The sequence below is a fragment of the Mustela putorius genome, unplaced genomic scaffold (assembly GCF_011764305.1).
Source record: "Mustela putorius furo isolate JIRA1106 unplaced genomic scaffold, ASM1176430v1.1 tig00000281_pilon_pilon_pilon, whole genome shotgun sequence".
In the NCBI taxonomy this organism is placed as follows: Eukaryota; Metazoa; Chordata; class Mammalia; order Carnivora; family Mustelidae; genus Mustela; species Mustela putorius.
The window spans coordinates 3,841,953-3,984,650 of NW_025421343.1; the positions used below are offsets into that span (position 1 = coordinate 3,841,953).

Here is a 142,698-nt window from a genome sequence, read left to right on the forward strand (position 1 = left end):
CTTGGAACGTACCCGCCCCCCAGAAAAGGGGAGACCACTGTACAAAGAGAACTGTGGTTACTCTCTAAAAGCACAGCTTCCAGTCAGGTCTTCTGCCAGCCCCTGCCCCTTCCCACTCCTGCCTCCCACCATGACTGCCCTTCAGTCCCCTCAGTCCTTTCTGTGGAGAAGTGTTAGAGCTGCCATGTTTATACAACCTCACCAGCCTCCACTCCTACCATAAACCCCACAAGACTACCTTGCTTCCAGAAGACAGCTTGTGTTTCCCACATAGTGAAATGCTTCTCTCTCATCGTCTCCCACTCTTTCTTTTTACTGAAAAGAACTACTGATTCTGCCAGTCCCCAGTCTACTCTCTCTGGGAGGCTCTAGCCTTGCCTCACACAGAAGGAGCCAGTGTTTGTGCTCTTGGATACAGTGCTTATTAAACTCGTCCGACTCTGTATCAGACCTGAATGAAAGTTGACTGGAGACCTCTCTCCCCTCTTGGGCTTTGCCATTTTTGACACAGACCATGTCTTGGTGGCTTAGCACAGTGCTTGGCTTTTATCTATTTACTGCTCTTTGGTGAGCGCCTAATATAGACTTGCTAAATAAATGAATGAGGTAACTGGAGACATGGTCTGCCCTTTCTGGGGTCATCGGGTTTGGGAGCTCCATGTTATAATCACCAAAGTATGAAGTGCCTTCTGTGTGCTAAGTACTACAAGAATATGCAAAAAAATTATGAGGCCAGACCCCACCCTCAAGTTAAAGGAGCTGATGATTATTGAATACCTACTGTGTGCCAGATACCCTGTGGAACACTTTTATTTATTTGTTTATTTATTTTAAAGATTTTATTTATTTATTTGACAGAGAGCAGGGAGAGCAGCAGACAGAGAGAAAGAAGCAAGCTCCCCGTCGAGCAGGGAGCCCAATGCGGGGCTTGATCCCAGGACCCTGGGATCATGACCTGAGCTGAAGGCAGTGGCTTAACCCACTGAGCCACCCAGGTGCCCCGCTGAACACTTTTAAAATGTGATTTCATCCTCTCAGTAATCTTATGAAGGAGGTTTAAGGTCCCTGTTTTTACCAGTGAGGAAAGAGAAGCTCAGGGAAGTTAGGGACTCCCCCAGGCTCCTCCTGCACTAAGTGGTGGAGCTAGGGCTCAAACCTGACTCCAGCGTCTGCTCTCTTCCCACAACACACTGCTTGTTAAGGGAGACAAGACAACGCTTTCAGAGAAGAAGGCCAGCATGCATTTCTTTGGCTCCCTCTTTAGATTTATCAGTCCACTGGAGTTGCCCAGGCAGGCAGAACTTCGGGCCTGCTGGTGCTACGACGTGGAGGCCCCCACATACGTCCTGAATATGTCTTTGGCTCGGCTGACCCTGAGCAGGCAGCCATGCTTCCAGTGGCCCAGAGCTCTTCTCTCTGGCAACCACAAGGTGTTGAGTCCCTCCAGGCACCAGGCATTAAGGTGCATTTGGAAATTCGGTGAAGATTCTGGAATGCGTTTACAAATACCTTTCTATCCAACTTCCTGGTCCAACGTGGATGTTGCTATCAGACAATTCTCCTAAAACAGCTTTAATCATATTCAGTCTTCTCCTTTAACAAGATTGGCATCTAAATGCAAAGTGGTATCCTGGATTGGAACCCAAAATAGAGAAAGGACATCGGTGGAAAAACTAGTGGAATCCAAATTGAAACTCCAAAGCCTGGAGTTGAGTAAATAGTAATATGCAAGTGTCGGCTTCTTAGTTTCGGCAAATGTAGCATACAATGCAAGACGTCAGCATCAAGGGAAACTGGGTGAGGGGTATATGGAAACTCTGTGCTACCTTTGCAACTTTTCAGTCAATCTAAAATTATTCTAAAACTGGGGCACTGGACTGGCTAAGTCAGTAGAGCATGTGACTCTTGATCTCAGGACTGTGGGGTCAAGCCCCACGTTGGGCATAGAGCTTACTTAAAAAAATTATTCCAAAATAAAAATTTATTAAAAAAAAAAAGTTAAGGGCGCCTGGGTGGCTCAGTGGATTAAGCCCCTACCTTCAGCTAAGGTCATGATCCCCGGGTTCTGGGATAGAGTCCCACATAGGGCTCTCTGCTCGGTGGAAAGCCTGCTTCTTCCTCTCTCTCTACCTGTCTCTCTGCCTACTTGTGATCTCTCACTGTCAAATAAATAAATAAAATCTTTTAAAAAAAAAAATAGAAAAGAATGTTTGTGCCTCTTACAAGGTAATGACCAAGCTCCTGAACTGGGCTTTTGGGATCCTCCCGCCTTAATCTTCCCCTACCCTGTGGAAGAATCCTCTGGTCTAGCTGAATGGTTTTACTCACTGTCCTCTGCACAAAGTTTGTGCTCCCCTCCCCACTGTGTTGTCCCTAGCCACACACCCTGCTGGACGGATAAACTGCCAAGGAGTCGTCATGGTCCTTAATTGCAAACGGAAGCCGGTTACGATGGACCTAGTGAAGCTCAACTTCAAGGCTGTCATTTGCAAGGTCCCAGAGTGTCTAGCGTGGCTGTTATGAGAACATGATCCCTAGTAACGGCTCCTGTCACACAAATTTCCTCCTGGACTCGAGCCTCTGGTAGGTGTATCTTAGTTGCAGTCTCAGCCACAGGCCCTTGGCATGTCAGGTAGCCGCAAGGAAATCTAAGAAAGGTGGTATTTGAGTTTTCCTCTTCACCGTGTGAGGCTGGCTCTCCCTCCAAGCACAGTGGGCAGGTCCCCGAACACAGGAAGAGGATTCATTCACTGCTTCTCCACAAAGTGACACATGTTCACTACAGGAGGGCTTTCTAGAACCAAAGCTCACACTCGGGAGAGCGGCCCAGGTGACACTTGCAAAACCAGCTTAGTTTGGCCCAGAGGCTGCCTGGTCCACACTATGCTCCTGCATTTGATTCATCAGGCCAGGGCCAAGGGCACTTCATCTCCCGAGAGCACTTGAATTAAAACGCGGTGCATGTCTTTAGGAGTGGCAATGGAAAAGAATAGTACTGGGGAGCGGCAGCCTCCTCCGAAGCTGGGGACGTTCCCCAAGGCAAGAGAATGCCTGTGTTCTCTGTATCTGCGGTGGTCTGTCCCCCCGCCGGCTGCCACAGTTAGAAACAGAAGGGGGGGGCATTGGACTCCTCCCTGTCACTCATCCCCAGAGCTGGCTGATCCTCTGGGGCTAGCAGTTGCCCCCTGCTGTTTCCCAGCTCTTGTCCCCAGCAAGCATTGTCTTCAGTGGCTGACCTCCCCAGCTGGGCCAGGTGCCTTTGTGCTCTTGCTGAGTGCCCTTTGCGTGTCTCTTCTGGTAGCCTTTGCCACCGGAGCATCAGAATGGTCTATTTCCTCATATCTTCAGTAGATCACTGACTATGTCTTATGAGTCTTTTTATCTCTGGTGCCTGGCACATGGGATATGCTGCTCAGTAACTATTAGACAAATGGAAAGAAGGACAAAGGGGAGAAGAGTAGGCTAAGCTTGAGAAGGGTCCCTGGACTGAGCAATGAAATGCGCCCCCCCTTACTCCTATCCTTTTTGCTGCTAGCAACGTGCCCCATGCTCGCCAGGCCCCAGACCAGCTCCCAGCCGGGGACTGAGCATCCTCTCTAGCGTAAACGGTACAAGCAGAAGACAGCCAGGGAGCCCTCTGAGTCCTCTTGTAGGACTGCTCTAGGTGATCCTAGGGCCCCTGGGGACCAGGCAGGGCCTCATGAGAAGGGAATTGCAGGAGACAGAAGAGGCCCCAGGCCCTAGCTGGGTAATATTGCAACATTAGCCCCAGATTGCCCTCTGCAGGCTTCTTCTACCCAAGAAAGATATAAACTTAAGTCACTGCTGTTTGTATCATTGTATACATTGTATACATATATCATTGTATACAGCTCAACTAGTAACCCAGTGGCTCTAAACTTGCCGAGACATTCTCTCTTGCCTCCTCTGGGGCCCTGCTTGCAGGACAGTTGTGTGTCAGAAACCTTGCAGCCAGAAACCCCAGAGACCGGCACTGGAGACCCCCCTGCAGTGGATAGATGGTTCCTGGGTCCCCGGGACCAGCACAGGGGAAGAACGAGGTAAGGTGGTGGAGAGAAGCCATGCCACCCCGGGCCAGTTGTTGGGCCTAGATACTCCTTAGGTTCCTTGCTCTGAAAACAAGAAATATGATCCTCTAAGTTCTTATAGCTTCAAGCTCAAAGTATTTGCCTTACGAATGAAAAAGTAGTATGGAAGAGATGGAGTGTTTGGGTTTAGGTATCACACCTGGGCTCCAATCCCAGTCGGGCCACGAACAAGCTATACAACTTTGACCAGTTCCAGAACCTCTCTGAGCCTCTGTGTTCCCCGTCTGAAAGTGAAACTGTCCTTGCTCCCATTTTGCAGGGCCATTCCAAGATTAGAAATGCCGTAGACAAAATTCTGGGCACAGAGTAGCTGCTTAGTAAGTGGAGCCGGTAGGTTTTTGGGTGGAAAATCTTTCAGAGAGCCTAGCTGAACTGAGCCTCGGAGATGAGGTGCAGAACAGGACGGGAGGCAGAAAGTAAGGACAGACCAGGCAGGTAAGGGGTGTGGGCCAAGGAAGGAAGACGCAGGACGTGATAGTGAAGTGGGGTTACCGTGTGGTCCCAAATGGGGAGAGAGGACGTGTGCCTAAGTGTGATGCAAGACAGACGAGAGCCATTGCTGCTTCCGGCGAAAGCAGCTGCACGGGTCCCGTGGCCTGTGAGCCGGACACCACACGGGAAGAGGGTCTGTAGAGCAGAAGCTGGGATAAGTGGTTGTAGAGTTAGCGCCATGGACAAAGGTGGGGAGCTAGGAATGTGTCCTGGTGCGCATTCTGGGGGCGGGGAGGGCAACGAGGCAGATGAGGAATGCTCAAAGGCTTTAAATAGAGCCCTTGGGGCCCTCTGCTGTGCAAGGCAATGACAGACCGGCCAGGCTCTGATGTTCACCCTGTGTACTACCAGCTTCCCCTTAGCACCTCGGCGTGGACTGAGTCTGTGAGGCCAGAGCCAGGATGCCTGGGTCTGGAAAGAGCCTCTGAGGTCCCCCAGGAGACCTGGCAAAGGGGCTGATACAGGACTTGTGTTCAGAAGGTGAAGGGCTTGGAAGCGCAAGCAAGCAGGCATTCACTGCAGCTTCCTTCCCGCCTGGCGGCTGGCTGCGCGCCCTGAACTTGACCTCAGATGACCTGCGTGTTCCCTTCCTGGAAACGGTTCCATGGCCAGAAGCTGTGGAGCTTTGGCTTTGGCTTTGTTTCTCCTTCAGAGCAGAGACTTTGCCGCTGCTGAGACCGGCTCTGCTGTAGAATTCTCCCTGCTACCTGAGCAGGACCTTGCTTTCCTCTCCGTCACCTGCCGGCACGTGTCTGCGGCTCCCAAGCGCCCTCCCTGCCTCTTGTCAGCCTGCATGGTTCTCAGTTTTGTATCCGTGACTTTAAGAGTGTGAGATCACCGCATAGATAAGGACAGAGAGACCAAGGGGGAAGTGTAAAATGTTTTCCCCAGGCTGCACAGCGAATGTCTAGTTACTACAGTTACTATGGGCGGAGCCGGGACAGCCCAGGAGCCTGGCTTGGCCAGTGCTCTCTGTCCCGGCTGGGAGCTGCATAACGCTACACTCCTCAAATTCATGAAGGTGGGTGGTGTGCAAATCCAGATTAATGTCAGTGTCTCAAAACCCTTGGGTGAAAGTGAGTCTTGTTTCAGGCATTGTTCTTGTTAACAACACCTAATTGGTTGTTTTGTGGACTGGGTCAGCCCAAAAAATAATTCCAAAAATGCTTGGATTTGTCCAGTGTTGCTGATTAGTGTTGCCTTAGGAAACTAAATCCAGTATTAGCCCCGGTAAGGGGAAGGAACTGCAACATTTTCTCTTTAGTCAAATGCATAAGGTATACAGGAGACAGAGAGAGAGCATACTTACCAAAGAAAGGGACTAATTTCTAATCAGCATACAAACTAGAATTTGTTAATTCCGAGTAGGCTGCTTTGGTCAAAAGCCTTTTCAGATTTACCTTTGGAGCCAGTTTATGGGTCCCAGTAGAGAGCCAAGCTGTGGTCACCATTCAACAGGAATATGTTGAACATCTGGGTCCCAGGTTGTGTGCAGGGTGCTGGGAATGAGCGGGGTAGGGAGACAGGCACATGCGTGTTCTTCACGAGTGACCTCTTTGCTTAAAAAAAGACAGTCTTATCCAGGCTTGAATACCATCTTAATCATCAGGTTTGGTTCTGAAAGATATTTTTGACTGTTTTCTAAAATTAAGCTCCTCTTCAAAGGATAGAGAATGAATTCACTGATTGAAACTACCCAGAAAAAAAAAATGTAGCTGAGACAAAGGCAATCTCAAAAGAGGAATTCCCAAGACATTTTAAGCAGTGGCCACGCAGCCTCCCAAGGAGATGGTTAAATAAGAACACGCATTTGGAAGCAGTAGGTATTTAAAATGCAAAGGCACATTTTCATGAGAACAAGGTTTGGGCTTCTGGAAGGCAGCCACCTCTCAAAGCAAGATGACCAAATGGTCTGAACCAACTCAGATCTATTGGCTGCTGTCCACTGGCCATGAGCCCTTAGGCTAAGACCGTCCTGGGCATCCACATCTGACAGCACCTGCCTACCGAATCTCCAAATCAAGTCAAATTACAATACTGACAGAGCTTAGAAACAAACCAGCTTATTTGCATGGGTTCCCATGTTGCCAAGGATATTTCACTGATCAAAGATAATTGTTATCATTGCAGCTTCCAGGTTCTAACAAGGAGCTCATTCTACAGGCTTTCCATTTCATGCAGACCTTTCTTATTTACTCTCTCCAGGAAGCCATACCCCCAACTCTTGCGGTAGGCAACAAATATCCCCATTTTATGGACAAACTGAGGTTTGGTTAGACAGCTTGCCTAAAGCACACAACTACAGAGGGCCAATGCTGGGGCTTGAAACCAGGTCTTGCAGTTCGTCTAGCACCAGGGGCCTAAACTTCTGCCAAAACGAGATGGCTTCGTCAAAGAGAGGTTCCCAGCCTGGTTGCATGTTAGACCACACCCAAGTGTGGTTAGATGTTGCCAAGCACATGAGGCTTGGGGCCCCCACCCCGATCCATTCAACCAGAATCTCTGGGTGTGGGGCCTGGGCACCAGGATTCCTGGAATTCTCCAGGTGGCTGCAATGTGCAAAGCCACAGTCATTCTGTTAGTAATCAGGATTGGCTTCCTTCTTTCTCAAGGAACTGCTTTCCATTTGTCTTTTTTCAAAAATAATTTTTTAGGGGCGCCTGGGTGACTCAGTTGGTTGAGTGACTGCCTTCGGCTCAGGTCATGATCCCGGACTTCTGGGATCGAGTCCCGTATCGGGCTCCCAGCTCTTTGGAGAGTCTGCTTCTCCCTCCAACCTTCTCCTCTCTCATGCTCTCTCTCACTCATTCTCTCGCAAATAAATAAAATAAAATCTTTAAAAATATAATTATTTCTCCATTATAGCAATAATAGTATTTGTTAAAGTTTTAGAAGAAAGGTATTTGTTTAAGAGATTTTATTTATTTGACAGAAAGAGACACAGGGAGAGAGGGAACACAAGCAGGGGGAGTGGGAGATGGAGAAGCAGGCTTCCCACTGAGCAGGGAACCCGATGTGGGGCTTGATCCCAGGATCCTGGGATCATGACCTCAGCTGAGGGCAGACGATAAATGACTGAGCCAGCCAGGACCCCCTAGAAGACAGGTATGAAGAGAAAAAAATCATCAAGAGATCCATTGTTATTATTGCAATGTATTCTCTTCCTATCTTTGTGCGTATCTACTTACAAATGTACATGATTTCATATATTTCATAAATGTTTTCCATTGTTGCCACATAGTTTTCAAAAACACTATTTTAATATTAAAACAGAAAAGATATTTTTAAGATTTATTTATTTTAGGGGAGGCAGGGACAAAGAGAGCGAGAGTCTTAAGCAGACTCTGAGATCAGGACCTGAGCTGAAACCAAAGGTGTCACTTAACCAACTGTGACACCCAGGCATCCTAAAACATAGATTTTTAAAGATAGGGTCTACAAAATTAATAGTGATTAACATTGAACTACATTTTTTTTTCAGATTTTTCTTTTTGCCCATTTGTATTCCCATATGTTGGGAAAGAGAATTGTTACAGTCTTTGCAAAATTGAGTATTTTTATTTTATAATCTACCAGTTTGCTATGATTATTAATGAGGTTGGACTTTTTATATTTTTATTGGTCATTTGTATTCCTTCTTTTGTGAATGTTCACATCGTTGGCCTCCCCCCTTCACTTTGGATATTCATGTTTTTTCTTACACATTAAGAATACTAAGTATAGGGGCGCCTGTGTGGCTCTGTCAGTTAAGCATCTGCCTTCAGCTCAGGTCATGATCCCAGGGTCCTGGGACTGAATCCCCCATCGGGCTCCCTGTGAGCAGGGAGCCTGCTTCTTCCTTTCCCTCTGCCTGCTGCTCCCCCTGCTTGTGCTCTCTGTCAAGTAAATAAATAATGTCTTAAAAAAAAAAGAATACTAAGTATATATCACACTTTTCCTGTTCATTTGTTTTGGAAATATTTTCTCTAAATTTAGCATTTAATTTGGGTTGTTGATGTACAGAAGAGTCTATTGATTTTGTGCTCAGAAATACCTTTAGACTACCTGATCAGTTAAACAGTTACCAACAGTCTCTTCTACAGGTCTCAGTGAATAACTGTGTGATTACATAGGAGCAATTTTTCTGATTAAGCAGGATTTTATTGGTCTGGACTAAGAAACAGTTCATCTCTTACAGGAACCTGACTTGAAATGATCAAAACTAGAATACTTTTTTGGACACATTCCTTGACCTGCCCTACCTGATACATGATAATGTGAAAAACACATTGGTAAGCCCCACCTTTGTAGGACAAAACATTTAAAAGCAAACAATATGGCATAGCCTCTCTCATAAAAGACTGCCCCACCCTAAAATTAACAAAGCCCATTTTCTCTCCGATTTTTTTTCAGAAATAGGGTAGGCCGTAGGAAGGTTCCACTGGGCCTTAGGTGGAGACTGACTTTCAGCCCCAAATTCCCGGGTCGTAGGCCTTGGGAACAGACTCTAACCCTGCCGCAGGGCTGCTTCAAAATGTAGCATTTGGTATATACATATGCTAAGAAATGATATGTTGTTTCTCTGACATTCAAATTTAACTGGATGTCCTGTGCACAGACCCTGCATCTCAGGTATATCACGTAAGGAATTTGCCTGCCTGCCTCCAAGGAGGCTTTTATGGCCAAGGGGCAGCTTCCTCCCTGGGCCCTGGGGATATTTTCCAAAAATCCCACAGCTTCGACTTTTCTACACCCATCGGGCCCTGTGGGTTGCTTCCAGCTTTCCGTGTGTTGTTGTTCTTCTCCCTCCTTTTTCTAGCAGCTGTGAGGTTCTCCTGGGGCTTCCATCACCGCCTCACTCACGTGCCCTTTGCCCACTGCCCCTTCCTGTTTGAGGCGCTAATCTGTATGTTCGCTGTGGCTCTTTCTGCCTTCACACCCCTTTTCTGTCTGAAAGGCTTCGGTTCAGCATAAATAATTATATTGTTTTCCAAAAGTTGGATGTTCAAATTTGTGCTTTATTGTGGTTTGGAATGGCCAATGACAGGCGGATGTGGGTCATGGCCTAGTCCTGTCTTCAGGAGGACAACCGAAAGAATGGCAAGGAGAGGGAGGCATTAGCTCATACCACCCCTTCCCTGGCTTAGCAGATAAATACTGCCATGTTGGCAATACAGACTCCCTCCCCAGGAACGCTGCCAGAGTGACCTCGAATGACTCCGTCCATCAGTGCAGGTGTTCCCAAGAGCGCCTCTCCTGCTCCACGGGGAAGCACTGCGGCTTTTTCATCTCTAGCCCGTTAATCCCTGAAGACTTTGCAAGCAGAACTTCTCCATTTGTAGGGTGCCCAGGAATCACCTAGAAGGCTCGTTGGAATGCAGAGCCTGACTCAGACGCTCCAGGGCCTCCTGAGAGCAGACTCTCAGGAGGAGTCTGCAGCTGCTGCGGGCCCACCTGTCATACCTGGAGAGCCTAGACTTTGAAACTTCTTCTCCTGATAGGCTGCAGGATGGTCCAGGCTCCCCGTCTTTTCAAGTCTAGGGCTCTGGTGAGACTGCTAGGCCCAGGAGGTCTGAATCAACGGTGGTGGGATCCATGTCTGTGAGAAAGGAGGCCTCGGGGTGAGGGCAAGGAGGGGAGTGGGAGTGAGAGCTGGGTAGCTGCCTGGAGGCCGAGAGAGGGGACAAGTTCAGGACAGGTTAGAGTGGAGGTGGCAGGCGCTAGGGCTGCTTGAATATGTAGGGAAGGACGCATTTGGAAGACTGTCGTCATCAGCTGGGGAGGCTGTTGGGGGGCTTCTTTATACTCAGGGGCAAGTCCCATCCTGGGCACCTGGACGTCATCACCTTCCTTCTCCTAGGTAATACATAATATCCTCCCTAACGATTATATACATTTTAACTCTGGTTGTCATGGCTACATGTGGTTAAAATATTGTAAGTCCCTTTCTCTGTGAATGGGGAAGAGGAACCAGGGGATGGCACGGGATGAAAGGAGGGAACCACCTGAGTGCCTACTATACACCAAGGTCCGAGACAGGACATTGTCATACCATGGTTCCTTTGATCCTCTGCAAAGGACTCTGCAAAGGAGGTAATATAAGTAGCATTTGGACAGATGGGAAGGAGGCTGGGGGGAGAGGAATTACCTCACCCACAGTCACAAGCCAGTGCACAGCAGAGCTGGAAATGGAGCCCAGGCACCCAGAGGGAGTATGTCAGTGTTTGGGGAAACGGGAGGTGTGGGGGGAGGGGCGCACCATGGCCAAGTGGATTGGTAGGGGCTCTGAGGATGGGTTTGCCAGCATTGCACAGTTCCTGCAAATGGGGCACGCATAAAGTATATGGGGCCAGGGAACCTTGAGAATGAAAGGGGTTGATATCAAGTTCAGGTCTCAGATGGGACAAGCTCCTGCTCTGCGGAGATGGAATGGGAGCAGCATATAGAAACAAGGCAATGGGACAAACTGGGTGAAGTTGAAGCCATCTTGTAGGGATGCTCAACTCTTCTAAGAAGGCTTTGCAGTGCTCTGGCTGGATTCTTAAGATGTGTAGCTCAGGAATTTCATGATTTCATAGTACACGTATTTTCTGTGCTTTCCTCTCCCCAATTCTCAATCCCCCCCCTTTTTTTTTTTAAACAAAATACTTTTAGAAAGGCTAACCTTGCTCTTCCAAAAACTTCCTTCATACGTCCTCACGTCATCAGTCCCTACCCTGTTGACGTGACTCTGTAAATCTCTCTCCAGTACTTTTCTCCACCCCCACCTCACAACCCAACAGGAGGCCACCATGATTTTGTTCTCACCTGGGTTCCTGCAGCAGCCTTCCTGCTGGGTGCTCTGCCTTCATGCTGAGATTCTACCACATCCCCCGTAGGGCAACCTGAGTGAGATGTGCTCTCTTTCCACAGCACAGTTCACAGGACGGACCCAGGCACTCTAACAATGTGCTGGGAAGGTTCAGTTTCGAGAGACCATCAAAGGCTTCCTGGAGTGTCACCCAAGTTTAGCCAGGAAGGATGAGTGGGAGTGAATGGTGAGAAGGCAGGAAATGCTTCTGCCATGGCTCTGCTGCTTTAGAACTTTCCTTTAGCAGGTGGGTCCCTGGTGATAGAGATACCCTGAGTCCTTTCCACTGCTGGATTCTTTCTCAATTTAACATCAATCTACTGAGTTTGCCCCACTGCCACTCATCTCTTCCACTATGCTTCCCTCTACTCAGATTTCCTTGTCCCTGGTCTAAGTCTCAGAATCCTCTCTAGTGGAAGGAATGACAACCCAATAGAATGGGAATCTCAGATTCTCATCCCCAGGAGGCAGAAGCACTCATGAAATGGGCAGAACTGATTGCACTTACACACCCCTCGAATATCCACATCCGCTATTCCCTGTGTGTTATTAGTGCTGTTAACCAAATGTTTGCTTCTCCTTGCAGGCACTTGGGAGCATTGCATGCACAGTTCTTCCTGGCCACCTTGCGACTTGCTTTGGCCACTAAAACGAGAGCAGAAATGATGTGAATTGCTTCCAGGTAAACACTTTGGAAATTAGTGCTTGATCTGCTCCATCCTCATTTCCTGCCTTCAGGGTCGAGGGGGCGACATGTCCAGTTGCAGCTGCCTGAGTCCCCGAGTGGCTATGGGAAACAGGGCTCCTATTGGCCCCCAGTGGACATATTTCATGATTGACACATGGGGCTTGTTATTATCATGAAACCTAATGGATCCTAACTGTTACATCGGGTCAAACCAAGACTTGGGTGTGGGGTTACCAAGGCCTTTATACCTGTTTGGTACTCAGCAGCCTGTGAATCGGAGTCCATCAAAGTTCCCACCCTCCTGCCCAGCCCCCTTAGGCTGGAAGATTTCCAGGTTATTTCATCTTTTTCCTACTACGGTGGGGATCTCGCATTCTCCTTGCTAGTTATACAGTCTATTTGATTCAGCCTAAATTCAAAAATAAAACAGGAAAGCATTTGCTGAGTTACTCAGAAAACATAGTCTAGATATGCTACACACATCACACTAACCAATGCATGACCAAAAGGAATCTACGGACACATCTGTCTCTTCCTAGGAGCAAAATGCCGGCTTTTGCCCCATATCAGCTCTGGCCCTGATAGGTGAATTACAGAGGTCCTGGATTGTAGGCCCAGTTGTGCCTCCTGGTAGTGAATGACCTTGGACAAATTACCTCTCTGAGTCCCTGTTCCTTTATCTGTGAGATGGTGATAATAAGAATAAAAGCTATGTCACAGAAACAAAAGGAAAGTAACACTTGCACTTGGTGTATTCGCCACTCTGCAGACAGAATGATAATATATGTGGAAGCGCTTTGAAACAGGAAAACTCTACGAAAACAGCCGAAAACAGCTGATAATATTTTTAACCAGTACAGGACCAAAGAAGAAACACATCCCCAACCAAATAAACCCCCCATGCCTTCAGGTGGGGACCTGGCTGTATGTTTACATTTCTGCAAAAGGTTCCATAGTGCAAAGCTCCTTCAGACAGGACAAATTGCATCTTAGCTAAAGAGAAGGAGCAAGGCCAAGCATCTCAGAGGTTAGTCACACGCGATCATTCACAGGTTCCGCAAGCAAGCGGCAGTGTTCATTCCATGAAGTGACTTCCAGAAGAACCACGCGGGCACATCAAACCCAACTCCCTGTGCTCTTCTCCGCATGCTGAATCCACTTCAGTGGAGCGGGAAGTCTTCACGATTTCCCAGCCCCACCTCCGTCCCCAGCCGGGGAAACGCCCCCTGCCAACCCTGCAGAGCTCGCAGTCCACTGGGCTTGTTTCCTTCGCGACGGGATTTCCCTTTCTAACCCTTGGGGCAGCTGCGGCAGCCAGGTCCTGACCTCACCGGAGCCCTGGCCTAAAAAGGGCTCAGTCTTCGGTCGCTGGGGGGTGGGGCTAACCACCCTGCTTAATTAAAAGGAGCCTCTCCCAGTCTACTTCCTCTAAGCGCCTGGGGCCTGATTCTGGCCGCCGCCTGGGTGCTGATCTGGTTTCTCAACCGCTGGCTTCGGGCGAGTCCAGTGCTCCTCCAACTCCAGCGTGCATCACCCAAAGGCTTGTTAAAACACAGCGCTGGGCCCGCACCTGCAGTTTCTGCTTCAGTAGGTTTAGGTGGGGCTGGAGAGCTTGCATTTCTAACAAGTTCCCAGGTGTGGTGATGCTGCGTCTGGGGACCACAGTTAGCAAACCACTGCCTCTAGCTTAATGCTGCCTCCGGGGCAGAGAGCTTCGCTGGGCACCTCAGGCTGCTCTGCCGCCCTGAGTGTGAGGAAGGAGTAACCCGACAGCACAGGAGGCTGCAGAGCCGAGAAGGCCCGCTAGAAAAAAGACAAAGCAAACTCTCGGAAGCCTGTGGGTCTTCGATGTCACTGGGATATGTCATTGATCAGGTTCTACTGACCTCATTTCTTCATTCAACACATATTGATCCAGTGCTAGGTGTACAGTTACAAAGGTGAAAAGACAAGGTCCCAGCCCTCTAGGAGCCCAGAGTAACTGGGAGGGAAATGTACCAACAATTACAATGCTGATAAGATAAGTGTTGCAAAGGGAGGGAGCCTCAAACTTCTTGGGGGGGGGTGGTAGGTGGGGCTCTGGAATCCCGGGAGCTGGAAAAAGTTTCATAGAAGAACTGGCATTTATGCTGAGACTTGCAGGACGAGTGGGAATTTGGCAGGTAGAAGGAGTAGCTGGGGCGGGGTGTGTGTGGGGGGGTGAAGTGGTAAGGGGTTTCCCTAGGCACAGGAAATGAGCAAATGAGAAGGGCAGGGTTCCGGAGGGAGAAGCAGTTGGGAAAACACAGGCAGGTGTCCGTCTGGGTCCGGTTCCCCTCCCACCTCCCTGGCTGCTCCTTGTTAGTCTCTGTGGCTGGCCCCTTGTCAGGCCCGTTTCTCTGGAGCCCTTTCCTTTTACTCTCCGTGTCCGCTACCGTGAGCCCCTCCACACCTGAGGTCTCACACTGTGCTCAGCAATGAGGCTCACGTGTGTGTTTCCAGCTCCACATGGATGGCTCCATGCACGTCTCCTGCCACACTCTGCTTGGTGAATGGCACCGGCATCCACCTAGCTAGCTAAGCCCCAGGGTTTTAACAACCCCTGCTCCCATAGATGGCTGGTGGAAAGTACTTTCGCACAGTAAATTGCTCAGAATATGGGAGGAAAGATGCCAGGCTCAAATTCTGAACCTACCATTTGCTAGCTGAGTGACCTTGGGCAAGTTACTTAATCTCTCTGTTCCTTTATCTGTAAAATGAGTTTCATGATAGTACCTGGTTCACAAGGTTGTTCTACAGGTGAGACAATAACTGTTCTCATTTATTATGCCCTATGAAGAAAAAAAGAAGTAACTGATTTCAAGTAATGCTGTCTAGAATGCCCTAGGCCAACTACTTGGATTCTCTCAGAGTTGGTGAGTACCTTGTCCAAGGTCACTCTGCTAGCAAATGACACAGCTGGGTCTGGAACCCAGAATTCGCTGTTCCTAAGCCACCTGCTTCGCCCCATTGTCACGCTATCTGGAGATTGTGAAACAAATAGGGAAATGCTTATGGTATAAAGTTAAGTGAAAAGAAGGCAGCAAATTGCGTAATCAGAGCGAGTACAACCACGTTATTAAAAAAAAAAGGAACTAATCTACAAATAGAAAAGGCTAGAAGGAAATGTAGCACATAGTTAAATGGGGTTGTATTTGGGTGATGTTTGTCTTCAAATTCTCTGTATATTCTACATTTTCTTTTACATAATTTTCATTAAAATGAATTATTGAAAACATTAAACATTTATTACAGTGACAACAATTTCAAGTCCACAGCCTGTTCTCATGTTTGATTGAAAATTATACTCTCAAAGTATCTCTTCTCAGCTCTAGACTTACTTCCCTGAACAGAAACTCTTTAGTCCTCTCAAGCACCCGGGTAGGAAGTAAGTACCGCAGCCATGTTCCTACCCACCCACAGCTGACAACCCTGGCCGCAGCAGCAGGCTGTCAAAAAAAGGCCTGCGAGGAGGGAAGTTCCAGGCAGAACCCCGGCTTCTCCTACCGCCTAGGGCTTTCTGGACAGCGCTACTTGAGATCAGTTACTTTTTTTGTTTCTTCTAAATAGCCGGCCGAATGCTCTTTTTCCAGTTCTGGCTGAGTTGTTAGCTTCAGCCGGGCGGGGATGCCTGCCAGGTACCTGGCTCCCTGAGCACCGCCCAAACTGGTCAGGCCAGTCCGCCCCGTGGTTGTTTCTGCCAGGACTTGCCCGCGCGCGAGCGTGTGTGTGTGTGTGTGTGTGTGTGTGTTAGAGACCCACCCTTCTCCCCAGCAACCCAGGTAGGTGGAAAGCAGCTACGGGCACTCGCCTAGCAGTCAGGCCAGATGGGTGGAGCAGAATTAATTTAACCTGGAATTTCAACTTGGCCTGCACAACAGGTGAGGGAAAAAAAGCAGCAGAGAGAACGGGCAGTTTGGCAACTTGGAAATATTCTTGTGCCGTGCTCCGTGTCCTCTGCCTGGAAAACAGCCCAGGGTGACTTTTCAAAGTGTGTGCACCGGCTAATGGGGCTTGGTTGTGCCACGGCCCCCGCGGAGGCTCTCCGAGCCCCTCCTGAACGCTGTCCTCCCCCGTTACCCTCCGCGACGCGCCCGTTCCCCCTCCTCTGGGAGGCAGGGCGGGGGTATCGGGTTAGTCTTTGTTTTCGACGCGAAAGAGCCGAGTGCGGCGCGGGGGAGGCTCGCGATGGCGGGGCCCTGGGGTCCGCCTGAGTACGGCGCTCGGCCGTGACCCCTGCGAGGGTGCCCCGCGGCCGGCCCGCAGCCTCTGCCCCCGGGTACCCCCTCTTTGCCGGCCAGGCTGACTCGGTACGCAAACGCGCGATGTCCCCCATTGTCCTGCCTCGGAATGAGCGAGCGGCAGCCGGGAGAGGGGGGTCAGTCAGGCCCGGAGCTCAGGGCTCCCGGGGCTCCGGGGCCGTCCCGGACCGCTCGGGCCCATAGGGAGCGGCAGGAAGTGGGGACACCGGGGCCGGCTCGGCCGAGGGCCTAGGCTGGGAGGTCCGCGTGCCCCACCCCGCGCGGCCCGCCTCGCCTGCCCGGGCTGCAGAAGCGCCGGAGGGCGGGGGCCGCCAGCCCCAAGGTGGCAGCCGGGTCCTGGGAGGGCCGACGCGGGGGTGGGGAGGTGCTGCAGGTGCAAAGGCGCGGCGGCGGAGCCGGGCCCTGCGGCCGCGGGCTCCCCGCTCGGTCCCCTCCCCCCTCCGAGGGAACTCCCCCCCCACTCCCGCCATCGCGCAGCCCCGGGCCCGGCGGAGGGGGCGGCGGGGCCGGCGGGGCCGGCGGAGCTCGGCCCGGCCGCACGTGCGCGCCCTCCCGGGCGGGGGAGTCCCCGGGCGAGCACGTGCCGCGGCGCGCGGGGGGCGGGGAGTCCCGCGGACGCCTTCATTGCTGCTGCTGCTGCCGCCGCGGCCGCCGCTGCCTCTTCCTTCCTCCTGCGCCGTCCCCTCCTCGGCCCGGGCGGGGGGCTCCGCGCGCCGAGCTCGGCCCGGCCAGGCGCTCCGTGAGGCGGGCGCCCCAGGCGGCGGCGGCGGCCGCGACGGTGGTGGCGGCGGCAGCGCGGGCCGGGAAACTTTGCCCCTTTGTGCGCTCCGCCCCGGAGGCGGCGGGCAGGTCGGTGCAGTCGGTGCCTTTCCGGCTCCGGGGTGGGGGAGGGGCGGCGGGGAGGCGTGGGGGGCCCGGCCCGGGGAGGGGGGAGGGGACGGCCCGGGGGCCTGCCTGGGGGGGGGGGCCCGCTACTTTGTTGCGGGGGACGGGGCGGCGGTGCTACGGGTCACAGTGTAGCGGAGCCGGGCGGGGGCGGCGGGGCGGGGCGGGGGCTGCGGAGCCGCCGGAGCCGAGCGGCCGAGGCCCCAGAACAAAGGAGCCCGAGCGGCGGCGCGCGCGCGGCCCGGCCCGAGCTGGAGCGCGCCCCCCTCCCCGCGCCCCCTCGGCGGAGCGGGCCTCCCTCCCGGGTCTGGCCGACCGGCGGGGGAGGGGGGCGCGGCGGGGCGGCCGGCGCGGGCTACCCCGGGCGCGCCCCCATCCAGGCCGCTTCCGTGCCGGGGGCGCTCGGGCAGCCCCGCCGAGTGAAGCTCTCAGCAAACTTTATTTTGAAAGCCCTGCTCCCTCGGGGAGGGCCCAGCGACCTCCAGTGAAGGGTGTGTGTGTGGGAATTTTGGTGAAACTCTCCGAAGCCCGGGGGTGGGGGGAGAGGACAACTTTCTTAGAAATCTCACCTTGATTACCCCCTTACATTCGTCGGGCAGGTTCCCTTAACACCCCCATCGGGCGCAAGGCCTCCTCCCGCATGCAGGGAGCGGGTGCCGGTGCGCCCTGCCAGAGGTTCTGGGCAGGACTTCATGTGAGCAAGCCCTTTCTCTTCCCCCATTTTCTCTTCTTCCAGAAGCAGGAAGAGGTAACATGTGAAAGTTGTCCCTGAGCCTCCAGTGATGCGCTTCCCCTTTCTGTCTCTTTTTTAGGCATCGCTGTCTTCTTCTCCATCATCCTGCCCCCCCCCCCCCCCGGAGGACAAATACCAGGAGAACCTCCTCAACCTGCCCAGCCCCCACAACACACCCACCTGCTCACCTCATGCCTGGGTCCAGGGTGGGTGAGGGTGAAGAGCCCACCCAGCCAAGATGATCCCTTCTCTGGGGACCGCTGCTGGTGTCCTGCCCCAGATCCCGGGCTCCAGCAGATGGGAGAGTGGCCCCCGGCTGAGCCCGGCCAGAGTGCTGCAGAGGAGGTGAAGAGGCGCCCATTCTGGATACTGGAGTTACTTGCCTTCACCCTTGTGCACTCTTGACTGTCTTAGGAGAGAAAGACCTGGTGGAGGGCCTTGGCGGGCAGGCAGGACGCTGGACCGCGGCCCTTCTCTGGCACCTATGCCCCTGCCCCTGGCAGCACTATGAGCCAATTTCAGGTGCCCCTGGCAGTCCAGCCGGAACTGCCAGGCCTTTATGACTTCCCTCAGGGCCAGGTGATGGTAGGGGGTTTCCAGGGGCCTGGGCTCCCCATGGCTGGGAGCGAGCCCCAGCTCCGAGGGGGTGGAGATGGGCGAAAGAAACGAAAACGGTGTGGTACCTGTGAGCCCTGCCGGCGGCTGGAGAACTGCGGGGCCTGCACCAGCTGCACCAACCGCCGCACGCACCAGATCTGCAAACTGCGCAAGTGTGAGGTGCTGAAGAAGAAGGTGGGGCTTCTCAAGGAGGTAAGTGGGCCCTTGCTCGGCCGCCCTGCCCTTACCACCGACCGCTGTTCTCCCAGGGGCTTGTCGGACACCGTTCAGCCCGTGCTTCCGTTCTCATCCTTTCCGTCTAACTCTGGATGGGGCTGTGGGCCCGAGCGGGCTTGTGCTTCTTTGCCGGGCTGATGGTTTGAAAGCTAGAGGAACCAGGGAGTGGGGGCTCCGGCCAGCACTCTCATCTCTGATGTTTGCATTTGATGCAGGACACATCCAGCCTTATTTCTAGAAGTTTTTTTGTCCTGCTTGAAGCCTCAGGTGTACTTCAGGGTCACACCAATGCTTGAGTGACATGGGGAGTGTTGGTGTCAGGTAAGGGGTAGAGACTGAGGGATTTGGAAAGAAAGATTTGGGGTGATAGGGTGGTTTTATGCTGCCCTGATGGAATGGGATGGCCCCATCATTCTTCTCAGAAAGACAGCAAGAGCGCCAGCTGGAACTGGAAATTTAATGACAACCCATGATTTGGGTTCCCCTGCTGGACTGAAGTACTTCTGGAGGTCAAAGACTTTTCTTTATCTCTTGTGTTCTCAGGACCCGGCCCTGTTCCTTGACATGTAGTCGGCACTCGGAGACTAATGGAATGAATGAGTGAATGAATAAATGATGTACTTTTGAGACCCTGTCAAGCCCAGGAAAGAGTACTCCCTTTATCTGGAATAGGGGGATGGAGGAAAGGAGGAGCGGGGACGAGATGAAAGGGGAAAGTGGAGAGGTAGTGACCCTGCACTAGCCATCTTTCCCTTCTAGTTGGGTGGCGGGCTGCCAGCACGAGGTTGGTGGCAGCCTCGATAGCGGAGAGTTGGCAGGAGTAGTGATGAGCAAAGTTGAGCAGCACGGGAGGAGCGGCGGAGCGGCTGAGGTCGCTCTAGGCAGCGGAACTGGCGCTGGACAGAGCCGGCGGCCTGCGCTGTCTGCGGGGCTCCTCCGCTCAGCCACTGATTTGTCTGAGGGCTCAGACAACTCGGGCCCCCTCTCGGGGCCTGTCTTCTCCCTGGGGAAATGGAGGGGTTGCGCTTGATGGCCTTTGAAGCCCTTTCCAGCTGGGCTGGGAGCAGCCGCGCTTCTGAGGGCTAGGGCACCTGTGGCTTCTACGGGCTGGCGGCTGGTGCTCGGGATTTCCCTGACCGCTGAGCGCCCAGCTGTGCCGTGAGCTTGATGGGGCTGTGGTCCCATGGCTGGATAGGAAGCTCCAAGTGTCGGGGGCAGGGAAGTGGGTGTCGCTGGGATGTTTTTTGCTCTTTTCACCTTCTGTCCACTCCCTGTGGAAGCTGCCTGTCACGACCCAGGACCACAGGCTCTGTGCTTGACTTCCCCGTTCTCTGGTTAAAGCAGGCAGCTCCCCACTCCAGCCTGGGAGACCACGTCCACCCCCTGTATGTTGCTGGTGCCTTGGGGAGTTGGCATCCTGCTGGTGTGGGGCCCTGTGGGGCCCTTTCTGAAAGCGGGGAGAAGAGCAGGGGTAGGCTTCACTGCTTGGCAAGAGATCTGCTGTTCTGGTGTAAGGAAGACCTGCTCAGTCTACTTTGAAAGCTTGGTTCCCTTGGTTGCTTCCTTCAAGCGTTCACCTTCCCTCCACTTATGTTTCACTCTACTTCTCCTGTGATCAAACCCGAGGAGCAGGGGGGCTGATCTTTCCAAGTTGGATGGTCCTGGAACCAGTGGCACTGTCGAACCATGTCTGAGCTTTTCTTAGGGCAGCACCAGTGCGGCATAGCCGAGTGAAGGGGGCGGGGAATGAGGCCAGGGTCTTTGTCATCCTTGTGCCTAAGCTGCTGGCCTGGGCAGCCCGGTGATCATGGTTCAAATACAGGGATCTGGCTTCGCTGAGGCTTAGAGACTGCTCTGCTGAGAGATCTGTATCTCTGTGGACCTCTCCATGGCCGGCTGCCCCTGTAGGCCCCCAGCGTCTGGGACTGGTGTCCCAGGTGTCCCAGGACAGAAGGTCCGCATACGGGCATGTAACCAGTGCTGGCCCACCACAAAGCTCTCCCAGTTTCTAGAGAAGTAATGGAAAGAGGACAATTGGAATAAGCTTTTTTAGACTTGTTTTAAGCATAGAACCTTTCAATTTGACGTTCAAAATGTGTTTTCTTTTATAAAATGAGAGTGCTGATGGAAAGTGGGTCTATTTTTTTTTAAAAAGTCTTTACTTGGTAAAATACAAGATGGTAACTAGTAGCTTTAGATCTACAACTTTTTTTTTAATGGGTCTGTGAAAGCTGAAAGCGTGAGACCACTGTCCAGACCATGCTGCATTTAATGAGTGTCTCTCTGGCATAGTCAAGGAACTGAGAAATACCCCGAGAGGCTGTGCTTGCATGACTGAGCCAAGGAACCAGCCCCGCATTTACCAGCCCCAGGGGGACTGCTGGGACCTTAAGCATTAGACCTGAGCAAGCTTGTAGCAGAGGGAATGCATCCTGGGATTGGGGAGGTTGGGAAAGGGGAAGACATATTACTGACATCTGGGGTTTTTTTTTGGTTTTGGCTCAGGAATGGACCTTTAGAGTTTGGCCCTGATTCTTCAGGTGGGGCAAGACACAGCATCCAGGAGTCTCTTGAGAACCAGTCCATCTCCTTGCCTCCCTGCTCCCTGGCATTTCTTCTTCTAGGCCCCTTTTTCTTCCATCCCGTCTCCACCTCCCCCTGCCTCCTTTGAGCTGTCTACTAACAGCTTCCTTGTATCATTCTGTAAAGGGGGGACGTTATCTTGGGCTTCCCGTCTTTCTTCTCTTCTCCTCACTCTTTTTTGTAGTGTGTGTGTGTGTAGGGGGAGGTCCTGTGGAGCCCCTTCTCTCAGAAAAGAAGTTCATTATTTTAAGACTAGAGATCGCTCCCAGGGATGGGCCCTCCCACCAGAGCCAGGTGACTGCTCTCTGGGACTGAACGTGAGGTCGTCTGCCTTGACGTGGTTCATTCCTGGACTGAGGTCTTTCTTCCTAATGGCAGGAAGGATTTAGGTCCTAGGCTGATGTCTGAGGCTGATAGTCTTCACATTCTTTTTACCTGAGTGGTGACTTGTAGCACAACGAAGATGCCTAATTAGAAAAGTAGGGTTTGGTGGGTGTGGAGACAAAGTAGGTCTCAGACCCCAAAGTAAGCACTATACTGCTTACTGTCTTGAGCACTGGTGTCTCTCTTTCTCTTTTTTTAAAAAGTAGGCTTCATGCTGGGCATGGAGCCCAACGTAGGGCTTGAACTCATGACTCGGAGTTCAAGACCTGAGTTGAGCTTAAGAGCTGACACTTAACTGACTGAGCCACCCAGGCGCCCCTTGAGCATCGGTTTTTTGGTTGTTGGATGGTGTGACCCTTCTCTGCGGGGTTGTTGTGAGGATTAATGGAGATTAATATATGCATAATGTCTGGCACTTAGTAGGTAATCAGTAGACGGGGACAAAACATTCCTAGAACATCTAGAGAAGATGGTTGGGAGGGAACTCGAACTCTGAGGGGTGGCCATGGGTGAAAGAAACGGAGACAGTGTGGTGTCTTTATGCATAAGCAATTCTGTATTAGTTAGTCTCTGAGTGGTAATTGTAGAGATATAATACAAATTAAGTGTTTATCTCTAGACATCTTGTAGCTTGCTCACAGAAGAACTCTGGAGCCGGGCTGAAGGAGGGAGGAGTTTGCCAGCCTCTGTGCTGGCGGAGGAGGCTGGACACCCGGGGGCCGGGACCTGCTATGGTCTTGGGCCTGACTGAGAAGTTGCTCATGGGTGAAGGCACTAAACACCTGATAGGAAGGGTCGGAGAATAACTTTAATGGAAAAAAAAAATCCAAACCCTCCTTAGAAAAACATGTGTATGAGGTGGGAAGCTCGACTGAGAACATTGTGGGTGAAAACGAAGAGAAATGGGAAGATTATATATATATAGTGTGAAAACACTGTGTGGCTCTCAGCCATGTGGCTTCAGTGGCTCTCTCTGCCAGTTTTGAGACAAGATACCTCAGCGTTGGGGACCCCTCCACAGTATCAGAATACCTGTGAATTCTTGCCTTGCCTGTCACTCTGTGTTTCTGAAGACAGAGGCTGGGAGGAGGGGTGTTCTCGGGCTGGCACCAGTTCCCACCAGCAAGGGGAGAATTGACTGGTAAAACAGAGGTGATCAGATCCATTATTGAGAAAGGAACCCCAGCTTAGCGTCTGTGAAGCCGGAGTGAAGGCTGGGCAAGGACAGGCATTGGCCACAGAGTTTAGAAATTTTTTTTACAAATGCAAACAGTTTTTAACCCCATGGCCACAGGCTCTAAAAGGGAACTTAGCAGGAGGGATAGGATTGCCCCCCTCAAAAGGAAATGCTGACAGTACAGCCCCTGAATGGTGCCCCAAGGAGGATGGTGGTGGGACTGAGGGAGAACTGAGCCATCTGGGTGGCTGTGCGGGCTGCTGTTGAGTGAGCGTGGATGGTGGAAGGCCACGCTCCATATGTGGAAAGGGGGTGCGTGTCGCTGAGGGCAGATTCAGGAGTGGTCTGACCCCTTAAGAGGAGTGTCAGGAAGTCCAGTGGCCAGAATGTGCTGAGGCTGGTGGAAAATACCCAAGACAATAAACGTCTTGTGTGTACTCCTCCCGCAAGAACGAGAAGGAAGAGTAGGCTTACAACTTCGGCTGCATAGCTGGGGACAGAGAACACCTACTGGGGCCCTGCTGTGTGGGGAGGAGTGAGCTTGGGGAAGACTGCACGGTGTGCTTGTGTGCTTGGGGAGGGAGAGCCTGTCCGCTGCCTCAGCCTGAGTGTGAGCCATTGGCTCCCTACGGAACAGTCACCTGCGCTTGCAGAGTGACAATCTTTATGCAGTCACGGTGGCTAAAAGAGGGCTGAAAGACTGGAGACAGGCAAAAGGTCCCAATTTTGCAGAGATTTGGGAAATTATGAACACATAAGCTTGACTTCTGTTTTGGCCCACTCCAGAGCAGATTGTTTAAAAGGTGGTTTGTGAGACTAGAAAGGCAGGTGGTGAGCTCTGGGGAGTGGGGTTGGTCCCTATGGCTCTTTATAAAGCTGCCCAGCCAAATTAATAGATCTGGTTTTCTGCAAATAAATGATGGCATCTCCTGCAGCTTCTTGGACAGATCAGAAGGCCAGCTTTTTATTTAAAGTCATCCTGAAGAGAGGCCACTTCATAGCCGCCTCGTTCAGTCTCTTTATCAACCGTGTGGCCCAGGGATTCCACTTTGCCATCCCCTGGGCTCCACTCTCAGGGATTCTGATTTAATTGGTCTGTGGTGAACCTAGTCAGGCTGGGGCTCCCCGGGTGCATCTAATGTGTCGTTAGGGTGGAAATTCGCTGATGCAGATGAGAGACCGAGGCAATGGGTGCCCGCTTGGGCTCTTCTAGCGCCGGTTGCTTGCTTGCCCTGCGTCTCGGAGAATCTGAATGCCTCGTGACCAGGTGTCCTCTGTGCCTGTCAGTGGACCAGCAGCACTGGCGTTACCTGGGAGCTTGTTAGAGCTGCAGAATCTTGGGCCCCACCTAGGACGTACTGAATCAGAATCTGTGCTTTAACCAGATTCCCAGGTGATTTGTATGTGCATGCGGTGTGAGGAGCCGATCTTCAGTACTTGTGTGATTGGGAAAAGGGGGTGGAGCTTGGAGAAGGGGCCCTAAGTAAGTCTGGATGAACAGGTAGACAACTCTAGTTGCCAAGAAGAGTAAGGAAGATGACCCACTTGTTTTTCTTTTCTTTCCTCTCTCTTTCTTTCTTTTTAAGATTTATTTATTTCAGAGAGTGTGCATGTGGGTGCACATACACAGGGTGTGGGAAGGGGCAGGAGAAGGAGAGAGAAACTTAAGCAGACTTGGAGCTGAGTGTGGGGCTCCACAGACATGGGGCTCGGTCTCACAACCTTGAGATCACGACCTGAATGGAAACCAAGAGTTGGATGCTTAACCAAGTGAGCCACCCAGGTAGCCCCAACCCAACCCATTTCTTTGCCCTGCAGATCAGGGAGATAAGGAACCTCTTGAGATTTACTTTAGGTTTATTCTTGTTCTTCTGGAACCTATTACCTTCTAGTCTAGTGAGTTATCAATAAAACCCCTTAAGAACTTGTGGAACTAGTGTGTGTGTGTTTTGAGAATAGTCAGGAGAGGGCTCTCGGAAGATGTCTGCTGGTAAGCAGCCTGACAGGATCTTGGAGCCCATGAGAGTAGTAGATGGTGGTGGTTGTGAAAGAGGGGTGTGTTTATAGAACCTTGGATCTTATGGAAGGGTTTGGAGACTTATGGAGGAGAAGACATGTGTACCATCTTCCTAAGATGCCTGTTGGTATTGGTGTGAGATGTTGGTGGGGAGTAGGAGTGTCAGCTCTGGGCGTGGGGTGGAGTGGTGAGGGCTGTGGTGCAGGTATTAAGTTGAATGATAGAACAAGGGGTTAAATGGGGGTAGTCTGGAGCAATGGGCCCCAGCCAGAGCTGATGGAATCTAATCAGTGAATCCAGAATCTTGTACTTGAAAAACTAAAAGAAACTAAAACTAAAAGAAACTAAAAGAAAAACTAATACACAGGTAAGGAACCCTGGTTTCCTAGCAAGTAGGAAGAGCTGAAACTCCAAAAGCATTGTTGACAGCCTCTCTTGAGATCTGTCAGAATGGTCACATGTAGGATAACTGAAGGAAATAGGGCTGTTCAGCTTGGCAGTGAAGAATGCCAAGGTGAGTCTTATGTGAAAGAGGGAATTTCTATGTGTAGAGGAGTGTGCAGAACTTTTAGTAGTGGATGGAAATTATAAGCAGGGAGATTGAACCTGTGTTAGAAAAAAGAATTGTCTAGGGGTGCCTGGCTGGCTTAGTCAGTGAACATGTGACTCTTGATCTCAGGGTCATGAGTTCAAGCCCCACTTTGGATATAAAGCTTACTTTAAAAAAAAGAAGAGAAAAATAAATGTCTAACATTTACAGCTGTTCCAAAAATGAAGAGCCAGCCCTGAGAGGGAGTGCCTCTCCTGTGCCTGCACATGTCTGGGGAGAGGCTGGGTGCTGAATGGGAGGGATGTCATGAGGACATCCTCTGTCAGGTGGGGGCTTCCATGCTTGGTGTCTCCTGTTGAGACTGTGAAGTATAATATCAGGTCTGTTTTCATATTACTTAGACAATTACTTTGCAGAAGAAACATTGCTCTTAGTAAAAGTTTTTGGTCAAGTTATAGACAGTCTTAAACCTAGACCTAATCTCAGACCTGTGTTGGAATAAAGTCTGCAAACTTTCTGAAAATGTCTGCCAAATAATGTGTGAAGGTACTGGGGAGCAGGCCCGTGGTTTTCAGCAGATTCTCAGTAATACTCATGGACTCCCCAGATTTAAGAAATGCACTCTTTCTGAGCTGTCTAGTATGGTAGCCATTAGCCCTGTGTGGCCATTTATATTTAAATTACTTAAAATGGAATAAAACCAAATTCAGTAACTCAGCTGTACTAGCGACCCCTCAGTTGCTCAGTATGCACATGTGGCCATGTGCCCAGGATAGCACAGATAGCGAATGTTTCCATTACTCTGAAAAGTTCTGTTGAATACAGAGTTTCCCTGTGTGATCTCTGGACCCTCACTGAAACCTGTAACTGGGTTGGGGACAAAGTTGTTTTTGCTGGCGGCTCTCAGAAGAATATACTGGATTGGGATCCCTGTCCCCACCCCACCTCCAAGGTAAGCGGGGAGGGGTTTGGAAGGGGCTGGTGCTTTCCTAGGCTAAAACAAACACACCCTGAAGCTCATCATCACTTCTTCTAGAAGGCATGGGCTGTGTTTTACGGGGGAAAGAACAATAGGAATGAGGCGTGGCTCCCCACCCAAAGGCTGTCTCTGAAGCTCCCAAGGGGGAAGTGGCCTTTCCCACCCCCAGTCTTGACCACCCGGAGCTGTGCCTGTGTTTACATCTAGCCCTGTTGTCTCCTTTTTGCCTTGGACCTCCGACTGGTTGAAAGACCACATCAGGGGTCTCAGGAGTTGTCACTAATTCCCCCTCCCCCTCCCCATCACTTCTTCACAGCTCCTTTGTGGATCGAAGGTAGGACGCTCAAGAAGAGAGGTGTTGGAAAGGAAGGGCACCCCATCATCTCCCTTGAGTGCTCTTTCGGCCTGGCCAGCAGCCCGGGGAGGGTGGTGGTGGTGTTGAGGGCTGCGGTGGGTCTCTACCTGAGTGTGGCCCGTGCAGGGCAGAGGCTGCTGCCGTGCTCGCCATGGACACACCCCATGGGGCCTCATCTCCCATCATTTGCCTAAGAAATCCCATTGCCCAAGTTTTTAATTAGTTTTTGAGGGAGAAGAGAAAGCTGGCACCTGACTTTTGGGGTGACTGGCTGGCCTGCAGGTGACCTTGGGCCTGGGGCTTGCTGGCTTGCATCAGGTTGTACAAGTTCTTCCTCCACTGCCGGCTCTGACCCGTGTAAGTGCCAAGTCCAGTGACCACCCCTCTCCCCCTAGCTGGGGAGGCTGCAAACAGAGACGCTGCTGGGAGTGCAGCAGTTCCGGACCTTCCAAACGGAAGGGGAGCTGCATTGAGTGAAGTCCTTTGGGGGCGTTTACCAGAGGGCATGTGCCCCCTCAGCCCCCCACCCCTCCTCCACAGAGCTGGAGGAAGCCTCAGGAAGGAGTGTGGGGATGTTGGGTCAATAACAAATACCCAGACACTGGGCTAGATCGAGTCTGTTCTGCTCCAGAGCCATTTAGGCTGGAAGAACACGGACTGGCTCATTCGGGTCTCCTCTTTTCCTCCCTTCAGGGATTGCTCTGCTCTTTAAGGGTATGCGTTCATGCCCCAGTATGGTGTGGGGCGTCAGAAGCCCTGGTGCTGGGACAAGGAGGAGCGGTACCTCCCCGGAATGTTCCTCGGGTCCCGGGATGGGCAGTGGGACTGGCTGCGGGACTGGCAGTGCCCCCTGTGCTGGGGGAGGGCCGTCACTCCCTCCGGCACTGGCTTCAGTTTCCCAAGCCGGAAGGCATCTGCTTTGACTCGCAGACCGCGAGTTGCCTTCCCAGCCTCATTCAGCGCAAGTCTCGCCTGGGACTGTCCAGGCGCTGGAGCCTCAGCTGCGGGAAGGAGGAGGCAGCGCTTGCTCTGTCCTTAATGAGCTCACAGTCTGGGGAGGGAGACAAGCGTGGAAACAAATAATTACAGGACAGGCTGCCAGGGCTGTGAGGGAGGAGGGACGCCTGGAGGGCAGAGACCAGCCTTACTCACCTTTGGGCCCATGGGGAAGGGAGGAGATATGTTCCGAGAGAGTCTCAGTGTAGCCATAGGTGTAGGGTGAGAGGGCTTCCAGGAGGAAGGGGGCATCTTGCCTGAGTCTGAGGTGTGTGGAGATGCTTCTTGAATGCTCACGACTGGTGTGGAAGGACTGGACTGATTGCAAGGGACCCCTGAGGGTATTCCCAGGTCCTCCAGGTGGTAGGTAAGATGCTTTGTGTGAATTCCTCTTGGAAGTCTTTCGTGGGTGGGCGCTGTCCCTGGGTTTCTAAACTACTCAGCATTCCTGTCCCACCTCTCTACCACCTCTTAAGGTCTCTTGTTGTTTGCTTGGATCCTGGAACATTTGGTGGCCCAAAGCTGTTGAATTTGGGGTGGGGAAATAGACTCTAAGACTTTCTCCCAAGCTTCGAGGAGGCGTGCGGGGTCTGGGCAGAGCTATAGCCTCTGTCTGTTAGCCTGGGGGGCCCAGGTGTGTTCTGTTTGTGAGTAGGGAAGTCTGCAGGCAGGTGGGCGGGTGGAGGTTTTGGCTGGCTCCGACTGTGTTCCCTCGGACGCTGCTGGGTACTTGGGTTCAGTCTGTCTCTGCTGCGTCTCTAGTCTCCAGGAGAAGCACCTTTTCTCCTCCTCCTCCTCCTCCTTGTGATTGCTGTTGACACAGACTTCCGCTGCCAAAGCTAATTGTGAGCCCTGATCAGTGAATGAAGGCAAAGGCAGTTCCCATGACAACCGCAAAGAGTTTCAAATATAGGGGATGATGTGTGTGATGGGCTGCAATTACTTGGGTGGAAATTGATGCATGGACACCGGGGACTTCAAACATAGGCTCTGAAGGTGGAGGGGGTATTGGGTTTCTTTGGCAGGATGCTTTGTGTGGTAGAGAGGGAAGGAAAGGAGGGTACAACTTCCCCCACAGTTGATTTCAGGTGCCTTCCGGGTGTGGTATGTTGGGCAAAACCCCTCAGGGGCTTTGGAAAGGCATGACTCCAGCCATTCCGGTGGGGGGGAAGCAGGACCCCCAGACTGACAAATAGTAGTACCAAGTGTCAAATGAGAAACATTACAAGTGCTGTCGGCTGGCAGAGGACTGGGGTAACCCTAGAAGGCTTCCTGGAGGAAGTAGGTCTTGAACTGAGCTTTAAAGTAAAGCCTGTGGGGAGTGACCTCATTCAGGACACAGCTATGCCAGAGAAGAGAACTTTGTCTATTCTCTGCCAGCACTAAAAGGGGTAGGTTGATAGGAAAATCCTAGAACTACCCAGAGCAGCCCCCACTGTATCAGTGCAAGTGAGGGGATGACAAGAGCCCTGCTCAGTCATTTTCTAGTTGTGTGACCTTAGGCAAGGTGCTTAGTCTCCCTGTCAGTGGATTTCTCTATCAGTAGAATGGGTGTGAATAATTCCTGTTTCACTGGTTGATTTTGAGGATTAAATAAAATTGCTATACCATGCTCCAAGTATGGGGCCCTGCGTGGGGTTGACGTTTGGTTGATGTTCCTGCATGTGCTCCTGAATCTGTGTCTGCATGTGTCCCCATCCCCTAGTCTTGGTGTAACTGTGTGGTTTCTGGCCTGGGGGTACCCATGTCACTGCGGTTCTCAGTGTTGGGGTCATTTGTGTGTTCTGAGAGTGAGCAAATCCATCTGCCTCTCCTCAGTGGGGATGGCTGTGGCCCTATTCCTCTTGTTGGGAGTATAGTGGGACTGCGGTCATGGCAGCCCCCAGGGGGCCCAAGGACATCTGGGTCAGTCACTGAGAAGTCCAAAATGCAGAAAGAGGGGCCAGTAGAGATAGGAGAGGGTTGGCCGTGGGGTGTGAAGAGTGTCTCTGCTAGGAGCGTGGGCCCCTGACTCCAGGTGCTTCAGGAAAGGGCAGAGGGCCCGTGTGGGACAGAGGTGGAGGCAGGTAGACTACCACAGGCTCTTCTTGGGTATCTTCAGGCTGCTGGGGGTGGGGAGCCCAGGACCGGTGGGTGGGGTAGGACTGAGCTGGCACTGGGAGCCAGGACCGGTGGGTGGGGTAGGACTGAGCTGGCACCAGAGTGGTGGGTCAGACAGTCAGGGTGGCTCCTGCAGGCTGGGGAGGAAGACTGGTGCGGGCTGAATGAGGCTGAGGCTCAGCTCTAGCTCAGTCCGAGCAGGTCTGCCCTCCCAGGAGAGCAGGTGTCCCTCTGATCCTTGGGGACCTCAAAGAGAAGGTCAACCAGGAGAGTGGACTCCACATTTCAGTGCCCAACCCCCTGCCTCTCCACCCTCCCTGCCTAGAAACTTAGCACATTCCAGCTCTGTGCAGAGCCTAGTAAAGTGGGGAAGACAGGGCCCCCGCCCACGTGGGGAAGACGCCGTGTAAATAAATAACTGTGCTTGGTTGTGAGTGGTGCTCTAGGAGAGGCTGTGAGCTGTGCTGTGAGGCCCCAGAGGAGTGGGGGATGCTCGCGGGGGCTAGAAGAGCTGGGAAGGCCGCCCAGGGAGGGAACAGGCAGAGGAAGCCCAGCACTAGGCAGGGGAGGGGAAAGGGGAGAGGAACCGAGTCAAGGAGCAGCTTCATGAAGTCTCTGAGGCATGAAAAACGTTACTATTCTCAGACCCATAGCTGGAAGGGAAGTGGTTAGGTTCAAATGACCCTGTCCCTTTTTGCATTTCCCTGGGGTTGGCAGAGAAGGGGGCAGTTAGAGAACTGGAACGAGAAAGGCCTAGATTGGAATTCTAGCTCCCTTCTCACCAGCTGTGTGTTGCCAGGCAATTGACTTACCATCTCTCAGTCCACTTCCCCATTAGAGGCTGTGTGTGGAGTAAGTCAGATGCCCAATCGGATGCTCCTATGGCGTCACTGGCTCGGGGCCTGGGACAGAGCAGGGGCTCGAGAACCTGTGGCAGCCACAACAGCTATTAATTGTCACTGTCCAGGCAGTGTTAGTCACTCTGATGGGGCAGCAGAAGGTGTGTGGGGCGGGGGTGGGGGGCCAGGGGTGGTGGGGACCAGGATAAAGAGGGCACTTCTCTTGGCCAGGTCAAAGTAAGAGCTTTGGGGGTGCAGAAGCCATTTCCTATCTTGAGCCATGGTTTGGGACATTGCTCCTTGCCTCGCCTTGTTACCTACACTGGAGAGGAGCCAGCTGGGCTGCCCTTTGTCCCCAGGGGTGAGGCAGGTGTGGGCCCTGGTGCTTCTTGGAATCTCCTCACCAGAGCCCGAGACGGCTTGTCCCATTCAGAGTATCAGCGCAGGACACCCCGGAGGGAGCAGCAATCGGGCAGGTAGCAGAGCTCCTCTGAAACAGAGTCCTAACCAGTTCTACCAGCTGCCTCTCCCCTGGGGCTTGGTGTCTTCATCTGTGAGATGAGAAGTGGCCCACGGTGAGCTCCCCCCGAAATTCAGAGTGCTGGTGGCTCGCTCTGCTCAGTCATGCGGTGGGCACCATGCTACCTTTCTCTGTAGAATCCTCCGGACTGCGCAGGGCTTCGCTGGTATTTGTAGTTCCATTCTACAGAGGAGCCAAGTGAGGCTGAGAGGTAAAGTCACACGCGGTGCTGTGGCTGGATAGTGATGGAGCTGGGAACTGGACCAGACACGTGAGTGCCAGATTCTGTGGCTGGCCCTTTCCCGCAGAGGTAGAGATTTTGGGGTGTTCAGCTCCAGGGAGGGTTAGGGTACAGCAGGATGTGCCCGGGATGCCCAGGAAATGAAATGAAATGAAATCCCCATCCTGTTCTTTCTCCTCCTGCTGTTCTTTTAGTCTCCTGGGTGTTACAGTGTTCAAAAACTCAGAGTCTAGGAAGTGAAGCCCAGACCTCTTGGGGTCCTGATCACCTCCTCTCCTCAGCCTTTTCCCAGGGCTGGGAACCCCTGAGGTCTAGGACCTGGAGGGCCACCCTCTGTGGCCTTTCTGAGAGAAGAGGAAAGAAACATCCTTGTCGTGGTGGCACTGGAGGCTGTCTGGCTGGGGTGGGGTATGTTCAGGCATGAGGGATGAGTGATCCAGGGTAAGGTGTGGGTGTTTGTGTGTATGGGGAGGGCAGGGCTGACTTGGTGAGGCTTTGAGCCACAGGCAGTGTGGGCTTCAAGCAGTCTCTTTTCTGAGGTGGGCGCTAGAGGGAGGGAGGAGCAGGACTGTGTAATGGTTCAGAGTCTCGCTTTAGAGCCAGATGGGTCTGGCTCGGAGTCCCAGCTCTGCCCTGTTCTAGCTGTTGTCACCTTGGGTAAGTTCCTTTGCTTGTCTTGCCTTGTTTCCTCATCTGCAAAAATGCGGTAAAGGTTCACACTGCCAAGACTTTTTTCTGTTTCTTTTTTTTTGGAAGATGAGGGGGGCTGTCACCCCTCCTGCTCTTATCCCAGCACCCGGCACCGGCACTGTCCTGGCTGCTGCTAGGATGAGGTATTATGCTGGTGTCCTCGGGTTAGAGTGCTGCTGCGAGGGGGTGGGGGGCGGGGAATCCCACCAGTCCACCCCAGCTCCGCTGGGCGCGGTCTGTCCTCTCTGACCCCGGAGATGCAGAGGACGTCCTGGGTATTACCTTCAGGGTCCCCTGCTTGGGAGGAAGCGAGATGCCCCGGGATCCCCCGCCTGCCGGGGAGCGGCGGCGGCCGACCTGGGCAGCAGCCAGCGCAGCTCCGCGGCACCCTTGGCTGCGCCCCCGCCTCCCGGCTGGGCAGGTCCAGCCCCCGGCGGCCCTGCCCCCGCCCGGCGGGCCACGGGGATTGGCTGGCGAGCGCGCCGCCCCCTCCACACCAGCCTCGCCGGCGGCGGGGAGGGGAGCCAAGCCGGCAGCTGGCCGCCGCCTCCTCTGCAGTGCCTCCCTCCGTGTGCTCCGGCGGGGATAATGGGAGGCCCGCCGGCCGATGCACCAGAGGAGGCCGGCCGAGGTAGAGCGGGCAGGGCAGCAGGGCGGGGAGAGACGAGGCCAGACAGGACGCGGGAGGAGGGGCAGTGCCCTCCTGGATCTCGGGAGGGTGGAAAAAGGAGAAATGAAAACAAAAACACAGGAAGGCGAAGGAGCCCATCCACCAAGAGTCTGGGCGGCAGCTGGAGGCAGGAAGATGGTCCCTGCTCTCCGTTCTTTCCGAGGCCCCCTCCCTCCCATTCTCGTCCTTGCTCTGCAGCGGTGCTGGGGGTGTGCAGCAGAAGGACTTCGCTGCTTTCCTGGTGTCTGCCGGGCTCATCAGTCTCTCTGGCTTCTTTTGCAGGTGGAAATAAAGGCTGGTGAAGGAGCCGGGCCGTGGGGACAAGGGGCTGCTGTCAAGGTACCTTGTGCGCGCGCGCGCATGTGTGTGTGTGTGTGCGCGTGTGTGGTGGGGGTGAAGTGTTTGACTGGATTGGATAAAAATAAAGGGTCTCCTCTGGTGATCCCTTAATCTCCCACTGTGTGTGTAGCAGCAGCCGAGGGGGAGGGGTGGCGGGGGTGTGGGCGACCAATGAATTCTCAGGCCTGTGTGGGTTTTGTTTGGATTCTTTTTGCTTTCTCAGCTGGATGGTTTGGGTTCAGTTGGGATTGGGTTTGTTGAACTGTGTGTGTGTTGTGTGTGTGTGTGTGTGTATGTGTGTGTGTGTGTGTTTAAGACATGCAACCCACTCCCCACTCTTGCCTCTGGAAATCTCTAGAGAATGTCCCTGGTGCTGTTGGTTTGCGTCCAACCTGCAGAAATCCCGGGGTGCCGGGGTGGGGGGGAAGTGTAAGGGGGGTGGGGGGGTTGTGCTCCTGAGTCTGAAGCTGATAGGGTGTCATTAGTCATGCTGCTGTCACCATGGAGATGGCTGGAGAGGAGAGGAGGTGGTGGGGGTGAGGATATTTTGGGTAGGGTGGGGGCTGATGCAACATCATGACTGGGAATCCGGCGGGCGGCTGTTGTTACTCTGTGCGGCTGGGTGTCTGGGGGACTGGGAAGGGAATGTTACCAGGTGCGTGGGCAGCAGAGAAGGGGGCACTGTGATCGTCTGAGAGCTGAGACTGGGGTATTTGGGGCAGGGCAGGGCAGAATCTGTCGGGGTATCGGCCATTGCTGGGGAATACAGATGTTCCTCTCGCGTCGGCAAGGACCGGGATCGGTAGGTTTCCTTGAGCTTTGCCCCTCTTTTCAGGGCTGGGGACCCACCGAGTGTTTGGGATTACTCAGCAGTATCCTCTGCTGGCCCCGGGTGGAGAAAACAGAGCGGGAGGCAGCTTCGTGTGCCTGCCTCTCAAGTTGCTGGACAGAGGGAATGGGGAAGGAGTGTGAGGACTGTCGGGCAGGGGCAGAATGCGGGGAGGGAGCCCGCCCCTGCGCCTGCCTCAGCCCTTCTTTCCTCTTTGGCCCACGGAGCCTGTGGGAATCAGGTTGCTTGGGTAGCAGGTGGGCAAGCTGCTTGAGTCCCCAGACGCTCTTAGACTTTGGTCCCTGGAAATCCTCCTCCCGCTTCCTGGGAAAGCTGTGGGAAGCTCTGTGGAGGTGCTGGAAGTGGCACCCTGCCGCCTCACTGCCTGGGTGGGGACGCCGCTAGGGAGGGGCTCTGCTTCCCCACGTGGGATGGGGGCTCCAGGGCGAGGCGGCTGCTGGGTGGATTGGGAGCCAGGGTGGTTCCCTGGCCTCCTCCCAAGGAACTTGAGGCAAGGAAGTGATTGGGGGGGAGGGCATGGATTTTGCTCCTGAAGCCGTATTCTGGGGGAAGAAGAAGAATGGGTGGGGGGGGGTGGGTTTAGCTCCTGTGGGGAGTTGGGCATGCCTCCGTGGGGCTGGGAGTGGTGGGTGGCCCCCAAGGCAAGCAGGAGGTGGTTGATACTGGCCGTGCTGTGGGTGCAGAGGAGAGATCTGTGAGCTCACTCGTTCACTTCTCCAGAGCAGAACCCCCGGTTCCACCTCCACTTCCTTCCCTGGCCTCCCACTGCTGACTGGGGGAGCTGTAATCACTGTGCGTGCTGTTGAGGGCTGTGGGCGCTGAGATCATGTGGTGCACCTGTTCTGCCCCCCACCCTGGGGAAAGCAGGACAAGGAGATGAGGACAGATGGGCTCAGGGAGGAGGCAGCTCCCTCCCTCCTCTGTGTCTCCGGCCTTGTCAGCCAGAGCTTCCCTCTGTGCTGGAGGAAGGACTGCTGGCAGGTTTGTTTACTCCCCAATGCACCCCCCTCCTGCCTAGCCATGGTTTCTCTTCTGTTCTTTCCAAGTATGTTCTCCATTTCTCCCTGTCTGCATTCTGCTGGCCCCGCAGTGCTTCTGGAAGCTCTCAGCTTCATACCTCAACCTTTGGTAGTGTGGGCATGTGGCAGAGGCTCCTTGAAAAAGCAGAGGAAGCCTTCCAAACACATCTTCCTCCTTCCCCCTTCTCCGCGTAGAGCCCGAGCTGGCTGTGTTTTTGAAGTTCTGAGACTGTGTCTGTGCTTGTTTTTATTGTTGAGTTGTCTGTCTGAGAATCTTAGCCTCCTCTTGGCCCGGCTTGGGCATTGCCAACAAGCACCAGGATACAACCCCCCCCACCCCCCACCCCCGTTCCTGGTGCTACCTTTCCCTCACATGGAGTTCCTTTAGGTGGCCAGTCAGGTGCTGTGTCCCACATACCCGATCAGGCAGTGTGACCAGATCCTCTTCCCTCAGCAGGTCTTGATGTAGGAAGATGTGTTTGGTGCGTGAGCTCATTCTGAGATCAGGCCAAGACTGGGACACGGGACAAGGGGGCATCACTTGTCATAGTGTGTGTTCCCACAGGATGGGTGCAAGATGGATAAAGCTCATGGGTGAGTGATGTGCAGCAAGCAGGAGGGATCGGCTCGCTGCCGTGTGCAGAGTCTAGCCAGAGTTTCAGGCATATCCATGAGGTAGGGTTTGCGTAATGCCTAGCAGGGGCGCAGAGCTGAGCTTGCCAAACGCAGTTAGTTTGTCGTTGTACTGGCTGGTGTGTTATGTGTCTACCCATGATATCCCGAGGAACATGCCATAGCACACACTGTTGCCACCGCCTCCTTCTTGGCAGCCTGGACAGGAGTGAGTGCCCAGTGCCGAGAGCTCCAGGCCACCCCTGCTTTCGGGCTCCCACGCTGCTCCCACGCTCAGCCCCATGGGAATCCTTGACTGGCTGAGGATGTCTGGAAACTATTTTGGGACCGTGCCCGGGATCTCTGCCTCCTGTCTCTCCTCTGGACCACTGCAGAAATGCCCCCTTTGTCAAGGATCTGTGGTCCACACACCGTGGGTGACTCCTAGTTCTTTCTTGCCTGCTCTTCCTACTCTCCAGCCCCTTTGTGGGGTCTGGCAGAAACTTTTTCTCTGAGGTGAGTTTTCAGGCAGCAGTGAACTTGGGGAGATAGGGGCTCAGGTGAGCGGGTCAGGCTAGAGCAGGAAGGGAACCAAACACAGAGTTGCCTTTGGGAATGCCCCCATGCCTGATAAGGATTGCATTTAGAGTCCCAGAGCTCAGCCCCACCTCCTTAGAGACCCCAGCCCCATTTGAACCATTGAGAGGACACTGCAGGATAGATGCGTTAGCGGCAGGGAGAGCCTTCCTGCCTGCCACAGTGAGGGGCCCCAGGAGCTGCCCACAGGGATCGTGGTGAGGGCTCCGGTGTCCCACTTGCTGGGTTTGCTGAGGGGGTTCTGGGCTCTGGGCTCCCTCCAGATGCTAGAAATGGGCTTTGTGGTCCTGCCAAGTCCCTTCCCATACCCTTGAGGCTGTAGCAAGGGGTTTGGCTCCTTGGGAGTGGGGGCAGGGAGCATGGGGAGAGGCTTTGGTTTGGCTCAGCTTCCAAGTCTCCCAGCTCTCTTTCCCACCCTGACCTCTTGGGCTTTTGGCCTCATTTCCTCTCACACTCGTGCATCTGGCAGTCAGCTGAGGACTCCCCCTTGTTCCCAGCATGTGTGCAGCTTCTGAGAAGGAGGTGGCTTCCTTAGGGGTTAGTTTAGGAAATAGGGGACAGGAATGTCTCAGACGGTGAAAATCTGTTGAGTATTGTGCTATCTGGGACTGGGATCCTACTCATTTTATCTCCCTTTCCGCCCCCTCCCCTTTATCTTTCAACATTTATGAGCATTTACCGTGTTCCAGGTACAGTAGCAGATCCTGAAAAATAAGTCCTTATTTGCTCTTCACAGTACCACTGGACCCAAGAGACATTGACAATATTACCAAAAATCCTAACTCAGAGTGAGAAAACCAGCACTGGCAAGTTTTGTTTTTTATGCAGTGAAGGCGTTTGATCTTTCGGTTTAGGGCTGTGAACTTGCACGTGCCCCCCTCCCCCGCCCCCAAACCCTTGGCCCCCAGCTGTGCCTAGCTCCTAGCTCTTTATGTTTGCTTTCATCACTGGCTCAGTGGACCTCCAGGGACTTTGCAGGAAGAATCCATATGCCAGCCTTGTTTTGAGTAAGTCAGTGTTTCTGGAAGCTGGTGCTTGCAGATTAGGGTAATGGGGTCAGGAATGAAATGAAAGAGGTGGGAAGACAGCTTAGTTTCGAAAGGAAAGCACTGGTCATAGATGTGCTGTGTCTGAGATTCAGGTAAAGCGGGACAGAAATACTGTGGGCGTTCCACCTTGAATCCCGAATTGCCTTCCACTCAGTGGGAGTGTGTGGGTCCTGCAGCCCTTCCTGCCAGGCGGGTTCCCATGGAGACCACCAGCTGAAAGGAGGAAGCTGGGAAGGGCAATTGTCTGTTCTCCTCTCTGTTCCCCGCTCTTCTCCTATGTGGTAGGCGTGGGGACGCTTCCTGTTACTGGACTTCAGTCATCTTTGTGAAATGAAGGGGTTACCCAAAGTTAGTTTTTCTCCAACTAAAGGTGGCAAAGTGACAGTTTTTTTCTTCATTACCAAGATGTTGCAGATGGAAACATAGCCCAGCTTTGTTTGTGCCAAGGAGTTTGCGCATTGTGGTGGACATGGCTCCCCTTGGGAGTTCAGCACCATCCAGACCGGTCCGGGAGCTCCTCTGGGTGAGGTGTGTCCGCGAGCACGCTCTGGCTTGTCACGGCAGGTGCACATAGCTGCGATGGTTTTACAAGTCGTGGGGGACTGGTGAGCCACAGCTTGCGGGCCAGGTCTTGGACTGCATTACTTTTGAACTTTGCTCCTGGGAGAGCAGAGGGTTCTCTGTTTTGACCCCCTCTCCCCCGCCCTTTTCTGGACAGGACCTCTTCTCTCTTCTGTACTGTCCTTCTGGAGGACACGTGGAAGAGTAGAGATCTTGCTATCACAGAGATTCTTTCCCAGGACCTCCAAAGATTTACCCGCCTCTCGGCTTCTGTCGATAAGGATGCCTCCTGTTTGCCCTTACTTTTCTGCGAGTCTCAGATTCTGACGGAGAGGAGGAGAACCTGAAGGGGCAGGAGTGTGTGTGTGTGTGTGTGTGTGTGTGTGTTTACTGTGTGCTTTAGAAGACGGGAACAGTTACGGAGAGGCCAGGTCTCGTATAGATGCCGGAGTGGACCTGGACCCTGTAGGACACTAAAGCCCCATGGCGTCATTCAGGGCACCTTGACTTTCAAGCTTTTCCGCTTTGGCGGCTCTCGTTCCTTTAGAGGTATAGCTCTTTTCGTCTTGGGGCTGATCACAAACTCTGCGCTGGTTTCTGTAAGGACAGACGTCCTAATATTTTTGATTGCTAAAGTTTGGACATTTTCTTCCTCCTTTATCCCACTTTCCCCTCTACACACTCTGTAAAGCTTGTTGTTTTTTTCTGCTGAGGATCTTTGGTGTTTTCATTTAGGATGCTAAAGACAAGGCAAAAAAAAGAAAAATAGCCATTTTCTACTACCCCAGCTCCCTTATCCTAGAGGAGAGTGGGGTAGGGACTAAGGCACAGATGACATTGTTCTGCCACAGAAATATTCCTTAAGAGGCAGACATCCCAAGGACAGTAAGATTAGGGTCTGAGCAAATCCTGGTTACTTCTGTGGCCTGGAACTCTTGTGCCCTTGGTGCTTAAGTAATTGGATTTCTCAACCCCGCCTCCAAGCATTTTTCACATGTAATCCTAACCTCTTGGGCTTTGCAAGGGAAACAAAGACATTGAAAGGGTTTGCAACTTGTCCCTGACAGTGAGCTCCTAAACTCCCTGCCCTATTGACTGAGTTTTCCTGCTCTGCCCCTTCTGCAGCACGCACCCACGTCCCCTCCCACTCACCCCCCCCCCGCCCCCCAGTCTGCTCTCTTAGCCTGTGGGCCTTGGTTCCCAGCCCTGCTACACAGATGGAGTTTACTGAAGGAGCGATTTCTGCCCGTCTGTCGTCCTATACCTTAGGAAGTTTCCATCCCTGATTCCGGCTGGCTCCTCTGCATAAGTGAAGGAACTAGGGAAACCAGTAACTCCAGCAGAGGCAGAAACAGACCCTGGAAGGGGTCTGGGCTGACAATCCTGTCTGCATCCCCAGACAGATTCTCTCTCCACCACCTTCTCCCTTGAGAGTGGGCCAAGGCCCAAGCCGCCTGGGCCAAGTCATTTCTCTACTGACTTGAACAAGTTCACGCTGGGTGCAGGGAGTACCGTCTGACCCCAGGCTCTGCTGGACCCAGGGTGGAGGGCTGCCTTCCCAAGTGGGACCATTGTTGCCCTCCACCCTGAGCTGTGCAGAGGGCACACAGAAATGGATTTGCTGTGGGTTGGGGCAGGCTGTGCCCCAGAGATGCCCATTCTGTTTTTCCTGGTGCAACACCTCCCTGTCTCTTCTCCTGCTGTGTTCTCCGTCCTAGAACACTGTTCATGGCTTCAGTCCATCCCCACTCTCACCCCTTGTGCTTTGAGCCCAGCCCTAAGTTCTGGGCTGAGCAGAGGGGGCCTTTGAGGGGACTGCTTTGTGGGCTATAAGCCAGGGACAACTCCTGTCAGTCATCTAGGTGCTTATAAGATGCTGTGGGGCTGCTGGGCCATGACAGCTACTGTTTGGGTCAGACCTGTGGCTTCCTCTCTCACACATTTAGTCAGAGTGGTTGCAAGATGAGGGTGGTATGGGGGTCCCAGAGATGAGTTTTGGAGACTCTGGGCAGGTGGTCTGTGTGACATCCCTTCTACACTGGCCCTGCCCCTTGTCCCTGAACCAGGTCCTGTGTGATGGTTGAGCTATACACTGACCTCTGCCCCGTGGCCTTTCTTCTCGCTGTTATTTTTCCTCGGTTTCCTGTTTTCCAGCTGTGGGTTCCCGGTGGTGTCATTTGGACCCTGGGTAGTAGTTAGGGCTTAGCTCTGGGGTTGTGTGGTTGGAGTGGTACATGTCTTGGGTCTGGACTGGCAAGTGGTCCAGAGCATTCTGAACACCTGGCTGGAAGCCAGAGCCCAGGGCTCTGTGTCCAGCCCTTGGGAAGCTCCCCCCAACCCAGCCTTCCAGAGGATGCCTCCTTTATGCGGGGGCATGGTATCCCCCTGTCTCTGCCTGAGGTCTGGGGGTCGTGAGACGTGGAGGAGGGCCTGGGAGGGTGCCAGGGCACTTGGGCCCTAAATGCTAGCTCCCACCCCCACAGCCTCTGCCTGGACGAGCAGGGAGCATGCTTAAGCTTGCTCAGGAGAGCGCCTGGGGGCTAGTCCCTCCGGTTCAGCTAGTTCAGTTCAGCTAGTTCAGTGGTTCTCCGTGCCACTGCATCCTGGAATCATCTGGGGAGCTTGTAAAAAAGAAAATATCAGTGCGGGGGCCCCAGGCCCTAAGAAGCTGATGTAATTAGTCTGGAGTAGAGCCTGGGTGCCAGCATTTCTCAGGACTCCTCAGGGGTTTCAGACGTGTGCTTAGGGGCGGAGAGCCACTGGCCTTCATCTGGTTTGGCTTTCCTGTGTCTCCCTGACTGCCCCAGAATTTTTTTCTTGTCCATTGATAATTTTAGTAGTAATCAATAAAGAGTCTGGAAAAATGAAGACAGCAAGACATATCAGGCAAAATACTGGATTGAATGTTCTTTTCCATGAAACTTGCCCATGAGTTCATATTTATCAAAACCAGAATTTAAGAGGGAAGCCCTGTGGCAGAGGACAGAAACTGAGTTCTTCTCTGATTAAAGAAAAAAAATACTTTATTGAGGTACAGCATACACACAAAAGGGTACATACTGTGTGCAGCTGGGTGAGTTTTCACAGAGCAAACACACCTGCATAACAAGCCCCTGGCTCAAGAAATGAGTGCTCTCACCCCATTCCCATCATCCAGGCTTTCTGTGTCATTTGCACAAAGTCAGGTCAGGCGCCGCGGTTGTACGGCACTGTGTGCTGGCTGCGGGCCCGGAGGGCTTCGTCTCGTCCTCTGCGCTCCGCGCCTGCGGCGTGGGTGTGCCTGAAACTGGTGGGTTTCACCACGATGGGAGCCCCAGCGGCCCGCAAGCCCCTCCCCTCAGTAACCAGCCCCCCCCCCCCCCACCTGTCGTTCCTCAGCCACCTTCTCTGGGAGCCTTGCCCAGGGCTGAATCCAGAAGTGTTACCTCTTTTTTTTTTTTTTTTTTTTTTTTTTTTTTCAGTCTCTTTTTATATTTTACAGATAATACACGTTTGTTGGAAAAAATGAGAAAATAAAAATAGAGGGAATTTGCCCGTAATTTCACAACCTGATTAACCACTGTTCACTAGTATTCCCCAGACTTGACTCTGTGCACTTGAATAACGTGGATTTGAACTGTGTGGGTCCACTGACACATGGACTTTTTGGGTTTTTTTTTCAGTAAATATACTATGGTACTGTCCATGTGTTTTCCTTATGATTTTTTTTTAAAGATTTTATTTATTTATTTGACAGAAATCACAAGTAGGCAGAGAAGCAGGCAGAGAGAGAGAGGAAGGGACACAGGCTCCCCACCGAGCAGAGAGCCCGATTCGGGCTCGATCCCAGGACCCTGGGATCATGACCTGAGCCGAAGGCAGAGGCTTTAACCCACTGAGCCACCCAGGTGCCCCTCCTTAGGATTTTCTTAACATTTCCTCAGCGTTCTTGTAAGAATACAATAGATCATACATAAAACGTCAAATATATGGTCATCAGCTGTTTATGTTATGGTAGGGCTTCCTGCCCTCAGTAGGCTCTCTGCAGTTCACTTTTTGGGGAGTCAGAAGCTATATGCAGATTTTCAGCTGCATGGGGGTCAATGCCCCTAACTTCAAGTTGTTCCAGAGTGAACTCCTCATTTTCTGTTGTTTATAAAAATGGAGTCATGCTTTGTTACAGCCTGCTTTATCCTGCATATTACTAGCTGTAGTGTTGCTTACTGATCACTCCCCATGTGTGTGGTGTGTGGAGCCAAGTTTTCATGGTTCTTGTGACAACTTGGGGGCAGGTGGTAGTAGCCCCACCTTTCGGATAAGAAAACAGATTCAGGGGCACCTGGGCGGCTCAGTGGGTTAAAGCCTCTGCCTTCGGCTCAGGTCATGATCCCGGGGTCCTGGGTTCATGATCCCGGGGTCCTGGGATAGAGCCCCGCGTCGGGCTCTCTTACCGGCGGGGAGCCTGCTTCCTCCTCTCTCTCTGCCTGCCTCTCTGCCTTCTTGTGATCCTCTCTGTCAAATAAATAAATAAAATTTTTAAAAACAAAAACAAAAACAGATTCAGGCCAGTAGTGTGAGCAAGGGCTGCTGTTTCTCCAGGAGGTGGAGCTGACTTCAGAGCCAATCCCCTTGTCTGTAGACTACCACCTCTCTCCTAGGACTATCCTTCCATGTTAAATTCATTTGACAAATATTTAGTGAGCAGAGGCCATTGTTCTTCTTAGTGATTCCCGCCCCCCCCCTCACTCTAATATGAATGTTGCTAGTGTTTTACCCAAAGCATGGTATTGCTGATTGTTTGAGGTCTTTATGTCATGTTAGGGAATTTGCCTCTTGCTCCATTTTATTAAGGAGTTTTTCCCTATTAACAGTGGATGCCTCATTTTGTCACATCTGTTTAACGTGGTTTGAAGGTGAAATATTTCTCCTCTGTTAATAGGATGAATTGTGTTTTAGCAGAAATCGTGCAGAGAGTAGTAAACATGAAACTACTGAAACCACTGTGATGTCTTGCGTTGTTAATTTTTAAAAATAAATATGCTTTTTAAAAAAATTTTATAATTTATTCTTTTACTTTTTTAGTTTTTATTAACATATAATGTATTATTAGCCCCAAGGGTATAGGTCTGTGAATCGTCAGGCTTACATACTTCCCAGCACTCACCATAGCACATAGCCTCCTCCGTTAATGCATCTCTTAGTGTTGCACTATCTTTATATTCCTTGATATTCCATATTTGGTATTGGGGTATTTTTTTTTTTTTAGCATGCTGTTTGATTTATCAGCATGGGAGTTTTGCATTTATTTTTGTGAAGGAGATTGACCTATAATTTCTGTGGCTGTTGTTACAAAACATTTACTTTGTGTTTTCTCTGAAAGTGATCTCTTTTCAAATTTAATAGAATCATGGGTATATAGTTATTGCCCTTCAGTTCCCTCAGTAGCTGTGATTTCTTTTCACTTTGTTAATTTCCAACATCGTACATTAATTTCTTTTTTTATGTAACTTAAAAGCACATGGATTTGTTAGTTGTGCTTTCTGTTTTGTTTCCTTCCTTTCTTTCTCTCCTTCTTTCTTTCAGTAGGCTCCATGCCCATCGTGGGGCTTGAACTCACAACCCTGAGATCAAAAGTCACATGCTCTATACTGACTGAGCCAGGCAGGCACCCCAGCTTTCTGTCTTCTAAACCATGAATTTCTGCTTCAGTCTTTATTAGCTTCTTTTCCTCAGGTTTATTTGGTATGTGCTTTTTCTAGATTCTCCATTGGATCTGTAATATGCTCTATTTTTTTTTTCTACTTTTTTTTTTTTTTTTTGGTCACAGACACATTTAAAAATATGACTTTTTCTTAAAGTTCTACTGTGGCCTCTTTTACAGGTTTTGCTATTTCATGTCTGCTAGTGCTCTTGGGGAGATGCTGATGGCATAGCCAATGTGAGAAGACCAAGTCCTGATGCATCCTGGCTCACTTTGCTCCCAAAAAGGGAGAATCACTGGCTGTGGATCAATGGCAAGGCCAGAGAATGAGCTTGATTACTTTTAGGGGCTTTGTCTCCAAACCGCCGGGCAGGGACCTAGTAACAGCTTAGAAGCTTAGCAGCTTAGCAGCCAGAACTGTGGGAGAAAAAAAAATTTTTTAACCTATACAAAATCAGTTTGAAACTGATTGAAACTGAAAATTGCACTTTCTCTCCATCTTGGTGTAATCTCTATTGTCAATTTATACATATCTTGCAGACTTTGTTTTTATTTATTTATTTAAAAGATTTTATTTATTTGACAGAGATCACAAGTAGGCAGAGAGGCAGGCAGAGAGAGAGGAGGAAGCAGGCACCCTGCTGAGCAGAGAGCCCGATGTGGGACTCGATCCCAGGACCCTGAGATCATGACCTGAGCCGAAGGCAGCAGCTTAACCCACTGAGCCACCCAGGCGCCCCTCTTGCAGACTTTAAAATGAGTAGGTGAACTCACTACTTTTCCTGCAGTAATGTGTTTGTACCATCCTTTATATTTTGGTGTTCTTTTATTTGCTCGTTAATACGTTGAGGGTATCTTTGCATGTCAGCGCATCTATCTTAGTCTTATAAAGGCTGTAGAGTCTTGCATTTTATTTTATTTTTTTTTGTCTTGCATCTTATAGAGTTATTGTAATTAAACTGATTCCCATTGATGGACTTGTACAGTTCCAGTTTTTTGTAATTACAAATATGGTAATTGACACATATATACATACATTTTTTGGCTATTTGTTCAAGATTTATTTTTGCATATGATTAGATAGGGATTGGATTTTTCCCGAATAGAAAGCCAGTCTGTTTATTGATTATTTATAGTTTCCCAAATGGTTTATAATTCTACCTTAAGCATTTTATAAATACATATTCGTGGGCATTCTAGAGCCTCTCTTCAGTTCCATTGAATTATTTGTCTGATTCTATGTCGGTATTTTATTTTATTTTTTAATATTTTATTTATTTGAGAGAGAGCATGTGCTCGAGCACGAGCTGTGGGGAGGGACAGAGAGAGAAGCAGGCTCCTGATGAGTAGGGAGCCTTACATGGGGCTTGATCCCAGGACTCTGGGATCATGACCTGAGCTGAAGGCAGACGCTTAACTGAGCGAGCCACCCAGGCGCCTCAGTATTTTATTGTTTTAATTACAGCAGTTTTTATATAACAGTTGAGTTAAAAAAACAAACAAACAAAAACAAAACAAAAAAAAAAAACAAACCCAGAACTCATTTTTTCCACTTTTTTTTTTTTTTTTGGCTTTTCTTCTGTATTTCCTTTTCTAAATAAGCTTATAAACAACTTGTCAGATTCTGTGAAAAATGTTGTGATTTCTCAATTGGAATTACATGGAACTTACAGATTATTTAGGGGAGAAAGGAATGCTTTACAATGAGTCTTCCTATCCAGGAAATGGAAAGTATATCGGTCTCTTCTAGTCTTCTTTGTATGTCCACCAGAGTTTTAAAGTTTTGGCTCTGACACATTTCTCTGAATAGATTCAGATCTAAGATGTTGTAGGTCATTACTGCAGTGAGTGGGATCTTTTTCTGTTACACTTCTTTAAAAGTTTCATTTATTTAAGTAATCTCGACACCCAGCATGGGGCTCGAACTCACAGCCCCCAAGATCAAGAGTCATGTGCTCCTCTGACTGAGCCAGCCAGGCACTCCTGTGTTATACTTTTTAACCTGTTTCTGCAGGTATATTGGAAAAGTTCTGGGCTTTGTCCCTGCAGCTGTGCTGCCTGTCTCCAGTGCTCCCACTGCCTGGGCCCCAGCACCCACCCTTCCCTCATTGCCTCACAGGAAGTCTGTACTTCCCTAGGAGTACTTTAGGGCCTGGGATGACTTCCTGTGGTGAGGTGCTCGCTCCTCTCCCTCAATTCCATTTCCCAGGAGTTGGCACAAGGCCTGGCATGCAGTAAGTCCTTTTAATAAATGCTGTAGAATCAAATTGATGGGAGAGACAATGAGCTTCACCTCCTCAAAGTGTGACAGCCTAGGCCAGTCTGAGGAGCAGAATCTAACGCAGGCTTGGCTGCGAGCCTGGAGGCTGTGAGCCGGATAATAGATGGGGCACCGGCCTGTTCCCCCAACGTAGAAAGAAGGTCCTAGGCTGTTTTCCCACAGACATGCATCAGGGAGGAGCCTGTGAACCCACACCTTGTAATTACCTGGGGACTAACAGCCCACTTATCATTAACTCTCATTAGTACTAACTACTAGGAGGGGGAGCTGCCTTCTCAGTTCCCAGACACCTGAAGGAAGCCTAAAACACAAACTTACCTGCAGCTGCTCTGTGGGGATGAGGGTTCATGGAAGCTGGAAGTAGAAATTGGCTCCACTTCTGTGTGTCCGGTCTCCTTTCTTGAGGCAGCATCTTTGTTGGTTGTCTGGCTCTTCAGAGTCCAAGACTCCCGCAAGTGTGTTCTAGATAGAGCCTGTCAACGCGCTAATCTTCCTCGTTGTGTTTGCCTTTTATTTTTATTTATTTATTTTCTAAGTAGGTTCCACGTCCAGTGTGGAGCCCAGCTGGGGGCTTGAGCTCATGACCCTGAGATCAAGGCCTGAGCTGAGATCGAGAGTTGGTCCCTTACCCAATTGAGCCACGCAGGCGCCCTGCACTTTAAACTTATAATTGGGGAATGGGAGGCACTAGTTCTCCGTGGAGCTGCCCAGTGCCAGCCCCTCTGTCCTGCCCCGCCCCCGGCCCCTCGCCCCATAACTGCACGTTCCCGGTCTCTGCTGCCCCAAGAACTACATTGGAAAGGGAGCTGTCTACCTGCCTAGGAAGGTTGCGTCTGCTGGGAGCCATGAACAAGGGACCCCCCTACTTCCCTGGGAACCATGGGAACCCCTGTTGCTGTTAAGTAGGGGCCAGATTCCTGTCTCTTGCCCTCCCTAAAAAGAAGGTGGGGAGAGGGGTCAACTTGGCTTGAAAAGAGAAAAGTGAAAAAGAAACACCAGTTAGATGTGGGCTGCCTCCCTGTTGCCAGAAGGGTCGTCACATGTCGGGTTCCTTGTGTCACCAGGTTGCATCTGCAGAAGCAGTGAGCAGTTCTCATCTAGCTGGTGGTCTCTGTTCCTCCTCCCCTTTCATGTTCAGGTGGCGTAGCAGACCGAGCCCTTTCTCTGGCTTCTCTGCTGGTTTTTTAAAGTTCTCCAGGAAACCTTGGAATCAAGGGGGTAACCACAAGGTCGAGGAGGGAGGGGAAGCTCTGTTCCAGGGCTGAAGGAGGTCCCCGTGGGGGCCGCCAGCACCAGGCCAAGTCCTCGGGCCCCTCGTGGCAGCTGCACTGCATCTCTGCCGGCCAGGGAGGAGCTGTCTTCTCAGGGCGCCACACAGAAACCATGGCAGATGGACCTCTGTGAACCCGAAGATCTGTTCCAAGTGTGTTCTCCAGGAGCAGAGTGCTTTCTGGCAGGGAGGCTAAGACACAGGGCTGTGCTGGACTTCAGTTCACCTGTTGGGAGAAAACCTTTTTCTACCCCTGCCTTCCACCCACCTGTTGCCCTCTTTCAGCAGCAGGAGCCCTGGTCAACCCTGCACAGAGTAGGGGGTGGGTGGAAAGAGACCGCTGTCCCCCTGCCAACCTGTAAGACCCTCAGTTCACCCAATTTCTAAACCAGGCAAGACTTCCCTTTTTCTATACTTACCCTCACTCCCATAGGGTTATCGGCCAGGCGGGGGGCTTCTCTAAAGATAGGGGACCATCTGGTTCCATATCACTTCCGTGGACACACAGGGTTGATCACTGAGGGTAGGACCTGGAGGTCCACATCTGCAGCTGGCTTCCTCTGGGTGATTCCTGTGCTCACTGGAGTGCTGCAGGCTGCAGAGTAGGTTAAAAGGGCTCTGTTTATCTGGGTTTGGTACTTGATGAGGACAGAAAGGACGTGTCTTTAAGACTGTGATTTGTGTGGAAAGGAAATGTGTGAGGATTTAAGAAAATCCAAGAGAGACTAAGTGTCAAAGCTGTTAAATTACAAATCAGGTCAAACCAAGAAATAGTTAAGATCTTCTTGGTTGTTGTCTGTTACAAAGATTGTTAAATTTATCGCAGTAAAACTAGGAGGTTCACATAAGCACATAAAATAAAGCATCTGTAATTTCACCACTTAGAATTCCTGTTAATATTTGGGTCTTTCTAGAACAAGAATATATATATATGTATATATATATATATATATATGTATATATATATATGTAAATATATATATTTTTTATTTTAAATGCCTATTGATTTTCCCGATTGTCAACAAAATAATACATATTTATTATAAAGTCTTTATTTTTTAATTGGCATAAAAATGGGCATAACATTTGATTCTCAGATCTCTTATTGCTCTGTTTAGTTGGGTCTCTGGACTACTATGTGAATATATTTTTATTTCCTTTGCCTCTTTGCGTGTGTGTTTCTTTATGAATTAGTAAGAGTTTCATTTATTAGTGGTATTCTCTCAGACCTTGATAAATATTACAAATTTCTTTTAATTTTTTTTTTTAAGATTTTATTTATTTATTTGACAGAGAGAGATCACAAATAGGCAGAGAGGCAGGCAGAGAGAGAGGAGGAAGCAGGCTCCCTGCTGAGCAGAGAGCCCGATGCGGGACTCGATCCCAGGACCCTGAGATCATGACCTGAGCCGAAGGCAGCGGCTTAACCCACTGAGCCACCCAGGCGCCCACAAATTTCTTTTAATTTTTTAATGTTTTATTTTGCTACATTTTTTTGGTGCGTGTTTATAGGATCAAATCTCCCTCCAGCTGTACATAAGTTCATTTTTTTGGGTTGTGCTAGACAGAACAGGCGCTGCTTTTACAAATTTTAAAGGGTACTGAAGCAGACTGGGCAGAGAGATATAGGATAGACCAGTGCTCTCATATTTTAATATTCATCCACATCATCTGCGAACCTCTTTATGATGCATTTTCTGATTCATCAGGTCTGTCTGGGGTGGGGCCTGAGATTCTGCATTTCTCACATGCTCACAGGTGATGCTGCTTCTGTTTATGAGACCAGACTTTAAATAGCAAGGGCCCAGAAGTTTCTAACCCTGGCTGATCACAGAAGTACTTGAACACTTTGGAACACAGAATTCTCTGAGCCTTACCCCAGAAATGTCAGGCTGTGGGACTGAGTCCCAGGTTGGCCACATGTGGCTAGGTGACTTGGAGACACTGCTTGAGCCCCTCTGAGCCCTTGGATTCCTTGTCTGTGAGAGAGTGTACTTACCTTATAGGGATCTGGGAGAATTAAATGAAAGAATAAAACAAATCATTTTTATGACCTAGAAAAATAATGTAATAACTTTTGGTCCTGGTGCCCTTTTTTGGGAGAGGGTTGTTCTCTGATATGTTTCTACTTGTCCGGTGATTGATAGTTTTAATATTTCTACCTCTTCCTAGAAAATCTTCCTTTCATTAATATTTTCAAAGTTTTTAGTAATGCACTTCATACCTTATTCACTGATAATAGTTACATTCCTGTTCACATTTCTAATATTGTTTATATGTTTTTCTTTTTCAAATGATTCAGCCTTGCCAGAAGTTTCTTTATTCCATTGGTCTTTTGGAGAGCCATCTCTTAGATTCCATTTATAAATACTACTACATTTTGTTTTCTAATCAGCTATTTCTGTCTTTATGGATTCCTTTTTCCTACATTTTTATTTACTTTTTATTATTTTTTTTTAAGTTTTATTTAAGTCTTCTCTACACCCCACATGGGGCTTGAACTCACGACCCCAATGTCAAGAGTTGCATGCTCCTCCGGCTGAGCCAGCCAGGGGCTCCTTTCCTACGTTTTTAAAGGATTCTATTTTCTATCTTCTTGGATGGAGCCTTAATTTATTTTTCTTCATGTTTCATAAAAAGTATTTATAGAAGCAGCTTTAGAAGAAATAGAAGAACTTTTCCTCTGTGAATAGCTATTATTTTCATGGACATTAATCTTCAGATCTATAAGTGTGACTTTTTTCCCCCAGAAATAGCTCTTATTTTTATACTCAAATCAGTTTACATATTAATGATATTTAAAATACATCCTTGCCATGACACAAACAAGTAGCACACATAAATTAGAAATAAATATAGTTGTGATTTGGTTTCTTTTTTCTCCCTTGATCCTACAGTTATTTAGGAGACTGACCAGGATTTCCAGATGTCGTGTTCCATGGTCAGAGATGGCTGAAGGCTGCCCTCCCAGGGTCATACTGCGTGTCCAGGCTGTGTTCCGTGTTGTGGGCTGCGTGTTCTGGTGGAGTTAGTGCATGCATGCTGGCTGAAGCTTCTGGTTACTTCTGGTTAGCCTCTGGGGTGTGCACCAGAGGAACCGTCTGTGCCCCGTGCATGTGGAGGGAAGGGGTCTCTGGAGGAGAACAAGGTGGTCTGTTTTCCAAAGCTTTCTGCTTCTCCTGACAGCCTTCTGGGCATTTACTTGCTTTCTGCACTGAGGCTCTTGTCAGGTATCTAGAGTGGTGTCTGGGGCTCACCATCCCTTGCTGTTCGGAAGCTGGAGTCTGGGTGGAGGGAGGACTTGAGTCAGAGACCCTGAGTTCCAGAGCCCTCCTGGTGCTATCAAGGAGCTGTCCTCTTCCTGTTTCCTAAAATGTGAAGAATGTTACCTTCTTACAGAGACTAGGAGAGTCTTATCAATCATCTAATAACATGGGGCGCCTGGGTGGCTCAGTGGGTTAAAGCCTCTGCCTTCGGCTTGGGTCATGATTCCAGGGTCCAGGGATCAAGCCCCGCATCAGGCTGTCTGCTTGGCAGGGATCTTGTGATCAGTCTGTCAAATAAAATAAAATCTTAAAAAAAAGAATCATCTAATAACGTAATTCTTTTAAAAAGTATTTTATTTTTGGCGTACTTTCAGAGTTTCAGAAAAGTTGCAAGACTAGTACAAGGAATTCTCTTCACTCAGATTTCCAAATGTTAACATTTTACTACATGCGCTTTGCTTTCTTTTTCTAATTTTTATATGAACCATTTGAAAGTAAGTAGCAGACATGATTCCTTTTACTTCTAACCACCTGAGTGTGGATTTTCTTTTTTTTATATTTTAAAGATTTTATCTTATAAGTAATAAGTAATTTTTTAATATTTTAAAGATTTTGTCTTATAAGTAATCTCTGTACCCAACCTGGAGCTCAAACTTACAACCCCGACATCAAGAGTTGCATGTTCCACCGACTGAGCCAGCCAGGCACCCTGAGTGTGGATTTTCTATAATCACATAAATTAATACAGTGCCACGATAAACCAGGAAATGAACATACATACAGTACTACTACAGACCTGATCTACAGACTTTATGAACACTAGCATTATTAACATTATTAACATAAATGAACCTACAGGCATTATTTAGATTTTGCCCATTGTCACAGTCTGTTTCATAAGGAAAAAAAACCCCACAAAGTCACACATATTCAGTGCTTAGGTTTCTTAGTCTCCTTTAACCTGGAGTGGATCCTCAGTTTTCTCTAACACATGTAAAGAATTTTTTAAGAGTGGATGAGGAATTTGAGGCCCAGCGAGATAAAATGTTATCCAGGGCTTATAGGAAGCCAACCTTAGAAGATGTGAGGGTCCCACCTGGCAAGCTGATGTCTCTGCTGGTCACATGCCCACCCCCAGCTCCAGGTGAACATCTTGCTGCTAGGTCTTTGTATCATCAGCCACCTGTCCTCTTCTGCCCTTGCCTTTTGCCCTCTGTTTTGGCAATGCTGGGCCATAGCACCCCACCCCCACCCCTTTCCTAGCTGATCTTGGTTTGGCCAGAGATCAAGGCCATAGCTGGGGAGAGAGAGGGACTTTAAAACTGGTCCAGCCTTTCCCTTGAGATGAAGGCTGAGGAGCAAGGATCGTGGCCTTGGGGGTGCACAGCTGCTGGTTTCTGAGGACTGACACCCCCAGGTTGGGGATGTGGTTTTCAGATCTCCCTCCCCCATTAGTTTTGGAGTTAGTGGCTAGGACTTGTTCATCTCCAGCCCAAAGTGGGAACATGGGATATGTCTGGAGGCTGGGCCTGAGTGTGCAAGTCACCAGCTCACCTGCCTGTGTCCTCTCCCAGAGGTTCTAGAATGGTCTTTTCATAACAAAGGGCCTGTATTATGGGTATTAAAAACACTACTCCGGTTTTCAACAAAATGGTTTGCATTTAACTTTTTAAAGGACATGCTAATTGCTTAATACATATTCTTTGTCTTATTTTGCTTTTATTTTACTGAATCTCTGGCAGACTCCCCTCCCCCATTTTTCTTTTCCTTCTTATTCTCCTTCTTCAGTAAGGGCCTTTTGAACCCACCTGCATTTTGTGACTGTTCCCTGTGACTGCACAGCTGATCACTGGAGTTTGTGGCAGTGAATCTTGGGTTGGGGGACCCTTGCTTATGCATCTTCAGAACGCAGCTCTTTCTTTCTCAACCCACAGCTTATGGCCACACCATCTTGCTTTCCCCTCCTCACAGGAGGTACCATGCTCCTGCTGTCCTGGGGAGGCTCTTCCCTTCCAAGTGTAGCGACGGAATGGGAGGGGGTCTCCCTATCCTGACCACCAGCACTCACCCTGAAATAAGACCCCTCTTATTCTTACTTTCACTTGTGACCCAGTGGGGAAATGAAAATGTCAAACCCATGTGAGGGAATTAAAAGGGGAGTTTCTACCGAGGTTCCTGCCGTTCCTCTGTCCCTTACTTACCTTTCAGCTTCGGGGTGGGCTCTCCAGCTCAGCCATCTCCTTGTGAGCGTGTGTTGTTTCTGCTTTTTGTCCTAAGGCTTCTTACAGGGAGGGAGATACAGGTTTCCTCTAAAGGATTTTCCTAAATTACAATTTTATTTTGATATAATTCACATCACACGCAATTCACCCATGCCAGGGCATGGGAAACGCTATGGGAAAATACCTAGGATACAGTCAGGGAAAAGCTAAGCTTTTAAAAATCCTGAATATACTCAGTGACCCCAATTTTATAAACTATATGGGGGGGGCATCAAATGTAAACTATAGTCCTCCCCGGGAAGTGGCAACTCCTTGTTTTTACTTCTTTGTTTTCCACTTCGCAGGGAGGGAGTCTTCTGTTCTTCCGTCCCTCTCAGCGTCTTCTACTGAAACTCGCCTTTACCTTTCTTGTCATTCTATTCTTAGGACCCTGCTTGATTCCTTTGGGTCATCCACCAGAGTTTTCCTTGGCTCTGTAATGAGTTTTAGTGTGCCTGTGATAATTCTGTCAGTAGCTGCACAAAGGGCAGCTTCACTCAGAGATAAACTCATAATTAATATCAGTTTTCATTGCTTTCATCGCAGACTCAAAGCCACAGAGTCTGTAGCCTAGATTTATGCTGCCATACACACTTCAGAGGGATTGGTCTGGGTCTATCCTAGAGAAACCTTCCCTTGAATGAGATCTAAGATGAGTCCAGACATCCCTAACATCTTTGTTCATGAGGCAGAGACGGCTCACCCAGTCCTGCCTCCCCAGTCCCTGCAAGTAACACTCACCGAGTAAGTTATCTACACGTGCTTGCTGGAAGCGTGCCTGACTTAACATACATGTACGCTCTACATGAAAGGCCTGATGGTTAGGATGTGCTGCTAGCATCATTAGGTGAAATTTTAGTATTCTGTGGGGCCACTCTAGCTCTTCCTGCTTTTTCTTCTTTTTTTCTGCTTTAAAAAAACAAACCACACTACTTTCCGGCTTGTGCCCCTTGCCTGCATGGTTTTATGTGGTTACAGTCACGACCTTCGTACAGTCTGGGATTCTGCTGTTTTTCCTGCCCATTTTATCCAACATATTCCCTTAGCGTTCATGGTTTATAGTTTTTGAGGATTCTCTAATATTCCATTGAGTTGTATTCTAATTTACCCAATTGTTGCCCTCATCCGGAGTTTTCAGTTTTCACTAATGTGTAGAAAAGATGTTTTGAAAAAACACAAAATTCTAAACCTAAGTTCATAAGAGCAAGGTGGCAGGATCTTTATTGCCCTTGATATGCGTCTCTGTCTACCTACCTACTTACCTGCCTATCTACTTGCCTAGATGTGAACCAAAAGAAAAGATTGAAGCAGTGAATTAGGCACACTGGTCTGGGAGTTGGGGCCATGGGTTGGGGGTTCAGTGGATTGAATATGACTGACAGTGTGAGCTGAGGTGAAGGCAGAGGTCAGCTGGCCAGTCAAGGAGACTTGTACTGCAGTTATACCCTGAGAGAGAAGTGAAGAGAAAATGGGAAGAAGACAGGTCTGAACTGCTGTTGAGGGGAGCCGTTGGCAAGCCGTCTGCTTGCATATGGAAGCATAAAGGGGTCAACATCAAACCTTCATTGATGAATAACTTCATTGATGAATGACTTTTCATATGAATTTTTAAAAAACAATGTTCAGAGGAGGAGTTGCTGGGAAAAAGGGGACAGGTGCCGAGTGAGTTGTTTTTGTTTGTTTGTTTTGTTTTGTTTTTAAGACTTTAAGTCATCTCTACATCCAGTGTGGAGCTCACACACAAGACCCCAAGATCGAGAGTCACGTACTTTTCAGACTGAGTCAGCTGGGTGCCCTTTCCCCCAACCTGCCCACTGACTTAGGTTTTAAGTGCTTTGGGCCTACATTGCATCGGTAGAAGTGTTTCTTGGAGCAGGCTCGAGCTTGAGGAACAGTCTAGGAAAAAGGAAGCTTTAGTGTTATTGGTGCAGGCTGAGCTGTGGAGCCTTGGGTGGAGGGGAAGTTTCCAGGAGACCAGAAGGTAGAAGTGTGGAGAGTAGCTCTGCTGAGGGGATGAAGGAAGAAATGGAGAATGGGGGACCAAGATCTAGCAGGGTCCCAGAAACTGGGAGGGAGGTGAGTGAGGTGTGTGCCATAGGAAGGCCAGAGGGAGGACTCCCACAGTCTTCCTCATCACCCCTGACCCTCAGAGAGCATTTCTGGGACGGGGGGGGGGGGGCAGGGTTTCTCTGCCCTTTTCTCTAACACTGCAGATGGGACTTTCAGATGAACATGTACAAGAACCTAGATTACGGGCATCTTTCAGTTATCTGGGCTAACAGACTGTAGTGCCTGTGAATAATGAGACTTTATACTGAGATGTGTTGTGTGATTTTTTTTCCCTAGGAGTTAAGGACAAATAGAATGTATTCGATTTGTTTGCATTCCCTAATTTCCTGTTACCAGGCTTCCCTAACTGGCATTTCTCCCCCATTTCCAGTTCTTAGCTCACTTCGGGAAGTAGGTCTTAATGACTGATGGCTGGAGGCCCCTCTGTCACAAATTACTTCTCCTCCAGATTTTTGGGTGCTGGCTTAAAGATTCATTTCTTTGAATGAAAAAAGGAGTAAGTCCTCTTGAGTTCTTGAGAAAGGAAAGGCCTGGGGCAAACTTACCGGCCAGGGGTGCAAGGGAGAGGCAGAAATCCCTGGTGTGTGGGAGCTCATTCTCCAAAAGTGGAGAAGCTTGGCAGCAGGGAGGCCATGGGCATCCACGCTCCCCTCCCGAGTTCCATTGGCTTTTGCCACTCACCAGTGTTGGAGTCTGTTGGTTGACTGCCCCCCGTTTATCTGCCCATCCACTAAAATGGATGTTGGAAGACTTACAGAGTTGCATTTGAACATGAGAGTACTTGTTTCATCCGCGATTTCCACCGGCCTTTCCAAAACTATTTGCTGCTTTCCTCCTCAGCGTTGTCCTCCAGCCCTCCCGAGGGAACAGGAGGTTTCGAGGCCTTTGGACCCCTTTAGGCAATGTGCATGGGGCTCCTGTTCTTTTCGGGGCTGGCGCTCCGCGGGCTGTGGTGGCTGCGCGTTTGCTTTCTCCTTTGCTTTGCGTTTGGGGTGGGAGGTGGGTGGTGAGGAGCGGTGCTGGCATTCGGGCGGGTGGAGCTGTGGGAGTGCCTGGCCTCGCGGGGGGCCACTGGGGGCTCTTCTGGACGTGCACTGCGTGGCGCGGGCGATGGCCCCAGCGGCTGCTGGAGGGGCGCGTGTGCGTGCGTGCGTGTGTGTGTGTGTGTGTGTGTGTCTTGCTGTCTGGCCAAGGAGCCGCCTCTGCGTCCTGACCTGGTTCTCGTGCGCTGGCGGCTTCGGAGGCAGCTGCTGCGCCTTTCGCCAGGCCTCAGATGTGGTCGGCTCGATTTCCTCCCGGCTGGCCCCCGGCCGGGCCGCCACCGGCTGCTGGAGGCAGGGGCTTGCGTCGGGAGAGCTGGCCGCCTCGGCCCAAGATCAGGAGACTGCGCCCAGCCTGGGCTCCCCGCCCCCACCCAGCGCGCACCAGCTCCTGCTGCCTGCGGGGTCGCTTCGGGGGAGGTGGGGGAGGATTGCGCTGCTGCCCAGGGAGGCGGCTTCCGCAGCGGTGCACTTTGCAGGGCTTTACCATGGACTTGGGGTGGGAGCACTTCGAGCCGCAGAGAACTTTTAATGGGTGGGGAACTTCAGCCTCTGCACCCCACTTCATCCAAACCCTGTCTTCCCCTCCCCCCCTACGGCTCATCTTGTAGGACTTTCGCTGTTCTGTCCGTGTGTGTGTGTGTGTGTGTGTGTGTGTGTTGTGTTGGGGGGTGGGTAGTACAAACTCTCTACCAAGAGAAATAGCAAGAAGAAACTTCACCCCACACATTCCTTTCCAGGAAGCTCCCGTCTAGTTTTTGTTCAGAGGTTAGTGTATGCCGTTTCAGGTGTGTTGTCCATACTCTGTTCTTAGACTTACTGCCTACAATACCTACAATAAAGTCTGGAGATTATGAAAGGTAATATTCACATTCGGTACCACCCCGAGATGAGCACTGTTACGGTTTCTGCACATTTTCCTTTGGTGTTTTGTTGGTGTGTGTTGTGGATGGAATTCTTAAATTGGATAATATTTTGGATCTTGTTTCTTTTCTCCACTTCAGATGCCTCCCCTGTCATAAAACCCCTCAGAAAGCATCTATTTATGAGTACATTCTTGAGTTTCTTTTTTTGTTGAAGACATTTCCCTGTGTTTTTATAAAAATGTCCCTTTTTTTAAAAAATCATTTTAAGCAGTTATACATCTACTGGTAAAGTAGCGTGTATTGTAATTTTTTGTGTGTATTATTTGCAATGTATATTTCGCCTAGTGTTTTATGTACATTAAACAGATAAAGCATGATAATGCACACATGAAGTACCTACCCAAGATAAAAATTGAATTAAAAAAAAGATTTAAAGAAAAAAAACTGAGTTGTTTCCCCTAACCTTGTAGTCTTTCATTACCTCCAGAGGTTACCACTCCCTTGAATTTTGTGTTTATCATTCCCTTGCTTAAAAAAGAAAAAAAGTTTTAATTACATACCTTTAATTAAATTTCTTATAGCACATTTAATTTTATTTTTTTGTTTGAACTTTTTTGAATTGGTAGACTATATATAGCCTTTTAAGCCTTGCCTTTTTTTTTTTTTTTTTTTTTTAATTTAGCTTAGTCTAGTTTCTGAGATTTGTTTGTGCTCCTGTGGTTCATTTGTTTGTACTACTATATAATATTCCATAGTCACTCCGTGGTTGGTGGCGCTTAGAATATTTCCAGGATTTGAGTTTTATGAGTAATGCTACAGTAAACATTTGTGTACATATCTCTGATGCACATTTGCAAAGTTTCTCTGGGAGTGGAATTGCAAGACTGTAGGGTAGGTGTATGTTTAACATTAAAAGAAAGAACCACAGACCTTTCCAGAATGGTTTTTCTATTTTGGCTTCTACCAGTGGTATATGAGAAAAACATTCCTGCTAAACCCCACCATCACTTGGTATGAAACTAAAGTTTTCACTCCTTCCTGTGTACCTGGTACTGTTGAAAGTGCTCGTCATATGTTAATTCGTTTAATCATGACAACCGTGTGAGGTAAGGTACTATTATGAACCCCAGAAATACAGAAGAGGAAACAGAGGCACAGAGAGGTTAATGATTAACCCCAGATTTACACATAAAGAAATGAGACACAGAGAAGTTAACTTGTGCAAGGTCACGCAACTAGTAAGTGGTAAGGGCAGGCAGGATATGAACTAAAAAATTTTTTTTTAATTTCGAGATCTTGTTTATTTTACAAAAATTAGTTATTAAAATAATAGAGTAAGCTAGAATCCACTTAACCAAGATATCTTAGCAGCCTGCTGTACCATGAGTAAAATAAAGAGGTATGTTAATACATGTACAAAATAACACTTAGGATGAAAGAATGCATATTTATATGCTTTATTTTTCAAGGAAAGGTTGCCCATGGAAGAAAAGGCCTGAGACAAGTATTCATAAGAGCAGCAACAACATATGCTATGGACATCATACCAGTACTTATTTTATTTTATTTTTATTATTTTTAAGGATTTTATTTGTGTGACAGAGAACACAAGTAGGCAGAGAGGCAGGCAGAGAGAGAGAGGAGGAAGCAGGCTCCCTGCTGAGCAGAGTCCATCCCACAACTCTGGGATCATGTCCTAAGCCAAAGGCAGTTGCTTCACCAACTGAGCCACCCAGGCATCCCAAGCTGAGTACTTTTTTGTATTTATTCCCATATTCTTTTCATGAAGAAAAACCAACATAACATTTTAAAACCATTAAAACATAACATTTTAAAACCATTCCCCTATCTTTGGGGCACTTAGGTTATTTGTAATTCTTGGCTATTAATGCTTCAGGGGAAGTCTCTGGCACATGTAACTTTTTAATTTCTTCTGTTGTCTTATTTATTTTGTTTACATTTCCTGAAGTGAGATTAGGAACACTTCATGATGAAAAATTGCTGTGCTCTTCTGGGTTGCTGTGTGATGCTGGTGAGGTGAACTTAGCCTCTCTGTGTTCAGGGTCCTCATCTGTGGAGGTACATCTCCACTGTATAGGAGTCTGTGATGATTGGAGGAGACAAGTGAGTGTGCAGTGATTAGATTGATACTCTAAGAGTGCTTCATCAAAGTTACTAGACTTTTCCTAGTTCCTCTTCTTTTTCTTTCTTCCCTGAAACCATATTGGTTACTGTTGGGTCAGAAGGCATGAATGGTCAGAGCCCTGTGCTTCTGCCAGATATGGTGACCTCAGGGAATTAGGCCTGAGGTCACTGGGTCTAATTCAGCTTTTTCCCAAGCATCACCCCAGGCATTGAGAGAATTGCTACATCTGCATCCAATTTGTAGTAGGAAAAAAATTAGATTTTAAAGTGTTTTATTGATACGTACATTACTAACCACAAGAGCCCACTATCTCCCCCCACCTCACGCAAGAACACCCTTTGCCAATACGTGACAGTCTCTAAAGTTAGACCTAACTCTGCAGGATTTGCTGTCTGCAGAGAGCTTGGGTGTGGAGAGTGTAGACATGGGACAGGGCTAGCCAGCATACACACCCTCACACTCAGACCCACACACAGACACATGCGGGCGCATGAACACATCTCTGAAAGGGCTCCCCTAAAAGTCTCTTTTTCCCCAGTAAAATCCCAGGAGGGGAGAATCCTCTTAAGAGATGAATAATTGATCACCTCTAGACAGAACGTGCCGTAAACACAGCCCCTGTGCTGAGAGGTGGTGGGGCCATCAGTTGGAGGAGGGGGATAGGAAGGATTTGGCTACTGCCCTCTAGGACTGGGGGAGAGGGCGGAGCTGGGAGGTCCAGCTCCTTGAACAGCTGCTGGAGGGCAGAGGAGTGGAGTTGCTGGCGCAGGCTGTTGGGAAAGCGCTGGGTGGGGTCTGTTGGCCAGCTGGATGGGGAGCAGCCACTACTATCTTGGAATCCCAGAAGAATTCATTCTTGGAGATTCCTCCATAGAGGATGCACCCAAGTCCAGCCCTGCCCCCCAGCCACTGGCCTTTGGTGGAGGTGGACTACAGACTTCTCCATCCTGGCTGGAAACACCTTCCCAGACACGCTTCTTCCAACATGGTGTGTAAGTGCTGCCCACCCACGGAGCAGCCCCCTGGACCCTGTGCCTCTTTGGGCTTCCCCTTCCCTAGAGGCCCTAGGATGGTATGGCCGGCAGGGACTCTTGATCTCTCAAGATAGCAGTCTTTAACCTCCTTCCTTCTGTTCCCCTTTGATAGGGGATTGCTGATTTGGTTTCAGTGTGCTGATACTCTGAGAGCCAGGAAGGACTTGGAAAATCCCTTGTCTTTTCGGCCCCGCTCCCTGTGTTATAGGCAAAATGAGATGTTTGGGATTTGGTGGCGGAGTTCCACACTTCTCTGGAGCCCCTCAGGTGGGGAGGGTGGGCTGCTGTTGTTGGATACCTGCAGATGTCAGCGGACCAGCTGTGGGGGATTGGGAGTGGAAGAAGGGAGTTGGTTGTAGGAGAAGAGATGGGTGGGCCCTTGGAGTCCTGAGCGGGCACGGTGCAGGAACCAATCCCAGGAGAGGTTCGTGGACCCTCAGAGAAGGATCTGGAGTCCCCTCAGGGTGCAATTCTGGGATCGGTGTAATGTATGCACACGTCCACTCTTCATAGAGCGGGACGCGGCATTAAGTCTCTGCTTGGATCTGAGAAGGGCATTTACTCTGCCTGTCTTCCAGGAACAAGCCCCTGTTGCCCCCCATTGAGGGGAGAGCACCCCCAGCTTGGATAAGGCACAGCCTGGGATGGGAATGGACTGGGTAAGGTTGGGTATGTGCATCCCAGTGAGGCCAGGGTGTGGTTCTGTACCTGGAAGGTGGCCGTAAATAGGGACCCACTTTGGCTGGGCCTTCCCATGGTGGGCAGCTTAGGGGCAGGCCGTTCCCGGGTCCTATGTCAGATTCCCCAGTCACTCGTGGTGAAGGTGTTCCCGGTGCTGGCTGCCTTGCAGACCTCTGCTGGGTGTGCTCTGTGGTGGGCCTGTGGTAGGGAAGCAGCCTCCAGCTCTGCCCAGGATTTCACGGGCCCTCCTCTCTAGGTATGGGGCTGAAGGGACAGGTCCCAGCCAGGTGCTGGGAGGAAGAAGCAGCAGGTCCTTTGGGACATATACTGAGTACTGTATGCTCCGTCCTGAGGGTGTGGCAGAAGCTCCAGTGTGGGTGCTTACGGTGCAGTTGGTCAGATTCACAGGAAGAGAGAGAGATCCCCCGCCAGACGGAGGCTGTGTGTGGGGACCGTAGGATCTGGCTCAGACCCTGTGGTCAGCAGGTCTGGTGAGGTAGGGCTCTATCGGGAGGCGATTGATTCTGTTTCCTGGCTCAGCCCCTGCACTGAGTCATCCGCTCCCGCTCCCGTAAGCATGGCCCAGTCTCACCTCTCTGCCTTTGCAGGCCCTTATCACTGATTGGGACCTCAGTGTCCCAACTGGTCTTTAGGCCACCAACCTTGCAGTCTGCAGTCTGAATTCTACAGGGTCACCTGATTGCCCCTCCTAAAATGTACATCTGCTCTGTTTTGTTCACACTGTGAGCCACACACCTGTCCTCTCCGTGCTCCGCAGTTATCTTTCCCTGCCCCCCACCCCACCCCAGGATTGTGTGCCTTTGCATCTGCTCCTCCCTCCATCTGGAATTCCTCCACCTCTCCCCCCTCCCAAATACCTGTCCAGCTTTCCAGCTTCATCAAAGGTTACTTTGAAGTGAGATCCTTTTTTTTTTTTTTTAAGTAAACTACGTCCAACACCAGGCACCCCAAAGTGAGATCCTTCTTTTTTTTTTTAATTAAAAAAATTTTTTTTTAAAGATTTTATTATATTTATTTAACAGAGAGAGAGATCATAAGTAGGCAGAGAGGCAGGTAGAGAGAGAGGGGGAGAAGCAGGCTCCCTGCTGAGCAGAGAGCCCGATGCAATGCGGGGCTCGATCCCAGGACCCTGAGATCATGACCTGAGCCAAAGGCAGAGGCTTAACCCACTGAGCCCCCCAGGGGCCCCAGGTGAGATCATTCTTGATACACATGTGCACTTGGCCTGTGCCCTCCGTGTAGACAGCTTTTACAGCACTGACAGGCTTTATAGTATTTGTTTATAGTCTCTCTTTTCACTCATTAACGTCTTGGTGTTCCTGGAATAGTCTGTTCTTTATGCCACCCCAAAATTTAGTGGCATAAAGCAGTAATTTTATTATGCTCTTGGAGACTTTGGATTCAGAAGTCAGGACAGACATGCAGGGGAAGCTTATCTCTGGTCCTTGACGTTTAGGGCGTTGGCTGGGGAGGCTCAAAACCTGGAGGTAACTCGACCCCTGGGCTTGAATCCTTGAAGGGCGCCTTCCCGCACACGTTTGGCAGGTGATGGCAGCTGTTGGCTGGGACTTCTGCTGGGAATGTCCACTCAGACACCTGCATGTGCCTTTTGTATGTGGTCTGGGCTCCCTCACCCCATGGTGGCTGAGCCCCAAGAGTGTGTGTCCCCAGAAAATCAGGCAGAAGCTGTGTTGCCTTTTGCAGTCCAGCTGTAAAAGCCATGTAGGGTCATTTCCACCGCTGCCACAAGCCCAGCCAAATTCACGAGGAGGGAGCATATAGATTCCCACCTCTCCGTAGGAGAAGTACATTTGGGATGGAGGGATATAATGGCCATTTTGGAAAATATAATGGCTACACGCCCCAAGCACTTTGTGCATACACATGACATTCTCAAATTCTGGAGGGTGAGCAAAGGTGGAGTGGGAGGAGGAGTTATGAAGCAGTGCTGGGAGCCTTGAGGGAAGGTGAGGCATCATCAACAGAGATAATCAGTGGGCTGGGGCCGAGGGGGGCACATGGAGTTGCTTAAAGGAGCCGGTGGCAGATTGATAGAAAGTGTGCATACACAGCAAGGCTCAAATTAGGGAGCAAGCATGGAGGGGGAGGAGATAGAACAGAGAGGTGTTCTTGTTTAAGAATTGTCTGGGGTCTGGTGATGAGGCACATTGGAAGAGCACAGGTGATGCTGGGGTCAGGAACATTGGCGAGTGTAAGAACACTGTCCAGAATAGGAAACTGTTGCAGGTGGGGAGGGGAGTTACATTCTGTTTGAGACAAGCTGCCTCTCAGTGGGCTTGTAACATGTCCCCAGAGTTGGAGCTAGCTGGACGTCAGCTGAGAGGTCCAGACAAAAAGCAAACATTGGGGAAGATCTTTGGAGTGGGAAGGAGACATTGTGGAGAGTTTTAGAGCTGGGGCATTTGAAAGGGCCTTTCTCAACTAGCCTCCATCGTCTGGCATTGCCACTAATCCCCTGATAACCCACCTTGTCCCCTTCTCAGTCTCCATTGATAAGAACTTGCTGCCTCCTGCTTGTTAGGGGGATGTGGGCCAATGCGTCAGCATCTCTGAGTGTTCACAGTCTTCCCTAAATTGAGCCTACGTTCACCTCTCTAAAGATTTACTCATTTTCTAATTCCATCCCTCAGAGTCACTTGAAACGAGTCTAATTCTGTGCCTGACAGACTTCAGATGTGTAAAGACTTTTACGAGTTTTGTCTTCAGAACCTAAAGGGACCCGTACCTCTATACTTTTGCACTGTCTAGCTTGCTCTGTGTCCCCTCACGGACTGTCTGGGCAGAGTGGGGCCATCGCTGCCTGTGCTGTGGTCCTCTTCAATCAGGTCATGCCTGCGTGTGTGTCCAGCAATGGCTTGGGACTCTTTAGTGGGCTGTGAAATCGCCTTACAAGGTTGCAGTTACAAGAAATGGAGGGAGGGATTTGTGTATCTAGTAAGGAGAAATAGTATTTTGCCACCTTGTCATATGTTTAAGCATGTAATGGATCACGTTACAGGATGTATTTGTTACTGCAGACTGTACTAAAGAAGTGGGGGAAAACCCTGGGTTATAGGACCCTTTGAAGCTGCCACATCCTCCTGTTGCGTGTATCAGGAGAGAGGAAAGACTAGCTGAGGACAGAGCCCCGTGGCAGACCACTAGAGACCTCCCCCTGCCCCCCACCCAAGTTGCTACCCCACTTGAGTTTGAGCATGGTTATTCCGCCTGTGGCGAGCCAGCCTGTCCGGCCTGTCGTTCTCTACTGCTGGCCCTCGAGGGGATCACAGCAGGCCTTAGTAGACTTAAACATCTATAGCCCAAGTCGCAAGCGCAAATGTGTGCAAAGGCTTGGCAAGTAACACAACTGAAGTGATAACTAATATAGGCAATTCAAATAATCTCTGACCCCTGGCCTTGGTGTCAAGAAAGCAGCATGGAACTGTGAGGCCGGGGGTGACCAGAGCAGAAGCCATGGCTTGTCTGCTAGGTGGAGATGCAGACCTTCAAGACGATCTGAGTTTCACGTCAAATTTGACATTTTATTTATTTATTTATTTATTTATTTTTAAGATTTTATTTATTTATTTGACAGACAGAGATCACAAGTAGGCAGAGAGGCAGGCAGAGAGAGAGAGAAGAGGAAGCAGGCTTCCCGCTGAGCAGAAAGCCCGACGCGGTGCTCGATCCCAGAATGCTGGGATCATGACCCGAGCCAAAGGCAAGGCTTTAACCCACCGAGCCACCCTGGCGCCCCAAATTTGACATTTTAATATTGACAAGAGAAACAATCTAACGCTGTGTAGGCTAAACAAACCAGGTCTGTGGCTGATTTGGCCAATAGCCCTTGAGTTTGTGATCTGTCAGATACAATGTCTCCCTGTCTCCTGGTCCAGTGACCCTACGACACAAAACAGTAAGGTTCCTTGGGTGTTGATGGGTTGATGGCGTTTGTTGAACCTGGCTCCTTGTGGTTCCCCCAGTTACCCTCTCAGGAACCCTCCTGGGGCAGGTCTTGCTCCGGGCACCAGAGTCTGGAACGATGCTTGCTCTCTTCTTGCCGATGGCCCCTTCTCCTGACGGTGTCTTTCCTTCAGGATCCCCAGCCCGTGTTGAGGAATGTATTATAGTGGAATCCTCTGGTCGAGAAGCTGGAATGTAGCATTTCTTAAAAAATCCCCCCAGGGACGCCTGGGTGGCTCAGTTGGTTAAGCAGCTGCCTTCGGCTCAGGTCATGATCCCAGCATTCTGGGATCGAGTCCCACATCGGGCTCCTTGCTCGGCAGGGAGCCTGCTTCCTCCTCTGCCTCTGCCTGCCATTCTGTCTGCCTGTGCTCGCTCTCACTCTCTCTGATACATAAATAAAATCTTAAAAAAAAAAAAAAAATCCCCCCGCCCGTCCTGACTTCCCTTCCCTCAGTTCTTTGTCCACTCTTCCCTTCCTTCTCTTTTTGGCCGAAAGAGCATTTTCTTTCCCAGGGAAGTCAGAGGCCCGAGCGCCAGCCTAGCCCTTCCTCGTTCTTGTTCACAAACCAAAAATAACTTTTTAAATCCTTTTAGTTGTCTTGACCATTTTGGGGAAGCCTCAGCTCCCTCAGCATCAGTCTTCCTGACACTGTTTCTGTAAGTCCATGCTACCCCCCTCAAGTTCCTTCAGGGTTATGTGTGCTCCTGCTATCTTTTACACACAAGCAGGTAAAATTCGGCCACTTCAGACTTCATTGCCTTTATCGTCATGGTAGTTTTAGGTTTCTGAGAAGGAAGGAGGGGACGACTAGGTGATCAGCCACATTCCTAGAGGGAAGGTCTCGTTCCTAGTTCCAGGTTGGGAGAGACGGTCAGGGAAAGGTGGCATTTGTGCCTGGGGGCACGGGAGCCCTTTCACCCCAGGAGAGAGTATGAGTGGCAGCTGTGGGCAGCAGGCACAGAAGCAGCTAAGATGCGGACCTTGTCTTGAAGGAGCTCAAATCGGGTCGGGGAGGCAGCTGCTGGAATGATAGCAGGGGCCAGTGAAAAGTGCTGCTAAGGCCTGTACGGGGTGCCGCGGGAGCCCAGGGGACGGGATGCCATGGGAGACCAGGGGGCGGGAGCCACAGGGCAGTCTGGGGTCTGCTGGCCAAGTCAGGGAGGAGGTTCCTCTGAGCTAGTGCTTCAAGGATAAGCCAAGGTGGTCCCACAGAGGCTGGGAAGGGCATTCCAGGCAGTGAGCCCCGCATGTGCAAAACTTGGAAAAGCATAAGGGTCCTTTAGGGCCAGAGCTGGGCAGTGATGAGGATGAGGTGGGAACCCCAGGCTGGGGTCTCTGCTCCCCTCCCACGGGGCTGATCCCAAAGCCCACCTTCCCACCGCTGCTTTGGAGCCCATGTGTGATGGCCACCTTGCCCAGTCTGGGGACTAGTAGCGACATAACCATCTGTTTAATCCGCTTGATGTTACGACTTACAGAAAAGTTGCAAGAAGAGTACCTGGGACTCCAACATAGTAAAATTATTTACATTTTGCTTTATTTGCTTTATCATTCTCTCTATGTGTGTATATTTTTTATATGCATATCACATTTTTCTGAACCACTTGAGATTAAGTTAGAGATACTACGTTCCTTTGCCCTGAATACTTCTATGTGTGTGTGTCTGTGTGTGCGTGTGCACACGCGCGTGTGTCCCTTAAGGACAAAGACATTCTTTTACATAATCAGAGTAAAATGATTCAAGCCAAGAAGACTGAGACAGATGCAGTGTGATCTTATCCATGTCCATATTCCAGTTGCATCAGATGTCCTGTCGGTGTGCCTTCTAGCTCTTTTCCCCAGTCTGTGATCTAACTCATGAGCGTGCCTTTCTCTGTCTTGTCTCGTCAGTAAGCTGAAGATGTTTGTGGAGATGTTTGTCTTTCTTGTCTTTGAAATTTTTGAAGACAACAATTCAGGTGCTTTCTAGCGTGCCTTCCAGTTTGGCTTTATCTGATGTTTCCTCACAATGGGAGGTGGGTTGTGTGTTTTGGCTGGAGTTCTGTGTGAGTGCTGTTGTGTCCTTCTCAGTGTATCACATCAAGACTCTCAGGATGTAGGTTGGTCGCAGTACTGGTGGTGATGATGAGAACTCTGATCGTTTGGTTAAGGTGGCGTCTGCCAGATTTCTCTTTACAGTTGTTAACTCGGTGGTTTTTGTGGAACTGTCTTGAGACCACGTATATATCCTGAGCCCCATCAAGCTTTCACCTGCTAGTTGTAGCATTCACTGATGACTTTCCCAATCTATTGGCCCTGCTTTCTACTGTGGGGAAGAGCTTTCCTTTCTAGAGGGACGAATTCTGCAAACTGAATTTCCCATCTTTGTATTAGCTTTTAACTTGCTGGGCTGGACCCCTGGCTCCTCCTTTTTTATGCCCTCCCCCGTCTGTGTGTTTTATTGGACATCAAGTGCATAGTGGTGGTTCGTGGGCTTGGGAAGAGGCCTGGATCTCGGGCCGACCAGCGGCTTGCTTGTCACTGGCGTGCCTGGCTTGGCAGGGGGCTGCCGCACGTGGTGTCCGATCAGTGTTTCCCTCCGGCCTGCCTGGGACTGGGAGTGGGAATGTCATCTTGTCACCAGCTCTCGGAGCTCGGCCAGGGCTTAAGTGCAGACAGGAACAGGCAAAGCAAAAAACTGTGGGTTCCTTCCCACTGAAAAGCTCTGGCTGACCTCTGGTCCAGGCTGCATTTGTTCCTCAGAACTGCTCGCCCCCTCCCTGTACACACACACCCCACACATTTATGGCCTGTGGCTTCTTGGGGTGTTTGGTTAGCTTTCTCCTGACAAACACCGAAGTCGGCATGGCCCCGGGGTCACTTTGGTCCCTGGAAGTTAGAGGTCTTTTTGTGAGTCCTGAATAAATGCTTGGTGTCTGGGGAGCCTCGTCTATACCATCAATCTTAAGCTCTAAAAGGAGCAGAATTCTGGGTTAGGACCTCTTAAAGATCTGCCTTCCATTTCTGTTGGTGCGGCTGGCTGGGCAAGGAGACACGAAGACAAAGATGAGTTCAGGGGCAGAGTTCTTAAGAAACATGGGGTTTAGGTATGCCTCTGAGTGGTGTGAAGCAGGACAGTGATTTTCTAATATTATGGCTCATCTTTTTCCCTTTTTTCTCTCTTTCTTTCTCCAGACAGGCTCAGAGCTCAGCCCAGTTGATGGACCTGTTCCAGGTCAGATGGACTCAGGGCCAGTGTACCATGGGGACTCACGGCAGCTAAGCGCCTCAGGGGCGCCGGTCAATGGTGCTAGAGAACCCGCCGGACCCAGTCTGCTAGGGGCTGGGGGTCCTTGGCGAGTAGACCAGAAGCCCGACTGGGACGGTGCCCCGGGCCCAGCTCACACTGCTCGCCTGGAAGATGCCCACGATCTGGTGGCCTTTTCGGCTGTGGCCGAAGCGGTGTCCTCTTATGGGGCCCTTAGCACCCGGCTCTATGAAACCTTCAACCGTGAGATGAATCGCGAGGCTGGGAACAACAGCAGGGGAGCCCGGTCGGGGCCTGAGGGCTGCTCTGCTGGCAGCGAAGACCTGGACACGCTGCAGGCGGCCCTGGCCCTCGCGCGGCACGGCATGAAGCCGCCCAGCTGCAACTGCGACGGCCCGGAGTGCCCGGACTACCTCGAGTGGCTGGAGGGGAAGATCAAGTCTGTGGTTGTGGACGGCGCGGAGGGGCGGCCCGGGCTCCCAGGGACTCTGCCTTCTGCTGAGGCTGGCCTCCCAGCGCCAAGCCCCAGGCCGGTGCTCAGCTCCGAGGTCCCCCACATACCTCCCCCCGAGGGCCTTCCCCTGTCCCAAAGTGCCCTGAGCATCGCCAAGGAGAAGAACATCAGCCTGCAGACGGCCATCGCCATCGAGGCCCTCACCCAGCTCTCCTCTGCCCTCCCTCAGCCTTCCCACTCCACCTCCCAGGCTTCCTGCCCCCTCCCTGAGGCCTTGTCCCCTCCTGCCCCTTTCCGGTCCCCCCAGTCCTACCTCCGGGCCCCCTCGTGGCCTGTGGTCCCTGCTGAAGAGCATGCACCCTTCGCACCTGACAGCCCCGCCTTCCCTCCAGCAACTCCTAGACCCGAGTTTCCTGAAGCCTGGGGCACCGACACCCCACCAGCAACTCCGAGGAGCTCTTGGCCCCTGCCCCGCCCGAGTCCTGACCCCATGGCCGAACTGGAGCAGCTGCTGGGCAGCGCCAGTGATTACATCCAGTCAGTATTCAAGCGGCCCGAGGCCCTGCCCTCCAAGCCCAAGGTCAAGGTGGAGGCGCCCTCTTCCTCCCCAGCCCCATCCCCATCCCCCATGCTCCAGAGGGAGGCTCCGGCACCCTCTGCAGAGCCTGACACCCACCAGAAGGCCCAGACCGCCCTGCAGCAGCACCTTCACCATAAGCGCAGTCTCTTCCTGGACCAGGCCCATGATGCCCCCTTCGCCCCGCCCGCCGAGCCTCCTGCTCCAGGCTGGTGGGCCCCAGCAAGCTCACCTGCCCCACGGCCTCTGGACAGACCACCCAAGGAGAAGAAGAAGAAGCCGCTGGCACCAGCTGGAGGTCCCCCGGGAACCGAGAAGGCGGCCCCTGGGATCAAGCCCAGTGTCCGGAAGCCCATTCAGATCAAGAAGTCCAGGCCGCGGGAAGCGCAGCCTCTATTCCCGCCACTGCGGCAAATCATCCTGGAAGGGCTGAGGCCCCCGGCCTCTGAGGATGTGCAGGCACAGCCACCGGCCCCTGTCCCCACTTCCCAGGGCTCTGCTGCCCCCCCGCCCCCAGAACCTTCTCTTGCGCTATTTGCACCTAGTCCCTCTGGGGACAGCCTGCTGCCCCCTACTCAGGAAATGAGATCCCCTAGCCCCATGGCGACCCTGCAGCCGGGCTCTGCCGGCCCTCTTCCCCCTGCTGATGACAAGCTGGAAGAGCTCATCCGGCAGTTTGAAGCTGAATTTGGGGATAGCTTTGGGCTTCCTGGCCCCCCATCTGTGCCCATTCAGGACGCCGAGAACCAGTCAACATGTCTCCCAGCCCCCGAGAGCCCTTTTTCTACCCGCTCCCCCAAGCAAATCAAGATTGAGTCTTCGGGGGCTGTGACTGTGCTCTCAACGACCTGCTTCCATTCGGAGGAGGGAGGCCAGGAGGCCACACCCACCAAGGCCGAGAACCCCCTCACACCCACCCTCAGTGGCTTCCTGGAGTCACCTCTTAAGTACCTGGACACACCCACCAAGAGTCTGCTGGACACACCTGCAAAGAGAGCCCAGGCCGAGTTCCCCACCTGCGACTGTGTTGGTAAGTCCATTGGGTGTCAGGGACAGGAGAGGCCTGGTGGGCTTGGGTGTCTAGGCTCTGTCTGTCACGTGGCAAACATTTGCTGTGTGCTGACCAACCCCCTGCCACTTGTGCCTGGGGACACTGAAAAGAGCGCACAGACTAGTGGAAGAGACCGCGAAGGAAGCGGCTGGTGATACTGTGGTAGGTAGCATGTTAGCGGAGGCGAGCGCGGGTGCTTTGTGCACAGAGGGAGGCAGAGGCATCCTGGAGGGCTTTCTGTACAAGATGGTATTTGTGTTGAGGCCTGAGCTGGGTGACTGTGAGAGGGAGAGGCTTATTAGGATGGCTCTGGGTCCGGCAGGAGCAGGAGGGGTGGAGTACATGTGGATCTGAACCAGAGGTGGCCTGGGCGACAGCATGGGACCAAATCTCACAGGGGCCTGGCAAGCTAAGGTCAGCAGTTTGACTTGATCTTGTAGGTATAAGCGAGCTTCTGAGGGTTGTAAAGCAAGGAATTATCTGTCACTTTGTGCTTCCAAAAAACTCTTCTGAAACCTGTAAGAATGGTGTCATGAACCAGGCAAGGAGGAAAGCAGGCCTAATGGAGAGAGTGGGCAGACAGGGGGCCTCTCATGGGGGAGGGCATGTGCGGTACGGACGGCCTGGGGGTTCTTCCTGGGTGGTGCTGGTTCCCCAGAGCAGGCCGAGAGCCTGGATCTCTGAGTCGTGGGTTTGGATGCAGTTGGCATCCAGGCTGTGGCTGAGGCTATGGTTCGGGTAAAAGCGCTGAGGAGCCCTGCCCTTCCATAAGTAATCAGGGCCAAGGCTGCGACGACTGCTCCCCGGGGGCTTCTGTCTTAGGCAGGCACGGATGCACTGGGAAGCTCCAGGTCTCCTCTAGGGCTATGGCTCTCTGCTGTGTATGGTGCGTTCCTTAGAAGATGTGTTTTCAGGTGTTGCCGGAAAAGCACATCGATGCTAGTGAGGAGCGTGTCGAAATGCTTGCGATTTTAGGAGGTACAAACCAGGTCTGTATTCTCTGCTTGTCAAAATAAATTAATATCGGGGCAATGGTGTGATTTGTTGGGGTGCTGTGTCCTTGTCAGTAAGGAGGAGCTGGGCTGCCCAGCCCACTCCAGCTACCCCAGACTCCTGTACTCCTGACAAGGACTCACTTCGGGGACAAGGAGATGTTGGCCCCAGGGTTTCTGTCTGGGGGTGAACAGAAGTGCAGGGTCCTGCCAGATGCTCTCAGATGTGTTCTGGGATTGTGGTTCCCTTAGAGGGCTAACCCTGTTCGTTCCTGGGTCTTCATAATGAGATGACTTTGAGGGCCTCCTTATTTCTCAGCGTTTCGGAGAAGCTTGTTCTGATCATGGGAATTGGGCCCTTCCCTTTGCCCTCTTCTCTCTTCTCTCTTTGCCTTGGTGCGTATCCGCCAGCTCTGCCCTGTGTTTAGTTTGTTGTTAGAAATTCCTCCCCCTGCAGTGTAAGACATGACCTTACATAGTGCGTAGGCCATAGCTGGTCCTTGCCAAATATTTCAGGTATTGAATTCATTTATTTGGATATGATGTTTGATCAAACTAGTTTTTAAAATTTGAATTCTAATTCCATCACTTCCTCGTGCCTAAAATGAAAATGATGATAACATCCCCTTGCCAGGGCTGTTGGAAGGATTAGATTAGCTAATATGTACACAGCACTTAGACGGTGTCTGGCACGAAGCGAGCCCTCTGGGTGTTAGCCGTCACAGGGTATATCGAGCGCAGTAAGGCAAGAGAAAGAAGTGAAAACACATGTATTAAAAAGGAAGCCCAGTGTTGGCTATGACTTTATTCATCAATCATTTATTGATGACTAACTCTGTATTAACTACTGTGAAGGATCAAAGTTAGGAGACATGGTTTGTCTCTGAAGGATTTTGTCGTGTGCTTGAGGCAACCACTGAAACCACAAGATACTCAGTCGCCCCTTTAGCAGGTGTCTGCCAGGTGCCCATGGGGTCGCACGGGTGTGGCTGGATGGTAGGAGTGCTCTGAACCCGCAGGCTTGGTTGCCATTACTGAGGGTGATGTTTTCTTGTTCCGAACTGGGGTTTGAAACAGGCAGTGAACCCAGCCGGGGAGAGGCGAGAGGACAGCCGCTGCAGCCCCAGGAACGTGTGAGCCCCACCTTCGGGGCAGCAGGAGCTGGCAGGTGGCATGGAGGGCCAGCGACACGGGGGTGCTCCCGGACCCTTGCTCCCCTACAGAGGATGGGTGTCAGCTCGAAGCTAGTGAGCAGAGGATTGGGCAGGAGAAGGTCAGCATCCCACAAACCTGGCAGCAGCGATGCGGGCCACCATTGCCTCTCCGCCGGGGAAGGGCAGGTCGGTGGGCAGCACCTGCCATGGCCAATCCTTTAGTGTTCCAGTTTGTGTTTCTCTGTATGCAGCCCTGAGCAGAGAGCCCGAACCGAGCCTAGCTCGTGTTGTTAAATGTTAGCTTATGGGGACATGCTTGGTGGGAGCCAGTAGACATAAGCAGTACCTAAATGATCATCCCACCTATGTTAAAAAAGGGAAGGAAGGAAAGGAGGGAGGAAGGAAAGGAAGGAAAACCCTGGAAAGAAATACATCAAAAGTGGCTGTCTCTGTGGCCAGTGGGTGACTTTTATATGTTTTCTGAGCTTTCTGTAATGAAATATGTATTTTATAATCAAGAATTGTTTTGAAAGCGTATCCTGGAAATAGCCTGGAAGACAGATCGGTGAAGGGTGATGACCTTGCAGTAGAAGACTGGTTGGGGAGCTATTGAGAAGAAGAAGAATTGTAATAGTAGTAATAATAATATTTATGAAACACCTGCTCTGTGTTTCCAGGCACTGTGCCAAGTACTCTACACTTAACTCATTTAATCCTCATAACACCTGTTTGGGGGACGTCCTGTCAGTAGTGCCATCGTAATGAGGAAGGAAGCAAACTTAGATTGAGTAGTTTACCCAGGTCCCATGTCTAGCACACGGTAGAGGCAAGATTCGAATCTAGGCAGTGGGACTCTTAACCAGCACACCGTACTGTGATGGAAATTTAGTTGAGGGGTACTTGGGTGGCTCAGTGGGTTAAAGCCTCTGCCTTCGGCTTGGGTCATGGTCCCAGGGTCCTGGGATCGAGCTCCGAATCGGGCTCTCTGCTCAACGGGGAGCCTGCTTCCTCCTCTCTCTGCCTGCCTCTCTGCCTACTTGTGATCTCCGTCAAATAAATAAATAAATAAAATCTTTAAAAAAAAAAATTTAGTTGAGAAAGGAGTCCTATTATGTAAAATGGTGGGATTAAGAGTGAAGAGGGCAAGAAAGATGGGATTCACTTGGAGCCCGCTTCTTGACGTGCTGGAATTCGTGTTAGGGAAAGCCACCCTGTTTTCCAGAAGCATCTAGAGATCCCGCTTTTGGACAGTTGCTTCCATCAGTCAGTATGGCAGAATTTGTCTCTGTGAACTCAGGCTCAGGACAAGGGTTAGGAGTAAAGGCTGCTCACTCTGGCATTAATGTCAGATGGGAACCGTCTCATGTTCCAGAAACTCATCCTCTCAACAGTGGTAGGTAGAGAGGTGAGGATTGCAGGTCAGTTTGAGGAAGAATTTTCCATAGAAGTGACAGTGAGATTCGGAGATGCCATCGTGCATTAATAATGACCAACTTTATAAAGGCATAAAAAGGTTTTATAGCACAGCAAAAGAAACTTAATATTCAATATGGTGACTTTTGCCAAATTGGTGATTTTGGCTGACATGGGCTTCACTGACGAACCAAAAACCCATACACAAAGAGCACTGTTTTTCCCTTATATAAAGACTATGAGTTTCTGAAGGAATGGGTGACATTCATTTGGCCTTATTCTCCAAATCTTGAAATAACTAGAATTAGAGGCACCTCTTGAAGCTTCAAAGAAATAAATTTAGAAGACGTGAAAGGAAGTGCCCTTCTCCAAAAGGTAGTATGGTATGTCCAGGTTTGGGAAAACTTACAAGTTGAAGTTTTATTTTAGATTATTGGAGGAAGAGAGCATTGATGTATTTCTAATACTTTGCGGCACACAATAGTGATCCCCTTAACCATCCTGTAATACCATTGTCAGGGGCAGGACGGTGAGCAGCAATGACTTGGAAGAGATAAAATACTACTCCTAGATGGGAAGGTTCACAAGATGAGCCAGCTTAGGACAGAGAATGAGTTCAGGTGGCTTTTTAGTGGGAAGGCATCGTTGGAGGTCATCTACTCATCCTTTTACAGTTGAGGAAACAAGTTTGGATTAACTTTTGAGTCTTGTCCCCCTGTCTCTGAGCAGCATCCCACAGACAGCTTTAGACATTAGATCATAGGAAAAGCAGATTGGGAGACAGATCTTAGGAGGCACCTTCATAGGAATGATATTTTCATTCAGTTGATCATCTACCTTAAAGAAATAGCCAGAGGCCAATATAAAAAAAAAGTCCTTTTGCCTAGAGCATGGAGAAAGTCTGGGTGAGAGGGAGCTGTTGTCCAGCAGATATGGCTGGTAACAGTGCCATGGGATCTGAATGGGGGACACACAGACTTACCTCTGTTTACAATCAGGGAAAGTCTATTTTATATAGTTTTTAGGAGAAGGTACCCCCCCCACCCCCGCCTCTCATTCAGTTTGAGATGAAGAGGAACTTCATGTGTTCTAAATATTTTTTTGGACAATAGACTATTTGGATCCCAGCATAAAGATGGGGAATCTGACTCTGGGGAGGGTATCAGAAAGAAGTTCCTGGAGGAGGTAATGTTTGAGGTGAGACGTTTAATGGATTAATACGAAGAAGGGAGAGTGTTCCAAGCAAAGGAACATAAAGATTGTGGAGATGAAAAACCTCAGGAAGCCGGAGCTGTGGTGGTGAGAAAACATGGGGAAATGCAAGTAGTTCTGGTGTGACTGGTGTATTGGATGAAAGGTTGGGAGTGGCCGGACAGGAGAGCTTGAGGGGATACAGAGATGATACTGAAGGCAGAGAAACCAGTTTGCAAGCTGAGTTGTGGTTTAGGCAAGAAATAATGGGTGCCTGAACTCAGAGAATGACATTGAGTGGGAGGGAGGAGAGAAGTGGATGGATAAGAGAAAGATTAGGAAAAAGATTAACTGCCGGCTGTAGGAGCAAAGGAAGAAGCAGCATGTCAGGTGGCTCCTGGGGCTCCAGGTTGGGTGACTGGGGTGGACAGTAGTGCCATTTGCCTAGATTCAGAATCCTTAGAAGGAAGCAGGTTTGGACATCCAGCCTTTGAGATATCTGTGGGACCTGAAGGTTATGCATCGAGGTGGGTCTGTGCATCAGAGGTTCTAGAACAAAGTGATGGTAGTTGATGTTTCAGTTATGATCATTCCACCAGGCTGAGCGTGTAGATTGAGAAGAGGCCCAGGAAGGGAGCACACTAGCATTTAGAGGGTCTCAAACAGGAGACTGTGAAGGAGGGTGTGGAAGAGACGTGGGAAGACATTGGGGTTGGGGAAGGCTAAAGAGTCAGCAGAGAGCTGGGAGGTTGGGAGGGCTGGGAGCCCAGTTCTGGAGAAGCGTCAGGATTCAATGCTGGGTTCTTCTTTGTCTCGCACATGCCGTTATCTTGTCGATTGAATCCCCGGTTCCTTAGGAATGGGGTCTGAATGTTGTATTTTTAGAACGTTTAGACTGGTGCTAAGCATTTTGGTAGGTGTGCTTCCTATTTTTTGGTTAACAGGTCAACCTTATTCTGCCTCCCTATTTAAACTCTGCAGAGATGTCAGATGAGTTTAGGCACAATCTCCTTCCCTTTAACCTTTGTCATCAGTGAGTGTGCCCCTGTTATAAAAGTATTTGTGTCCACTACCAGCAGGCCTGGCACTCTGCCCATGGACTCACAGGCAGCTGACCTGTGATTTTAGTTTTTAAAAAACTCATCTAGCACACCTCTTCCAGGGTAGGGCCCAACCACCTACCTACCCACTGTGTGGCTTTATGCCTGCCGGGAGGCAACAAGCTAGCAGCTGGTGATAGACTGTCATGAAAATAGAGTCTAAATACTTAATATAAGCCTGAGCTAGCTGTTCAGCTTGAAGTCCACTGAAATGGGACTAGGAAACTGAGCATTTTATATAGGATTGTTTGGAAAAAGAAGACCGGTACATAAAACCCTAGTGTGATCTTGACTCCTATGCATTAATTATACCAGTTATCAGTTGTCTCTATCAATGTCATAAAGAGGAAAAGTGCCTCGGCCTGTGCTCCCATGTCTTTCCGTGGCCGTCATCTTTCCCACTGGGAAAGTGTGGGTGCCTTAGTCTCTGTGTAGACCGGGTGGGGGGGAGCAGAGAAGATGGGAGGTTCACTTAGAAATTAAGGATCCTTCTTGCTGTTAGGCAGTCATGAGTAGTTTCTTGTGTTTGGTATCTCTTGCTGATAGCAGAAAGGATACATTTCATTCTCTCCCTCGCCTAGTGCAAAAGTAGAGCAGAGCATATTTTTCTCTCTTAATGAGCATAAAATTAAGTGCACAGGGCGAAGAAAAGCACCTAGAGCCACATAACCAGCACTTTTCTCAAAAATTGGATTTTTCTCTCCTGAGCTCTGCCTCAGAGCTTCCTACTATGTATTTTAGGGGGGGTGGAAAATCACTTCTTTCTGCTCCAGCGGCTCAAAGTGAGGCATAAAGCAGATTTTTCTTCAAGGAGAGTTGAGCCATTCCCTTGCTCTTTCCCTCTGTAGAAGAGGAAGACACACCCCACTGGGGACTAGCAGGAGAATCGGTGACTTAACAGCAAGATAGCCAAAGAACCCTTTCTAGAAGCCCGGTGAAAGGAACAACAACCAAAACAGAAGTGAAAATTCATCCACTGAAGTTTGGAAGTAGCCCCAATCTTAAACCATGAATTCTAGAGGCTGTCTACTAGCTTAAGAGAAGTTGTATTAAAACAAAGGACGATGCAGGGTATACAGCTCGCAGTGTGGGGAGAAACAGTAGTGGACTCTTGGACACTGAAGCTTGGAGAGATGGGCTGGGGACCACCCTTCTGGAAAGCATACTCTCTGGAAAGTGGGGAATGCAGACAGGCCCCCTTCCTCTCCCTATTCCAGCTTCTGATGGGGGTGAGGTATAGGGTGAGTTCAGTTAGTTGGAGGGCCTGGAAACCATATTCTAGGAGCCAGCTTTGTAGCTGAGGGCCAGCAGCACCATACAAAGGCCATTGTACACAGAGAAGTATTTGCTGAACCACCGAACAAAAATCCTGTAATCTGTGGGGCTTTATTTTAACTTGATGTTAACTTATCACAGTGACCCGCTCACTCCCAAATGAGGAAATAAACCAGTATCGTAGCATTAGGACAGAGCATAACCCAACCCCCAATATACAAACATACATCTGTCCTTATTCAGAGGTGTTGGCTCCTGCAGACAGAGTGCCCAAAGATGAAATTTCCTACTTGTAACAGTCCACAGCCAGCTCCAATTCCTCCCATCCCCCCTCAGACAGCTGAGCTTTTGAACTAATAGTCGAAACTTCTCCCCCATCCAGTTCTTGAGCTTAATTTCTAAGGGAAGGATTTGAACAGGGTGCAGGTAAATCGAGAGGAGTCAGCACCTTCCACCCATCCTCCGTGGGGCAGGTGAGTAGACCAGTGGTTTTCAACAATGGGCTCTTTTGCGCTTCTTCTCCCCAGGAGACTTTTGGCAATGTGTGAGGACAGTTTGGGTTGTAACAACCAGTGTGGTACGACTGGCATCTAGTGGGTGGAGGGCAGAGATGCTGCTAAGTATTCCCCAGTGATTGATACACAGAACATGATAACACAGGGCTGTCCAGTCCAAAATGTAGTACCAAAGGGGAGAAACCCTGGAAATAAACTTTGCCGTGGAAAGATTAATTAATAAGCAAACAAACAGTCCCACATGCAATCCATTTAGATTCTGTGGGGAGAGTCGAGGGACTGATATATAACATTTAGAATGAAAGTTTACATTAGAGAAAACAAAAATTTGAAGAACTGATATATGCCGTCAAGGAAGTTGAACCAAAAAAGTTCCCTTTGAACCAGGAAGTGAAAGATGAGGGGCTCAAATGAAATTACAGAGAAGCTGCATGAGGTGCAGATTAAATTCCAGACGCAGGCATTGCACACAGCCCACACAGCTGCACCAGAAGCTGGAAAAAGCAGAATCAGAGTTACAGGAAGAGCCAATCAGTGAGGAAGAGGGACTTGGAGGTCATGGCAAAACAGGAAAAGAAAACAGAAAGGATCCTAGCCAGAGTGGGGAGATAAGGGGACCCAAAGGCCGGAGGAGGGGTCCTGTGTGCCGACTCCCTGTCAGGAATGCTGGCAACATTCACCGGGGAAGAGCCTGGAACAAACTGAGCAAAGGCAAGAGTCAAAGGATAGAAAACTTTTCTGAAGCGAAAGAAAATGACTAAAAATGGACAAATCATGATCCCGACCAACTTACTGAATTTTAAGGATGAACAATCACCTACAGATAAATTAACTGAAAAATTAAGTCACACGTACTCTTTTTTTTTTAAGCTTAAAAAAATGCTCTTAAAAAACACTGTTTTAATCGAAAGACATATAGGAAGGTATAGAAACCTTAAGTGTATAGCTCAGTATGTTTTACAAAAGACATGTACTTATGTAACCATAACTAGATCAAGACACAGCTTTTCCAGCCCCTCAGGAGCCCCACGCCCAGTCCCCTACACCTGATTCACTAAAGCACACTGTAGCCTGCAATCCAAATCTGGCTCTCATCTCTGAGCCGAAGACAATTTTTATGTTTTTAAATAGTGCCCCCCCAAAAATCAGAAGAAGAATAAGGTTTCATGACTCATGGAAATTAGATGAGGTCCAAATTCCAGTGTCCATAAGCTTTAATGGAACATAGCCATGCTCGTTTGTTTATGTGTTATCTGTGGCTGCTTTTTCACTACATCAGCAAAGATGAGTACTCGCCACAGACAGCAATGTCCTGTGAAGCCTGATATGCCATCTGGTTCTTCACATAGGTTTGCCAACCCCTCTCTTGATGTAACTACTTTTCTAACTTGTAACCACACTGATCCGTTTGCCTGTTCCTGAATTGCATACGTATCCTATCATAAATCTTTATGTATTCCTTCACATTCTGACTTTTTCTGTTTGTGTTGTGTTTGTGTGTTTGTGAGGTTCATCTATGTGTGTGTAGCGGTTCCTGTTGTTCCTTCATTCTCATTGCTATATAGTGTTCTGTTTTGTGAATATGCCACAGTTTATCCGTTTGACCGTTGATCATTTGGGTGGTTTCTAATTTGAAGATTATTATGAATCATGCTGATATAGGATATTTTCTATAGCTCTTTTGGAACACGGAGGTGTACACTTACATATTTCCATTGGTTATATACCCAAAACTGAAATTGTTTGTGTTCAGCTTAGGTTGCTACTATTCGTGTTCCAAAGTGGTTGTGACCCTTTAAACTCCTGCCAGCCGTGCTCCACATCCTCACCAGCAAATGGTATCCGCAGTCTTCCTGCCGTTGTGGCAGGTATATCCCATCATGGCTTTAATTTGCATTTCCCTCATGACTGATGAGGTTGAGCACCTTTTCATACCTGTTCATACTTTTCTATAGAGTGCCCATGCAAGCCATTTGCCCATTTCTCTGTTGTGTTTCTGTCTTTTTCTTATTGATTGGCAAGGGTTCTTTATTTATGGTGGATCAGATTTTTGTTGTTGGAGATGTGTATTGCTGTTCTCGGAATATTAAGTTTGACCTGGGAATTCTATACCCACTTATGTTGCCTTTCACATGTAAAAATTTCATTAAAATACTTCCAAATATACAAGAACTCAAATTTTTCTAGAGATGAATCAGATAAGTAATGGATTTGGGAATTTATATATATGATGGGACACTAAATATACTCAAATGTGAAGTCTGCATTTAAATAACTGTGATCGTTGCTTTTCTAAAACAAGGGTAATTTATTTACTTATATTTGAAATTGTTTTATATCAAATATCTCTATGATAACAGAGAGGAAAAACTATGTTCACAAGGATACCCATAAAAAACAGGAGACGAAATGAAGGAGGAGGTGGGAGAAATTGTAAGGATGCTAATAACTTCTTTCTCAGCAAAAGTACAATGAACATTACTAAAGGCATACTATAGATTTTTTTTTTTTAATTACTAGGGTCGAGGGTAGGGAGTAAAAGAAAATATAAAACCTAGAACAAATACAGGAAAGAAAAAAACAAGGACACAGCATGGAAAACACAACATAAAATGACAGAAGAGCAAACATATATTATGACAATAAATGTAAATAGGGTAAACTCATGCACTGAATTTAAGATGAATAGCATTAAACAGCACCAAAAAAGGTTAATAAACCTTATTTTCCTATGAAAAAAAGAGAAGCATATATTGCTTACTGATTGAGAATGTGTACTGCATTCTTTAGAACATTATCCCAACCTTGCAAAGTATTGTCACTTGTCTGGCACCATAACCAAGTACAAGCCCATTGCTATAGAAAAGATACACACACACACACACACACACACACACACACACACACACACGTGTATATATACATGTATATATGTATATAAATGTGTATATGTGTATATGTATATATAATGAGACGTATTTTCTCTTGCCTATATAAATATATATAATGAAATATATAGCCTTGTGGATATATAAACATATACCTGTGAATAATTACATTTGCAAATGTATACTAGTTTTATAACTAAACATACTTGGTTTTAAGTTTAATTTTTTTCCACAGAATATCTTCTCCCTGATACAGACATATAATCAACATATAATCAAGGAAGGAGATCTATTTATCATTATGTTTAAATCTATCTATCTTACATGTTTTTATAGATGTAGGTCAGGAAAAGGGATACAGTTAAAGGGAACAGTGCTTCTGAAGGGCTCCCTGGGCTGCCTTGTAAACTGACAGACGGGAAAGAATGACTTTGCTTTTGCTTGGCACTCAGAGCTGTGTCTGCCTTTGCATTTTCGGGGCCTTCCCCGAGAAACCTGACCATCCAGTGTGGAGGCTGGCTTGGTTTTGGATCTGTATCTTTTTTCCCTGCGGCTGGAGTGGCCAAGATTTGGTTTGCATCTTCTCCTTGAAAATCTCCTTTCTCTGCCTTTAAGCCAGTAAGTTTTGAGCTTTTCTGACTGGGGGGCAGAAGGTAGTCACTAAAAGCTACATTACGTTCTAGTTCCAGTGGAAGATCCTGCAGTCAATCCATTATTTTGACTTTTCTCCAGACAATAGAGCTGGAATAGAGCCCAGAAGTTCTGGCATCTTCTTACATTCTGTTTTCTATATACCATGTAGTCTCCTAGCGCCTATAAAGAGCTTCAGACCACTACTTCCAACACCCACATTCTTCTATTTCCTTTCCCCAGCCTTCTCTAGTCTCCCCTCCCTCCCACCCCCATTCCATATGCTTCCTTCTGCAATCCTCTCTGTGTTATGTTCAGAATAGTGGATATTTGGAGCAAGTCATTTTTAATCCTTTAGTTGAAAACATTTCATTCATTCATAAAACATTTAGGCACCGATAGGTTGAGAACGGGGCTAGGTGACTAACTCTCATCTCATTATCAACGATTCTATAATGCAGGAACGCTATTTTAAGTGCTTTTAAGGCTCATAAGGATTGTGTCACTTGGCCACAGTCACACAATTTGTTTGGCAGAGCCTGGACAGCAGCTGCCTTTTGAGTTCGTCTCATGCGCCAAAGACTGCACGGAGCCCTCTGTGCGGTGTGCACAGGAAGGCATGAGGATTACAGGTCGGGAGGGTAACTGGTCTCAGGTCCCCAGGTCTCTGCAGAATCCACGTTCTTTCTGCCATGCCATGCTAACAACAGACACGGGTGGTGATACGTGCCTTGATATTTCTGCTGTCTGCAAGGTGCTCTGGGAATCCATAGGTGAAGTGGACCCTGACAGGTGCCTTGGCGTTTCAGAGAAGAGGCGGCATTTAAACTAGACCTTAAAAGAGGAGCTTTTCCAAAGACAGAAATAAAGGAGGGCACTGTTGTCAGTGAGGAAACCCTCTTGAAGACACGGAGGAATCGCACAGTTGGGTGGCAGGAGCTGTGCTAGTCGCTGCCGAACATGGGGTGGGACGTGTGCACAGATGGCTCCATGGGGCCCTTGTGGACTGTGCTCTGGAATTTGGGTTCTTTCTCTTGTCTAACATGGGGTCATTAGGGAGAAGCGGTGTGATCAGATTTTTTTGTTGGGGGTGTATAAACTGATGGAATTGGGAAGGATAACCTAGGAGGGCTGAGATCGGTTAGACCATACCCATAATTCAGACAAAAGCCTGACCCAGGACATTAGTGGGGGATGAAGAGCCTCCAGGAGCAGAAGCCATAAGAGGCAGACACGTCTGGTCAATTCATTGGCTGGACACACCGTTGCTATCTTTTTTGGGGGGATCAAACCATTTTATTGAGGGGCTTCAGGGAAATGTCAAAGGGCTGGAAGTTCAGTGAGATCAACATCCTCAGCCTGGCTGGGACCTGCCCAGCTTCACAGTGGCCTGAAGGCTCTGCAGATGTTTTCTTGTTTTTTTATTTTACTTTATTTTATTTTAAGAGAAAGGGGAGGGGGGCTTGGGTGGCTCAGTGGGTTAAAGCCTCTGCTTTCGGCTCAGGTAATGATCCCAGGGTCCTGGGATCGAGCCCCGCATCAGGCTCTCTGCTCAGCAGGGAGCCTGCTTCCCCCTTCTCTCTCTGCCTGCCTCTCTGCCTACTTGTGATCTCTGCCTGTCAAATAAATAAATAAAATCTTAAAAAAAAAAAAAAAGAGAAAGGGGAGGGTTGCAGAGGGAGAGGGGGAGAGGGAATCTTAAGTAGGCTGTACACTCCAGGTGGCATCCGACACGGGGTTCAGTCTCACGACTCTGAGATTGTGACCTGAGCCAGAATCAAGAGCCAGATTCTTAACCAGCTGAGCCACCCAGGTGCCCCTTCTTGTTTGTTTTTAAACCCAGAAACACAACTCATTTTCACAAACTTGCTCTTACACTTATTTTTAGTGTGGGTGGTGACCCAAACACCGTTTTGCTTGCACATAGTGTGTATGTGTGATGTCTGCACACTCATGTATGTGTGTATATGTGTGTATATGCACACTCATGTATGTGTGATTGCATGTGTGCACTGACTGTAGTGTGTTATACATGCAGTATTGAAATTTTCTTTTTTCCTCCACATTTAAAATATCTTGGAGGTCGTGTTTTGTCCATAAATCTGGAGCTGCCTCATTCCTTTTGATATTGCTTAGCATTTCATTATATGGACATGCCCCAGTGTCTTTGGAATACATAATGCATCGTGATGGACATTGAGGTTTCTGTTATTTTGCCATTACAAATAAGGTAGGGAGTATTCGTGTATACAAGTATCATTGTGCACATATCTGAATTTCCAGAAATGAGTTCTTAGAAGATTTGAAATTCTTTGTGTAATTGCTGAGTCAGATGGACTTCTGTGCATTTGTGATTTTAACATATTGCTAAATTACTTTGCATACTGCCTGTTTTCCTGTACTCTCACTAACACAGGACCCTGATGGCAACTTCTCGGGAAGGTAAACCTGGTACTTTCTTGTGTTTTACAGATGTTTGAGCCATTTGCATTTCCCTTTTACCCTTTTTAAATTTTTCTCTTGAATTATTGACCTTATTTAGCTATAGAAGTTCTTGGTATTTTAAGGAAATTACCCTTTTGTCTGGTATGAATTCCAGATATTTGTCCCCAGTGTGTTATTTGTCTTTTAGCTTGACTTTTGGTAGTTATTACTATAAACTTTTTTTTAGTTAAATTTATCGGGGTTTGCATATATGTGCCAGGCGGCTTTAGAATTTCGTGTTACACTTAGAGAAGATTTCCCTTTTCTTTTTCCCTTTTTTTAAAAAAAAAAGATTTATTTATTTATTTATTTATTTATTTGACAGACAGAGATCACAAGTAGACAGAGAGGCAGGCAGAGAGGGAGGAGGAAGCAGAAGGCAGAGGCTTTAACCCACTGAGCCACCCAGGCACCCCAGATTTCCCTTTTCTATGAATATTTTTTAAACTCTCCCATTGTTTTTCTTTCAGAACTTGCATAGTTTAAATTTTTTTTTTTTTTTTGGTATTTAAATCTTCCAGCTCTTTGGAATATATTTGAGGGTAAGGTCTCGAGTATGGATCAGACGTTTCCCCCATTGTCTCAACACTGTGCATTGAAAAATGAATCTCCCCACTGATTCGAAATGCCATTAGGTATCTTCTTATTTGTGGATATTATCTATCCAGATAGACCATAAACTTTTAAAAGGCAACAATTAGATATCATCCTATCTTGAATCCCCCATAAAGCTGAGCATAACGTTCTGCATAAAAGAGGTATGACAGTGTTTTTATATACAAAGAATTGTGACTTACATGTATAGGAAAGTACGCAAAACATTCACATATAACTCAGTGAAAATTTATAAAGTGAATGCCCTGGGTAGCCACAACCTAGATCAAGAAATAGGCCATTTCTTCCTCCTCAGAAGTCCCCTGTACCTCTGTCCCATTCACATTCCTCTTCCATCCTCCAGAGGCAACCACTCTCTTGACTTGTGACAATGATTTTCTTGTTTTTCTTTATAATAAGATTGGACCATATAAAATCACCATTGTTTGTAGGTAAAAAGCCGTTGAATGTCTGCCATTTCATATGTCAGCCTAGTAATTTTACCACCTCTGCATGTGTCTTTAAACAGTATAGTTTAGTGGAGCCTACTTTTGAATACTATTTAAGTGTAATCTTACTGTATTTGTTCTCTGCCATGCTTCTTTCCATTACTGTGACATTGTGGTGCTCAGTCATGTTGTCAAAGGCTGTCAGTTCTCACTGCTACAGAGATCCCACCGTACGATGTACCGCACTCTATTTATCCGTCCCACTGTGGCGGGATTATAGGTTTCCAGTTTTGACTATTGAAAACAAGGTTGCTATGAAAATCTTTGTACATGTGTTTTGATGCATGTAACTAAGATTTCTTCTAGGACAGAATCCACGAAGTAGGGCCCGCTCCCTAGTTTTTTTATTTTTTTCAAGCCTTTAATGATTTTATATGTATAGAAGAGTTGCAGAGTTGGAACAGAGAGTTTGTGTATACCTTTTATCCATCTACCCCTAATGTAAGCATCTTACATAGTTATGGTGCACTTAAAAATCAGACATTAATGTTGATACAATATTATGAACTACAGACTTTGGATTTCGTCATTGTTTCCACTAACATCCTTTTTCTGTTCTAGGACCAGTGCGAGATACCGCATTGCACTTTGTTGTCCCATTTCTTTAGACATAAAACAAACTTACCAACTCCAGTATAGATTTGTGTAAAGTTCTTTCTGTTGTTAGCCACATATAGTAGCCAAAAGCTCCTTACTATGACATAGTCATTTGGGTCTCCTTTCTTTCACTGAGAAAAATCCATTTAAAATTCCTCCAGGCTCCGTGCCTCAATAATTTGTTCCTTTTGTGAGTGAATGAATAAATGCAGTGAATGTCCTACAACATAAAACTTAACTGTTGGGAAGTAAGCACTTCCCGTGGTGTTTCGTACATTTACAGGGCACAACCACCACATCTGTCCGGTTCCAGAACATGTCCCATCACCCCAGCACAAAACCCCGTACTCGTCCCGGAGCTCCTGTGTGCTCTGTCCCTCTTCCCAGCCTCCAGCCGCCGTCAGTCTGCATTCTGCTTCCGCAGCCTCGCCGTTCTGGCTGTTTCCCGCGGGCAGGACTGTGCAGTGTGCGATGGTTTGGGTCCGGCTTCTTTCGCATGTCCTGTTTTTCAGGTTCATCTGCCTTGTACCGCATGTCAGTACTTCCTCTTTTTTTTTTTTTTTTTTTTTTTTTTGGTTTAAATTGTGGCAAAATATATAAAACAGAACACTTGCCATTTTCACCATTTTCAAATGTACGGTTTAGTGGCATTAACTACACTCACAATACCACCCTTTTCATCCCCCCCCCCCCCCCCCCCCCGCAGAAAGGCAGTGCTCAGTAAGTCCCCTTTTTCTGCCTCCGCTGGGCCTGGTACCTTCTAGTCTAATCTCTTTCTCTAGGAATTTGCCTGTTCTGGGCATCTCTAAGCGGAGTCCCACAGTAGCCGTCTTCTTGCGGCTTCTGGCTTCTCTCACCCAGCATCAAGTTTTCCAGGCTTATCCATGTTGTAGCAGGTTTCAGAAGCTCGTTCCTTTGTAGGTTTGGATGATACTCCACTGGGCGGCGACCCCATATTTTGTCCATCTGTGGATGGACAGTTGTGTCGCTTTCACCTTTTGGCTCTCATAAATTAGCCTACAAGTATCCGAGTGAGTCGTTATTTTTTATTCCCGTGTGTATAGCCCTAGGAGTAGAGTGGTTTGCCAACCCTGGTCTAGAACGCGGACAGTGCGACAGACCGAATTCTGAAGTGGTTCTGCCACAGTCTTGACAATCTTGACTTGATTTTACCAGATTCTTCTGCTTTTGCCAGTCTGCCCGGTGTGCCGTGGTGTTTCACTGTGATCTTAATGTGCATATCTTGATTCTTAAAGGAGTTGAACACATTTTCACATGTTTATAAGCCATTTGAATTTCTTGTTTTGTAATGTGCCCGTTAACGTTCCTACTGGTGGGTTGCCTTTCTGAATTGATGTTATGAACCGATGCCTCCAAATAATGTTTACTCTGTGTCTCTGCAGAACAAATAGTGGAGAAAGATGAAGGTCCGTATTATACTCACCTGGGATCTGGCCCCACGGTAGCCTCTATCCGGGAGCTCATGGAGGAGCGGTGAGTGACGCCCAGGTGTCCAAGCAGAGGTGGGCAGTTAAGAGAGCGTGGCATTGAAGCGCCTCTCAGTGGCATTGCCTCATACCAGACGGCGAACAGGAAGGAGGTCGCGATACCCAGACTGGAGGGTTGACTACGGGGCTCTCTCCGTAGGTCTGCCCTCTCTCTTCCCCTCCCCGGCTCTTCTCTCTCTCTCTTGAACTACTTTTTATTGAAGAAATTTGGTGAAATGACCCTGTCCCGTAGTGTTTCTCAAGGCCTGAATTTTGCTGCTGGCTTTTTCGAAGTATCAACTACTGTGTCCTTCCGCCCTCGCTATGGCCTGTAAATTCGCAGCTGGAGCTAAAGACGTCATGGGAATCAGATCATTTTTTCTTTCTTTTTTTCACAACAACTTCATATGTGGTTTTTTGTGCCTCCACTAGGAGGAATAGAATGTTTCCTCGTTGGCCAGTGGGTGTCTATTCAGGTTATACCCTGAGTCGTTGTGATGCTGTGCCTGGAGTCTGATAGCTTTATCCATTCCTCATGTGGTATTATGCTCGGGGCTCACACTTCACACTTACCCAAGAAGCCCCGGTCTCTTTTACTGGGGGAAAAGTACTTAGAAGACAAACTCTGGTACTAGATGTGCCCATTGCTTCTAGGCCATTTCAGTAGAAAGAGTTAAGAGAGATGTGTTGGGTTTTTATTTTTGGTTATTGATTACTGATCAGATACATCACAGTTTACATTAACATTTAGAATGCAAACTCAGAACTATGGGGTTTTTCCTTAACAAGGAAAAGCTGTTTTGTTTTTTTAAGCAGTTTGTATAGATAGAGACTTTAAAATCTATGTATGTATCCAAAGCAGATATGAAATGCCATGAGTTCCAATGTACAGAAGGGTAAAATAGCTTGATGATTGAGAACATGTGGGTACCGGAGCTAGACATCACGATCTAATCCTGGCCCTGCCCTTCCTGCTGAGTCCTTGCGTAAGTTGTTCCACTCTGTGACTCAGTTTTCATATCTGCAAAATGGAGCTGATAGAAGTCCACATACACTGTAGGAGAGTTACAAAGAGAAGCTGAATTCCTGTCTGGAGAGCACTTCGTGCTTATAGGGAATGACCACGCACAGGGGTTCTGTCTCATACATATATGTACTGGTAGAAGTTTTAAAACAAGCATTAGCATTTTAATAGTAAAGGCAAAGATTATGTAGACAAACATGTTTGTGTGTACATATACAGACAGATGTGTGGAAGGCTGAGTGGCTCAGCGTTCCCACAGATTTGGGAACCATATTTCATCTGATCGGGGAGCCAGATGAATCTGGTCATTAATGTAGCAGGGAACATGATTTTGACCTGGAAAGCTGTACTGGCATCCCTGAGTAAGTAAGTGGTAAGATGGATGGCAGACTGTGATCTCTTGTAATGACTCCTAATCGTCCTGCACCATCCGCAAACATTTAGATTCAAAGTAGCCCATCAGAAAAGCATTTGATCAAAGACCCACTCTGCACATTCGAGCCTGATTGCAAGGGTACCTCTGAGTCCATGAGAACAGAACATTTAAGACAGGGTGTGCGTTACACATGCATGCCCACCTGTGCCGACACGCATATGTGTCACAGCGCCAAGGCTGGGGCAGCCAGTAAGTTGGCCCGTGATGACTTTTTTTTTTTCCCCCAAGGAAATCTTGATACTGTGGTTTGCAGATTGAGGGTTACAGGGGATTCCAATGTGCATATTGATCTGGGACAGTTTTTGTTTGTGTTTGTTTCTTGGTAACAATTTTACAAAATTTCTAGACAGCTCGCTAAATAACTTTTAGTTATGGAAGAGTATGTTTTGAAACAAGGATTAGGAGATCGTGATAAAGTTGAGATTTGTCCTTTTTTTTTTTTTTCCCCTCATTGCTTTAAAAATAACAGCCAACTGTAGATTCTTCAGAAACTGATCCAAGGGAGGAATTCCTGTCAAGACCAGGAATACTTGTGTTTTTCCTCAGCAGCTGGTTTATTTTTATCTTAAGGACCTTGTAAATTATGTAACAGATTGCGTTTCCATCTTCGTTAGCTGCTGGTAAGCTTAGAGCCAGATTTGTGTACCCCTATTAGGAGGAATGTAATTTCTCATCTTTGGCCCATGGGAACCTAGTCAGGTTCACTCCTGAGTCCTTTCGACATGACCCAAAGGAGTCTTCATGAGTTTGCTAGATTTCTCATACAATGAAAATTTCTAGGCCCATCTCTCAGAAATACACACAAGACCCTACTGCTTGCATTTTTGCACACCAACATTACATCCGTCTTTTCCCCCTTTACTCTGATTTCATCACCTGTTATTTTTATCTGGTAGACCTTTTTTTAAAAAAGTTTTCTTGTGGAAGAAGGAGAGGAATGAATGATTAGTGAACATCACCAGGCTGGGGGTCTAGTCTGTGAATGGTCCAGGCTGTCTCTTTCCCTAGACCTCTCCTCCCCAACCCTCTCTCTGCAGGACCAGTCTACCGCCAGAAGTTGGCCAAAGTCAGGAAGGGGAAGCGAACTGAAATCAAGGAGACGTTGGTGCTTTTAGCTTCTCTGGTAAAGATTTGGAAAAAGGAGGGGGAGGTCAAAAGAAAATCCTAAAATATTCTCCCAACTTATTTATGGGTTCCACCTGTGGGAACCCAGGTCTCCACTGACATAGGTAATTGTAGTCAGTTGTTCAAACCCAGGGGATTCTGTGCAGCCTAGGAGTTCATTCAGTGTTTATTCGAAAACCAGAGAACCAGCACCGTGCGGGCAAAAAAGCCTCTGAGTTTAGGGGGAACTGGTCTCGTTACTGTGTGATAAAGGGAACCTCAAAGAAGTCCAACTTTAGGTCAGTGGATCTCAAACTTGAGCAGGCTTCAGGGTTTCCCAGAGGACTTGTGAAAGCACAGATCCCTGGCCCCACCCCAGATTTCCTGACCCTGCAGGTCTGGGACGGGACCCGAGAGTCTGCATTCCTCCCGAGTTCCCAGGTGGTGCTGGTCTCGCCACCACCCTTTGAGAATCCACTTGCTAAGATGATCGAGTTATCACTCAGAGTAAGGTTTCAGCCTGTCCTTTCAGATTTTGCTTAGGGTCTAGGAGTTTGTCTGTCTATGGGGATGAACATCATCAAGATGTTCTAGAATATCATCTTAATGATAGGCCAGTGAGTGAGACATTTAAGGAAAAAAAAAAAAGAAGAAGAAGAAGCCCCAAATCCAGAGTTGATTGGTTGTCTTTACGCACAGAGAGAGAACGTCTAGCTGATCAGACAGTGCTTGGCCCTTTTATTTGCTCTTGAATATGCAGGTCAGTGCAGGAAGTGTTTCTCACATGGGTGGGATGGCAGAGAAGGTACTGGTCAGAAAGCTCACGTCAGTGTCCTCAGCTCACCCTCCTGTGGGGAACATGATATCCTGTCTGTTTTGGTGAGAGCAGCATGGACACCTTGGGCTGTTCTTTCCACAGGGACCCCAGGACACATCAAGTATCCAGGCTTTGCACTTGGGGGACCACTTCCTGATAAATGTTTGAAAGTTTTCCAGGAACTGAACAAAAGTGGCACTATCTGGTCTTTTCCTCTGGAACCAGGCCACACCATGTCAACTCCCCAGGGTCCTTTCCCCAAACACATTCTATAAGGGACTCACATAGCCATAGAATTTTCATGTGCTAATTCTCAGAAATGCTTTTCACCTCTTCAGTATTCTCTGTTTCACTCAAGATCTCTGGGAACTCAAAGAAACTATACATCAGTTTTTTAAAAAATAATTTGTTTTCTTTCCCAATTACAAAAATAAAACCTGTCTGTAAAAGTCTTGCTTTAAGAAAGCTAAGAATGAATAAAGCTCTCCAGCAATAATCCAGAAGAAACTTTAAAAAGAAAGTTTCATGCTTACCCTTCAGTTTTTTCTAAAGCGTTTATAGCTACACATATATAGATAAATTTTACACCAAAAGGGATCAATCATAACATACCCACTGTTTGCAGCTGCCTGCCCCCTTGTTAATTTCCTCCATGTTAGTGCATACAATTATGTTGAATCCTTTTTGATGGCTACATGGTTTTCCATTATGTGGAAATTTATTATATTGATTATATTGTATTTAGCCAGTCCTATGCTGGATATTTAAGTTGTTTCTAATTTCTCAGTTGTCGATGCAACAACATCGACAACACAACAACATGGTGTGTCTGTGCAGTGAGCTCAGAGGCCTAGAGATTCCTGGAAGCAGAGTAGACAGGAGAAAGAATGCAGGTCTCCCACACTATCCAGAAGTGGAGCATCCCTTTGAAAATTTTCCTAAACTGAAAATGGCAGTAAAGTGAAGCAGCAGTTACATTTAACTTACAGAGAGAAACGTTTGAGCATTCCTGGACCCTCCCCACCTCCAGTTACCTCTTTTAGGCTTCTCACATACCTTAAGATACCTCTGGCTAACGGATGCACAAAATAAATCAGTAAAAAGCCCAGATGCTCACAGACACAGTTCAGAGCTCTGGCAGCTGGATGTGGAGATGCTGAGTGGAATTCCTGGGGAAGATGCTTAGTGGGGCCACTCTTGCCCCATTATTCCGGGTGCGCACTGCCTCCACAATGGCTCATTGCGAAATAGACGCTGAACACAATGTTCGCTTTCTGCCTTTGTTCACAAAAGCAGAAATTCTCTTGGATTAGTTTCAGTTACCAAAAAACAGGGGCTGAGGTCGGTGTTTTGTAAGAACACCGTGGTATAACACGTGGAGCAGTGAGGGAGTGCGTACGAGAGCATAGGTAAACGGGAGCAGGTGTGAAATGTTATCATTTCTCTCTATTAAACTGTGTGTTAAAGATAATAGGCAGCGGCCGACCTGGATTCATTACCAAAATACAAGGATGGTTTGATTTAGACAGTCCGTTAAAGTAGCATACCACGTTAATTGACCAAAGGAAAAAAAGAACCATTCGGGCATCCATGTCCTTTGATGCGAAAAGTGCTTTTGATAAAAGTAATAATTCTTGATCAAAAGTCCTTCGAACAGGAGACCCCTAGTAAGTGGCTGCCAAGTAAGGCAGTCTCTGTCTCTTCCCTGGGTCCACTGGCTTCACGCTCAGGGATGGAGTTGGCAGCCTTTTAGTCGAGGGAGGGAATAAGCAAAGGTGCCACTAGCATTTGGGGAGCCCTGACTGGGGCAGAAAGACAGGAGCCTGAAATGGGGCGTGAGGAGTGGACAGGAGGAAGGGACCGCTGACCCTGCTTGCAGATGCTAGGACTTGGTTCCAGAAACTAAAAAGCTATTAAAAATAAGACAGTTCAGCCAGGTGGCTACTTGCGTTGTTAAGAATAGTTCGTGAGCTCCTGCCTCGTGCCAGGAACTTCAAAGCACTTGAAACCATGTAGTCCCTGGCGACAATCTCCTTTATTCCCTTTCCACGTCTAAGAAGTGGGAGCCCTTTTTATGTCCATTTTGCAGGTTAGGAGACTGAGGCCTCGAGAAATTCAGTCATGTGGCTGCAGTCCTGTAGGCGGAAAGTGGCGGGGCTGGCACTGCAGCTCCCGTTGCCCACAGCACTGTGGTTGTGTGGCCTTGGGCAGGGCTGTCAGCTCTGCGGCCATGGTTTCCTCCCCTCTGTGTGAGATGGCCTCGGGCCCCCTTGCACGTGCATGTGCGTGTGCAGGCCAGAGCAAGTGCGTGTGCGGATTGTGTGTGCTGTCTGTGGTGGGACATGGACAGTTGGTGCTTGGTAGGGTCCCTTCCCCTGGCCTCAGCTGTCGGTCTTCCTCATGCTCAGGTGTCAGCTGGGGAATGTGGAAGGAAAACAAGAAGGCTTTACCCATTGACCTCGTTCTGCCTGTTGAATTTATACATAACAAACTCTCAGGGTGACTCAGCTACCAAGGCTGGATACAAAGGGCCATGTTTAGCCACTGGCTTGAGCACCCTTCCCCAAGGCTTGGAGGTAATAACCAGGGATGTTGTGCTTGACAATCCCCTCGACCCTGGGCGAGATGGACCAGAGGCCCTGGAAGCCTTTGTCTCCAGAGGCTCTTGGCACAGAACAAACACTTAAACTCTTCTCCTTCTCTGTTGACCCCATGGAAACAAAACCCACGCTGAAGCACACTGAGGCTTGCCTTCTTACCATAAGCTACTCTCCTCTGGGGCTCCACTGTGCTGATGGCGGCTTCTGTCTCCGTCTCCAGGTACGGAGAGAAAGGGAAAGCCATCCGGATCGAGAAGGTCATCTACACTGGGAAGGAGGGAAAGAGCTCACGCGGCTGCCCCATCGCCAAGTGGGTGAGTGTCAAGCCCCCCTCCCCCGCCCCCAGCCAGGGCTGTGCCTCATTTCCCTCCCACAGGCCAGGCCAGGGGTGTGTAGAGCCTAGAGATGCTTCCTGTCCAGCGGAGTCAGAGTCGGCATCTGTGCTCCGTTTCCCCCAGGCTGCGCTGTCTGCTCTTGTTTCAGTGCCAGCCCCTGGCATCCTGGCCTGGCCTCAGAAATGCTCTAGTCATTACGTTCAGTTCAGACTCTCCCCATGGTTCGGAGATGTGGTGGAAGGGAGGCACAGAGACGGCGCCTCCCTCAAGGTCCCTGTGGACCACGGGACCTCCGGGCCCCACGTGTGGCAGAAGAGCTCTGCCTCTGGGGGCGGGGGGGGGGGCGGAGGGGGCGGCGCATGCATCTGCGTGACTTCTGAGCCACTCTTGCCTTCGAGGCAGCCTAAGTGTCCCAGCAGAGGCAATGGTGGTGACTGAGACCCCCCGACCCACACAGTTTTCTGACCTCATCCTTCCAGTCCTGCAGGAGCCCTTTATGTCCCTGCAGAGTCTGTGCTCCAGAGCAGCCATAGGGTCGTCAGGTAGCTGTGAGCTTGGCTCTGTGCCGGGTGCTCAGTGGAGGGATGCGCCCAGAACAAGAGAGCTGGGCCTGTGCCCAAGCAGCTTCTGATGTAGAGACACGGGAAATAAAATCAGAGACCCGAAACATCAAGGTCTGACTTTGAGACAGTGCTATGAAGTCCAGAGTCTAGGGGCGTGCATGGTGGGGGGAGCCTGAGGCTCAGTTTCTTGGAGGAGGGGGTGTGCATGGGGCCACGACTGTGGGGCCGTGAGCGCAGGGCCATATAAATGGCCCGAGGGGAGAGCAGAAGCATTTCTGGCGAGGAGAGTCCCGGGAGCAAAGGCAAAAGGCCGCATGAACACACAGCTCCCTTGGAGTGAGGAAAGGTGGTCCATCTGTCCGTCTGTGCACCTGGTCTGTCTGCCATGCCTTCGTATGTTGGTTTGTTTTTAATGGACATGAAAGGTGTCTGAACCTGAACTACCATATATCTGTTTTTAGTAATTTTCAGTCAATGTTGCTGAACTATATAGAATTAAAGAATCTGGGGGTGGGGTCGCCTGGGGGCCTCAGTAAGTGAAGTGTCTGCCTTCGGCTCAGGTCATGATCCCAGGGTCCCTTCTCAGCGGGGAGACTGCTTCTCCCTTGGCTCCTCCCCCTACTTGTGCACATGTGTGCGCTTGCTCACGTGTTCTCTCTCAGATAAATAAGAACTTCAAAAAGATGAAAAAAAAAAAAAAAGAACCTGAAGCTACATAGAGCTTTCACAACTATGAAGCAGCACAGTGTCCCGTCCTCCAGAAAGTTGGGCGTTACAGTGGTGGGTAGACGGTGTGTGTCTGTGGCTGATCAGGAGGTGGTGGTATCCCCCCCAGAAGCCATCTGCCCTGGCATCTGACCTGGCATCTGTCCCTTATTCCTGCTCATTCTGGTAGTCCTTGAGAAATTCCAGAGTCTTGGATGGGAAACTGAAGGTCCTCACCCAGGTAGAGACTTTTCCATCTTTGGAACAGTCAGGAAGAAAAGAGCTGGCTCTGTGGTGGGGGGGGGGGGTGAAGAGAATATGCATTTCCAGCTCGCAGTACCCCCGGGGAGCAGCTCCTGTGGGTCTCTGCCAGGCCTGAGGAAGGAGGTGCCTGGGTGAAGAGTGAGCTCGGTCCCTGGGGCAGTGAGTGGGAAGCAGAATGAAGGAGCGGGAGGACCTTGATCTTCACACATTGATCCTGCAGGGTCTATGGACAGATGCCCAGAGCAGAGCACACAGGACACCTGATGTTTTGTCCAGGGATGAAACAGCTTGGGGGTGTCACCAAACCCCGGTGGGCGATGCTGGCTTTGAAAGAAAAGGCCAGATAGAAGGGAATGCATGGTGACAGTGGTCCCAGAGATGGGGAAATTCTAGTATCTGGTGAGCAAACATAAAATGAGAGAGGAAAGAATTTTTTCTTCTTTTATGGGAAGAGCAAATAGTGGCAGGTCATAGATGATGACAGAGGTAAGAAAGGGTGGTGCTGAGTCGTGTGGTGGTCTTGTGTAGCCATCTCCCTCAGTGTGGTGGGCTTCTCCGGTTTACCTACACAGCCACCAAATACACGATCTGCTTTGGTGGTAGAGCTCGTCTCCAGAGTTCTACCTCCCTGGAAGATAGAGAAGGGACAGGTGCCCCCTCATGGGGAGGGGACTCATCAGTGCCAAGAAGGGCAGATTGTCTTTGGCGGCCGCATAGCTTCAGGAGCCCAGGCGGTGGTCTGTGGCTACATACAGAGCAGTGCCTGGCTGCCCATGGTGGATGACACCTCCTGTGGTTCTCCCTGCCCACAGCCCCCTCCGGTCTCCCATCTAGAGCCCGGGCTTCCCTTTGCAACCAGCTGCATGTCTTCGTTCACCGCCCAAGCCCCCAGCCCGTACGTTCATCTAAAAGTAGTATGCCTGACAAATTCGAGACTTGACTGGCCAGGATCTCAGGGACAGAGTTGAGGCTTGTCATGGGTACCCAGTAAATGTGTGTTGGGGGAAGGATCTAAGAAAGCAGTGGGATGGCCCAGGGAGCCCACTGGTAACCGCCAGTTGTAAGGTGGCCCATACAGAATATGGAAGTTGCCAAGCGTGGGAGTAGGGGAGTGACCCAGGTCGCATTCCTAGGGCTCCGTATAAACAGAGGCATGCCACTGACCGCAGAAGTGGGCTTTCGGTAGAAGAACTGCGGAGATGCTGCATGGGCCAGTCCGTACCGATGACTGGGGACAGAAGGCCAGTATTTGAAGGCCCGTAGAGGGCACGGTGGAATGGGCCTCCTGGGGAAACCCGTGGGTTGAAACTGAGTACCAGGAGTGGGAGCTGTGGGAAGACAGATTTGGGCTTCTGTTGCGTGCAGTGCTCAGGGAAATCCTGCCCAGAAGCTGAGTGGGCTGTCTGTGGTTCTGTGGTGGTTTATGAGCCATTGGTGTTGCCGAGCTCAGATGTTGGTTGGTGTCCTCCTGCCCTTCCGTGGGTCTTTCGGTTGTGCGCTTTGTGCATTCAGTCCTGCTGGCTTCCTTCCTAGTGTGCATAGGGAGCTCCACTTTACTCAGTTTTCTTATGGTTTTTTTGAGGGTAGCCATAGGCCTTGAGGGTATGGCCACAGAGAGCTGTCTGCTCGTGCTAGTCATGTTTATGTGTTTGCCACTTGGGAAACCAAAAAGATATGGCCTCAATCTCAGCTCAGACAGGTAAGGTGTTTCCCTGTGTGCTCGGAACACACTGTCACACATGGGCACTGTGAGCCAGTGCCTTGCCCCACGCACTGAGCAAGAGGTGGACGGTGGTGCCTCAGGAACCCTGGTGATAGGACTGCTGTCTTTTTTTTTTTTTTTTATGCAATTTTTAAAAAGGATTTTTATTTATTTGTCAGAGAGAGAGTATGCGCGTGCACACACACACAAGCAGGGAGAATGGCAGGCAGAAGGAGAGGCAGGCTGTCCTTTGAGCAGGGAGCCTGGTGCAGGACTTGATCCCAGGACCCCAAGATCATGACCCAAGCCAAGGCAGACGCTTACCCGACTGAAGCACCTTGGCGGCCCAGGGACTGCTGTCTTATCAGTCCCTGGGATGTGCGTAGCTGCTCACAACACACCCGGACAGTCACACAGCGAGTCCTCTCATGGCAGGCTTCGTGGCACGTTCATAGGTTCCTTTTCCCAGAAAAACAGTTTAAAAAATAATCATGTAACTTATGCTCCCCTGGGATGGCTCAAAGCAGGAACTCGTGGGCCAGGGATGTGTTTTGTTTAGCCTACAAAGTGCCCCTTAAAATTTGGAAGGAAATTCTGATCCCTGCTGCAGCGGGCATGAGCCTTGAGGCTGTTATATGGAGTGGAATAAGCCAGTCACCAGAGGACAAGTCCTGGACGACTGCACGGGTATGAGTTTCTGCACACAGTCGCCCTCCTCTGAGGGTCAGCAGATCGAGTGCTTGTTGCCACGGGCTGGGGAAGGAGGCAAGGGGAGAGAGTGTTACGAGGCTACAGAGTTTCTGTTTGGAGCGAGAGAGTTCTGGTGGCAGGTGCCCCTCAATGGCAGTGAACGAATGCTACCAAACCACACACGGAAGTGGTCAGTTTTATGTCCTGGGTGTCTTACCATGATTTAAAACATTGGAGTAAATGCTCACATTGTTATTTATTTATTTATTTGTTTATTATTAAAGATTTTATTTGTTTATTTGACAGAGAGAGAGATCACAAGTAGGCAGAGAGGCAGGCAGAGGGAGAGGAAGAAGCAGGCTCCCCACGGAGCAGAGAGCCTGATGCAGGGCTCGATCCCAGGGCCCTGGGATCATAACCTGAGCTGAAGGCTTTAACCCACTGAGCCACCCAGGCGCCCCAAAATGCTCACACTTTTAAAGCAGAGATCTCGTGTAAAAGTCTGGATCTCTGTTGTCTTATTAAAATTGGAAGAGGTGGGTGTCCTAGGCTGATATTCTCCTCAGGCACTGGTCGATGGAGAGAAGGCCGGGCTTATTCCTTTTGAAGGGCAAGTGCTGCTCTTTCAAGTGGCCGTGGTCTGTCCACACTGCTCCCGCGTTGTCCGTCTGACTCACTCTCCTTATTTATCCTGTCTGGCTGCCTCTTCAGACGTCTCCCGCACTGACACACTCATGACCAAGTGTGTGTCCAGCACAGGCATCTCCTGACCCCAGACCCATCTCCTGCGCCCTATGAGGACTGGCTGCTCTCACCCCGGTCACATTCCCAGTTAACTCGCCAAGAAGCAGCCCACAACCCACCCACTGTCCCCTGCCACAAAAGTGAAAATGCATTTAAAACTTTCTCCTCCGTCAGCCCCTAGAGTCAGAGGGTCCCAAAGTCTCTTCTCTCCCCAGTGTGTCTGAATGCGCTCCTTTTCCCACGTCATCCGCCATGGCCCTGTTTCAGCATGTGATCCACTTCGGCTTGTGTTAGGTCTGTTCGTGGCCTCCCTGTCCCTCTCCCCCGCCCCTACCACCTGCTCCCCTTCTAGAGCAGGAAGCTCCTCAGGAGAGCCCCCTGTGTTGATTCTCCGTGGAATGCCACCTCGAGTCCTTGTTCCCTTGAAGTCCTTCCCAGTCTACCCTCCTCATAGGCCCTCATTGGCTCCTGGAATTAGCTGGGGTTCTTAGGAGAGGTCAGTCACCTCATGCCTCAACTCCTAGGCCCTTTGCTGTGGGAGCCAGGTGGGAGTTCTGGCAGTTGGGGTGGGGGGGGCCCTGGCTGAGGAGCCACGGGGTGCAGAGCCCCAGGCCCTTGCTCGTCATGTTAAGAGCCTTATTGAGACACAGTACACATACCATACAATTCTTCCACTCAGAGTGTACAGGTCATTGGTTTGGGGGGCATTACTAATCTTTAAAAATTATGCTAAATTATACATAATGTAAAATGGACCCTTGTAACCATTTTTAAGTGTACAGTGGTACCAGCTACATTCACTTTTTTTTTTTTTTTAAGATTTTTTTAATTTGACAGACAGAGATCACAAGTAGGCAGAGAGGCAGGCAGAGAGAGAAAGAGAGGGGGAAGCAGGCTCCCTGCTGAGCAGAGAGCCTGTTGTGGGGCTCCATCCCAAGACCATGGGATCATGACCTGAGCCGAAGGCAGAGGCTTTAACCCACGGAGCCACCCAGGCACCTCTACATTCACATTCTTATGCAACCATCACCACACTCTGGACTTCCAAAACTTAGAATACAGAAACCCTGTACCCGTTAACTAAGTCCCCATTCTCTGCTCCCCAAGTCCCCGAGAGCCACCATTCTACTTGCTGTCCCTGTGAATCTGACTGTTCCAGGTACCCTTTGTAAGTGGAATCCTGTACGGTATTTGTTCTTCAGCATCTGGCTTATTTTACTTAACACAGTGCTCTTCAGGCCCATCCCTGTCATCGTGTGTGTCTGATGTTCCTTCCTTGCTGACGACTATTTCACGTATAGAGAGGCCACATTTTGTTTATCCGTGTCCGTTGATGGACATCTGGGTTGCATCTGCTATCGGGCTGCTGTGACTGGTGCTGCTCTGAACATGGAGCATGGAAACGCTTGTCCCAGTCCCCGCTCTCCGTCCTCTTGGGTAAATTCCTAGGAGTGGCCCTGCCTGGTCATGTGGTAATGACATGTTATGCATTTCGAGAAACTGCCCAAAACTTTCCCATAGTGCCAAAGCCCTTGTTTTGTAACTAAAATCATACAGATAAGCAACATTTTCTCTGCCAATATTTTAGGATGACATAGAAAGAAATCTCTGAATATATCTTGGCTCACAATTTTATCTCTATATTTTTAGTTCTAAGCCTATGCAACTCATCAATAACTTATTATAGTAATTATTCTTTATTTTGCTCTTAAGAAAATGTTTGTGTTTATTATTCCCTAATGATAGCGGTCTCTCAGCCTGCATGGTTGCCATCGACACTGCCCTAAAGACCCACCGCCCTGATCTGGTGGGCAGAGGTGAGGGGGTATCATGTCCGAGGCAGAGGAGCGAGGGGGCCAGTTTCCGACAGTGAACAGTGTGCCCCTGCCCACATCCCTGCAGGTGATCCGTAGGCACACGCTGGAGGAGAAGTTGCTGTGCCTGGTGCGGCACCGGGCAGGTCACCACTGCCAGAACGCTGTGATTGTCATCCTCATCCTGGCCTGGGAGGGCATCCCCCGCAGCCTCGGAGACACCCTCTACCAGGAGCTCACCGACACCCTCCGGAAGTATGGGAACCCCACCAGCCGGAGATGTGGCCTCAATGATGAGTATGTGGGGAGAAGGGGAGGAAGGGGGGTCCCCACATGCAGGGGTGGGGGCAGCTGGGCCAGGTGGCCGTTGGCAGGGTGCTGGACAGCAGATGCAGGGGACTCTGTCCTCCCGCCCCAGGCCCTGCCTGCCCTGCAGTCAGGGCTGTGATGAAAGCAGCTCCCCCATGATCCCAGCCTGGCTTCTTCTGGTGCCAGCGGCAAAGGGTTTCTTCCCTGGGCTCAGCTTTGCTGCTGAACTCACGCGGACTTTGGGACTCTAATGCTGGAACAACTGTGAAAAATTGTGTGAGCGACCCCCCCCCCCAAGTGTAAGGCATCAGTAGTCATCACGAAACCTGCCCTCCTAGAGTCTCTTCCCAATTTTAAAATTAAGGTATTTTTGCTTTTCATCCTTTTAGGTATCTACTTAGAAGAGGGTTTTTTTTTTTTTTTTGAAGTTTTTATTTAAATTGCAGTTAATTAACCCACAATGTAATAGGGACTGATGTTTACAGTGCCATAGCCAACACTGCCACCATCCAGATAATGGAACAGCTCTGTCATTCCCCCCAATTCCCCTGTGCCCCTTTACAAGAAAGTCCTTTCTTCTGCCCTTGGCAACCAATGGCCTATCATGCTTCTTGTCCCCATAGGTTTGCCTTTGCAAGAATGTTCTATAAATGGAACCAGACCGAGCATAGCCTTTTGGGTGTGACTTCTTTCCCCGAGCTTCATCTGTGCTTGTGTCAGCTCGTTCCTTTTCACTGCTGAGTAGTACGCCACTGCCGGCGGGGGCACCGTCATTTATCTGTTCCCCAGTCGAGGGGCACCTGGGTTGTTTCCAAATTAGTTGTTAAGTGACAATGTCAGTGTTAATTTGTTTAAAGGCTTGTCAGCCCCCAGGCCTGAAGGACGTGGGAGTGTTCAAACCCCATATTTCGAGTCACGACTCTGTTTGTGTTGAACACGTCGAAAGCTGTCATGATATTAGAGTTAAGGCAAAGGATAAACCTTACTGGGGTTTTGACTGGATTCTTCCTACTTACCTCAAACAACCCCAGAGCTTCTCCCAATAGCAGAAGGTTCAGGGGTAGGAGAAGCATGGGCTGCTCAGAGCGGACCGTCCACCCCAGGACACTTGGGAGAGGAGTCAGAGGTGGGCAGGATGTGGTCCCAGTCATTGGGAGGCCACGGGTGCTAGGCCTCCGCAGGACCTCCCCCCGGGCAGGGAGGAAGGTTTCCGAACAAAGCCTGTGTCTGCGTGCCTCACGTGGGACGTCTGTTGCAGCCGGACCTGCGCTTGCCAAGGCAAAGACCCCAGCACCTGTGGTGCCTCCTTCTCCTTCGGCTGTTCCTGGAGCATGTACTTCAACGGCTGCAAATACGCTCGCAGCAAGACGCCGCGCAAGTTCCGCCTCGCAGGGGACAACCCCAAGGAGGTGAGCGGTGGGGTGGGGGGAACCCTCCTGCCAGCCCCCCTCTACCTGCTGGCCTTCATGCCCCGGGGGGAGGACGGGTCAGCAGGTGTTACTCAGACAGGGGCAGAATGCAACTTGCTTTGTTTTTTTTGAACTGACCTTATCTTGCCACGAGGTAAGGCGTGTGGGGTGTGGTGTGAGGGCAGGGGGAGTGAGAGATTAGACTTAACCGACAACTGGGTACCCCAGACTCTTCCAGCTTTAAAACCATCTCTTTATGGCTGATGTTCAAATTCTACATCTGAATGGGACCCGCTTCCTGGGTCATTTCGTCTCTTTGTTCTTGCCAAGATGTCTTTCAGAGGGTAGGATGATTAGCAGGAAGGGGAGCCTCAAGGCCATGGGCCATTTTCTGGGGCCAGTGTTGGATTTCCCGGAGTGACCTTCATCCTGCTTGGCGGCCAGTGACCTCTCTGTGGTTGTTCACCTGTTCGGGCCCTTGCTGTCTCTTTTCTGGGAGCCTGGCCTGGCCCTTAGGTACTAGTCTGGTGTCCACACAGTACGGCCTCTCAGTAGCTGCCTCATCAGGTCAGGCTGCCCGCCGCCCTGCCCCTTCCTCTCTGTTGCCCTGCTTGTGAAGGCCATTCCAAGAGGTGGGCTCCCCTCTGAGTTCCAAGTGCAGAGAAGCTGCAGACCTGTCTGGGCTCCCTGTCCTTTCCCTTTCAGCAGCCCCCTCCTGCCTGAACACCTGTGAGGTAGGGTACTGGACCCTTTAGTGGGGGTCAAGGCAACATCTTGATCCCTGGTTCTACCTTCCATATATCCCTAAGCTCCTTGTACCAGAGGGTTTCCCCCTTTTCCATGGGTATGGGGACTCCCCTTGGGTGTGTGTGTATTGTTTTTTTTAGGATTTTGTTTGTCAGGGAGAGAGCAAGCACAAGCAGGGAGAGTGGCAGGCAGAAGGAGAAGCAGGCTTCCTATTGAGCAAGGAACCTAATGTGGGACTTGACCCCAGAACCCTGGGATCATGACCTGAGCCGAAGGCAGAGGCTTAACCCACTGAGCCACCCAGGCGCCCCAGGCGTATGTTTTTCTACTATACATGTAATAAACTTCAATGCTCAGAGTTCTCAGCCCTGCTTTTCAGAAATAAAAGGAAGCATTTTCAAAGCAGAACTTTTTTCCCTCAAAGCCTGGCTTTTTTTTTTTTTTTTTAAGATTTTATTTATTTATTCATTTGAGAGAGAGTGGGAGTGTAAGAAAGAACGAGAACAGGGGGAGGAACAGAGGGAGAAGCAGACTCCCCACTGAGCTCAGAGCCCAATGCCACCAGGCTCAATCCCACAACCCCCAGATCATGACCCAGGAGTTGGATGCCCATCCGACTGAGCCGCCCCGGCGCCCCCGAAGCCCAGCTTTTAGACTATTGTACAAGCTCGTCTACCAGTCTGGTTTGACACTAGACTTTTATTTCTGGCGGCGTCCGCCCTCTCCTGGAAGCAGCGAATGCAGTTGTTTCAATGACAAGAGGAGTCTGGGGGCCATGGGAAGTAAGAATTATCAGGAGAGAAAATGCACTGCCTTCATTTTTCTCTCACTCGCCCTGTTCTGTCAGCTAGCATTCCCGTGCAATTCCGTCTTGCTGCGCTCGGGCTGGCGCCTCCCAGGTGTGCGCCATGGCTCATGGCACCCCAGGGTCTGGGCGCTACTGCTCCTCACTTTGTAGAGGAAGCACATGGCTTGCCCAAGGCCCTGTGGCAGTAATGGTGAAGTTGGGCATGGATTTCCCTGGAGCTCCTGAGCCTCACCCCTGCACTGTGCTGGCCCTGGCCCCGCTGTGCTGGTGGCAGCATCTGGACCGCAACCAGAGGGTGGCGGTGGCTGGCTGCTCGGGCCACCCGGCTGGACAGACGCTGAGCCATTGGTCCCGCGTTCACATTTCCACTTCTCTAAACTTGGTTCTTTCTCTCTTCCGTCATCTTCCTCTTTCCTCTGAGTAAACTCTGCATGCCTGTGCTCAAGGCCTTCTAGGAGGCCTCTGGCCCCACCCCCGCTGGCTCTGCTTGGCCCCCTTGGAGGGCCAGGCGGGGGACACCTGAAGCCTTGACCAAAAGCAGCGGGGATGCTGCTGCCCTGTGTGGGGCGGCACTGGCCAGCAGAACGCCCCTGAGGAGGGAAACGTTCTCTGTAAAAAACAGCATGGGAGCCGCGTGGAACTGCTGAGCATTTGGAAATGTGACTAGTAAAACAGGGGGACTGGATTCTTCACTTTAATTAAAATTCACATTTATTTCGGTAGCCACACCTGGCTGGTGACGAAGGCACATGATGGTGCAGGTCTGCAGGGCACGGCTCTGAAGGGTGTGCCGCCGGCTCGTGATGGGCTCTGGGCCTGTCTGGCTGGGGGGCTCCCCTGCACAGACCTTGAGCACCCCTCTCGCCTTCACCTTCACGGTGTCTGTAACACCAAAAAAGCCACATTTGTTGCTCCTGCTTTTACGTGCCTGCCACACCACATCCTCTGGCCCAGGATCCTCCGAACTCAAAACCAACAGCCTGTTTTATGGGTTGTAAGCTGCCCTGAGCGACAGCCTGGAAGACAGTAGCTGGGCAGTCCGGGGGCTGGACCTTCAGGCCGAGACTTCCTGAGCTTCCATGTCTCCAGCTTTAAAACGGACATGGCACTGTGCCCCTTCCTGAGGGAACTCTGTCAAGACCCCTGATGGCACCTAACTTCTACCTTCCCAGCAACCTAATGGTGGTCCAGAATGGAAGTCAATTTCCAGTGTACAGAGCTTGTTGGGGGGGCTGCTGTAGGGGTGTGTGACGGCTCTTCTTCCCACAGGAGGAAGTACTCCGTAAGAGCTTCCAGGACCTGGCCACCGAAGTCGCTCCCCTGTACAAGAGGCTGGCCCCCCAGGCCTATCAGAACCAGGTATGGGGTCTTGGGCCTTTCTCTGCCCACGGGTCATCCACATCTCTGTCCTCCTCCCATGGTGTTCCATACGGGAAAGCTCAGCTAGAGAGACAGCGACAGTGGAGGTCTTGAATAAGATCCTTTCTTTACACTGAGCTAACGGCATCCCAGACCATCTCTCTTCTATCCCTTGCTTTCATGCCTCTTCGCCTATTCCTCTCTCACCTCCTCTGGTCTGGCTTCTCCCGGGGAGGCTCGAGCTTCTCTGTGCTCTTGCCCCTGCATCTCCCAGATGATGGGGGTGGGGGGGACTTGAGGTAACTCAGAAGGAAGTCATTTCTACAGGGTCTTCAGCCAGAAAGCCTACCTTCTGCAGCCCATGTGCAAGGCAGCCGCAGTCCTTAACCTCTCTCCCCCCCTCCAAGACCTAGCTTCCCCGGTGCAGAATCCAGGCCACTGACCTCAGGTCACACAAGCAGTTCTCCTTGGCTGTCCACACAGGTGACCAATGAGGAAATAGCGATTGACTGCCGTCTGGGGCTGAAGGAAGGGCGGCCCTTCTCGGGGGTCACGGCCTGCATGGACTTCTGTGCCCACGCCCACAAGGACCAGCATAACCTCTACAACGGGTGCACTGTGGTAAGGAACCCTTGGCCCCCTGCGGGATGATTCTGGGACAGGGACTGGTTTATGCAGACCTGTGAGCTCAGAGTAGGGAGGAACCTGGAGACAAGAGTCTCAGATCTGCAGGAGGTGTGCCCTGCCAGGCTGCTCCTGCTCACTTCTCTGAGAAACGCTTGGACCAGGTTGGCCTTGGCTCTGTGTCTCATGCGGGTGCTGCAGAGTGCAGGCTCTTGGACACCTGTAGGCCCTCCGTTATCTACAGATGGCCCCAGGTCTCCCTGAACACTTGGATTTAAATCTAAACACTCTCTTGATGCACCCATTAAGCAAATATTTATTGAGCTGGTCTAGATGCTGGGGAATAAAATGGACTAAGCCCTGCCCAAGGATGTGATACAGTTCGTGTCTGGTACCGATGAAGATGGAGTAGAGGAAGGGGAAAGAGCAGAGGCTGTTTGAGATGCTGTGGGCAGAGAGGACTTTCTGAGAAGGGATGGCTGAGCTGAGACATGAATGAAGCGAGAGAGTGAGGGATTGAGCGTCTGGGGGTGGAGTGCTCCCGGCAGGAGGACCAGCAAAGGCTCAGAGGCAGGATGGGATCAAGACACAGGGAGCTGGAAGGCAGACAGAGCTGCGAGCTATGCTCAAAGTGTGATGGGAAGCCCTGGAGGGCTCTTCAGCCAAGAACGGTAGGAGCTCATTTATGAAGTTAGACGCTTCCTCCTGCAACTGGCAAATAGAAGTATGTGGAGGTGGTGGATGGGGGTTAGCCAGAGGAGGAGGCCAGTTAGAAGGCTGGGACAATGTCTAGGCTAGAGGTGACAGGGCTGGGGCAGGAGGAGGGTGAGGAGGAGGGTAATGGGAGGACTCTGGGTTATTTTGAAGGTCCAGTCAAGGGAGTGTTGCTGATGGACAGATACAGGATAGGAGAGGGAAGGTACAAGACAACCACCCAAGACTTTTTGCTTGAGCACCAGGACATGTGTTGGGGTGACACACTGAGCTGTAGACTAGCAGGAGAAGCCAGTTTGGAGGGAAACTCTCCTGAGAGGCCTGCTATCTGCCCACAAGATGTGCCGAGTATGCAGGGGAGGGGGCGTCTGGAGAGCACGTAGCTCACACTTAAACAGCCATAAGGCCAGGTGCGGTCACCAGCAGAATGAGTACAGTTGGAGAAGAGGGGAGGTTTGGGCTTGAGTAGACCTCCTTGAAGGGATGATGCCAGCTGTCTGCTTTGCTTTTTACTGGATCCTGGCAGGCAGGGCTCCCTGGGGAACTGTAGCAGAGGCTGTAGCAGGTCATCTGAAAGGGGGCTCCTGGAGTTTGGGTGTGACTTGGGTCTGACACCAGGATTGATGGCATAGCCCTGAGATCGTATTTCTCTGCCTTGTCCTCCTTCCTTATGTCCAAGGCTCAAAGCGAGGTGGGGCGAGCATCTGTCTACACTGTACAGGGAGGGTTTCCAGCTGAGACAGAGAGAAAGGGAGGGACCTACAGGATTTAGGAGAGGGTCGGGGAGGAGGAGGAGACACTAGGAGATTGGAGCACGGTGAGGTTACTTCAGTCCCAGAGCTTGTAGAGTTTGGAGTGAAAAAAAAAAGCAAACTTTTTTCAAAATGAGCAGTATTTTTTCTGATTAAAAAACCTGTTCTTTGTTTAAGAAGGTATAAAGTAAAAATTGCCTGAAATCTCATGGACGTGACCAACGTGAACATTAGGGTGACCATCCTTTCAGGCACCTGAACGTGTGTGCACGTGTGTGCGGACAGCTCTACACGTTTTATACAGATGTGATCACATGATACATACATGCTGCTCTATGACCTGCTCTTCTCAACTCAGGAGTACGTGATGGACAACTTCTGTGTCGCTGGGTGTAGATCCACTTCAGCCTGTGCTCAGGCTGGCTGGATGGCTTTGCCATCGTTTATTTGACCGCCCCCCTCTGGATGGACAGTGAGTGCTTCCACATGCCCCCTCCAGAAAGCAGAGGGGGGCTCCAGGCTTACCAAATCTTGGTGCAGTGCTGGGATAACCTCGAGGTCCTGGGGCCAGGACATTTCTAGGCTTAGAGGGGTGCTTACTGGCGACACAGACCTTTCTCGGTTTCTTGAGTTTTTGCCTGCCTGAGTGGCAAATGTATCTCATAGTACTTTGTGTTTGTTTTAGGACTAGAGAGGTTGAGCATCTTTTATATTTCTCACCCATTTAAATTTTATCTTTGTAACTATCCTTTATGTCCTTTAAAAAAAAAAAAAAAAGGATAGCCTTAGCTGTTGACGTGAATAAGGTGTGCATGTTAGGGAGAGAAACACTGCGCCTGCCATCGCTCCTCGTTTGCCTTTACTTTTGCTCTTTTATTAAACTGGGTTTCAGGGAATGATTGGAAGCAGGGCGGTGGTCAGTCCAACCCAGAAGGTACGTGGGGCCTGGTCAGAGCAGATTAAGTCACACGGGCCCCATGTATGCGGGGAAGAAACCTACATGGTAGAGTATGACAGCAGAGGAGAAGTTGTAGATGGGAGGAAGAACTACAGCTAATTTTGCAAAAATGAACTGTTTCTGTTCAGTGATAAAACCCTACGAGCAAAATTGAAAGGCCAATCCAAACTGGAAAACAGTATAACAGTGACAAAGAGCAGGATAATCTTCATATGCAAAGATTACATAAATGATTAAAATAAATGGCCTAATATAAAAATGGGGGAAAAGGCATAAAACTCATGAGAAAAAGAAGACTGGTATTAAAATACACCCAGGGTTTGACTCGAGTATGACCTGAAGACACAGATGTGAGCATCAGCAGGGCAGAAGTTCATCCTCAGCATTCAGAAGCACCTGCCAGGCCACGCAGAAGCCACAGGATGGGGCAGGGGGCAGGGGGTGAGAGGGGAGAGCGTGGGCAAGACAGAGTAGAAAGCTGAGTAAGCTGGGGATTGGAGAGTTTGGAGAGTTTCTTGGCGCTCCGGGCCATAGGGGTGGTCCCCCGTTGTCTTCCCTGGCCCTGGGTGATGTAGGGCAGCGGGAATGTTGGCTCAGGGTGCGAGAGTTTGATAAAGAGAGAGAGCTGGCTGTGGGCTCTGGATTGGTTGGTTTGTGTATCAGCGTGCACCTAAAGGAGGTGATTTGCTATCTCTAGGCATTAGCTAGTCTTGGGGGAAGGAAAGCCCTTCCAGGGTCAAGGCCCCAAATGGCAAAACGTCAAGAACACAGAAAATAAAATAGAGTCAACACAACAGTAAAGAGTAAACTTGAGAGAGAGAAAAAATCAAACCTCATTAGTAATCAGAGAAATGCAGACCAGCAATGAGACACATTTCCATAATGAACAAAATGTTTTCAGAAGTGAATGGCAAAATTATAAGCAAAAGTGTAGGAAGACAGAAACTCCCCTCATCCCAATATGAGGGGAGCACTGAGGAGACTCGTTGCACAGGGCAGTTTGGCAACATGTGGCCCTTGACTTCACAGAGTTTATTTCAAGGAATTATGTATTTTAGGAGATTTAGCTGAAAGTGTAAAAGTATTGTTTATGGTAGGGAAAAGATGGAAACAAGTTTTAATAGTGATGAAGGTTTATGAACACATTGATAACAGAATAATATGATGCAAATTCTGAAATCACATTGGGGAAGAATAACGCATAAGGAAATCTTCATACTGGGTTTAAAAAGAAGTTACTATAAGGCTGTATGCATAATGCGATTCAATTTCATTACCAAAGAGTGAGTGTGGGTTTGTGTGTATGCAAATATGATCAACATGCTTATAGTGATTATTTCTGGATGGTGGGATTATTGAGATAATTATTTCCTTTTTGCTGGCCTAAATTTTCTACAAGCAGTACAGGTAGTTTTTATTACGAAGTATTTTAAAGAGCCAAAGGACGCTGCATGTTCAGGGCACAGAGGAGAACGGGGTGAGGTCTGAGGCTCTGCGAGGTGCCGAGGCGTCGGGACAAGTGTCTCACTGGAGGTAGAGCACGGCTGCCCGTCCTGACCGGCCCTTTCCCAGCCGCGGGACCTTGGGCCAGTTGTCTCTTCCCCTCTCCCTCACCCGAGGGTCACAGGAGACAGAGTGATTGGACGCACTTTGAAAGCCGTAGGGTAGATTCTAATGCTGGTGATAGTGTTACTCTGAGAACCAGCAGAACGCGCTTTTAGACAGACACTCTTTCTAGAGTGGATGGCCGGTGTCGGGACGACGCGGGGCATGGGGAGCTCTTGCATGCCAATGCTCAGCCTCTTCCTCCCTGCATGCGCTCGGCACCCCCGACCCCACACACCCTCCCTCCCTCTCTCTGCTTGGCCAGGTCTGCACTCTGACCAAGGAAGACAATCGCTGCGTGGGCAAGATTCCCGAGGACGAGCAGCTGCACGTGCTCCCGCTGTACAAGATGGCCAACACGGATGAGTTCGGCAGTGAGGAGAACCAGAACGCCAAGGTGGGCAGCGGGGCCATCCAGGTGCTCACTGCCTTCCCCCGCGAAGTCCGGCGCCTGCCTGAGCCTGCCAAGTCGTGCCGCCAGCGGCAGCTGGAAGCCAGGAAGGCGGCGGCCGAGAAGAAGAAGATGCAGAAGGAGAAGCTGAGTACTCCCGAGAAGATCAAACAGGAGGCCCTCGAGCTGGCCGGCGTCACCACTGACCCAGGTGTGTGGGGAGAGGGTGCCCACCAGAGGTGGCACCGTCGGGGCAGGGGTAGGCCCTGGACAGCTCCCTCCCTGCCCCTCTTCCTGTCCGGCGAGGGAACTCCAGACCAGAGTCACTGGGCCTCTCTCGGCCATCTGGACCCCGTGGTATCTTAACTTTCAGTCAGCGCAGTATCCGTGGCAGCCCCAGGACACCGGAGTCGGGCGGGGGGTCCCATCTTCCCACAGAGGAGCTGGGCTCCTCCAGCTTGCCATAGTGTCTGCAGAGTGTGCTGGGGCCCCAGGCGCATGGGCCGCAGTGGAGTATGGGGCCGCTCTCTCGTCCGCGGATCCTGGTCCTGCTCCAGCACGCAGTGGCTGGAGCTTCTGTGCAGACCCGCAGGGTTCACCAGGAGTGCTGCAGGGGACCTGTGGGCTCTGGCAGCCGCTTTTCCCTGGGGCTTTCGTGGGGCTGGGAGCCCCTCGGGAAGAGGGAGCTTCCATCCCCAGTCCTCAGGCCACGGGCCCATTGTGAGCTGTGGTTCTCTTTGCTCCTTCTTTGTCTTGCCTCCTGTCTTCCCCAGGCCTGGCCCTGAAGGGTGGACTTCCCCAGCAAGGCCTGAAGCCCTCCCTCAAAGTGGAGCCCCAGAACCACTTCAGCTCCTTCAAGTACAGTGGCAATGCGGTGGTGGAGAGCTACTCGGTGCTGGGCAGCTGCCGGCCCTCCGACCCCTACAGCGTGAACAGCGTGTACTCCTACCACTCCTACTATGCACAGCCCGGCCTGACCTCCGTCAACGGCTTTCACTCCAAGTACGCTCTTCCGTCGTTCAGCTACTATGGCTTCCCATCCAGCAACCCCGTCTTCCCCTCACAGTTCCTGGGTCCTGGCACCTGGGGACACGGTGGCAGCAGCAGCAGCTTTGAGAAGAAGCCAGACCTCCACGCTCTGCACAACAGCCTGAGCCCGGCCTACGGTGGTGCTGAGTTTGCCGAGCTGCCTGGCCAGGCTGTTCCCACGGACACCCACCACCCCACTCCTCACCACCAGCAGCCTGCTTACCCAGGCCCCAAGGAGTATCTGCTTCCCAAGGCTCCCCAGATCCACCCAGCATCCAGGGACCCCTCTCCCTTTGCACAGAGCTCCAACTGCTACAACAGATCCATCAAGCAAGAGCCAGTGGACCCCCTGGTCCAGGCTGAGTCTATACCCAGAGACCCTGGTAAGATGGGCAAAACACCTTTGCCCGAGGCTTCTCAGAATGGGGGGCCCAATCACCTCTGGGGACAGTACTCAGGAGGCACAAGCATGTCCCCCAAGAGGACTAACAGTGTGGGCGGCAGCTGGGGTGTGTTCCATCCTGGGGAGAGCCCTGCCATCATCCCCGACAAGCTCAGTTCTTATGGGACTGGCTGCCTGACCCCTTCTCACTTCCCGGATAGCCAGTGGGGGCTGTTCTCTGGGGAGGGGCAGCAGCCAGCACCCCAACCCGGAGGACGGCTTCGAGGCAAACCATGGAGCCCCTGCAAGTTTGGGAACAACACCTCGGCCTTGGCCGGTCCCAGCCTGACTGAGAAGCCTTGGGGAGTTGGGGCCGGGGATTTCAACTCTGCCCTGAAAAGCGGTCCTGGGTTCCAAGACAAGTTGTGGAGCCCCCTGAAAGGAGAGGAGGGAAGGATTCCAACCCCGGGGGCAAGCCAGCTGGACAAAGCCTGGCCGTCCTTCGGCGTGCCCCTGGGCTCCAGTGAGAAACTGTTCGGGGCCCTGAAGTCAGAGGAAAAGCTGTGGGATCCCTTCAGCCTGGAGGAGGGGACAGCCGAGGACCCCCCCAACAAGGGGGCGGTGAAGGAGGAGAAGAGTGGGGTGGCGGAGGAGGAGGAAGAGCTCTGGTCCGACAGTGAACACAATTTCCTAGACGAGAACATCGGCGGTGTGGCCGTGGCCCCCGCTCATGGCTCGATCCTCATCGAGTGTGCCCGGCGGGAGCTGCACGCCACCACGCCCCTCAAGAAGCCCAACCGCTGCCACCCCACCCGCATCTCGCTGGTCTTCTACCAGCACAAGAACCTCAACCAGCCCAACCACGGGCTGGCCCTCTGGGAGGCCAAGATGAAGCAGCTGGCGGAGAGGGCCCGGGCGCGACAGGAGGAGGCCGCCCGGCTGGGTCTGGGCCAGCAGGAGGCCAAGCTCTACGGAAAGAAGCGCAAATGGGGGGGCGCCATGGTGGCCGAGCCCCAGCATAAGGAGAAAAAGGGGCTTGTCCCCACACGGCAGGCGCTGGCCGTGCCCACAGACTCAGCAGTCACCGTGTCCTCCTACGCCTACACGAAGGTCACTGGCCCCTACAGCCGCTGGATCTAGGTGCCCGGTGCCAGGGAGCCAGTGTACCTCAGCGTCGGGCCCGGCCCGAGCTGCCTCTGTGGTGCTTTTGCCCTCACACCTGGGGGCGGGTTGGGGGTGCAGAAGTCTTTTTATCTATATATACATATATAGATATGCATATATATGTATTTATGGTCCAAACCTCAGAACTGACCCGCCCCCTCCCTTCCCCAACTTCCCCAGCACTTTGAAGAAGAAACTACGGCTGTCGGGTGATTTTTTTCGTGATCTTACTATTTATATCTCCATGTTGGTTTTTTTCTCCCCTCCCCCCACCTTGTTGGGGGGGCTTTTATTTCCTCTTGTTTTTAAAACTCTATCCTTGTATATCACAATAATGGAAAGAAAGTTTATAGTGTCCTTTCACAAAGGAGTAGTTTTAAATTCCATTTAAAATGTGTATTTATTGGATTTTTTAAAAAGCGACAATAGTAATGGTAAAGGAGCGGCGGGAAAGGCCAAGAGCGCGCATTCCTGCCCAGTCTTGCTGGGCCCTGCGAGCCCGGCCCTCTTGGGAGCTGGCAAGGTTCTCTCAGCCATCTGCCCCTCACGAGCCAAGTGCAGACTGTAGCCGCCCGGTCCATCCCTCCTGACCGCTACGCCTTCCCTTCAGGGGAGGGAGCCCTCAGGACCGCTTCCATCCTCTCCAGCAGGATGGGAGAATCTGTAAAGAAGTATCCGGGGTCCCTTTTCCAGTCACCGGCTTGGAGTCGGGGAGCGGGAGGCAGGCGCACCCCTAGGCCAGGCACCGGAGTTGCTGGCGTCGATTTCCCCCGGAAACCAGGTTGGAAGTAGACAGCTTCGAGCTTGCTAGTCTCCACACTGAATCCTCTGTCCATTGTCGATCAAGTCCCATGATGTCACGGTTCCCCAGGCAGCACCTCCTTGCTGGAGCTGGAGTTGAGAGGCTCTTTGGAGCCCTTTCCACCCGGTTGACAAGCCAATGAATGCTGGGCTGAAGGAATTTGTCGTAGTGGCAGGTATTTTTTTGTTTGTTAAAAAAAAAAAAAAAAATTGCCCCAAAGCCTATGCTGATATTGAAAAAGGGCTACTGTATCTCTAAACAAGAAGCTGAACCCAAGCTGTGAAAAGCCAGCGTCGGCCCATGGCGCGGCGTTGTGCAGAGCCTGGTGCTGTAGTACCGAGCTGGGACTCCGGGCGGGTGGCGTCCTGCGGGAGCCCGGGCCCCAGCCGCGTGACAGCAGTTAGAGCATCTCTCTGTTCCTGGATCTCCACATCAGACAATGGTGCAGGCCTCCCCACCCAGGCCCACCCTCTCCACGCTCTCCCGGGCGGGGGTGGGCTTACCCTCAGCAATTTTAAAATGCAGGAGTCCAACGTTTTCAGCAGGTAGCTATGATTTTCCTCCCTAATTGGTGCCATTTCTCGATTTGATCATCTTCTCCTTTCCTTCCTTCCCCATCCCCCTCCTCAACTGGCCCCTTCTAAAATTCTGGTGCATTCGTTTGGTTCTTTGAAATGAGAATGTGGTGCTTCATTTTTGCAACGTTGTCAGAGAGGTTGGGCGTGGCTGGTGGAAGCAACTTCCGTGGACAGCAAGTCAGACTCCCTTGCGTGTGTGTTTTTCCTGTGGTGTGAGCGACATTTCCATCCGGCTGCCCGTGTGGATGTGCGTGGTGAGTGGGAGGCTTCAGCAGGACACACGGAGGGGACCGTGGCCACACGGTGAAGGACAACCAAGCCCTGAGATACTTACTGAGCAGATATTTATTGAGCAGTTTTATTCAGACGTGGGTCTTCGTAAAACGAGTTTAACAATCAGATGACGATGCTGAAGGCAAGTTCCTGAGCTTCCAGGTGCCTTGTGTAAGAGCTGAGAACCGACCCGCTGGGTGTTTGCTGTAACTGGTCAGACGCACGGGCGGGGAGTCGCTGTCAGATGTCCTGAGCATTTATGTGGTCTGGTTTTAACTGTACATAGTGAAAGATTTTTTTAAGCACTTTTGCCTAGATTTAAACAGCAACTTGAAAAAAAAAAAGTATGTTTTAACATGTAATTGTGGGAGAAATTGTAAATAGTAGCTGAATATTTAACGTGCTTTGTCTATCCTTCACTTTTACCATATTCTGTAAAGTTGCATTTATTTTACAGGACAAAAATGAAATATTATTGCTTTTGAAATAAATACCCAAGAGCTTATCAGGATTTAGAATTATTCAGAACTCAGATTTATAGGAAAACCTCTGACCTTCAGTTTGACAAGCTAAAGGAAGCAGAGTCTTTAATAAGCATGCTAATTTTCTAGTTTTGAGGAAAAGTTGGGTCCTTTAAATGCTATTTTGCTTATCGCATCAGTACTTTTATGCAGGTCTCATTTGACTCCGTGCTTAGGTAGATGCGGGGGTGCCTTGAAAACTTCATTTTAAATGATCTTAAGCAAGAAATACAATATTTTACGAACCATTTGGAGAATGTGACCGTCTGTATGACCCGGGAAAACCCCAGGTTGGCTGTTGGTTTGGAAGGTCCCGAGTGTAACCCAGGTGATTCGGATACTTGGCATGTGTGAATCTTCCTGATGTCTGTTAAATATTCTCTTCCCCTCGTCACCCTTTGGTAGCAAAGCCATTAGATGAAAGGAGAAACCGATACAGGCTCAAAGCATGTGATGTCTGTCCCTGCAGCCCCAACAGCCTTTGGTCCGTAACTTTCTAGACTAGCACCAAGGCTGCTGAGAGCTGAGTCAAGAGGCGGTCTCCATTGGATGTTCCCGTTCCCCTGACAATGGTGTTTCACAGATTAGGTGGTGCTGTTGCCATGCTCGAGTCCATGCTGATTTTTACACACTACATGTATAACCTACCTCAAATCTCAGTCATTAAAATTAGCATGCTTTAGACGTATATTTAAAAAGTAACTATGCACAGCTCCTTATTACCCCCCCTTGCTGCTGAAGGTTTCTTAAAGAGAAAAATCAAATTTTTATTTTTTACTGGCACTATCATTTTTTAAGTCCTAAAGATGATTAACAGACATTTTTATCATGAGAAGAAAAATAAAGCCATTGCAACTAAAGAACCTAACAGCATGACCAAGTTGTAGAGTAATATTATAGCAATGAGAAGCGATGGAGTCCTAGAGTCCTCTCCCCAGTGTGCCCTGTCCACAGACGCCAGCCACATGCAGTGCAGATATCTGGGTCCCCCTGTGTTTGGTTTCCCCTGCCTTCTGCATGCAAGGGAAGTGCTTGCAAAGTTCTGTGCTAAGAGATTTTTAAAATAATAAATCGCTTTGCGGCAGGTTCTCACAAAATAACTGGTGCTAGCTCAAGAACCCATTATCAGAAATCTTGACTAAAGTTGTTGCGTGGATTTTGAGGTTTCATTGTTTCTTTTGTCGTCGTTTGGGTTTTTGTTTTGTTGTTTTTGGGGGGTTTTGTTTTTGTTTTGGAGGTGTTTTGTTTTTTGTTGTTGTTGTTGTTGTTTTGCTAGGGCCTAAGTTTCCCACATGCTGGCTTCGTGGGTACTGCTTGCCCTCTCGCCGGGGTGACCGTGGTGTGCATGGAAAGAGATCATACCCTGCCCCTCTTGGTCCTTCCACCAGCCTCTTGTGGAAATGGTAGTTTATAGAGCAAGGGGTTTTTTAAGTGCTAAAGCCAGGAAAGGAGCAGAGCTCAAGGGCTTTGTACCAAACAGCCCTAGATGTGTGTGAAGACGGTTGATGAGTAGATGGTAACCTGATTTCATGGAGAGAAATCCAGCTAGACTTTGTGAAGTTGAACCACCGCCAGATCTCAAAACCAAGGCGATGCTGGTGGAAAATTTAAGTAATATCCCTGACGTGCCTCAACCAATCTCTTTCCTTTTGTTACGGAAGTGTGTTTTATGGACTAGGAAGCATTTTTATGAATTGAAATAGTCTAAATAAAATGGTGCTATGGTGTTTTAATGTGACTGTCCCTGATCCTGTCCTGCTGAGGTGCTATCAAGGTTCTGAAACCACAACCAACCAAAAACAAGGTGGGCTCCAGTCTCTCTTGGCTTCCCCCCTCCCCCTTTTGGTGCTGTCTCCTAGACCTCTGTTTACCGTGCTAAAACCTGCTCTGAGCAGTTTTTCTGTTTCGTTTTTTTCTTCTTCCCTTGGTGGCTGAACACAGAAAGGCAAGTTCTGAAGGCAGTCGGCTCCCTAACAGTGAGGGGAGTGGGCCTGCCTGGCTTGGCAGGGGCTCTGGTGACACGTGTGTCCCCTCACGCCTGATGAGAAAGGAAGGGTGAAGGGCTCCTTTGAGGAAGGGGAGTCTGGTACTCCTGCCCCTTCTACCATGGCAGCCATTCTCATAGCCAAGGACACACACTTTCCCCTGCAGCCCAGGGTGCCAAGAAGGCACTGCTGAGGGTCTCAAAGGCCCTCACCTACCAAGGCGTTCCACAGGGACCTCCTTCCTTCCCTGGCACTGGCCAGGGCAGTGCGCAGCAGGCTCGTTCCTCTGCTCCCCCCAACCCTGGCCCCAGCGCTGCTCCTGCCTGTCCCTCCTCGTGTTCCAACTAAAGGAAGGAGCTTTCTTTGCTCACTTGATGCCACTGAGGCTGCTTTTTAGTTGGTGCTACTCTCCATTTTCTCTTGGGTCCACAAAAGTTGATGTTGGAGAAACGTAACAGGAAGCTTCATTTTGTGTCATCCACTGTCACAGTAATTTTTTTAAATACCTCAAAAACAGGACATTGTGACAACTTCAGTAAAGTAGATTCCGTAAGGGTCTGACACCTGCAGATTGTCCATCCGCTGACTGACTTGACCTTGAAACATCTGGGGTCATTTTATTTTTCACTCTTCGGCAGTTAATCATGGCAGAACATCGAAAGGAAGGAGTGTGGTTGACTTTCTTTGATTTTCTTGGTCAGTTTTGCTTTCGGATACAATGTGAATCTCCCGTGCCCATCTCACTGAGCTTTGGCAGGCATTGTTGCTGTCATTTGACAGGACTTCCTCAAAACCTACTTGATCAGCCAGCTGCATCTGCTGGAGTACGCGGCCAACTTGGACACACCCTGGACCAAAATTTTTTGAGGTGCGTATCCCCAGCGTAGGTTATCTACGGCCCCACCCCATGTGTGCATAGAGAGTTTCCGCGTGCGACCCTGTCTTGGCGCTCCCGGCCCTTCCTCCCACAGAGCAGAGCAATAGGCTTCTCCCCTGAGCAGAGGCTGCAGCACAGAAATGCAAGGTCTAAAGTTGCTTTTGGCCTAAGGATCAGTGCGTGATTTGGCCGACTTCCTCGTTTGCTTCTCTTCTGATATCAGGGATGCTTTTTGTAGTGGTGTCATTTGCGCTCTTCTCATTTTGACTACCCGTCGTCATTCAGGGAAAATTCATCACTATTCACATGGGGATTGAAAAAATACTATTTGGCTCATTTGAACATCCAAAATTTTCTTGATTCCAGTACCTTTTTTTATTTGTTTTATTTGGTTTTTTTTCTTTTGAGGGGAAAAAGGAGGAGAAAAACAGGAGTGATGTCATTTCTTTTTCGCATATTCTAATTATAAAAAGAAATAAGGGCAGGTCATATTGTGGCATATTAATGCATTAGACTTAATCTAGAACCCCTATAGCTTTTTGATGTGTTTTATTTCTTCTCTCTTTGAATTCCTGTTTGGTTACTTGGCTTCCAATGGAGGTGAACTTAACAACCATACTTGAATATTCCGTCTTGACTTTGTAACTGTGGCTACTTGAAATGAAGTTTATCTGGGGTTGATGGATGAATGGTAGATTTTTGCAATGTCTCAAGGCAATAGGATGTGTATTATTAAACTGTAGATATTCTTAGTACAGTAAATTTATGCTGATAATTTTATTTTGTATAATTTTTACCTTTTTGTTAATATTTTTTCCTCCCACTTTATTGGTTTGCCTCCTGAGCTACCCCTCCTTACCCTCCCTTCTCCCCCAGTGTTTCAGTAAATTTAATTTAGGGTGCCTAGAAATTGCAAGTATGTATCCTTTTTTGATTTGTATTTTATTATAATTTACACAAACAACTGGGTTTGTGAACTGTATTACTCCTGGTATCTTTAAAATATTGTGGGTGTTTTAATAAATTTTATATTTATTTTTTGCACTCAAATTCAGAGTGGGTCCTTTTTTCCCCCCTGTCCATCCCCACTCCCTTGAGCCAGGCCCAGACTGGTATTTAAGGCTCACTCTAACCCTGCCCTCCCACCGTGTGTTGTAAGTGCACCCCTGAAGCCCTCACTAACAGTAGACCCTGGCCTGGTCTCCTCCTGCCACCTGCATAAAGTTCAAAGGCCATCAGCTTTTGATGTAAATGAGGCATATGTGGGAACAAAACAGAGATGGCTTTTTTCTCATCTGTGTTTCTGTTTGGGGTTTGTTTTTTTTTTTCCTTTTATCTTTTCATCCCCTTTTTTCATTCTAGTTGGAGACTCCCTTCCCCTCCCCCCAGTTAAGATTGTTCACTTCTGATGTAATATTTGCTAAAAAACAGCTGATTCCAGTTTCATTCTGATGACCTGAACACCGGGTCTAGTAAGAAGGGCCATCACCCAAGTACAATTGTAACAGAATATTATGAAAACTTACATGCCAACAATTTGGACAACATAGAAGAAATGGGCAAATTCCTAGAAACATATAACCAACCAAAACTAAAGGAGAAATAGAAGATTTGAACAGAGCAATTACCAAAAATGAAACTGAATCAGTAGTCAAAAAACTCCCAACAAACAAAAGTCCACGACCCGATAGCTTCATAGAATTCTACCAAACATTTAAAGAAGAGTTAATACCTATTCTTCCTCAAACTATTCTAAAAAAACAAAAGACAAAAGAAAACTTCCCAATTCATTCCATGAGGCCAGCATTACCCTGATACCAACACCAGATAAACATATTACCAAAAAACAAAAAAATAAACAAACAAAAAAATTAAACAAAAAGCATACAAGCCAGTATTTCATGAATACAGATGTAAAAATCATCACCAAGTATTAGGCAATCAAATCCAACAATACATTTGAAAAATCATATACCACAATCAGGTGGGATTTACCCCCAGAATACAAGGTTTGTTCAGTATTTACAAAACAATCAACAGGATACATCACATCATTTAAAGAAAGGACAAAGTGCCTGGGTGGCTCAGTGGGTTAAGCCTCTGCCTTCAGCTCAAGTCATGATCTCAGGATCCTGGGACTGAGTCCCACATTGGGCTCTCTGCTCAGCAGGGAGTCTGCTTCTCCCTCCCACTCTCCCTTTGTGCTGTCTCTCAAACAAATAAAATCTTTTTTAAAAAGGATAAAAACCATATAATCAGTTCAGTTGATCCTGAAAAAGCATTTAACAAAGTACAACACCCATTCATGATAAAAACCCTCTGAAAAGAAGGTCTAGAGGAAAAATGCCTCAACATAATAAAGGCCATATATGAAAACCCACAGCAAACATCATACTCGGGATGCCTGGGTGGTTTAGCGGGTTAATGCCTCTGCCTTCGGCTCAGGTCATGATCCCAGGGTCCTGGAATCGAGCCCCACATCAGGCCCTCAGCTTAGCGGGGGGCCTGCTTCCCTTCCTCTCTCTGTGCCTGCCTCTCTGCCTACTTGTGATCTCTGTCTGTCAAATAAATAAATAAAATCTTTAAAACAAACAAACAAACATCATAATGGTGAAAAACTGAGAGCTTCTCCCACTAAGGTCACAAACAAGACAAGGATGTCCACTCTCACCATTTTTATTCAGTATGGTACTGGAAGTCCTAGCCCCAAGCAATGCACATAAATAAAACAGACAACATAAAGAAATAAAAGACATCCCAGACTGGTAAGAAAGAAGTAAAACTTTCACTGTTTACAGATGACATGATGCTCTATATAGCAAACCCTAAAGATGCCACCAAAAAGCTATAGAACTCATAAATGAATTCAGTAAAGTCACAGGATACAGAATCCGTGTACAGAAATCTGTTACATTCCTATATACTAATTCCTATATACTATTTCCTATATACTAATTCAGTAAAGTCACAGGATACAGAATCCGTGTACAGAAATCTGTTACATTCCTATATACTAATATACTAATTCCTATATACTAATAATGAAGCAGCAAAGAGAAATTAAGAAAAACAATCCCACTTTTAATTGCACCAAAACCAATAGAATACCCAGGAATAAACTTAACCAAAGAGATAAAAGATTTGTACTCTGAAAACTATAAAACTCTGATGAAAGAAATACAAGACAATGCAAAAAGTAGATATTCCATGCTCATGAACTGGGAGAACAAGTAATGTTAAAATGTCTATTATCCAAATCAGTTTTCATATTTAATGTAATCCCTATCAAAATACCAACAGCATTTTTAACAGATCTAGAACAAAGGATCCTAAAATTTGTATGGAACCACAAAAAACACTGAATGGCCAGTCTTGAAATGGAACAGGAGGAATCACAGTCCCAGATTTCAAGTTACACTACATTACAAAGTAGCAGTAATCAAAGCAGTACGGTAGTGGCACATATGGATCAATGTGACAGGATAGAAAACCCAGAAATAAACCCACAATTACTAGTTAATTGATCTTTGACAAAGGAGAAATGAATATGTCATGGGAAGAACTCTCTTCAACAAACGGTGTTGTGAAAACTGGACAGCTACATGCAAAAGAATGAAACTGAACCACTTTCTTACACCATATTCAAAAATAAACTGGATTAAGGACCTAAATGCAAGACCTGAAACAAAAACAAACAAAAAATTCCTAGGAAGCACGGGTGCTAATTCCTAGGACATTGAGCATAGCAACATTTTTCTAGATAGTTTTCCTGAGACAAGGGAAATAAAAGCAAAAATAGACTATTGAAACTACTTCAAAATAAAGAGCTTCTGGACAACAAAAGAAACAATCGACAAAACAAAAAGACAAACTACTGAATAGGAGAATGTATTTGCAAACAACATATCCCATGAAGTAACGGTCAGTATCCAAAATATATAAAGAACTGACACAACTCAACACCAAGAAAAGAAATACTCCAATTAAGAATGGGCAGAAATCGGGACGCCTGGGTGGCTCAGTTGGTTAAGCGGCTGCCTTCGGCTCAGGTCATGATCCCAGCGTCCTGGGATCGAGTCCCACATTGGGCTCCTTGCTTGGCGGGAAGCCTGCTTCTCCCTCTGCCTCTGCCTGCCACTCTGTCTGCCTGTGCTTGCTCTCGCTTCTCTCTCTATGACAAATAAATAAATAAAATCTTTAAAAAAAAAAAAAAAAGAATGGGCAGAAATCACGAATAGACATTTCTCCAAAGAAGACGTGCAGATGGCCAACAGACCCATGAAAGGATGCTCAACATCACTCGTCATCAGGGAAATGCAAATCAAAACAACAGTGAGCTATCACCTCACACCTGTCAGAATGGATAAAATAAAAAACACAATAAAAAAAATAAAAAACATAAGAAACAACAAGTGTTAACAAAAATGTGGAGAAAAAGGAACCCTTGTGCAACGCTGTTGTTGGTGGGGATGCAAACAGGTACAGCCACTGTAGTAAACAGTATGGAGGTTCCTCAAAAAATTAAAAATAGAATTACCACATAATCCAGTAATCATACTACTAAATCCAGTATTTACCCAAAAAAGAGAACACTAATCTGAAAGGATACATGCACCCCAGAGTTTATTGCATTTTTTTTTACAATACCCAAATTATGGAAGCAATTGAAATTTCCACTGAGAAATGAGTTGGTAAAAAGTGATGTGTACAGACACACACACACACACACACACAGTGGAATATTACTGGGCCTTAAAAATAATGAAATCTTGCCATTTGCAACAATATATATGGATACAGAGGACATAATGTTAAGCAAAATAAATCAGTCAGGGAAAGGCAAATACCATATGGTTTCACTCGTTATGTGGAACTTGAGCAACACAACAAATGAACGAATTTTAAAAAGGAAACAACAGCAATGAAACAGCCAGAGTCTTAACTATAGAGAACAAACTGGTGGTTGCCAGAGGGCAGGTGGGTAGGTGGATGGGTGAGATAAGTGAAGGGATACAGAGTACACTTAGCATGAAGAGCACGGAGTAGGGTATAGAATTGTTGAATCACTGTACTGTACACTTGAAACTAACCTAACACTCTATGTTAATTATACTGGAAATAAAAAAGTAAAACAATAAAGTGCTGTCTTCTGTGCACCAGTCATCTCTCGTAGTCATCTAAAAGTGGAGCCCTCTATCCACCACCTTAGGGAAGATCAGAATAAGTCTTCCCACATTCCAGTCAGAGCGTACGCTATCCTCCACAGGGCCTGCAACACCCAGTCCAGAGGGAGGTCATTGTGCAGGAATAAACAAGATGGAGGGCCAAAGATGGAGTCAGTGTTGTCCACGTTCCCACAGTTGCCTAGTACTTCATTGTATGGAAGTAGAAGCATTTAACCATCCATTTATTATTATCATTATTAAACTCTAAGATCTCAACATTTTGCAATTATAAATGGACCGATCTAAGTCTGCCTCCATAAGTCCCACCTACTGAATTTCTTTCTGCTCTAAGCAGCAGCCACAGAACTACATCCTTAAGTCCCTGAACCTCCTTGTGACATAGCTCTAGATCCTATCCTACCTGCCCCTACCATGCCCTGTCTGTATAGACAGTGCATTGTTCTTTATATGGGAATCCCTAGAAATAAACACTTTGTTCCAGATGTCCTAAGCCAAGCTGAGACACCAAGGAGTCCCATGATCTGGACATGCCATCCTTATAAATGCACACCAAGGTTTATTTACTTTTCAAGCAGTTGAGTCATGCTGAGGGCTGTGTGGCTTAGTAAAAACCACATGGATGGCCCTCTAATATCCCAGTTGTGTGATGGGGAGAGGAAATGGCTCATCTCCTAGGTCATTTTCTTTGTCTATAATGTAGGCTAATGATACCAGGTAAGATTGATATGAGCACCAAAAAATACTATAGAAGTAAAGGTACCAGACATGCAAGACATGTCAAGTAATAGAATCTGTCATTATTACTCTTAGCATATTCAAAGACTTAGGTCACTAAGGAGTCCAAGACACAGTGACCTTTTATGTGAACTCCTGACAAGTCAAGTCCACCAACCTCCAGCCTTCCTAATCCATCCTGTGTTTTTAATTCTACATACAGCCCCTGAAGTTTAGCTGTCTTAAACAGACTGCTTAACTCATTCTTCCTGTGGGTATTGAATCCTAGCTTTGTCAATACATGCTGCCCAGCTACACAAAGTTGCTCAACAACCTTATCACAGGCTCATCTGCTGATGCTCTTGTGGGCTTCTTAACCTCAGGGGGCTGTTAGTCATCTTTATGTCTCCCATTTTACTCAAAATAATTGGCACTCACCATCTTATAAGAGGGAATGAATCCTTTAATATTCCCAAGGGCCTGGTGGTTCTGCCAAAAATACATTCAACCCATATAACCCTTGCACATTCCCACCAGAGCCATGAGGTCCCCAAAGAAGATGTGATCAAAGCTTCTTCAGAATCTAGATTCTTCCAACCTCATCCCCACTCACACCTCCAGAAGCTTTGGCAGAAGCCTACTCTTCTTATCCCTTGAGAAGCCCAATCCCAGGCCACACAAGCTTTCCCAGTTTCCCATTCCTATACTCCGAACATTTTCTCTTATTCTTTCTTCACACACACTGATCCCTTCTTCTCAAGGCTGATCCCCCCAGCCCGGAGTTTTCTCTCCACATCCGCCCTTTGGTTCTCCTTTACCACCTGCCGCAGCAGTCACTCTGCTTTCTGCTGCTCCTCTCCCTTATGTGCTCTCAAGTCTCTGGCTTGATCCTGCTCTGCCCATGTTCACCACCTTTCTCACTTCTTTCTATCGCCACCACATTTCTGCGGGTGTAGACAACATCTCAGCTTCAACTTCCACACCAACCACTCACTCCAGAAAGAGCGGTCTTTTAGGGCAACACTTGTCCTCACTGATTTCTTTCGACTCTGAATGCCCTCAAAGTTCTCAGCTCCTTAGCTGTACCATCAGTGACATTCCCAAGACCTTGAAGCCCTCTGGTCCTCTCCTTAGGTGACTCTTTGTGCCCTCATGTCCTTTAAACACATACGACACCCCCCACACACTGCTGGGAAGATGGCAGAGTAGGACCCTAAGTTCACCTCTTCCAGGAATACAACTAGCTAACACTTACATCAGTGTAACCCAGAAAATGATCTAGGAGAACTAATTCCAAACTAAATGTAGATAGGAGGCAACATGGAAGAGGGTAGGAAGGGCAGAGACACATTGAGATGAGAAGTTAAAACAGATCACGGGACTGTCCGCAGGAGGGGGGACCCACAGGCACAGAGAGGTAGACAGAAACAGATGGGTATACAGGGGAGCATACATGGGGAACACAAATCCCTGTAACATTTGGCTTTGAAAACCAGAAGGGCCAAATTTCATGACTTCTTACATGAAGGACTTAAAACTTAAGATTTTGAAAATTAGCAGGCTTAGCTCTGGAAGAGTCTAGAGCACAAAAGGAAACTGAGTCCCCACCCCTTAAGGAGTCAACAAAACAAACAGCTCATGGAGATCAGCACAGAAGTAGCAGCTGGAAAAATGCCTAGGGCATATGGGAAAGAGTTATTTACTAATCTGGGAACATCAAAGGGGCAGGGATTGCAACGGGAGACTCCTCCAGGAATGAAGGAGCTAGCAGGCACCATTTCCTTCCTTTGCTGGCCCTCATAAACACACAGACAGCTGTGGGATCCAGCACAATGCCAGCACTACCTTTCTAACACCCTGATCTCTCCCTTCCTCCACACCCCCTCCCTCTCCTTGCACTTCAGCAGATCTGCCCCCTCCAGCCAGGCCTGACTCAGTCCCAGCACTGAAGGTCTCCTCTCCCCAGGGACAGTTGTGCAAACCTTGCAAACACCGTGCCGTCTGCCCCCAGGTATGTTATGGATCCACTCCCTCCAATACACTCTTGGCCAGAGCCCATCCAAAGAGGTACCACAAGCCTGGCAGTGTGCTGCAGCCCCAGCAAGAAACAGCAGCCCTCCAAAGTGACTCGTGCCCCAAGGAGAGGAAAAGATAAACACATACACCAGTCAGACGATGGGCTCAGGAGTAGGCTGGGGGCCAACATCTGATCTGACTACAGGTTCCACCCACCACAAAAGCTTCTTGGGGCACAACACAGGGGAAGCACACTGCAGTTCAGTGCTACTGCATCTCTGGCAAATGCCTGGTCTTACTCAACTAAAGCCCAAGACAGCCCCAGACTCACCCACAAACAACACGGGGACCAAACCCTGCCCACAACAGACACAGAGAGCCATTGCAGATGACTGGACTGAAGGCAAAAGCAGCTCAGCCACACATCCAGGGCACGTGCAACACAAATAAGAGATACCCCTGAAGCGCAGGTTCAGGTGAACAGGGGACATTGCCCTGCATGGCACTACATTACCTCTTCTTTATAAGGCCACTACTTTCAAAAGCAGATGTAGCTGACTTCCCTAACTCAGAGAAACAGACATAAAACGTTAGATGAAATGAGGAGACAGAAGAGTATGTCCCTACTGAAAGACCAGGACAAATTCACAGCTATGCACTTAAGCAAAATGGAGATAAGTAATATACCTGATAGAGAATTTAAAGTAATGGTCATAAAGATATTCCTTGGACTTGAGAAAAGAGTAGAAGACATTAGTGGGACCTTTAACAAAGAGATAAGAAAGAACCAACCAGAGATCAAAAACACAATAAATAGGATTAAAAATACTCTAGAAATAAAATAAATACTAGACTAAAGAAAGCAGAAGAACAAATTAAGGACCTGAAGGACAGAGTAATAGAAGGTGATCAAGCTGAACAGGTGAGAGAAAAAATTGTGCAAAATGAGAACACACTTAGGGAACTCAGTGACACTATCAAGTGTAATAACATTCACATTATAGAGATTCCAGAAGGAGAAGCAAGAAAAGGAGGCAGAAAATATATTTGAAGAAATGGTTGAAAATTTCTCAAATCTGGAGAAGGAAACAGAGATCGAGATTCTGGAAGCACAGAGATCCCCCAACAAAATCAATCCAAGGAGGTCCACACCAAGGCACATAGCCATTAAAATGGCAAAAAATACTGGTCAAGAGAGACTTTTTAAAGCAGCAAGAGAAAAGACAATAGCTATGTAAAAGGGAAACTCCCTATGCTATTAGCTGATTTTTCAGCAGAAACTTTGAAGGCCACAGAATAGCAGCACAAAGTGCTGAAAGGAAAAAATATGCAGCCATGAACACTCTATCCAGAAAGACTATTACTGAGGATAGAAGGAGAGATAGAGACTTTCCCAGACTTTCCCGAGACAAAAGTTAAAGGAATTCACAACCACTAAACTAGCCCTACAAGAAATGTTAAGGGTACACTTTGAATAGAAAGGAAGATCATAAGAGTAAGGAAAGTAGGAAGCACAAGAGTAGTAAAAATAAGTCTATCTGTAAAAATCAGTAAGGGACTCACATAATAAAAGGATATAAAATATGACACCATATAAATTGTGGGGAAGGAGAAGAATAAAGAATGCTTTTGAATTTAAGTGATCATCAGCTTACTATAGACTGCTATGTGTAGATGATGTTATGTACAAATCTAATGATAACCATAAACCAAAAACCAGTAATCAATATGCAAGAAATAAAGAGAAAGGAATCAAAGTATGTCACGAAGAAAAACCAGCTAATCATGAGAGAGGAGAAAAGGAAAGAAAGGAATAGAAGAACTACAAAAACAACCATAAAACAAGCAACAAATTGACAATAAATATCAATAATTGCTTTGAATGTAAATGGACTAAACACTCCAATCAAAAGACATAAAACCATGAGAGACTGTGGACTCTGAGAAACAAACGGTTTTGGAAGGGAGAGGGGTGGTGGGATAGGCGAGCCTGGTGGTTTTAAGGAGGCACGTATTGCATGGAGCACTGTGTGTGGTGCATAAAAAATGAATCTTGGAATACTGGAAAAATAAATTAAATTAAATACAAACAACAAAAGACATAGCATAACAGAATGGATTAAAAAAATAAGACCCATCTATATGCTGTCTATCAGAGACTCATTTCAGACCTAAAGACACCTGCAAATTGAAAGTGAAGGGATGAGGAAACATTTATCATGCAATGGGTGTCAAAAGAAAGCCAGGGAGGCAATACTTATATCAGACAGACTTCATATTCTTTTATTTTTTAAAAGATTTCATGTTTTTATTTGTCAGAAAGAGAGAGCACACAAGCAGGGGGAGCAGCAGGCAGAAGGAGAAGCAGGGTCCCCACAGAGCAAGGAGCCCAAAGTGAGACTCAATCCCAGGACCCCAGGATCGTGACCTAAGCTGAAAGCAGACACCTAATCAACTAAGCCACCCAGGCATCCCATCAGACAGACTTTAAAACAAAAATTACAACAGGAGACAAAGAAATACACTATATAATCATAAAGTGGACAATCTAATAAGCAGCTATAACAATTGTAAATATTTATGCACTCAACATGGAAACATCCAAATATAACAAGCAGTTAATAACAAACATAAAGGAAGTAAGTGATAGTAATACAAAAATAGTAGGGAATTTTTTAAAAGATTTTATTTATTTATTTGACAAACAGAGATTACAGGTAAGCAGAGAGGCAGTCAGAGAGAGGAGGAAGCAGGCTCCCCACTGAGCAGAGAGCCCGATGTGGGGCTCGATCCCAGGACCCTGGGATCATGACCTGAGCCGAAGGCAGAGGCTTTAACCCACTGAGCCACCCAGGTGCCCTGGGAATTTTTTTTTTTTAAAGATTTTATTTATTTATTTATTTGTCATAGAGCACAAGCAGGCAGAGTAGCAGGCAGAGGCAGAGAGAGAAGCAGGCTCCCCACTGGACAAGGAGCACAATGTGGGACTCAATCCCAGGACCTGGGATCAAGACCTGAGTGAGCCGAAGGCAGCGTCACAACCAACTGAGCCATCCAGGCATCCCAGCAGGGGAATTTAACTCCCCACTTACATCAACGGACAAATCATCCAAATAGAAAATCAGCAAGGAAACATTACCTTTAATGACACATTGGACCAGGTAGATTTAATAGACATATTCAGAATATTTCATCCTAAGACAGCAGAATACACATTCTTCTCAAATTTGAAAAGAATGTTCTGGAGAAGAACATTCTCCAGAATAGGTCACATATTAGGCCATAAACAAGTCTCAACAAACTGAAAAAGATCAAAGTCATATCATGAAACTTTTCTAACCATAATGCTATGAAACTAGAAGTCAACCACAAGAAAAAATCTGGAAAGAGCGCAACTACATGGAGGTTAAATATCATGCTATTAAACAATGAATGAGTCAATCAAGAAAGCAAAGAAGAAATCTTAAAAATACATGGAGACAAAAGGAAATGAAAAGAAAATGATTCAACAAAAGCTATTCTAAGAGGGAAGTTTACTGCAATACAGGCCTACCTCAAGAAGCAAGAAAAATGGAGGGGGGTAGGGGGAGAAGGAGAAAAGTCTCAAACAACCTAATCTTACACCTAAAGGAGTTAGAAAAAGAACAAACAAAACCCAAACCCAGAAAAAGAAAGAAAGAAGATTAGAGCAGAAAAATTATATAAAACTTTTTTTAAAACTCAAGATAGAGCAGAGGAAACCAGAAGCTGGTTCTTTGAAAGGATAAACAAAATTAATAAACCTCTAGCTAGACTCATATGAGAGAGAGAACGAGAGAGAGACTGGACATAAATAAAAAAAATCACTAATGAAAGAGGAGAAATACCAGGCCAACCTCACAGAAATACAAAGAATTGTAACAGACTATTAGGAAAAGCTATAGGACAACAATTTGGACAACTCAGAAGAAATGGACAAATTCCTAGAAACATATAACCTACCAAAAATGAATCAGGAAGAAATAGAAAATTTGAGCAGACTAGTTACCAGCAATGACATTGAATCAGTAATCCAAAAACTCCCAACAAACAAAAGCCCAGGACCAGATGGCTTTATAGGTGAATTCTATCAAACATTTAAAGAAGAGTTAATACCTATCCTCCTGAAACTATTTTGAAAAATAGAAGGAAAACTTCCAAAATCATTCTGAGGCCAAGATCACCCTAAACCAGATTACAAAACCAGATAAAGATACTACAAAACAAAAACAAAACTACAGGCCAGTATCTCTCATGAATATAGATGCAAATATCCTCAAAATACTAGCAAACTGAATCCAACAATACATAAAAAAGTCACTCACTGTGACCAAGTGGGATTTATTCCCAGGATCCAAGGGTGATTCAATATTTGCAAAAACAATCATCATGATACATCAAAGAGAGAAGGGATAAAAACTATTTGATCACTTCAATTGATGCTGGAAAAACATTTGACAAAGTACAACACCCATTCATGATAAAAACCCTCTGTAAGTAGGTCTAGAGGGAAAATGCCTCAACATAATAAAGGCCATATATGAAAAGCCCACAACAAACATCATACTCAATGGTGAAAAACTGAAAGCCTCTCCCCCTAAGGTCAGAAACAAGACAAGGATGTCCACTCTCACCATTTTTATTCAACATGGTACTAGAAGTCCTAGCCCTAAGCAATGAACATAAAGAAATAAAACAGGAAACAAAGAAATAAAAGACATCCAGATTAGAAAGGAAGAAGTAAAACTTTCACTGTTTACAGATGACATGATGCTTTATAGAGCAAACCCTAAAGATGCCACCAAAAAACTATAGAACTCATAAATGAATTCAGTAAAGTCATAGGAGATAGAGTCCGTGTACAGAAATCTGTTACATTCCTATACACTAATAATGAAGCAGCAGGAAGAGAAATTAAGAAAACAATGCCACTTACAATTACACCAAAACCAATAAAATATCCAAGAATAAACTTAACCAAAAAGATAAAATATTTGTACTTTGAAAACTATAAAATTGATGAAAGAAATTCAAGACAATGCAAATAAATGGAAAGATATTCCATGCTCATGGACTGGGAGAATATTGTTAAAATGTCTATACTATCCAGAGCAATTTTCAGATTTAATGCATTCCTTATCAAAATACCAACAGCATTTTTAACAGATCTAGAACAAATGATCCTAAAATTCATATGGAACCATAATAGACTGAATAACCAAAGCGATCTTGAAAAAGAAAAACAAAATGGGAGTAATCGCAATCCCAGATTTCAAGTTATATTACAAAGTGGCAGTAATCAAAACAGTATGGTACTAGCATAAAAAGAGAAACATAAATCAATGAAACAGAATAGAAAACCTAGAAATAAACTCATGGTTATATGGTCAATTAACCGTTGATAAAGGAGAGATGAATATGTAATGGGAAAAAGTCTCCAACAAATGGTTGTGAAAACTGGACAGCTACATGCAAAAGAATGAAACTGGACCACTTTCTTACACCATATTCAAAAATAAACTGGATTAAGGACCTAAATGCAAGACCTGAAACGAACAAAAATTTCCTAGAGGAGAACACAGGTGGTAATTTCTCTGACATTGGCCATAGCAACATTTTTCTAGATAGGTTTCCTGAGACAAGGAAAATAAAAGCAAAAACAGGCTATCGGAACTACTTCAAAATAAAGAGCTTCTGGACAACAAAAGAAAAGGTCGACAAAATAAAAAGACAAACTACTGAATAGGAGAATGTATTTGCAAACAACATATCCCATGAGGGGTTAGTATTCAAAATATATAAAGAACTGACACAACTCAAAACTAAGAAAACAAATACTCCAATTAAGAATGGGCAGAAGAGGGGCGCCTGGGTGGCTCAGTGGGTTAAAGCCTCTGCCTTCGGCTCAGGCCATGATCCCAGGGTCCTGTGATCGAGCCCAGCATCGGGCTCTCTGCTCAGCAGGGAGCCTGCCTCCTCCTCTCTCTGTGCCTGCCTCTCTGTCTACTTGTGATCTCTGTCACATAAATAAATAAAATCTTTTAAAAAAAATGGGCAGAAGACATGAACAGACATTTCTCCAAAGAAGACGTGCAGATGGCCAACAGACACATGAAAGGATGCTCAACATCACTCAGCATCAGGGAAATGCAAATCAAAACCACAGTGAGCTATCACCTCACACCTGTCAGAATGGATAAGATAAAAAACATAAGAAACAACAAGTGTTAACAAAAATGTGGAGAAAAAGGAACCCTTGTGCAACGCTGTTGGTGGGGATGCAAACAGGTACAGCCACTGTAGAAAACAGTACAGAGGTTCCTCAAAAACTTAAAAATAGAATTACCTTATAATCCAGTAATCATATGACTGGGTATTTACCCAAAGAAGAGAACACTAATCTGAAAGGATTCATGCACGCCAACGTTGACTGAAGCATTTTTTACAATAGCCACATTACAGAAGTAGATTAAGTGTCTATCAGTATAAGAATGGATAAAGAAGACGTGAGCTTTATATCTGATATACAATATATCTGATGTAGATCTCAGATCTTTACACACACACACACACACACACACACACAGAATATTATTCAGCCATAAAAAAGAATGAAAGTCAGAAAAAGACAGATATAATTTATAATTTCATTCATATGTGGAATTTAAGAAACAAACAAAGGAATAAAAAAGAGACACCCCTCCCAAAAAAAGACTCTTAACCACAGAGAACAAAGAGATGTTTACAGGGGGCAGGGGGGGGAGCAGGATGGGGAGGAATGGCTAAAAATAGGTGAAGGGGATTAAGAGTACACTTATCTTGATGAGCCCTGAGTGATGCATAAAATTGCTGCATCACTACACTGTACACTTGAAACTCATTTAACACTGTATGTTCATTGGAATTTAAAAAGCCAGGGCATCTCGATGGCTCAGTTGGTTGCATGTCCTACTCTTGGTTTTGGCTCAGTGTATGATCTCAGAGTCATGAGATTGAGCCCTGCCTTGGGATCTGTGTGCAGGGGGATGCCTGCCTGAGATTCTCTTCCTCTGCCCTTTCCCCCTACTAATGTGCTCTAAAAATAAACCCAGCCACCCTGGGTGGCTCTGTCAGTTAAGCATCTGCCTTTGGCTCAGGTCATGATCTCTGGGTCCTGGGATCAAGCCCCGTGTGGAGCTCCCTGCTCAGCGAGGGGTCCGCTTGTCCCTCTGCCTCTCCCTCACCTCGTGATCTCACACATTCTCTCTCCCTCTCAAATAAATAATATCTTTTTAAAAAAATAAAAATAAATAAGTCCTTAAAAATTAAATAAAGCAAAATAAACTAAAAATGAGATAAATACAGATGTTCCCAAGAGGGGCAGTCTTAGTCTTCCCTATGGCTTATAGGCTTTCCTTACAAGGCCTCATATAGCCTCCTGGCCTCAGCTATTACCCCAATATGATGATTTACAAAATCATGTCTAGGTCTGACCTCCCTCATGAGTTCAGGCTGCTGAATAGCTGTTTTGCAGGGCTAAAGCCTTAACACACCAAAAACTGACCTCTCAACTCCCTGCCATATTTTTCTTTGGCTGTTGGTGGCTCCATTGTTCTGCTGGTCATATCCTGACCCTTACCAAGTCTGGATTTTACCCCTTCAGTATCCTCAATCCTGCTCCTCCTTGCCAATATTATTAGGAGCTCACACCTTGCAGTTGCACAGGGTGTGTACTGCACAAGTCTGGGCAGGGTGGGGAACAGGCACCCTTCATATGGACTGCCATGTGGGTCTTGATCATTGGCATAGAGTCCTCTCACCATGGGCAGGGGGCTGCTGGAAGAGGACCACAGCAGGCACTTCTAAAGCTGGTGGCCCACAGCAGCGGCCTCTCTTATAACTTGGTCTAAAACTGAGAACTTTCAGATGATTGACTCATGTAAGACCATCCATCTAGGAACCCAGATTCAAACCCAGGTGTGTCTGACACAAAAGCCTGTGCCCGTCCAACTATATACCCCCTGCTTCTTCTGCACCTTAGGAGTTGTGTACTTAAAGGATACCCATTGCTCTCACTGGCAGGAACCTACTCCTAAGCAGAGCTTAAGGCATGGTGGGCAGCCCAGGGGTCTGGGAACACAAGAGGCACAGGCTGCAACAAGGGGGTTCTGCAGGAAGACATGCTCTGGCACTTTTTCAACAAGTGTCAGTAGTTGAAAGCCTGCTGTCCAGCCTCTATTTGATCTCTCTGCCCATCCCACCAAAATCAATCTTCCGCAGATAATCCTCATGAAAAGCAAATCTGATGACATGATTTCCCTGTAACATCTTCACTGCTCCCCATTTGGTATAGCTCTTCAGCATGAGGTGCACCCTGTTCCTGGCTTTGTCATGGAGCCCTGTGGGACCCCTGCCGAGCTTGCTCCTGCAGTACCACCGCCCACCAGGCGGGGTCTTCTTGTCATCGGATTATCGCCTCGGAGCCTCCCCTTCCGGGTGACTTCTCAAATACCAAGGGGCGTTCAGGTTAATGGCACTGCAAGTAATACCACCCAGAATTCATTCCCTAATTTAGAATCTATTTAAAATATTTACAAACTGAGGGTTTTGGAGGGGAGGGGAGTGAGGGGTTGGGTGAGCTTGGTGGTGGGTATTAAGGAGGGCATGTATTGCATGGAGCACTGGGTGTGTTACATAAACAACATATTGTGGAATGCTGAAAAGAAATAAAATAAAATGAAAAAAAATTTAAAAATAAAATATCAGAGCGCCTGGGTGGCTCGGTGGGTTGAGCCTCTGCCTTCTGCTCAGGTCATGATCCCAGGGTCCTGGGATCGAGTCCCACATCAGGCTCTCTGCTCCGGAGGGAGCTTGCTTCCCCCCCCCTCTCTGCCTCCCTCTCTGCCTACTTTTGATCTCTGTCAAATAAATAAATAAATAAATAAATAAATAAATCTTTTTAAAAAATAAAAAATAACATATTTACATCAACTATAAAACTACTCCAAATAATTTGTCAATACGAAAAGATCAACAAGATTTTACTCAGAGAAGTCTGAATCAATAGGAAGACAAGTTATGTGAAACCAAAAAAATAAAAAAACCTTTTACTGCACAAAGAACAAACATTAGGAATTCAATGACAACACGGAGTCGCTTGCAAGCAAGACACAAGGTTAGACAGTGACTGTAATCGATTTTCAAAAAGATTAAAAGGAATGTCTTACCTACTCAACAAAATTAACATTACTAGAGAACTAGAGTGTCTGAGCTGAAAGCATAACTGAGGCTCAGAGAACAGAATAAGCAAAGCAGACGAGCAAACAGCTACTGAATGAGAAGGAATATACAGGACGAGTCCCGAGGCCATAAGAGACCACGAGAACAGGGGTGCCTGGGTGGCGCAGTGGGTTAAAGCCTCTGCCTTCGGCTCATATCATGATCTCAGGGTCCTCCATCTCATGATGGAGCCCCGCATCAGGCTCTCTGCTTGGCGGGGAGCCTGCTTCCCACCCCCCCCCCACTGCCTGCCTCTCTGCCTACTTGTGATCTCTGTCAAATAAATAAATAAACTCTTAAAAAAAAAAGTCTCCATAAAAAAAAAAAAGACCACGAGAACAGAGTTGCTGAAGGGCTTCCTGAGAATACAGAGAGTCCCCACAAAGGACGCAGGATAAATGATCTGAATTAGTAATCCAAGGTCAGTGGGAACAGCAATACTCTGAGTGAGGTCAGATGGGAATGGGCACCACCAAGGCCCCACAGGCTGCGGCTCATGTCACGGACAGGTGAGAGTCCTGGAAATTAGCTTCCTCCTGATCACCTGATGATGCATTTCTGCAAAGACGTTTTGACTCTTTAGCATGTTCACATTGGGAACCCAGGGCAAAACTGCTGCCCCACGTGCCAGACCCCCTCACTCCATAGCTGGCATGGAGCCCCTTGCCCTTAGCAGCTGCTGAGCTGGATGCTCGGCACATGGGGCCAGGCCCACACAACCATGCAGTTACATATGTATTTTAATATCAATGTGTACTGCATTTTTAACATCTAGTTACCACTAGTTGACAGCTAGTGTACCCTCGCTGCTCTTCTGTTTCAGGAGTTTCCCAGCTGTCCTTCCATGTTTATCTTTCTGTCTGAACTTTGGAATGAACCTGCCTACTGTCAGGAAAAAAAAAAAACTTTTTGACACACACACACACACACACACACACATATACACACACATATATAATAATACTATTATTACAAATATATTATTTGACTCACATTAAATTTGTAAGTTACTTAGAACTGACTTTTTATGTGGTTGGGTCCTTCTATATAAGAACAAGGTTGGGGTGCCTGGGTGCTCAGTGGGTTAAAGCCTCTGCCTTCGGCTCAGGTCATGGTCCCAGGGTCCTGGGATCAAGCCTCACATTGGGCTCTCTGCTCTGCGGGGAGCCTGCTTCCCTCTCTCTGTCTGCCTCTCTGCCTACTTGTAATCTCTCTCTCTGTGGGTGTCAAATAAATAAATAAAATCTTTAAAAAAAAAAAGAACAAGGTTGCATTTTCCACTTGTCCAAGTCCACTTCCTGGTTACTTACAAAAGAACGTACACAGAGTGCAGGGCAGGTGTGTAGGTGACGAGGGATGGGGGCTTGGAGGTTGGAGGAGACCCAGGAGGCAGTGGCTGCATGACATGTGACAAGGGGATGGGATGGTGGGTGGCCAGGGAGGGACCCTTAAAGGAACTATGCCCCCCGGGAAGCACCCCTTTGCATCCCTGCACCTGGCCTGGGGCACGGAGGGACCAGTTTGACTCAGAAAACCACACACAGTGGGGAATTTCTATTCTTGAGAAATACATGGACTCAGTTACGCAGAGCCACTTGGGACCTTTTGAAGAAATACCAACCTAAACAGAAGTCGAAGGAGGAAGAGTACAGACACACATCCTGGAAAGCTTTTCCTTCCAACCTGTGAGCTGAAGCAGCCTGCATTGACCCACGAGTACTTGACGTCACAGTGACTGTAGAGCACACGGGCTATGGCCTCCTCCTGCGCAGGAGTGGAAATCACACTTTCATGACGCACAGACGACAGATGCTTACCGGAAGCAACTTAAATCAAGTCAAAGATGATTTGGGCAAGATTGCAAAAAGACTGGCAGAGCTCAGCAGTGTTTTGAGAAAATGATGCTGACAGGAATGTTTTAAAAAGTGGATGGTGAAAAGGCGCACCACCAAGCTCGAAAGCATTGCCAGGGACAGAGGACAGCAAATAGAATCAATTCCCCCAAGAAATGCTACCATGAGCTGCGCGAATATTATCCTCATTGTTCCAATATCTTGCAGAAAATACAAAGGGTGGAGGCCAGGAGGAGAGTGAGAACAAGAGAGTCAATGAAGATGTGCAGACATTAATCACCAGGAGATAGCAATCAATGAGAAGTTCTCGGAGAGAACAGGAAAAGCAGCTGGATCGGTGATGGGGAAAATGCCACAGCTGGTCACAAAGCGTCAGGTCAGAGTTGGAGCCTCGAAGAGATGTCCAAGGAGGACACTCAGCCAAAGAGGTGTATTGGGTCTGAGAACAGTCTTTCTAATTCCGGAGAAGGCAAACCAGAGGTCAAACCCATGAGCAAACCCAGAAAGCAGTTATGGCTTTTCATAAGAATAAGTCTCCCGAACAGAAAAAGGAACTCACTGCTCTAGTGAATTCACGATCTTCAAACCCCAAATTCCCTGCTTCAGAAGCCTAAAGTGCAAGGGCTACGATGTTAGAGGATTTTAGTAATCTTCCACCTCAACAAAGAAGGAAGAAACCATAAAAGATAGTCAATGAATCAAATAAGGAAATCCAGATGGAGAGGATCAAAGAGACGGCATCACAAAGATGAAGGAGCGTTCTCCAAAGAATTCTCAAATAGGAGACCCAGCCAGTTTGGGTCCCAGGATAATATGTTACCCCAAAATATAGAAAAACTGTGACAAAGTCTGGCTGGCTGAGGTGGAAAGCAGGCTCCCAGCATCAAGCATGTGGACCTAACAACAGAGGAAAATGTACAAAACCCCCAAGGCCCAAATAATGGTGCTCAAGCTGCAGGGGGGGGGAGGAGGGAGAACACAGAGGAGCCTAGCTGGGAGAGTGAGGTGCGGGCTCTGGGTAGAGATTTTAACAGTGAGTCTGATGACCAGGAACCCCTTCCCACCATAGGAACAGGTAAAGCTCTGTGCATCTGTGAAGGGCAGAAGGAAGGAGGCATCGTGGCCGCTGGAACAGAACCACCAATGGCACAGAGAAAATGGGAGGGGAGTCCGCCTGGGAGAAATGAAGTGAGCAGGGTTGCTAGGGTCCTGCTTTCTTTGTCAGAGTCTGTTTGGATAAAAAGGCCAAAGGTGCCCAGATGTGGATTTCATCTCTCTTTTAAAACTTAAGAAAAAAAAAAAAAGAAAAAAAAAAAAAGGACTGGGAATGTTTCTCCCCACCCCTGTGATTGTCATAGGCAGTTCTCCAAAACACAGGATGGATGGACGGATAGCCCAACAGTGTATGTTTTCACAGACTCCCACGTAGGCTTTTAGGCATCATACCCCTGAGTTTACCTCAGGCACTTTTTTCACCAAGCTAGACAATGATTTTATTGCTCGAATACATAGACACATTGATGCCACCTGGGCAGAGGCTGCGGATGACTTGAATTTGGGGGGAGCTGGGGCAGGGAGTAGGAGGGGGAACTTGTTCCGTCTCAATATTGGGTCATCCAGTGATGATGGCTCTTGATCAGAGTACAGTCCGAATTCAGCATCCTTATCCTTTCTGTTCCTCTCAACATGCTTGCAAAGAGCAACAGCTTTCTTAGTCACATGGTAAGAGATCCTTAGGGGCACCAGGAGCAAGTCCTTTGGCCTTAAGAATTCCCAGGGATCATACTGCCTGTCACAAAAGGAACTTGTGCAGCACCGTGGGAACGCGAGAGCCCTGACAGCAGCGCTCACCCAGCGGGAAAGAGCCCAGCTACTCTGGACTCTAATCCAGTCTCTCCTGCTAAGAGGAAGCTTTACACTGAAAGCTGCCATTGGTGCTATCCAAAATCTGATAAATCCTTTTTTCTTTCGCCAGCATCCATATACAACAAAAAAGTTGGATTCTACCTTCTAACCATCATTTTGTAACCACAAAGAAGAGCATCATGGGGGAGCAGAAGACTTCAGCTCTCTTATTTATATACAGTGCCTACCGTAAATTAGACGACATGAGAATGTTACATTTTGTAACTCAATAAATTGACCTAAGCTAGTGTGTTAAATTTCCCCATCATTTACTTAGGGGAAGTCATGAACAAAATAAATTCTCTCCCCTTTAGAGTCAAGAAGTAAATGTGAAAATAGTTACACTGGTAATAAACCTTTGTATTTTTCCTTGGCTCATCGTGACTATGCTAGCATGTCTCTATGCTAATACACAACCAGTTGAAGTCCAGAAAAATTTGGACAGCTAACCTGTTGATTTTTATACATGACATCAGTTGACCTCTCTCCACAGAACACAATAGATCAGATGTTCTCATGCCCTATAGACATGTTTATATGTCAACAGTGCTTATCCCCTCGGTTCTGTTTCAGCAAGTTTTGTGGCAAGAGGAACTATATCTGCCTCATGCTTCCCTAGACTGACCTAAAACTAGAATACGGTGTGGCAGTCACTATTGTCACACAGGGACACTCAGCTTAGTGTTTCTCAAAGGGCAGATTTTAAAAATCATTGGTATCCTTAAAACTTCATTTTCAAATTGATTGGGAATTTTCTTTTTTTAGATTTTATTTATTTATTTGACAGAGATCACAAGTAAGCAGAGAGGCAGGCAGAGAGAGTGAGAGGGAATTAGGCTCCCTGCTGAGCAGAAAGCCTGATATGGGGCTTAATCCTAGGACCCTGAGATCATGACCTGAGCCGAAAGCAGAGGCTTTAACCCACTGAGCCACCCAGGTGCCCCTGGGATTTTTTTTTTTAAATATTTATTTATTTATTTGCCACACAGAGAGAGATTGCACTAGTGAGGGGAGTGGCAGGCAGAAGGAGAAGGAGATGCAGACTTCCCACTGAGCAGGGAGCCCAATGTAGGACTTGATCCCAGGACCCCAGGATCATGACCTGAGCTGAAGGCAGATGCTTAACTGACTGAGCCACCCAGGTGCCCCTTGACCGGGATTTTTAAAAAGCAATAAATGTAAAGGCTCACTTTAGAAAATAATATGATTACTTTTAGCCAGAATAAAATAAAAATATCTCACGAACTTTAAAAACCTGCCCACGTAGGATTTGCATTCTTAAATTGGCACTGAAGCGGGAGGATGGAGAGTGAAACGAGTCACATGCAGAGACAGCTACTAAGCCCAGGGTTTCATCATGCTCAGTAATGAGATCTACCCAGAGATCACAGAGAACCAGCTATTAAGTTAAATGGGTCAGAAGAAAGGTGTCAGGTTGAGATGTTCTTTTTATTTCTTTGAGAAATATTTATTCATGTCCTTCCTCCTTTTACACAGGAAAACTAGCTTTTTGTTTCTATATGATGGGCTCATTTCATAAGCTCAAATCAGAGGATCAGAAAGTGGCAGGAAGGGAGCTATGCTTGCTGCTCTGACTGGCTCCTGTTTCAAGGTCCCAGCAGTGAGTTAGCTTACATTTTATAAGGGCCACCAAAGTGAAATGTTGTGGCCTTAACTTAATGGCAGCCTGACTTACAACTATACGATTTTCTAAATTTTGTAATTAACAGCTCTGTTGCATTATGCCTTTACTGACATGATATTGGTTAACACCGCTCATCTTGACCCAGACCTCCTCAGGGGGAGCCAGGTCTCTTTTCAGGCATTGTAGCAAGAAAAATCAGCTGATCTTCAAACCATGAGGATTTGGTTTAATGAGCTGGAAATGCTTCTCACTGCAGCACGAGTAGATTCCTAGCTTCAGACATTTAGCCAAACAAAGGGGAGAATGAAGATGTAAAAAATCGGACCTACCCATACCAGATGAACTCATTTCCAAACTGTGAGCTACCAGAGAAGGCAAAATAAACACTGAAAAAGCCTAAAACAGGGCAAGTCAACACGAGCCTCTAAAAAGCCTGCCTTTTTGAAAAACATCCTGTTCTTTGAACTTTTTTTTTCTTTAAAATTGTGCAAATTTGATTCAGAAAATAGCTCCTTTGGTTTAAACAGGGCGGGGCAGGTGGCTGTGTGCATAAATGTGTGAGTGTTAGTTTACACTGCAAGCCTCAGCTCCCAGGACAGAGGAAGATGTGGGGCAGGGCTGGAGCAGTTTAAGGTCTTTTGTATTTTCAGTTCCGCTAGTTGATGCCTGAGGTATTAGAAAAAGTACAATTTCCAAGGCATCAGAACTTTCTACGTCTACACAAAGTGTTCTTTTTCCTCCAACAGTTCTCTGTTAAATAAAAGAAGGACAATCTCAGCTTGTTTAGAAAGTTTTCTTCCTTTGTCTCACACGTTACTAATTACATGCTTACAGGTTAATGTGTGTGGAGAAGCCTGTCCTACATAACCTTGTTTACAAATCCAGCAAAACTCACCCAAGACAATGTCCCCCTTTAAACCCATCCTGCCTGGGTGAAGCTGCTACTTTCAGATGCCTCTAACTCAGGGCACTCATTTTATTTTTAATAATGCCAGTGCACTTTTTTTTGGTGTGGTGTCTAAAATGTGACTATTTTGTGTTCGCTGAAATGTCTAGGATAGAGTAACTTTCAATTGGCCAACTGGATGGTGACTTCTTTTGTAGTTTTGTCTTTGTTATAAACAGTGCTTTCTGTAGCAAAAACTGGTAATAGATACGCAAACAATTAAGAGAAAGGAATCCAAGTATCACTAAAGAAAGCCAGCAAGTGGTAAGAGAGCAAGAGAAGAAAGGAACAGAGAAGAATTACCAAAACAACCATAAAGCAAGCAACAAAATGGCAATACATCCCTATCAATAATTACTCTGAATGTAAATGGAATAAACACTCCAATCAAAAGACCAAAAGTGACAGAATGGATAAAAAAGCAAGACCCAACTGTAGGCTGCCTACTAGAGACTCATTTCAGACCTGAAGACAACTGTAAACTCAAAGTGAAGTGATGGAAAAGCATTTATCATGGAAATGGAAATGAAAAGAAAACCTGGATAGAAATACTTATTTGGACAAAACAGACTGTACAACAAAGACTGTAACAAGGAACAATGAAGGACATTATATAATCCTAACCCAACAAGAAGATATAGCAATCATAAATATTTATGTACCCAACATGGGATCACTCAATACACAAAGCAGTTAAAAACAAATATAAAGGAAGTATTGATATTGATATTAATACTTTAATAGTAGGGTATTTAAACACCCCACTACATCAATGGACAGATTTGTCCAAACAGAAAACCAACAAGGAAATATTTTCTTTGAATGACACACTGGACAAGATGGCTCTAATAGATATTCAAAATATTCTATCCTAAAACAGTGGATTACACATTCTTTTCAAGTGCACATAGAACATTCTCCAGAACAGATTACATGTTAGGACACAAAACAAATCTCAACAAATTCAAGAAGACTGAAGCTATACTATCTTTTCTGACTACAATGCTATGAAACTAGAAGTCAACCACAAGAAAAAATATGTAAAGAGCACAAATACACAAAGGTTAAATAACGTACCACTAAATAATGAATGGGTTAACCAAGAGATCAAAGATGAAATTAAAAGAATACATGGAGGGGCGCCTGGGTGGCTCAGTGGGTTAAGCTTCTGCCTTTGGCTCAGTTCGTGATCTCAGGGTTCTGGGATCAAGTCCCACATTGGGCTTTCTGCTCAGCAAGGAGCCTGCTTCCCCGCCCCCCACCTGCCTCTCTGCCTACTTGGGATGTCTCTCTGTATCAAATAAATAAATAAAATCTTTAAAAAATAAAAAATAAATTAAAAATTTTTAAAAAGAATACATGGAGGTGAAGATAAAAACACAATGGTCCAAAACCTTTGGAATGCAGCAAAAGCTGTTCTAAGAGGAAAATTAATAGCAATACATGCCTACCTCAAGAAGCAAGTAAAAGCTCAAATAAACAACCTAAACTTATATCTACAGGAGCTAGAAAAAGAAGGATAAACAAAACCCAAAACCAGTAGAAGGAAGGAAATAATAAAGATTGGGACAGAAATAAACAAAATAGAAACTAAAAAACAATAGAACAGATAAATGAAACCAGGAACTGATTCTTTGAAAAGATCAACAAAATTGATAAACCTTTAACCAGTCTTGTTAAGGAAGAGAGAGAACTCAGACAAAATCAGAAGGAAAGAGGAGAAATAACAATCAACACAATAAAAATACAAAGAATTATAAAGAATATCATGAAAAATTATATGATAACAAACTGGAGAATCTAAAAGAAATGGATAAATTCCTAGAAACATAAATCTTCCAAAACTGAACCAGGTAGAAATAGAAAAACTTAACAGATCAATTACTCATACAAAATTGGATTGGTAATCAAAGAACCACCAAAAAATAAAAGTCAAGGACCAGATGGTTTGGCCATCTGGTAAATTCTACCAAACATTTTTAAAAAACTTTTATTTTTTTAAGTAATCTCTACACCCAATGTAGGGCTCAAACTTAAACCTAGGAGATCAAGAGTTGCACTCTACCAACTGAGTCAGCCAGGCACCTCCTCTACTGAACATTTAAAGAAGAGTTAATACCTATACTTCTTAAACTATTAAAAAAAAAAAAAACATAAAGGGAAAGAAAGCTTCCAGATTCATACTCTGAGGCCAGCATTACCTTGATACCAAAACCAGAGAAGACACTACAAAAGAAAGACTAACAGGCCAATATCTCTGGTGAATAGACACACAAAAAAACCTTGACAAAATATTAGCAAACGGAATCTAACAATACATTTTTTAAAAAATCATTTACCACAATCAATGGGA

At 48.3% G+C, this 142,698-nt stretch overlaps 1 protein-coding gene across 4 annotated transcripts; it reads left to right on the forward strand.

Moving 5' to 3' along the window:
- Window positions 1–15,513: 15,513 nt before the first annotated feature.
- Window positions 15,514–117,854, forward strand: TET3 (tet methylcytosine dioxygenase 3). 4 transcript variants are annotated; one of them, XM_045079031.1, is made up of 12 exons: window positions 15,514–16,017; window positions 18,096–18,826; window positions 33,234–33,290; window positions 67,736–69,869; window positions 86,636–86,726; window positions 92,921–93,014; window positions 99,606–99,814; window positions 101,085–101,235; window positions 104,060–104,149; window positions 104,633–104,770; window positions 109,068–109,404; window positions 109,967–117,854. In XM_045079031.1, the coding sequence occupies exons 2-12, from the start codon at window positions 18,524–18,526 to the stop codon at window positions 111,742–111,744; spliced, it is 5,382 nt and encodes a 1,793-aa protein (XP_044934966.1). In that variant the 5' UTR covers window positions 15,514–16,017; window positions 18,096–18,523; the 3' UTR covers window positions 111,745–117,854. The 4 variants fall into 4 exon arrangements, with proteins under 4 accessions (XP_044934966.1, XP_044934965.1, XP_044934967.1 ...); XM_045079030.1 differs by lacking the exon at window positions 15,514–16,017 and adding an exon at window positions 17,118–17,247; XM_045079032.1 differs by lacking the exons at window positions 15,514–16,017; window positions 33,234–33,290 and adding an exon at window positions 17,118–17,247.
- The last annotated feature ends 24,844 nt before the right edge of the window (window positions 117,855–142,698 follow it).

What these genes read in the sequence shown, in the direction of transcription:
- TET3 (XM_045079031.1), top strand. Translation starts at nt 18,524, where the DNA reads ATGAGCCAATTTCAGGTGCCCCTGGCAGTCCAGCCGGAACTGCCAGGC. An exon ending in CGGGAGCTCATGGAGGAGCG is followed by an intron (nt 86,727 to 92,920) that starts GTGAGTGACGCC and finishes CTCCGTCTCCAG; the next exon opens with GTACGGAGAGAAAGGGAAAG. An exon ending in AGATGTGGCCTCAATGATGA is followed by an intron (nt 99,815 to 101,084) that starts GTATGTGGGGAG and finishes CGTCTGTTGCAG; the next exon opens with CCGGACCTGCGCTTGCCAAG.